The sequence below is a fragment of the Lissotriton helveticus genome, chromosome 4_1 (assembly GCF_964261635.1).
Source record: "Lissotriton helveticus chromosome 4_1, aLisHel1.1, whole genome shotgun sequence".
Classification (NCBI taxonomy): Eukaryota; Metazoa; Chordata; class Amphibia; order Caudata; family Salamandridae; genus Lissotriton; species Lissotriton helveticus.
In genome coordinates this window covers 2,037,740,471-2,037,884,649 of record NC_136063.1, presented here as the reverse complement: position 1 = coordinate 2,037,884,649, position 144,179 = coordinate 2,037,740,471, and the positions used below count along the sequence as shown (strand labels likewise).

At 43.4% G+C, this 144,179-nt stretch overlaps 1 protein-coding gene across 1 annotated transcript; it reads right to left on the bottom strand.

The window, feature by feature from the left end:
• Positions 1–57,649: 57,649 nt before the first annotated feature.
• Positions 57,650–119,123, bottom strand: ESX1 (ESX homeobox 1). The gene is made up of 5 exons (XM_078686326.1): positions 118,916–119,123; positions 113,511–114,060; positions 80,381–80,426; positions 62,222–62,508; positions 57,650–60,327 (listed from the first exon to the last, which is right to left on the bottom strand). The coding sequence occupies exons 1-5, from the start codon at positions 119,121–119,123 to the stop codon at positions 60,114–60,116; spliced, it is 1,305 nt and encodes a 434-aa protein (XP_078542452.1). The 3' UTR covers positions 57,650–60,113.
• Between the last annotated feature and the right edge of the window lie 25,056 nt (positions 119,124–144,179).

The following is a 144,179-nucleotide window of genomic DNA, read 5'->3' as shown; positions in this document are numbered from 1 at the left end:
CAGTGGTTTGGAGCAGAGCGGCTATCTACTTGCCCGAGAGCCCAGCTGATGCGAGAGCCCACGGACGCCGCCCTTCCCTTTTGACGCACTGAGAAAGACGCTGTCTTTTTTTCCAGCCGAGAAAATCCAGCTCCGGTGTTTCCAGCCGCCCTTGTGGGTTGCTGGGATATCGAGTCCTGAGAGAGAGATACCAGACCTCCTGCTTTCTATTACCCAGGTACGGAGCTGACTAAACCCTTAAGAGAATTCTTGATTCAGATTCCTTGGCAAAACCCAACTTAACTTAAACTGCAACTTACTTACTCCTTCCCACGTATTAGGCTTAGGTCAGGTACACCGGGGTAGGCGTAGATTAGAAGCACCATTTGGGTACGTTAGTCAATGTTTTTATGTATGTATATATTTTATCCATTTTAAAGTATCATATGGCTAAGAAACCATATCAATGCTTTTACAGTATTATTTTATAATACTCCTTTTACTGTACGCACTTTACTTTATACTAAGTATTGCAATTGTGGCAATTCATTTCTCTTGCATGAGAAAGAAGACTGCTCAATAAATAACACCTTTTATTGAAACCGCCCGTCTCTCTATTTCTCTGCACTCTGGTGAAACTAAGTATGCACGATTGACTGAGTAAAATAGCTGTCTATTGTTTTCACACGACTCTAGAGATACACTCTTATTCTGAGGGAGCAAAGTTGTCATGTTTTATGGTTGTCAGAAGCTAATCCCTTCTTGTCTATCCAGGGAAGTTAAACTCCTCCTTGTTTATTCGAGAAAGTTTCTAGTGACCTCTGAGCTAGCTGGCAAAACTAATTAAGTCTAATATAGTCAGTAGAGACCTAGTCGACCTCAGTCCTATGTCTACACTGCTGTTTATATTATTCCAATGCGCAGAGCCTATTGGGAATATAGGAACTACACTACATGCCGCCCAACGTTTGGTGAGGCGATAATCTAACGCAAGACACTAGAGTAACTCAGTCGTGCTTTTTCACACAGACCCTTTTTCCCGTAAATACTCCAAAAGACATCTGGAGTGGGTAAATGGTTGATATCCGCCGGAACTTAGTAGGAAGAGATTCCTATGTATAGTTTTTGGTTTAGTCAACGTTGAAGGATACAGTGTTCCAAAATATTGTGCACCTAAACTTTGTTTCCCTTGAAACTTGATCTGCAACAAAAAAACTTTCTGTAAGTAAAAATGACGGAAAGTGAAGACGAAAGGGAGGAAGCTAGAATAGCAGTTCAACTCCTAACGGATGACACATTGACACACTGCTGGGCAACTTACTTACTGGGGGACCTCTGAGCGAACTCCACGTCTTCCCACTGCTTCCCGCTGGACGCTGGTTTCCCGCGCTGGGTTCTCCCGCCGCCGCGCTGTCTGCGCCTGCGGCCGCTGAGTGGAGAAACTCGGCTTCCCAGGGGGCACTGCTTTGGCGCTCAGTGAGCGTGTCACCACCTTGCGCCTGGAGGCGCTAGAAAGCTCAGGACCGCCCGCAACGCGGGACGCGAGCGGGACGCCCGGACGAAGACCGGACGAAGACCGGACAAAGAGCGGACAGTCTAAGACAGTCCGAGACTGGCCGTGACTGGACTGGGCCAAGATCTCTGCCTGTCACATCATTAGTGAGTTCCCTTTGTCAATATTCGCTGCTGTAGTAAAATTGGAGTGTTGGAGATATATTCGTAATAGGATTTGTTGACACCCGTTTCTATCTTCTTGCCACTTAGTCTGATCATCGGGAGAGAGCCATACTCTGCGTTTAGACGCTATGTCAAAGACAAAGACCCCCCTAGCATCAAACACCATGGACATCTATCTGGTCCAGGTGATTACCAAAATTAACAATGACAGAAGTTCCTCTTTGGGCCTGAGTTTATCCCCTAGCTCTACCGTGGTGGAAGATATGCCTGTAGATACATTTGAGCCAGATGTCAGCAATAACACCTTGTTACAGGACCAGCCTGATAACAACACACTAACACAACTTATAGTGGCAATAGCTGAGACTGATACGGAGAACATGCTCGACGAAGAGTTAGTACTAATAGAGGATGAGCCCCCAAGCGTGGTGGGCTGCGCTCAAGTAAAAAAAGACCAGACACCCCACCCAATAAGAGCGACATAGTAGACGGTCGGGGGCCAAACGGGGGAAAATCACTCTTGGACGAAGATTATCTCAAGAGAATAGTAAACATATTGGATATTAAGATAAAGGCCATCACTAAACCATTGCTTGCGAAATTTGACCAATTAACAGAGGAGGTGCATAGACTAGGGGGGCTATTAACGAAGACTTTAGAAGAGGTGGGAGACATTCCTAATCAAGTAGCATCCAGACTAGAGCCTAAAATGGCCCCAACAGCTCTTTGGCCAGGGGGCAGAGAGAATGTAACTTCCCTTCCACCTACGATAGATCACCAGGGGGAAGGGGGACAGAATCTAGCTGAAGGGGATCCCGTGAGATCAAGGGACAAGCTCATTGCATCTTGCCCAGAGAAAGGCCCAGTAGAACTTATTGTTGAGGCCTCCCCCCTGGTCTTGGTTTTGGCCAATGTTCCTCATTTAAAGCCCGGGCAAATAGAAACTACACCTTCCCTGATAAGTAAGGCACTGCATTGGCTAACCCAAAATATGGCGTTCTCACCTGGGGGCATGCAACAGTTGGCAGAGGAGATAGTTAAGGCAAGGAGAGTTGACTGGATAGGGGGCAGCCACAAAAAATATAGGGGAGATTGTGTGGTGTTGCACCTTCTCCCGAACATTTTGTCTAACATATACCCCCCCAACGTAGAACAGCGGAGATTATCCCATTAACATTGGACTTCTTCTATACTAGACGAGGTAACATTTTGAATCCTACCATACTAAGAACAAAATGGAACATTGTGGCCAATAAGGGGAATAGGAGTCGTTCGAACAGTAGTTGGGGAGTGACCCTTGAAAACAGATTTTCGGCGCTATCCAACATAAATGATTGCGATTGACTTCATGGGACAGAAGTTGTCGAACCCCCAAACATAGCCAGGCTTGCCAACAATAGTTTTAGTAGCGATGAGGGAAGGACAGATAATGTAGCCTTGTCCGGTAGTAGGGTAGAACACTATGTAAATGAGCAAGGGATTGATCAGGACGCCTTGGTAAAGCGGATTGCGATTATAGTGGAGGGGGTTTCCGGTGGTACGCCCAAGCCCAACCTCAGCAATTCTAGTGGCAGTAGGACACATAGTTTATTATTAAATACAGGGGTGGAGCCCTCTAGTTATGATATAATGTCAAATCAGGATCTAGCCAATCCAGATTTAGATAATGGAAGTTTAACCCTCCTTTCATGGAACCCTGCTGGAATAGCAAATAAACAGGCCTCCCCAGAATGGTGTGAGTTTATCGAACACTATGATATAATCCTGTTTCAGGAATCTTGGGCACTGAACCCAGTTTACCGGCTTGGATTTCTAAATTTTTATGTCCCGGCAAAAAAGAACCTCAAAGGGCGGCCATCAGTAGGATTGATAATCTGGGTACGAGAATCACTGCATTGTAAAATCCAGGAAAGATCTCTTAAATCCAGTGATATACTGTCAATCACGATCACCTGGGCAAATGGCCAAGGGACGGCCCTTTTTAATATATATGCTAGGGGAGTTGCAGGGGGGAACACTTCTGAGGTGATAACAGCACTCGACAATGAGCTTGAGCATCTCCCACCGCATCTATCCATCATGGTGGGAGGCGACATGAACACCACCTTCGAACCCTTGGGTCAGGAGGATAGTGCTCTGTCCTCAGAAGAGGATAGCAAATGGGGAGTGCCCCAACTGCAACTGCCGTTGGTTAGGAGATGGACGGATGTAGCAATCCAAGTTAAGAGCATGTGTTTAGCAAGGGGACTTAGAGCAGCAAACGGGCGTACCCCCTCAGACCAACAGGGGAGCTGCACATTTGATAATGGAAGGGCTAAAAGCCGCATAGATTACATTCTGGTGGATGTGAGGGATTGGCATAGGCTGCTAGACATGAGCATTATACCTAGAATGGAAAGTGACCACAATCCACTATGTATGGATTTACAATATAGCAAGGGGTCGCATGCTCCAAGCCTGGGGAGGGGTGCAGTGACCCTGGATATAGTTTCTACTAATAATCAGCTAATCAGCGGCACGTAAGGTGGGCCAGACTGGTTGAAAGGCCAGAGATACTAGAGGACCTAAAGAAAGTAGTAGTCACTGAGGTAGCTACGATAAAACAACATTGTACCAAACCTAATTTTACCAATTTTATGGAAGTGGCTCACACTGAGTTCTTTTCCAAACTTCAAGGGTTCTTTGTAAAACCAGTAGGCCAAAGGAAGGCGGTAAAATCACCTCCCAGGCAGGGGTGGTATGATCAATCCTGCAGAAGTGCACGACTGAAACTTCACTTTGAACTCAGGAGTAGAAACATTGAAGAAGTGAGGAAGGCCAGGGACGTATATAGAAAAGCCCAAATTAAACCGAAAAGGGAATGGGCCGAAAACCATTGGCTTGACTTAAAGCTTGCATGTGCAGCCAAGAATCAAAAAGAATTTTGGGCAATCGTTAAATGGGACAGAGGGGGGGTAGCAGAGCGCCCCCAAAACAATGTCGCTAAGAATCTATGGGTAGACTTTTTTAAGCCACAGTATGCATGTAAACTAGACTTATGTCATCATGCACCACCCCCCATGGTCTTCTTTAAAGGGGAACTGTTTACCCTAGGTGATGTGAATATTGCACCAGACGGGGTGACTGGGGGGAGAGCGCCAGGTATGGACGGAATTCCGGCCGATGTATTTCTAAGTGACCGGGATTCATGGTGCCAATACTTTGTTTGGCTAGCCAATTCGGTTGCCCAGGGTGCTTCAATACCAAATTCCTGGAAGGGAGCGGAAATTATCCCAGTTTTTAAAAAAGGTGATAAGGCACTACCTAGCAACTACAGACCCATCAGTCTTATTGATTATGCTCAAAAACTGATGGGGCGATTAGTGCAAAATAAATTACAAGCATGGATAACAGAGAAGGACATGTCTCCTTTTCAGGCTGGTTTCCGCCCACTAACAAGCTCCATCGATCAGGTTTTTTATTTTTTAGCTTTATATTGGAGAAACGTGACCTTGAGTGACGGTCCGCTGTATGCAGTATTTGTTGACTTGAAGTCAGCATTTGACTTAGTCCCGCGACAAAAACTGTGGAGTGTCCTTGCGGAAGCTGGTATTAGTCCTGAATTACTGACATTGTTAGTCCGCATGCATGAAAATAACTATGCCAGGATTAGGTGGGGGGCACAGGGCGAAGTAACTGATTCATTCCCCGTAGAGCGTGGGGTGAGACAGGGTTGCGTCCTGGCTCCCACCTTGTTTTCAATATACATTAATGGCATAGTGGAGTATTTAAGGAAATCCCCTACTGATGCTCCAATATTAGATGGGGTTTTTGTGCCTGTACTTATGTTTGCTGACGATACGCTGTTGGTTTCGCAAACCCCTAGTGGCCTCCAGAAGGCAATTAATGCATTTGGGGATTTCTGCCAGATTCGGGCTTAGAGTTAAACACTTCAAAGACTAAGTTTATGTGCATGAACTCAGCTAAAGCATTTAAGGGCATAATCACCTTCAATGGGACTGCTTTAGAACAGGTTGACGCTTTCACATACTTAGGCATCTCCCTGCAGGGTAACATGAAATGGAAGACCCATATAGACACTGCAGTCTTAAAGTTTCACCAATTAGCAGGTGTTGTAGCTCTTAAACATAAAACTTCACTAACTAAACCTATATCTCCAGTTTTAGAGATTTACAGCATGAAGGTGTTAAGTGCTTGCCTATATGGCTCAGAATTGTGGGGTTTTGCCAACCTAAGGGAATTGTCCTTAGCCGAGAACAAGTTTCTGCGGCGCTTGATTGGTGCCCCGCAGAGTACACCAATGGTTCCCCTACTGTATGATCTGGGAAGGAAAAAGATTGAGGACCTGGCTCGGCTACGTCCATTACTATTCTGGAGACGGATTATGTCGACGCCGGAGCTAGGCCACTACGCCTCTGCATTGATGGACATCATCAAGTCGGACCGATTTTATATAATTGTATGGCTCAATGAAACCCGGAGCCTGTTAGCAAAACTCCATCTTGATCATCTCTGGGCCAACACCGACACAACTGCTTTTCCATCTAAGGAGATCCTGAAAAAAAATGTACTGGGACATGATTTGGCAATCTGTCTTTTGCTCTAAACCAAACTCCAAGCTAACCTGTCGATTCTTGGAGATCAAATCTGCTCCATCCTGCGAAGCATATTGGGACTTTATTACAAGACCCATGGACAGAAAACTGTATTTTCAACTTAGATCTGGAACCCTGCCCCTTAATGCTTTTACACAAAAGTGGTGGCCGAATCAGGACAATAAATGCCACCATTGCAAAGACAAAGTCGAGGATGTTTCGCACTTTTTGTTTGTTTGCCCTCTCTACGACTGCCCAAGAAAAAGGTGGCTAAAACCAGCGTGCCAGAACTTAGGGACTCGCAGGTGCCTTGTGGCACTCAGAATGTTGGAAACAGACTGTACCCCTCACGTAGCGATTGCAGTAGCAAAATTTTTAGGGTGGGCATGGATCGTACGCACTGGCACTTTAGTCTGTGGAGAAGTGTGGCTCAGGGGTTAGAGGCAGCAGACCCGGAAGCTGAGATCGGTCCTGGACCAGGGTTCAATTCCCCGCCTCGGCGGGGTCTTGGGCTAAAAATTCCACGGACTCGATAATTCTCGCCCCGGTGCCTCCTCGACTCACGGGTTCACACTCTGCGACTCTGGGCAATAGCTTGCTTAATCTCCACAACGGCCCCTCGCGGCGGGATGCCTGACTTTCACCTTGTGGATACCCTGCTATCTCACAGGGGAATACCAGGAAGGGTTCCCTAAGCAAGCGCCGGGAAACCCACTGCGGGTAGCTGTGCGCTATATAAGCTCAACTACATTTACATGCAGACAATGTAATGTGATTTTATGTGCCCCATGTCAATTAATTATGAACTTTGGATGTTAAGTCTTTTTTAGTATTAATGTTTTTCTTCTCAAACATGAAGCGACAGCACAATTAGTTTAATGCGAGTTTTAATATCTGATTGTATTTTAAGCTTAGTATTTATTGATGTAAAGATAGGGTGTTTTAATGCTTTTATGACAAGCTGTCGAATAAAGCTTTATTGAATTGGATGACACAAGTCTCCAAGAAAATGACCCGAATGCTATAATCATTCCGGTAAATGTAAGGAGAACTATAACTAAAAAACGTATAGCCTATCGAACCCCAGTTTCGAGAAGAGCACAAGACCCTGGACCTAGAAGGTGGCAACAGCAGCGTATTGGACAACTGTAAGGAGAAGCCACCAGATCCCTACTAAGGACTTTGTCTGCAGCTGACCCCAGGACTATATGGTCTCTCCAGAGCTGGGTGCGCTGGCCCTCTTATATCCTCCTGAGGACCAGTTGGTGAAGCTCTGGACTTAGCTACCATACCAAGTGCTCTGTAAGGCAGCCAAGAGGTTCTGGGACTTGGGAGTATGGGCAGGAGAGCACTAGACTGGCTAGTAGTGGAGGGGCTGTGTAGGATGCCCCCACCAGCAGGAAAGGAGCACCATGAGTCTGAAGAGTAGAAGTAGGGAGCCAGCAAATCGAGCTCCCCTCAAAGTATGCCCTTTAAAGGCAAGGAGTCCTGCTGAAAGAGCTTCTGGGGGCTAGAACCCACCATCAGAAGCAAAATGAGCGAAAGATCACAATAATCGTCCCATCAGGGGCTGGCGTTATGCTCTTTGAAAGATTTGCTTATTTTAAAACGAAAATGGATGAGCATGTGATGGTTTGTTGCGATCCCAAAGATTTGCTCCGGTGAGGGGAAAGGTCCCGGTGGTCAACACACACACATTTATACAATTGAAATGGGTGGAGGGTGTGCGGGGTCCCCTTCGCAGATGCTCATTCTGCCCCTGGACTTCATCCCCTGGTGCTCATGCAAAGAGGCATAGGAGTGACTGATACAACATATCAGGGCCCATTCATGGGGAGAAGAGAAGGAGGAGTGCCTTTGCACCCCTAATGACATTGTGCTGCCCCTCTTCCACATTCCCTGTTCAGGGAGAGCAGGGTGCAGACCACAAGAATTCCACACTGTCTGCATGAAGTGGCTAGGGAGAATGCAGATGCCTGCTCCCACACTGGTAATAAGCAGTGCCTGTCAGGCAGGGAGATGGCTGGGGCATTCAGGAGTGGGCTGTCCGTGCTGCCCCAACATGGGACTCGGGTGTCCGGTGGGTCACAGACACCCCCGATTTTGGAAAAAGGGGAAACACACTCAGTACGAGGCTGCAGAAGTAAATGGTAGGAGCCGCTCAAGAAATATGCAAGGCTCATTGAAAGACTGTTCCATAATGACCTGCGAGGGATAATTGCCTAATGTTTGATCCGTGGGGTGCCCCAAGATGGATCAATGGGACCTCCAAGGTTTAGCAAGATGTGTTTAGGGGGCAGCAGAAGGGCCATAGCCCTCCCACGAGGGAATATTTAAAGTCATCCTATGTTTCCAAGATCCCGGAGAACCTAACCCCCAGACTTAGTTTCATTGAAAGTAAGCACTTCTGGAGCTGACACTTTTGCTTTTCAGCTCAGTAGTGCAGGGTCCCCTAGTGGCTAGTCCCATACCTGTATTCTGTGGACTGTGTTGAGTGAAAGACTCTGATACATGTTATTATCGGTTTGATATGCAATGCTTTACTGAATAATTATCGGGAAGAATGCAACCCACTAGAGGTCAAATGTGATGCATGGTTGTTGCCAAGGATCTTTTCATCTACCTGATGTATATATTTGTCAATTATTGCATAGCAGTTAGTAGTGTGTGTAATAAATCTACTTTTCTTTTCTCACAGAAAAGTCACTGATGGGACGATACTTTTAGAGTGTTGTTGTGTGCCAGCGGATGGAGTTTACTAGCCCACACCACTTCCCCAGAATACACCTTGCATAGATCTGCTTTGCTACACTGAGGGAGTCATGTGCTACAAGGCACTTCTTGGTTCCCACTCAGGGCATACTCATGGAAGTATTACTTGACCAGGACTCACATCCTGTCCAACTAATAACCCAGTTTCTTACAAACATTTTGTTTACACTTCCTCGTCTCAATACCATCTACCCTGTCATTGATGCTTGACCTTTATCCCCTGTGCTTGGTGATGGTAGTTCAGGAAAGACTTGCGGCTCCTTTTCAGAGAAGGGCCTAAGGGGGAGGTCAGACACTGGGAGGGAGCCTTTTTTGTATTTATTGCCACGTGGTGCCTCAGAGGAGGCAAACTCACTGAATGTAATGGGTCAAGGAAGTTTAAGTATAGTAATTAAGATCAGTGCTTAATTTGTCAAGGGATAAGTGGCAGGGCCCTGACCAGGAGGGCACTGCAGCTTGCACCACCCATTGCCCCGTCATCAATGCCAATGCCGGTGCTAAAATAACTACTAACCATCACTCGTGTCTGCAAGTGCAGCTGTTCTGATTATTCCAGGTCCCAAAACTAAAGGAATGGCTGGGGAGGCAGGTATTAGTATTTTAATGTATATTGTATTCATAAACAAACATTGTTCTGCTCAACTCTGAATTAGATGAGCAGCGCCACGATGTGGCAGTGTGTCATAAGTGTGGTGATGACAATTACGTGCTGGTGCCGAGCATCGGAAACCAAGTAAGTGCCAGAGCCGAGCAACGGAGACCTCCAGCTCAAATTAAGCACTGATTAAGATTATCAGTAAGTAACCAGCACAGTACCAAGTCGTCCTTTTCATTTAGCTAGGAGTGATTAAAAGCAGTAAGAGAGGGCGGTGATATAGAATATGCATTAAAACTAATTCAAGTCAGATTCCCTATTTCCTCCTTTGGGGGTACATATGCCATATTTAGAGAAAGGGTGATGATCTACTAGATGAAACTCTCCTAGCCCGGCCGTCCATTTCGGCAATGTGTGAAGGTAGCTCAACCAGAAAAGGTGGCTGCCCTGCCTTCTGTGAAGTCTGGCAGAGTGCTTTCTGTGAAAGACTCACAGTAGCAACTGACTACAGTGGTGCCCCTTAACATGCTAAGAAACACACGCAGGAGGACATATGTGGACCCGAGAAATGTGCCCCTGTCCTGGAGGTACATGTCCAATGCTCGCAGTTTGTGAAGGAAATTCCACCATCTAGCATACAGAGGGCCAGAATTACTTCCCCACCGCCTCCACAAAGTGGCCCCTTTCATGGTGGAGGAAGACACTTTGCTTAAACTTACCCCTGCCTTCTTGACTGAGGATGGAAATCCGATGCAATGGCAGGGTTAAAATCCCTCCACAAATACCCATTGAGTCTGATTCTCCAAGTCACTTTCAGCTGTGCTCTTATGTTTACGGCGAAAATGACTACATTTCCGTTTGCCAGAAATTCACCAAAGTAATCATGACAGATCACAATTGTTTTGCTACTTCAGGTTTTCCCAAAGAGAAATCTTCAGTAGTAAGTTACAAAACAGGAGGTGGAAAGTGGGCAGAACAAAGCACAGTAAGCTGTACAAATTCAAATTCAAAAATACTTTATTTAGACAATGAAGTCTGTCAAAGTGCATTAATTTCAAATAAAATCAGAATGATAGCTATTGTCACAATTTTTTTCTAAGTCTCCATAGTTTGACAAGTGATTCATAGTTGGATTCCTCACTGGTAAAAATGGTTAAAATACAATTGATAAAAAGCTAATGACTTAATAAGAGTGCCTTTGGTAAAAAAAAAAGCAGTGCTGACTGTTTATTTGATTTTTCTTAAGACTACTGAGGTCCAAGGGTCCTCCCGTTCATCATTTTGGGGTTTTGAATTTTATTTTTAGTTGCTTCTCCACACACCCCAAGAATTAACCAGTTTTGTGATCACTTGTGGCTGCTCTTGGTTTAGTAAGACGCTAATGGCAGATGGTAATGTCCGTGTCCCCACCTTAGCCCATAGGCACCTTGGCAATCTTCTGCGGTCTTCCAGTAGCGTAGAGCATATACAGAGCAAATGAGTTATTGACTCCTGAAATAGATTGCATAGTTGCCATATTTTCGACTCCGGTTTAACCGCCCATGGTAGTGACAGGTCTAAGGATGCAAACAAGCCTATCCAAAGCTGCAATGTCAGAGAAATATCTCCAATGATAGGTTAGTGCCTGTGGTTCTCAGAGGAGAGTCGGACTGGTTAAAGGGGGACTTACCCTAGTTCAGAAAGGTGCTAGAAGCTCATGTGGCAAACTACCTGAGTTCCTTCATAGAAACATCTAATTTCTTGGACTCTCACCAGGCAGGCTTTAGGCCAGCTCATTCAACAGAGACGGCATCCTTGCAGTTATGGATGATCCCAGAGGGGGGATGGACAAGGGCCTCATCCAGGCCCTGGATCTCCTGGATTTGTCAGCTGCTTTTGACACGGTCGACCATGATATTCTGATCAACCGTGTCAGCAATGCCGGGATCCAGGGCCTTGCGTTGAGGTGGACCTCTTCCTTCCTCAGCAACCGCTTCCAAGCTGTTCGCCTCGCGAATTTCTCCTCCCAGAAAATGAAACTAAAATGTGGGGTCCCTCAGGAGTCTTCCCTCTCACCCCTTTTGTTTAACTTATACCTACTTCCCCATATCTGGTCCATGCGCAAGAGAAAGGTCGTCACTTTCAACTATGCTGACAACCTTCAGTTGGTACTTGACATCCATTCCACCATCTCGTCAGCGCTTAATTTCCAGTCTACGCTGAGCTTTATTAGTGTCTGGATGAACAACCACCAACTGAAATTAAATCCCGACAAAACTGAGCTCATTCTCACAGGTGTACCAGCAAATTCATGGAACGCCAATTTCTGGCCTCCTATGTTAGGTAATCCCCCACTACCAGCAATCTCTGTTAAGAGTCTAGGGATTGTGATTAGTAACGATCTTTCCATGAAGGCCCAGAGAGGCTCAGTGGTCTCGCCGTGCTTCTTCCACCTCAGCAAAATCCGGAAGAACAGCAGATTCTTAACCACTGAGGCCTTGACCTTGACTATCCTTGCCCTGATAATGTCGCGTATTGACTACGCCAACTCACTTTATGTTGGTATCCCCGCATATCAACTACAACGTTTGCAGCTGGTGCAAAATCATGCGGCCAGATTAATCGCCCGCCACCCTATATGACATCACGTTAGACCCCTGATGAAAAGCCTTCATTGGCTTCCAGTGGCTAAACGCTGTGCCTTTAACCTGGGATATACCACATTCAAAGCCCTAGCAGGGAACGCCCCTCCCTTTATTGCTTCTAGGATTCAGCGCTATACTCCCTCTCGAGAACTGCACTCCTCCAACTTAAACTTGCTGACTACTCCCTTATTTAAATGTAAAAAACACGGAGGGCTCAGATTTGCGGTCTTGGCCCCGCAGTTCTGGATCTCGCTCCCTGTGGCTATGAGGCTTACAGCCTTTTATGCACAGTTCAGGGAACTGCTCAAAACCTTTTTCTTTTCTTAGGTTTATCTGTAACCCAAATGCATCGCTGTCTCTGCTACTCTCCCACTCATGAGTAACATCAAACAGTTTGGTGTACGTGCACTGTACAAATATATTTAACATAACATAATATAACGTTTACTGGTCACAATTCGGACCGTGAGTCGCCATTTCCATCTAGAGGCACTGTTTCGCACATTGATAGAATTGGGAGGTGTCAGGGAGAACTACACCCCCTGGAGGCCTCTACGCCGCTCCCAGGAATAAGGCGGCTCCTTTAATGGACTGAGGGAATGTCTTGCATGCATTTCTCCTCACCCTAAGTACAAGAGTATAGCTCCATGGGTTCTTACATGCTTCCGGTGTCTCATGAGCGGGTAGAGTTTTGGGGCTATGAAAGTCTCAGTAGCAAAAGGTTCCTAGTGTCCTGGGAGCAGGCAGCGCTGAAGGTGTTAAAAGTGAGTTCGAGGTTCTCAGTGCCTTAGATGCACTAGGTGTCTCAAGCACTAGGATTTCCTCAGTCTCTAAAGTTCTGGTAGGTTTTTAGGGCTCTTAGCACCTCAATGTCTTAGGTGCTTTTAGAGTCCAGTGGCGGCAGTGTCTCGGTTGGTGCTCTCAATGTATCAACTGCTCTCAGTGTCTAAGGTGATCTCATTGCCTTAGGTCCTCCCAGTGTCATAAGGGTCCTCAGTGCATCCGGTGCTCATAGTGTGTTAGGGGCTTTCAGTGTCACGGGTGCTCTCGCTGTCTCAGGTGTCAGTCTGCCCAGAGTTAAATAAACCTTAGCAGCTGCTGCAGGGGGGTGGCAGACAGGGGAGTGTGACAGGGCGGAAGTAGCATACTAGCACTGCCAAATCTCCTACGCTCTACCCCAAGCAAGCAAAGAGCATGAAATCTACCCGAAAGGGGTCATGAAAACCGTTTCCTCCAGCGGTAATGAGGGGGCAAGGATGACACTTCCTTCCGGGCGGCCCTCTGCTCTGTATAGTGGTGACGTGGGCGCAGAAGTCCTGGTTGCCAGGCAACCCTCCGGCTCTGCCCCAGCTGCAGCGCAGCTCCTTTCCTTAGCGAACCCGGCCTCGAATAGCGATGGTGAAACCAAAGCAGGCATTCAGCACTTCTGGGGATAGGAGGCCGGTGGTGATGAAATATTGGCCCTCAGTGCTTCTCTCCGGTTACTGGCCTGCGGCGGGGATACAGGCAGCGCAATCCATGCTTGTTGAGAGCAGATAGGTGCGCCGGCAAGGGGGGCTTAACGGCACCACCGTGAATTGGGAAAATGCCACTGTTTTCACACGCATGCGTACGATGTAAGGCATCGCGTGCATGCAAGACAAAGAGTGCCAATTCACCCACCAATGAAATGACAAACAAGCAATGAAAATGCAATCGGACTCGTAATTCCACAAGACCGATTGCATTTTAAACGGCAGCGCACACATAAAAGAAGGCACAAACAGGAATGGGTCAGGGGAGGGTGATGGTCCAAGAAGTTACGGACTACAGGAGGGAACAGGGAGCGGCAGGTAAACAAAACAGCTTTTGAAATAAAGGGGCCGATAGCCATGGAAGGACAAAAATTACGTCATGGCAGTCAGGAGGTGGGACTAAGAAGCCTGCAAATTATCAGAATGCAGCATTTCTGATTTGAGCCAATCAAAAGCATGGGTGGAAAGTGGGCGGAGCTCCCCCACTATACTGTATACAGCATCTCTCGACGAGACAGAGCATGCGCTGCCTAGGCGAAACCTAAAAAGCAAGCAAGAAACAGAATGTGCGTTCTCACTACGTAGAATTGTGTGCTGTGTACAATTCCACATGAAGGGTATATCAATAAAACTCAGCGCATTCTTTTACATTTATCTTTATGAACTGGGCACTTTGTCTCTGAACGTTACTATTAGCTTAATCACTGAGCACTTTTAACTTCTAATTATTTTGCAAAGGAATTATGGCTCAAATCTTCAAAAGATTGAAGTGTTTCAATGTATTATTTTTGATATGGTCATTGAAAACAAAATGTGTTAGTTTAGAACATTGCTAAACATACTGACTGAACTGTTGAAAGAGGACATGAATGTGTAAAATACAATCTCTTATACTGCAATAGTCATAATTGTAATAATTTCAAAGGTATATCCATTTCTGAAAACCACAGTGCAATTTACTTGGCTTCCAACGAAAAGGTAATTAATTTTCAAGAAAAAGAGCTAATGTGCCAGGTGTTTTTGAGAAAGATAAAGAGGCCAACACACTGCGGGGTACCTGCTTACAAATCTGTGCTAAGAAGTATTCATTGGGAAAATTAATTTTAAAAGTATGCAATTTAAGGGGCTGACATTCTAAATCCTTTCAAATACAGATTAGTGGTTACAAATGTTTTTTATTCCAGCAATATCCTCAATAATTAGTGGAGTAATTGCAAAGGGGGACTTCACATTCATAACAAGATGGAAATGAAATGGTTTCTCTAAAGAGCTTTGCTTTGGTTCTCTGTGATTACAGTCTTGCACCTGCCCTTATTCTGTCTTTATTTTCTTGGGAAATACAGCGGTCAAATGAAGTGAGCTAAATAAAAATAAAAACGTGCAAATAAATGCATCACATAAATCACTTACTATGTGTGTAATGAAACTGTAATTATCTGCCCACCGCCTCGCTAATTGCAAATGCATCACGTTAAATTACATGGGTAACAAAAATTATCTTAATAACGCGATTCCATTATTAATCGTGCTGTGTTGGTCTAATTCAAAATGCATTTGATTGATATTAAACATTCTAAATTATGAATCTAACAAGAATCCGATCAAAATGCAAAATATTTAGAATATTTCTTTGCAGTCTAAAAGTGAGCGAAGGTTTCTTAAAATGGATTTTGAGGGTCCAGATATACGGAGGAGGACGAAAAGTCAACAGCTTCTACAGAAAGATTGTTTCGAAATTTGGTAGAAACGACTGTCATCATTTTCCAGGAATACATGTGAAACATTTAAGGATGCAGAATTTCCAAAATGTAAATCAAATTAGCATGTTTGCAGCTCTTGAATATATTTTGTTTTCCAGTGGAACAAACATTTGCCTCAATTATTCGATGTAGTGTCCTAGCATGGACACGTTCTAGTGTTCAGGAGTGATGTAATATACTTTACACCCACCCACCACAGACGTCATGGTGTCACATGACGCTGCCAATAAAAGGGGCCGAGCGCACGTGCTCGTGGCCATTCCCACTACCCCTATCTGGTGTCTGCGTCCACATTATTGCTGCTCTCCACCATGCGGGCCTAGGGCCCTTCGCAATTTTACAATGGCGACGAGCCCGGTAGTTCAGCCCATGCGTGCCACTACAAGAAAAAGGGGAAGAGAGCTGCCCGCCTAGAGGGCATCCCCTGCAGCGAGGCGCAACGCGCCGAGAAGCCGGTGGGCACGTCGGAGCCCCGCAGCGACCGGGAGCCCCACAGCAAGCCGACCGGAGCCCACCCGCGTCGACCGCCACCAACGAGTGCCACCACGGAAGAGCGGACCGCCCAGTGCCCACCTGCGACGGCCGCGAGGCTGAAACCCCACCGGAGAGGTGCACGGGCCGGGCGGAGCCCACCCGCCACGACCGCAACCAAGGACCTGGCCCGCCGGCCGAAGGTGAGCCCGGGAGCGGGAAGTGACCCCCAGGAGACAGTGCACCCAAGCGGAGACCACCCGCTATAGACACTAACTTCAATGCCCAATTATCAGCAGGACCAGCAGAGCTCACCCGCGGCCTGCCCGAGTCGTCCCCTGCCCCCGCCGCGTGTGTGGCTAGAAGCGGTGGGGCATAGAGACTAGAGACGGCGTGGGAAGGGGCGGCCGGACCCGCAATCACCAAGAACAACGAGGGGGAGGGAGCGGAGTAGCTACCCGCTTCCCGACCCCCTCGCAACGTGGTCTGGACCTTCCGCAGGCCAGCGGAGCCCACCCGCGGCCCGCCGGTAATACCCCCAACAAGGACACACACTGCAGAACCAGCGGAGCCTACCCGCGGCCTGCGACGTCCATGGCAGGTCTCCGCCGCGCAGCGTGTGCAAGGTGAAGCTGCTGTGGCGGGAGACCGGAGAGCGGGGCCTGCCGGGCCGGGTAATCACCAGCATTTTCACTGCAGAGCCGGCGGAGCTCACCCGCGGCCTGCCTCGAGCGCCCCCCCGCCCAGGGAAGAGTGACTGGAGCGACGCGCTCCCCCCCGCCTGAGGGAAGCATCAACTTTTCCACTGCCGCTTTTCTGTGCCCCGAAACGGGCACCACGCACCCGCCAAAGAACTGCTGAAGCGGAGCCTACCCGCTCAGCACACCACACCTCGCCGGCAAAACCCCCCCCCCTGTGCGTAGACACGCAGCAGTGCCTCACTTCCACGCACAGACCCTCCTGCCTCCCAGGAACTATGACACTCCTGCAAGCGGCCATGCCCTCCTGCCCCCAAAGGTAAACGAATACAGGAACCGGACTCACCAGGAAGATAGCTTGAAGTCCTGTTCCCAGCGTGACTCCAGCCCCCGGTGCAGCCTGAGAGTAGCCGGGACAGTAAAGTGGGAATACAACGAGGATAGAACGTCCCGGGGCAATGCAGGCTGCTGCTGGAGGGAAGAATCCAGCATCACTGCCACCCAGTGGCCAAAAGCAAAAGTGCACCTGCATCCATAAGAAAACAACAAGCATTGCACAAACCCACGATGGGTCAACAGGAGCAAGGGGCAACAGACTGAATAGCGCCCCCAGGGAGAATCTACTTACAAGCAGCAAGTAAGTGCGCAACAGCGCAGGTGACACCCACACACACCAGCAAGGAGTCGGCAGCTGCCACTTCCAGCGCGACGTGGGAAGAGGCACCAATGCCTCACTAAGCATCCAAGCACTGACAGAACGTCTGGAGGAAACGACTGCCAAGCACTGGAAGAACGTCCAGGGAAAAGACTGCCGCGATCAAAGGACGGAGAGAGCAGCGACGCCTTGTGGCCACAGGCGCTCACCGCAGCATCAACTACTCCCGCCAACGGTCCAAAGCAGCAAGTACCTGACGTCAGCCAAAGCAGCAAGTACCCAACGTCACGCAACAGGCGTCCAAGAACCCTGAACAGCAAGTGCGCAGACAACGCGCCACGTGGCGACGCACAGCCACCGCAAGGAGAAAGAAGAGCGCAGGCAGCGCCATCGCGCAAAACAATTATCGCAGACGACCACACCACGTGGCGCCTCCCAGGAGCCGATCCGCAGCATGATCGCCCATCAAGTGCTGACCCACGACGGGTCCCCAAAACTGTTGTAGCGCAAAGTCCAACAGGACGACCGAAGGCAACCTGCCAGGCATCGGCAGAAGTGGACCGCCAAACGGTCCAGGACGTTCAACCATGAAAAGGTCTACGGACGTGGACCCACGAACGTCACCAACAAGCATCAAGAAAAGAAAGTTCGCGACACCAACTCTGGCTGATGAGGAAGAAGGAGAAAGTGTCCCCGACGGGGACAAGACCAGGGGTACACATGCAGAGTGCGCGCACTGCATGGAGGACCCAGGTCAGGAGAGAAGACACAAGATCGGTCCAAGTGATGTCGCGATGCAGCAGGAAGAAAAGGAGAGATCCGAGTGGCACGTCTGCCACCGCGAAAAGGAAGGAAGAAAAGAAGAGATCTGAGTGGCACGTTTGCCACTATGAAAAGGAAGGAAGGAAAGGAGAGATCTGAGTGGCACGTCTGCCACCGTGGAAAAGGAAGGAAGAAAAGGAGAGATCCGAGTGGCACGTCTGCCACCGCGAAAAGGAAGGAAGAAAAGGAGAGTTCTGAATGGCACGTCTGCCACCGCGAAAAGGAAGGAAGAAAAGGAGAGATCCGAATGGCACGTCTGCCACCGCGAAAAGGAAGGAAGAAAAGGAGAGATCCGAATGGCACGTCTGCCACCGCGAAAAGGAAGGAAGAAAAGAAGAGATCTGAGTGGCACGTCTGCCACTGTGAAAAGGAAGGAAGAAAAGGAGATATCTGAGTGGCACGTCTGCCACCGTGAAAAGGAAGGAAGTATATCCATGTGGCCTGTTGCCACAGTTAGGAGTGGAAGGAGAAGTCAGTGCGAAGCAACGTCCCCACAGTGAACCAACCAAGGAAAGAGAGAGGAGTGCAGGAAGACCACTCACACTCCCGAAGAGAAGGAAGGCGACAAGTGCCAGGACAACGGTGCGAGGAACACGAGGCCGGAAGAACACCAGTGGCAAAGAAGACCAGCTGATAGACGATGTTTCCGTACACCCAGGATCTGCGGAGAGGAGCAAGCGAGACCGTTTGTGACATCCACCTTTGGGGTCACACGGACACTGGTCAAATGCCAGCCGTGGTGACTCAGGGGCAGAGGCCTCCGGGACACAAGTCCCCGCGACGAGAGACGGTCCTCCGACACCCATCCGAAAGGTCCGGGGAGGGCGAAGACATTGCAAGCAAAGACAGAAACCAACAGCTACCTCGGGACGAGGCTGCGGAATCTGAGGTGAGGCACATCGTCTCCTCCATACCCCCACTGACGGCGGCGTAGGAACAACCTGATGTGGCACATCCAGCCCAGCGCAAATCCGAGAAAGAGGACCTCAAGGATATCCCGTGGCAGGGGAACACCGACGAGAGGGGTCATCCTGGTGAGAGGGATGCCTTGCAACGGATCTGCCTTTTGCCAAGTAGGACACAGACTACAAGTGAAGCCAAGGCCGAGATCGGAAATCGTGCATCATTCCCCGGCGAACGACAAGAACTCTAACTGCACCCGTCGCCATGGAAGTTAGCAAAAGAAGGACTGTGAGGACGAATTTTGTCGCAGAGTCGTCAATAGACTGGTTCCATCGAGCACCCTCAAACCGGTGCCACTGTGAACTGATGTTCCCCGCAGCAGATTGAACATCATCTGTGATTCCAAGCGGCGGCGGATAAAAGGACTCAGCGGACGTTGAACACTTTACTGCATCCTGATACAGTTTGTTTTTCCCACAAGTTGATTTCCGTATGTGGGTTTTTGCGATTAAAAAATGGGAGGGATGTAGTGTCCTAGCATGGACACGTTCTAGTGTTCAGGAGTGATGTAATATACTTTACACCCACCCACCACAGACGTCATGGTGTCACATGACGCTGCCAATAAAAGGGGCCGAGCGCACGTGCTCGTGGCCATTCCCACTACCCCTATCTGGTGTCTGCGTCCACATTATTGCTGCTCTCCACCATGCGGGCCTAGGGCCCTTCGCAATTTTACATTCACCTCTTTGATTACACTTCATTAAATAGGGCTAAGTTCCATCCTCACCCCCTCCATGGCAAGACACTTTCAGGTGCCCTTGCAAGAAGCACGGTTGTGCGACTTTCCATGGTGGGACACGACCTGTAAATTGTGAATACCTACATCCTTACAAGTTTGTGGCTCTTCCACCCAGGATCACACATAACACCAGACCCTACAACAACAGTTTACAAAGTTAGTGGGTATACCCGTTTGATGGGACTACTACATTTTACATTTTTAGTAAAGTCTAGTATTTCTACCAAACTGATAAAATGTTCACATTTGCAAATGCACTTTGCTCATATTCTTCTCTAGAGTCCAATTAAATTACATTTATTTTGTTGGCCTCGGGGGAAGAGAGGCAAATTGGCCTCAACAGAACCTTCAGCATACACACACAACCCATGGCCTCATCTACAATATGTTGATGCACAGCAGCGAGGCATTTTCCTATTTCTAAACGTGCTGCAGGATCCAGCACGCATAGAAAGAAGAAAAACAACAAGGGCAAATAAAAGTATTTTTCCTCACTGCGTCTCCTTATTCCTCGTCTGGGGAGGAGTAGGATGCTGAGGCACCCAGGTTTACAAAATGTGGTAAAATCTGGGAATGTGTCAAGTTCCATGGATGTTGCAGGGGAACACCCACAGCAACACCCCTGGATCGCCCCTTTCACGCAGAGTTGTGCTTGAAAGGTAAACATATTTACAAGGTCAGTAAAATATGAGCTTGTCAATAAGCCCCTGAATTTTATAGTGGGTACATACGTCACCAGGGGCGTAGCTTCCATTGGTGCAGCAGGTGCAGTGAAACCAGGACACAGAGAACTGAGGGCTCACTGAACTCTGATTATTTCTCTATTTTACAGTACAAACAGTGGCCGTGGGGCCCATTTTCTTCCCCATGCCCATGACACACTGGCTATGCCTCACCTGGCATATCCTAATGGGTGCAAGAGCATGTTGTTATAGATGTATCAAAAGGTGCTCTACCACAGTATCAAATATAGACCTGTGGATATAGTGTGACAAAAATATCGACTTAAAAATAGCATCACACCAAAGTTCATATTCGAAAATGTGTGTTTACCTTGACTAGATTTTGGTAGCTAATATTATGGCCAAGATATAACTGCAGGTCTATATTTTACATACAACTCATCAGAGGAAACATGGTCTGTTATTGGAGCCATACTCCATGAAGAGCCATACTGTATGCAACAGGTCCATGTCAATTACAACAAACTAGAACATTTTAAAGTGATGCCGTCTAAACTGCAAAAGAAAGGCATAGTAAAGGCATATACAAACAAAACAAACGGCAAGTATTTAGTTTTACCTACATGAATCCTACAGCAGGGACGAAACAGAACCACGAGGAATCTTTGTACCCTTGGCTATGCTGTTTCCCTTTATGCTAAGCTTTTCAAACAATTCTCTTCATATGCTTGTGTCCACCAGAGAATGCAAATTCGATAAGCACGCATGATACTACAATATTAAACCACCATTTTAGAGTCCAGCTAACAAGGATGTGGTGTAAAGGCCAGAGCCGCTGACTTTGGAGCTGGGGAACCAAGTTCGACTCTTGGCTTCGGCTCATACCTGGATTCTAGGCAAATCACTTACAGCCAGATTCATCAAGCGAAATGCGCTCGCAAAAGGGCCAGATTCTGAGAATCTGGCCCTTTGCGAGTGCAATTTTTGCATTTGGGATTCATCATCCCAAATGCAAAAATCGCTAATGAAGAATTCGCAAATTTGCGAGGATTAGCATTTAAGGAATCTCTATTAGAGATTCCTTAAATGCTATTCATGAAACATTTAAAAATTGCAAATTCGCAATTTAGGACCGCTATTTACCACGAAGTCAAACCTTGTGGTAAATAGCGAAAACGTAGAAAAATGCATTTAAATGCATTTTTCTAAGTTGCATGTTACACACACACATGTCCTTTGGACATGAGTGTGCACAACATCAGTGTAAATTCACATTTCAGGGGTGCTACAGGGTGTCCTTTGGACACCCCTGCACCCTTGAAATCGCATTCTTATTTGCGATTAGCAAATTGCTAATCGCAAATAAGGAATAACTCAACATTCATTCCTATGGGCCTGTAGGCGCATAGGAATGCATGGGGAGTTATTCCTTATTTGCGATTAGCAATTTGCTAATCGCAAATAAGGAACATGTAGGAATCGCAATATTTTTTGCAATTCCTACATGAATCCCGTTTTGCAAGTCCTTAATAGCGATTCCTTATGAATCGCTATTAAAGACTCGCAAAACGGGTCTTTGATGAATCTAGCAGTTAATCTCCCCATGACTACCAAAAATGAATGTGTCCATGTGTAATGTAACTGATGTTCGTGTAAAGCGCTCCAATACCTTCGGGTCGAGTTTGCGCTATATAAAACTGGAAAAAAAAAACTTTTGTAATAATAACTGTAATTACAGCCCTCTCCTAGGGTGAGTCTCATCAGTGGGTAGGCAAAAATGAGACATCTACTGAAAAAAATGTTTCAAAGTCACCTTAGGAGCAGGAAGTGGTAACAATGTAGATTTGTTTGATCTGCATGCAGTGTGTTCAGTGGGTGGGGATGTTATTAGTGCTGCCTACGTCATTCATTGACAAGAACAAAGAAAGGTGAAAGCATGCTTGGAGTCATAATACATTCCCCAGCAAGGTGACTGCACAGCAACTCTTTCATGCTGCAGTACAGACACTAATGTTTTTTTTATTCATACACTGATACATATTGTTGCAGCAATAATGTACCTTGTCCCATGGCACCGTGGAGATGTTGTCTTGCATACAGCAGTCTACAAGGTGGTTGATGGACAAGCACCTTTTAAGCATCTCATGTACCAATCCCCATATGACCATCCAGTCACCAGCCATACACATCTTCACCAACACTATTCCAGACACTTGATGCCAGAATGAGAATCCAGTGTGCTCGTAGGATATTGTTCAAGTTCAGGGTGAGCAGAGACAAGGGCATGAACTCGTGCACATGCTCCTCAGGACTTGTCAAATCATATGACCTTATTTAGAGATTGACGGATGGGATACTCCGTCATCAAAGTGGTGGATGTCCAGTCCGTTGTATTACAAGGGAATTATAACCTACAGCACTTTTAATAAGGTGTACAGTATATGCGCTCTGTTTTGACAGAGTAAGGCATCTACCACACTCTAAAAAAAGTCCCATATTCTCTTACTAATCAATAGATACCTTAAATGGTAAATCCACAATAAACAAATTACCCTTATGGTTTTCCTTTTAAAAGATGCTTAGTGAAGTACACTATGCTTTGGATTCGTGCAATTTGTGGAAGCCTCACACTTACTGCGCTAGTACTCACATACTTGTCACAGTCTCAATGCTTTCCTCTATCAGTATCCACTCTATTGTACTCCCATGCATCCTCTGTATTATCCAAGAATAAGAAAATGTAACAGTATGAAAGCAATAGAAAGCTCTGTAATGTCACACCGTCTATTCAAACGTTTAGTTAGCTTTAATTGATACTAGAAATAGTTAAAATAGTTAATTTTGGCATTTCAAATTTGGAAGAGGAATTGCCTTATGATGTTAGGGCAAACACTTCTTTTTTTATTTTAATTTAAAAAAAAAATATTTTAAGCCACAAACAGATACTTTACAAAAGAACTACGAAAATATACCACTCTGATACTCTTCAACATAAACATGAACATAAACATAGGTATGGCACATTGTAGAGAAAAAAAAAGGACAATCATATTATCAGAGAAAAAACAAGAGAAAATACAATAAATCCCTAATTCCATTGGAGACAGGACCATATCCTATTGAATCTTTGCCGGGACAGATGGCCCGGAGCTTTGACCAATACTATCTCCATTTCATAAATTTCCCTTAACAGTGTCCAAAATTAATTAATACTTGGACTCGTACTTTGAATCCAAGAGCGAGCAACACAAAGTCGTGCACAGGCTGAAACAATAGAAACAAAAGGTTTCTTAAGACGACCCAACCCCAATATTCCCAATATCAACTCTTTCCCAGAGATAAAAAAAAAGGGTTATCGTATCCAGACCAAGTCTCCAGAACAAGAGCTATATTGGACCAGAATTCCTTCAACATTGGACATGCAAGCAACATATGATTGAGATCTGCAGCATATTCTTGACATTTCGGGCAAAATGATTTATCAGTGATGACATTGTTACCTCATTTTGAAATTCACTCTGGAGTGTAGTATAGCATGAATATTGTTCTATATTGCTGTATCTTCATATTTACTGAAGTTGCAGCTGAGTCAATAGTTTCTAAAGATTCCTGTATCACTTCTACAGTTATGTTACAGTTAAAAATCTGCAGCAATTTGTAGACTGTCATCGCTTACAAAAGGTTTTGCCTATAATCCCCTGCCCGGCAAACGCTTCTTTCATATGTAAAAGCTGTTTTTATAGTTAACTAAACAAGAATATAAAGGAAAAAGATCAAAGACATTGGACAAATATAAGAATAGACACCCTTTTCAAAGTCAATTAGACTTACAAAATGTCTATGCCCACATTCACCTTTTTAATGTCGCAATTTTATTTAGTTTTGGAGTGCATGGAATAGCAAAGGTGGTATATGTATGTATTATATATACATCATATATGAAAAGACAAATATTCAACTCAGGACAAATCGGAGCCGGCCAACAGTCTATAATAGCGATTAGAGGAAACATTACTTCACAATCGACTTTTTGTCAGTCAACCCCTTAGTACGAATAATCAGTACCATCTGAGGAACCCCATATTCTGTGAAAGGTGGCCTATGGACCACCTATGGAACATATCTATCCTGTGTCCATCCCCTTCCAAACTCATTACATAGGTTATAAAGAGTTTCCAGATTTTCTCACATAAATGCATTCTATTGTGAATGAACGCTATTAATTTTTCAATGGCATAAACATGTCATATCCACCACAGACCAATGGGGTGGGTGAGGGGCATAGGTTGCATCCACCCTTGAGCCAAAAGCAAATGTGCCCCCAGTAACAGTTGAAGTATTAGTTGACCCACAATGGTATGAAGGGGAAAATGTTATCTTATCCCAGATCTCCCAATAAAATGATAAATGCCTCCTGAGCTAGTATCACAGTAGTTATGACATTAATAAGAACGAGCAAGTCATCCAAAAAGAGTCAAACATGTTCAGGAGACCAGAATATGTGTGTCAAGTTTCCTTGTTGTTGACCTGCCCTTCAACATAGGTTTGCTCCCACAAATATTGACAACATGTTTATGTGTTAAATGCCACCTAGTCAAGATCTTAAAAAATGCTCTCATTGTACTGAGAACATACAAAAACACTTGCTTTCTTTTCCCAGAGTGCATAACCACGTCTCCTACAACATTTCAAAATCTAATTCTCTCTCCCATTGGCACACGTAACTATTTTTTGTTTGTCCTTATTGGTGTCTAGGGCAGTGTACAAAACTGAGATTCCGCTATAAACTGATCTTTGAAACCCTGATCAAAAAACGACTCAACAAGAACTTTATTTCTGCCTCAGATCTAGGACTTCTTCTGAGTCCTACAAACATAGAAGTTGTGGTAAAAGAAAATCATCCTTGTGGGACAAACCGAAATCTCTAATGCACTCCTATCTGCAATGTTCTTACGTGTATTTGTCAAGTGCACTATCAGCAACATGTGTCTTCTGGCTCTGCTGTGCATCAAGCTTTCTACACAGAGTTCACCTAATACAATTGGAGATCAAACCCCCATCTGCCGAGGCTGGAGTTCATAACCTCAGGGCTGGTTTCAGGGTTATATAGCAAGTGTGTCATGGGTGAGGAAAACACTGTTGTATCCTATTTTCTTATTACTTCAACCCAATGTTCAAAGAGGACCAACCCAAAATCAATAGTTATTTTGGATCAGGATGATGCCTGGATAGCAACCATAACAAATTTAGAAATTGAACCCTAGCTTCATTCATTTCAGCTATTAACAACAGTTTAGTACATCTCACATCTGTTCAATCTAATATTGGGTGTGGCCTACTCCCAGGAAGCCTTGCTTCACACTTGGAGGATTCATTCTGTTTTTCATGCTGTATGTTGAAATGATATGTTTATGATCCATATCATTATCTGCCTTCAGAACTACCTCCTATCATACTGGCAGGTCAACTGGATTATGAGGTTAGAGAAATCTGGGATTCCTGAACTTTATGAGGTCATATTAAATTTTTGATACATTGGAAAGATTAGCCCTTTGTAATGACTGCAAATGATTTTTATTCTGATGTTTTTGGTGCTTAAGATTAAGTTCCAAATGAAATATGTACATATTTTTTAACGGTTCTTTTACGCTTTTATGTAGTATACTTGTACGGTTTTAAATTAACTAAAGTGATTTTGACTGACTGATTAGCCATCTGGTGACCTTCCTTTCAATCTATGTCTTCTTGTTGGTTCACAGTCTTTTCCCAGCAGCATCCTGATACACCTGGAGCTTCAGAAGGGGGTGAACTGTAATATTCAAGAATTAAACTCACAAAAGGCAGCAGTGTGATTTCTTGACTTCACATTTTCTAGCGAGAAGGCAGCACATCTTTAACCTTTGTGCTCAGTAAACCTTTTGCTACTAGTCTGCCTAGACAGTTGCCACTTCCATTGCTGCAACAGTTTGGGGAGTTCCCCACTGGCATTGCCCATCGGCAAGCAGTGGAGAGTGCATGGGTGGGAGATCAGCAGGATGAGGATGTGAGCACAGATGCAAAGAAGGATGCTAAACTGAAGGCCAAGGAAAGCAATTTCCCTGTAGAAGAAGGTATGACTAGCATTAAATACAATCCTATCCAAAATTGTCACATTACCAGTTTTGTTTCCAGAGTTTCTCAATCCATGATCAATAAAGCTATTCTCTCTGGCTGCTATTACTGCCAATAGAAAGCATTTTAGATAGCAAGAATCTTAAAAATTACTGTCTGATTTCACTTCTCCCACTTCCAGCTAAGATCCTCGAGAAACATTTGAACTGCAATTTGATGGAATTTGCGGAAGAGCAGGAGTGGCTGGACAACTCCCAGTTCGGTTTCACAAAACATCATGACTGTATTAGGCAATGGATGAAGGGCAAGGTGTGGCATTTGTACTTTTAGGCCTATTCCCAGCCTTTGTTACAGTCTCAACATCACTACTGATTGACCGCTTCCAAGATATGGGCATCGCACAACAGGCCCTGGCTCTTCTGTCCTCTTTCCTCATGGACCGCTTGCAGAGGGTGCTGCTATTTGTTTTTTTTTTTTTTTTTTCTAATGCGCACAGCCACCCAACCAAGGGTTTCCCAGCGCAGGCCAGAAAAGACTCTGGAGATCTGAAATTAGAATTGTTGAATGAACAGCCAAGTTTTTAATTGCTTGTGGAAATTAGAATAAAGCTTCTCCTTCCGCAATGCGTTAGGTAGAGAATTCCACAACGTTGGCCCGAGAAAAGAAAAGGAGCGGCCTCCCATTCTTGTTAATTTGATCCTGGGCACAACGAAATTCTCTCCTAAGGAGGAACGAAGCAGGCGAGAAGGATGGTAGAGGCGTACCCGATCTTGTAGGTATTTCGGAGCTGAGCCAATCTTAATTCTGAACATATAACACAGGGCTTTAAATTTAGTTCGCTGTTCCACTTTGAGCCAATGTAGCTCTCTCAGGGCATTGGCCGTACAGGACATTCTAGGAAGTCCAAGCAGCAATCTGACAGCAGAATTCTGCACCACCTGAAGCTTACGCAATACATCCCTATTTGAGCCCAAAAAAAGGTCGTTACCATAGTCCAGGGGAGATGTTACAAGTGCCTGGACTACCGTCCTCTGCGTATCAACAAGGAGCATCCAAATAATTTTTTAAAACAATTTTAAGATGGTAAAACAGGTGGCTGCAGTTTGGACCGCCTGTTGTTTCATTGACAATTTATTGTCAATAATGAAGCCTAGATATAGCTATAGCATATCCTAGCTATAGTAGTTCTACTCAGATTTTTTTTCTGCCATGTTGAGGGACACAGGACTCATAACTGATCCCTACGCTCTTCAACCTCTACGTCTCTCCTCTTGCTGCCATCACTTTGGTCTATGGGATGTATGCACATTCATATGCTGACAATACACAGATCATTGTGTCAATTCCTAAGAGCTCTGTTGCCACTGCTGATAACTTCTCAAAATGCATGTCAGCAGTCATCAACTGGTTGGGAAGGAATTTTATAAAGGTTAAAGAGTGATAAAACTGAAATTCTACTCTTTGGGATGCAAACTTTGTACTAGAATAGTGACTGGTCGCTGGGTACCTTGGGCACCTGTCCCATTCCAGACAAGAAGGAAAAACATCTTGGGGTCATTTTAGATACCGCACTCACACTTAATGGCCAGGTTCATTGCATTGTGGTGACCTGCTTTTGGCTTAGATGGATGCTTAGGAAAATGTCCCCTTTTATATCATTGCCTGCGCTAAAGCAGGTCACATTAGCCCATGTCATGTCCAGATTGGACTATTGTCATTAATTCCCTCTACGCTGACTCCAATATCAGCACTCAGCATAATCTGCAGGTGACACACAATGCTCTTGCTAGAGCGAGCCTTGATATTCTGAGGTGCCAATCAGCTGCTGCTGGGCTGTGTGATCTCCATTGGCTCCCCATCAGAAAACACATTATGTTAAAGCTATTTGTACTGTGCACAAGGCCCTTTACCTCCCTCACCCTGCTGGGATTAAAGAGATGTTCCATGGGTACACTCCAGCAAGACACCTGCACTCAGGACACCATAATTTGGTCTCTGTGCCTAGGACCCGAAAGAAAAAATTGGAAGGCAGAGCCTTCTCTGTCGAAGCAGGAAGACTCTGAAACTCCCTTCCACAGTGCCTTACGTCTATCACAGAGCTGTTGTTGTTTAGAAAGACACTTAAAACCTGGCTCTACACTATATAGGCAGCGTATACCCCTGCTATTATTATGTGGTGGGTCTATGGACACGGCTCGTTTTAGGCGTCCGGCTACAGCACCTTGATGCCTTACACTGTATAAATATGAATTCAAATCAAATCAAATCATATCATGATGGTGTTCACCCTTTTTCCAGGGATGCCATTTCCTCTCAAAATCAGGAAGGAAGCATTATTCAGAGAAGAATGTGTTGTAACACTTTGAAACCATATTCTTCGTTACATTCATTGGCCACTTAGATGCCATTTTCGGCCCTAATTTAGCTGTATGTATTTTCTGCAAGACTCGTGGTGGGTTCTTTCCCAACCTTATCACATGGTTAATTTGGTGCCTTGGTTTTCAACACTTGAACATCTTCAATCAAAAAGTACCAACAATGCCAAGGAACTGTTTTTTTTCCCTTTGTGTCTTGGCTTTTTCCTCCCAACTAGGAGCCTCTTGAGGATACACTTGAGACCTGCATACTAGGTGCAGGGAAGCATCATTGCTACTGGTAGGATTCACCCTTCCCTCAGGTGCACTGTTTGGAGACAACTTCATTCCATAGACCAGGGACATACATTTTTCTATGGATCGCATAGATCGTTTTCCCCAATCGATTAATTATAAGTGCCCCTGATAGAAGCATACAGAGCAATACAAACATGTATGCTGACCAGAGGTCTTTGGGACCATGCACCAATAAGTATGACTGTAGGTGGAGGAGCTAGGAAGCGGCTGGGCATGTTGCACTTAAATGCTTTGTGGCAACAAAAGGCTAAGCGTAAAGAGATAGGACTAGGAGAAAAGAAACAATATTACCTCCTTAGTAACAGTTTAGGGTAGTTCCCGGTTGTATTATTTTATTTATTTATAAAGATTTATAAAGTGCGCAGCTACCCACAAGGGTTTCCAGGCTCTGAGCAGGAGAATACGCAAGCCAGGGTTGCAGATAACAGTACAGAGAGGATTATACTTGGATGTAAAGGAAGGTCTTGAGTTTCTTACGAAAAGCTAAAAGTGACTGACACATCCTAAGTTCAAGAGGGAGAGAATTCCACAGTTTGGGCCCACGTTAGGAGAAAGAACGACCTCCCATACGAGTGAGCTGGACTCTGGGAATAGAAAACAGAGAAAGGCTGGCTGATCTCAGCTGTCAAGTGGGTACGCAGGGTTTAACCAGGATTTGTATGTAGTGGGGGGCGTCAAACCATGTTTAGCTCGAAACATGTAGCATCAAGCCTAGAACTCGACCCGTTTGTTCACCTTGAGCCAGTGGAGTTAATGGAGCAAAGGTGAAACTGAGGCATGTCGAGGCATCTAAAAAAGTAGTCGGGCAGCCGCATTTTGTATGAGCTGCAAACGGTGGATGGAGGCTTTGTCAGCACCCAGGAATAATACATAGCCGTAGTCAAGTCTGGAAATCCCCAATGCCTGTATTACAGTTCTCTGGGCAGGAGGTGGAATTAACCAGAGGACTTTTTTTAGCCACTTGAGAACCGTAAAGCAGGTTGCGGTGACTCCAGACACCTGGGCTCTGAGGGAGAGGTTGTCAATGGTAAAACCCAGGCTCTTAACCTTAGGGACTGGAGCAGGTAAAGGCCCCAAAGTGTTAGGCCAATGGGTAATTCCCCAGAGTTCAGGATTGTTTCCCAGAATAAGGTCCTCTGTTTTAGAGCCGTTCAGCTTCAAGGCATTTCTGGACATTCACAAGGAGATATTACGCAGTCCAAGCTGAAGCAGGGAAGGATCCTGATGCTGAGCAGCTGAAAGAGTGAAGATGCTCTGGGTATCATCTGCGTAGGAACAAATGATCAGTCCTAACTTTTCAGCAATGTCTACCTGGGTGCGAACGTAAAGATCCGTTATAAACAGAGGCACAAGCTGATTTACACAGAGCATGGAATTTTTTCAGTGCAGTCAGGTAAATTAACAGCCTCAGGGGCATAGTGCTTCCTCCATTCTCTCTGTATAGCAATATTTTTTTATTGATTTTAAGGGAATTGGTAAACCATGGGGCAGGAGGATGCACTCTGAGTTGAGGTTTGGCTAACAGAGGAAGGATAGAGTCAATAGCCTCAGAAAGCCAGAGATGCACAGAAGTTTGATCTGGGTCAGGTGGGAAACAACCGTTACAACGCATGTTTTATAACGCATACTTTTACCCCACATGCCTTACAAAGAAAATGGCTTGCTGTAGGGGGTATAAGGTGTTGGATTTAACTCCAACGCCTTCCCTACTGTTGGACAGACTGGAGTTGGAATAGTAAATTATACTATTCCAAACTCCAGTGCACCACCGACAGCAAGTCGGGGTAAAAAAAATGTGTTTTGACGGCATGCGGGGCATGCTTTGGAACGTCATACAACTGGGTCAGGTTGGGATGTAATAATAGGGATTGTGTTTATGAGCTGCTCGTTAAGTGCAAGCATATCAAGTTTAGACCAGTTCCTAGATTTTGGTGTTAAGGTCAGTAGAGAAGGAGGTGTCAGGGAAGATTTGACAATGAAAGGAACGGCAAAGTTTTGAGACCAGCCGAGTTGAATAGGAGGTGCAACAGACTAGGTTAATAGATTAGAAAGATGCGGTCCAAGAGATGCCCTGCTGAATGAGTAGGTATGGAGATAGTAAGCAAGAAGTTAAGAGTTTTCAGGGGGTCAATGAGAACTAATGCTGATTTGTTATTGGAATCCTCAAGAGGAAAGTTGAGGTCACCAATCACTGAAAAAAATTGATACCTGGAGAATATTGGGGGCCCAGTGATTTGGCAAGGACTAAGCCCCAATTGTTGGAAGGCCCAGGGGGATGATAGATAGGATCACCCGAAAAAGTAAATTGAGAAGAGTAAGGGAGCCATCAAATCAGTGCTGAAAGGCAGCGTGACAGGATATATGTGCTCAATCTCAAGAAAGAGGAGCAAACAGAACTTAAGACTGAGGAAGCCCAAATTCTAGTGCTACAAAGTAAATGGAAAGATAAAGCCACAGAAATCCTTTGATATAAACTTGACACGATGAAACAACACTAACTTCAATATACCCTCCCAGAAGCCCAAAAAGCAGGACTTGTCCCTAGGGCAGAGTATGGGAGCAAGGCAGACAAATTGATTTTATTATTGAGTAAAAGAGAAGTTTTTCCAACTGCGGGCGGACCTGAACTCACAACCGCAGAGGTCTCACATTGGAATTTGCCCAGTTCAAAAGAAGTTATACATCTCCACCACACAGCTAAAGATTTCATGTCTAGACAGTTCTTTAATGAAACTCCAATTTAACTTATATCAGAGGCTGATTGTGACACTTGGAATCAAGAAATCCCCTCAGACAAAATGACAGAGGCGATGGAACAGTTACAATCAGGAACAATTTCCCATCATAGAATCTTATGAAGCAAATGCTTCACTTTTGGCCTCGTATTTATTGAAGAGGTTTACAGGCGCAGAAGACTGAGACTGAAATATCATCAAAGGTCTTTAGGCAAGCGGTAATCACAATCATATCTCAACTTGGCAAACAAACTGATAGATGTGATTCCCATCACCCAATATGAACCCTCAATATTGAGTCTAAAATACTAACTAATATCCTAGCTAATCGATTAACACTAATCATACAGACGATCAGTGGCAGCTGGCATTTAAGGAGGGTGGTGAGGTGGGGAGACAAAACAAAAAGTACAAAAATAAGTAAACAAAAAATTATTCCACTTACCTTACTGGTGCTACGTCCTCCTCGTTCCAGTCTGCTCCAGGCAGGCAGGCTCCAATGCGGGACCAAGGAAACTGCAGTAACCAATCCTGGCACTGTTCTCATGGAGCATTAAAGAAGAACCAGGATTGGAGGGAGCATCCTCCTTCGGTGATCCGGAGGACACTGCAACCCTATGCTGTCGCTGAGGATTAAAATGTGCATGTTTGGCTGGCCGTCGCAAGACGTCTGGCCAAATAGACATGCACACTTTGAATTTAAAGTGCCCCACCCATCAATGCTTTCTGCTACTACCTGACTGGCGGCAGCAGAAATCAGAAAGCCCCATCCCACACGTGGTCCTGACACTCGGCTCGGACAGGGTTTTGAAAAATGAACTTTCTTTCCATTTTATTTTTCTATCTCTGGGGGCAATTTTGTAGTGGAGTGGTGCTCCTCTACCTTAACGGAGGAGCTACCCCTGCAGACGATGGTCCACAAGAACCAAAGTGGCTTTATGTCACATTGTGTATCTAAACATAACGTATACCGTCTGACACTGGCAAACAGACCAAAAGCCCCTCTAGCAGTTTTCCAACTAGATTTTGAGAGGGATTTTGGTTCACTAGATTCACTACACTGAGAATATTATCTGTATTACTTAATCATGTAAAACTGAAATCAACATTTTAGCATCCTCTCGCCTCCTCTCAACAGAACTACTAGCTTGATGCTGGTAAATGGTATCCTATCGCAGCCTATCACATGTGCACGTGGTACCCGACAGGATTGCCCCATATCACCATTACTGTTTGCACTCACAATTGAACCTTTGGCTGCACTTATCAGTGGAGATCCCAAAATGATGGATTTAACTGGGGTGAGGGATTGAGGACAAGGTATTGCTAAATGCGGATGACCTCCTTTTAGACCTTAAATATCTTGACAAATTAGGATCACATGGAATGCAAGTTCTTACTGCATTTGGTAAGGTTTCATGCTTCAGGCTTAACTGGATTAAACTCAGTTTGTACCAGGTCAGGGAAATCTCAATCCGAGGGACTGGATCATCCACCTCTCACTGAGAGTGGAAGTAGAAGGGATTAAATATTTGGGAATGTATATTACTGAAGATCGAACTCGATACATGGAATGGAACATTAAGTCACAACTTTCGAGACATCACACACTGGATGATGTTACCAATATACTTAATGGGCAGAATAGCCTGAATAATAATGGTCGCACTCCCTATAACACTTTAATATAAAGAATCCTCATTAAAAAGCCATTCTTTTGAAAACTTGTCTCTATGGCTAGGTCTTTTCGTGGGTGCAATACAACTACATGTGTCTGCATTTAGAGACTGATGGATTTCATGCCTGGAGGGGCTCCTGTGGAAGCTATAGTCCAACTGGCACTTGAGGAGAATTCTGGGTGCGCTGCCCTAAAACTATTGAACTATAGCACTTCAAAAAGAGAGAAGAGGTGGAAATCAGATGATTTCTTCACCGTGAATACCAGTGATCATAAGGAATCTGGCCCTGCTGTGGGCCTCCCTTATTCTGGAGATAATGGACTACCTGTCCTGGGGACAGCAAGGTGGCAGGAGGCCTTTAATGCTAGATTTCTATAAAGCTCATAAAGAGGTCTATTATTGAAGAACACTGGCATGAAGATGAGGCACAACCTAATGGAAAGGAATTAGTTATTTAAGACCTACTGGGAGATCTAGGGTCCAAATGTAAACATGGTCATGTCATTTGCACTCTGACTGCTTTGTGAAAGGGAATGCAACCTGCAATGCGACCTATGTACTAATATGTCACATCACAAATTACCCATTCGCAGAGGTTTACAAAATGACCAGCCTAATTAATATTTTGCAATTCACAACTTTCTGTGATTGGCTGACAAGTCAGTGATGGAGGCCTGCAATGCACAGCAGACCTCCGTTCCTGCATTTTCTTTCATTATCGGCAAACAGTTTTATTTTAAAAGCAGGCCATGTCCATTAAATGCAGAGGTGATTGTTTAAGAAAATTGTCTCTCATTTGAGAGACATTGGAGGAAACAGGCAGTGTTCCACTGGACCAATGCCTTCTGCCGTGGTCCTCTGGGCCGACACCTGCTGCCTCCATGGATGCTGATATGGCTCACAAAGGGGACACCTACCTCTTTGTGTATCATTTACCACCACAACTCACAGGTTGGTTGCTCATCAAGTGTTTCAACTATAATTGTAGTCACACTTCATAGATACAATCCTTCCCAAATCAGAAATAGGAGTAAAACGCACCTTTCAAGCCCCTTCTAATTTGCTATTGGGAAAGGACCACAAAAGCACTTTTACAGGTCACAACTGATTTATCTACTTGTAAACACACTTTTGCATATCAGAAGTTTTTTTTTTATTTGCAAACCCTATTTCAGAGTTTACAATGGCAAAAGGACTTTATACATCTTGCCCAGAGTTCTCTTTAGGGAGTCAAATGGCTCTGCACCTCGGTCCAGTATGACATTTGAAGTGCTTCAGTGCTATAGGAGTTTCCTTTAGGGGCCTGGCTTATCACATCCTTACCACTGGACAACGTGGCTTGCCCAAGACCCTGCACAGGCTCATGCACAATATTTACTGGGTTAGTATGCATTAAGTATTTTGTATGCCCTCCCAAGCCAGTGACGTAGCTGAGGCAAGGTTTGAGTATCATGGTATTTTAGTTCCAGAACCCTGGATTTAATGCCAGAAGCCATATTCACAGAGCATGGGGAAGTGCACCCAGTTGCTACAAATAAGGGACTAGTAGGTGCTGGAGGTTTTGTAGGACTGGCTTACGACCCATAGCAGGAGTAAACTGATTTATCATTAAAAAAAACTGCACAGAAATTTGAGGGAGTTTTCTGCAGACGTTTCTTGTACTTTTGCCTACAAAACTCTGTTTTGGAGCCGATACCACCTGCTTCTGCCTGGGGCTCTACAGGGACAATTTTACCCTAGCCCTCAGTAAAGCCTCCCTGGTAGAGAGACTTGTTCCAGGTAGATTGAATGTTGTGGAGATGACAATAGCCTGCCTGGGAGCAACTTATCCTAGAAAACCTGAGTGATAAGCAGATTAAAAAGGGTGTGTACCCATAAGCCACTGTACTGATAGAATTTAAACTTCAGGACCTTACATGTTGAGTCAGCATTCATATTCAACCTGCATTTGAGCCAAATCAAACTCACAAGTTGCGATGCAAACGCTGATGTGTATCCTCACGGCATCGCCTGGAGTCTTGAGTCTTTAAGTCATGAGAATCCAAGAATCTTGCCCAGATGTCCCCCTCTTTCAATGTACTATTTGACACTTCTCCGTTTGAGCTTCTCTGCACTTGTACCACTTCGAGCCAAACACTGAGCAGCTGAGACACTTCTTGTGTTGACTCAATACTGTGGAATTGGACATTCAACTAGTTTGAGCTGGAGCTTCAAAACTGTATTATGTGCCTTCAAGCATTGGAGCCAGTTTACTATGCAATCAATACCGTGGTGAGGTAGCAAGGTGCAGGCTGCTGATCTGAATTCCAACTGTACTTCTAAACTGAAGTTACACCCTAGAGTAACTAAGATTGTTTTAGGAAATTTCTATTCTTGATTATTATTTTCATTCTTAAGTATATTCAATGTACTTTTTTTTCATTATGTCCCTAAGTGGGTGACTTGATTTAGGTGATTTCTTGTATCTATTTAGATGATTTTATTTAGACCATCCATACATACCGTACCTGTCTTTCCTGCTTGACTTTGCTTTGTTAATAAAATTTAGTGATCATTCACCAAGGTTTTCATAGTACAAGAATGCAGCTCATATGACAATCCAGAATGTATATGCTTGGAGTAAAAGTCATCTCCGCAAAATGAGTCTAAATCTACTTAAGGCAGAGATAGAGAATTCCAGCTATCAGATGTTAGGATCAACCATTTGTAGGTCTCGCCTAGGCAGTGCTTGCGCTGTCTCTTCGAGACATACTGTGCTCAGTATATGGGCTTGAAGCTTCGCTCATTTCCCGCTCATGTTTTCAATTGGTCCATGTAACTGTCCTTTGTAGATGCTTCATTGTGTTTGGTTACTTTCCTTAGCAGCCCCTCCTTTTCTACTCTTGTAACCTCCCATAAGGACTGCTCCTATTACATGTGTTGTTACTCGGTATGTTTCATTTACAGTTTGTGAGCACTCTTTTGTTAATGACTTCTTCGGTGTGACTTCTTCGGTGTGGCTGTCATTGCACGCCCAACAGCTACACACTGCCCGAACAGCACAATCCCAGTATGTAGTTAACATTTGTTTTCCAGGGTGGCACGCCATGCTTGATCTTAAACAATGGTGGCTGCACTTCTTTTATTTTGTTGAGTGTAGCTTGCCCAACAACACATTATTTGTGGGGGGGAATGCAGCATGCTGCACTTCATCTTTACTAATGGTGGATGTGCGTCTTTTCTTTTGTTGTGAGCGGCTCGCCCAACAAAAGTTTTTCAATTTTGGGGTACGGCATGCCGCACTTCATCTTTACCAATGGTGGCCAGCAATAGGACACCAGCATCCCGGGCAGGGTGCAAACACATTACTCACCCGGCCCATGCGCCCTGTTTTGGTTGCAGTTCTATAACAAAATTAAAGTCAGGCCCGGCAATGAAGCAGGGCCAGCGCAGGAAAGGCAGGGCAGATCAACTCTTATTTTAGCTGACTGTGCACTGTCAATGCATCTAAAAGTACGGGCCTAGTTCTGAAGTAGATTAACAACACCAGTAGCTCTAACTTTCAACAATGCAAGACCTATTGCATTGCAAATAATTGTTAGACAATGTATTTATAATCAGCAGGTGGGCCTTGGAAGAATAAAGGCATTTCTTTGGCTGGTAAGGTTGAACATCGTTCCATATAAAAGTGGGGCCTTTCTTTACAGTTCTTGGTGTATTTTGCAAAGAGATTTAAGTAAGATATACTTTTATATTCGTAGCCAGTACAAGGAGCAAAATATTGGTTGCACATTACTGAATCTAGAGGCACCAGTTTACAGGTGAGCTGCCTGATTACTAAGTACTAAGCAGCAGGTAGCCTGATAGGCCAAGATAAAAAACATTGGCATAATCCAATCTCGCTCCTATGATGGCTGAAATAGTCCAAATCTTGCCTTCTTCATTGGGGAATAGCATGATGGTCTCACATCTCATTTCTCGGAAGTAAACATTGCTGATTGTGCCTAGCTAACAATGGTGACCCAAGGATTCCGTACAGAAACAAGATTAACTCTGTGAATCAGGGGCCCGGATTTACTAAACTTTCACGCAACATAGCGCAGCAAGGGAACTGCTCCACTGCGCTGCATGTGAGGGTGCAGAAATGCACCATATTTACACAGATAAGGCACATTTCTGCTTTCTGATTGCACTGGTGCACTTTAGGCAGCCTATTGCCAATGCAGACACCCTTGCGCCATGGTGCAAGGGTGTCTTTGTTAAGGTCAGGATTCTTTTTTGTGCAGGAACGTTTACCGTCCTGCACAAAATCAATACTTAGAGACGTATTACTCTTTCTATGTGTGCTGCATTCTTCAGCACAAATGAAGAGAGTAACTAACGAGGAAACATTACAATGTTACACCTTTCTCAGGTAGGCACACTATTCTGGCGCTAAGCCATGTTTACTGCCTTCAGTAAATCTTTGTTTATGTCAAATGTGATGAGATGCAAATCAGCCCTTGTGCTACTATGCATATCTCGACTAACGTTTGTATTGTGGCTGCACCAAAAAAGTGGTGGAACCACAATGCAAAATGATAGTAAATCCTTTGTAGGAGCTCTTTCGCAATTCACATCATGGTAGCGACCTCTCTCTCCTACTACTCACTGTGAACATCAACATCAGAAAGGATACAATCGACCAGTGCATGAACCTATATATAATCATTAATAAGTACACAGTAGCCGGGCCTGAATCCTTTTATCTGGCTTTCATGGACCTTCCATCCGCATTTAATAGGGTCAACCGAGAAAAATTATGTTTTTTGCTTTTCTCTATGGGTGTGGATCTGGACAGCGTTTATTTCTTGAGTGATATCCAAACCAATACAACAGCATCTATTTTTTATACTAGGATTCTGCATGCACATACCCCTTTAAAACTGGCAGGGATTTCGGCAAGGTTGTATCCTCACCCCATTTTGGTCACCTTATGCATAAATGGGTTAGAGCAAGCTTTTTTGACTGCCAATGTTGATTGTTCCCAGACAGGCACATGCTCGCCTCTGGTTCTGCTTTATTCCGTCGGTGAGGCCCTGATGGCCAGAATCGCAGTTGGTTTACAATTGCTTCTGAATAATTGTTTAGCCTTCATGAATAGTTTGGGTCTTTCTATTAATTTTAGTAAATCTTTTGTTACGATGGCGAGCTCCCATTCTACCAGATAAAAACCTTTTCAGGGTATATAATCACACACTGTCTAAGGTCACAGTTTTCTCTTATATTGGGGTTTTATTTGATTCCAACATGAACTGGAAACCCTGATTGCTAGAAAGACAGGGGATATTATAAAGGCTAATGCAGGCGTATCCAGTGTTGACTCTAGACTAGGGATTAGACCGCCCTAGACTCTAACATAGATTTAGCAGTCAAAGGGCATTTCCAAGGTAACATACATCTGTGATATTTGGGGATATGAGAGGATTGGATGGCTGAAGACTATTGAAAATACATTCTTAATGCGTCTGTTAAGTGTCCCCCAATGTACTCTGTCAGATTGTGTGCATGAAGAATTGGGATTAAAGTACTTTAGTGACTTGATAGCTTTAAGGCCTTTGCTTTGCTGGATTAATGTATGTCTGGACTAGGGCTGAATCCCATTTGAATCCCTTAAAAAAAATCCCTTCCTTCAGTCACAATTGGTTACTGAATAGACCCCTTCGCTAATTTTGATGTATGTTGTTTTGCTTAATGTAATTTTCTTAGTTTTTTTTGTCACTACTTGTGGTTGACCTCCATTTCAAATTATGGCGTCTTTATTGTTGCTGTTTTTGAGTATTATGCCATTACCTATTTTGCCCATTACTCTGTGTCACCATCCTTTTCAAATTTTGTTGTCTACATTCTTTTGTTTTGATGTTGTTTAGGTTGATGTTGTTGAGTATTAGGCCTTTTCCTATCCTTACCCTGTGTTGATGCCCTCCTTTTTGAGTATCTGCTTAATCTTGAATTTCTCCCTTTACTCCACTTTTCTAAAAACTTTCCTCTTTTGAATCGTATTGTTCTTGTTTGCAACGTAGATGTTCTGCTCCTGTGGATGTTTTTAATATTTTGAAAATCCCTTCCTGCTTCTCTTCCGCTTTGATAATCCCCATTTCAAAAATGATTTTCTATCCTGAACTCTCTCCTTATGCTTGCCTGCCTCCATTCTGATGTTCTTCTATTGTGGATGTTTTTATTATTTTGACTTTCCCTCTCTTCCATTTTTCCGCGTTGATACTCTCCATTTCGAAAATTATTTTCAAGCCTCAATCTCTCAATCCCTCCCTATTTAGTATTTATTTATTTATTTATAAAGTTTTATATAGCGCAAACTTGATCCCAAAGGATATCAGAGCGCTTTACAGTTTGAGGGAGAGGAGGGAAAAAGATCACAACAAGACTTAAATGGGGAATCTAATAGGCATAGAATCATATAGTGCAAACATAAGAGATCCTATATAATCCAGGGGTAACGTAGGGTGGGCTAGACAATGATACAAAATGCTTCTCCATGTCTTCCCCCAAGCCCCCTCACAATCCCGTGGATCTGGCTCTCAATAGACATGGCCCTAACTCGTGGAGAATCTTGTATCCCCCTAATATCTCTATGAACGCTAAGAATTTTTTTTAACACAAATTATTGAAACTTCACCCTGAAACGTTAATAGTTGATTCCTACCACAGCCTGTCGTTTCCAGTGAAAACTGAATATATTTTCCACACCAAACACCCCACAAAATGGAAAAACACTTTCCTTCACCACCTTCCTATCACTAAATCTGCCAAAATCTAGTATGGATTTAAACTGTCTAATACCCCTGAGGAAAATTATATTTTGCCTTGTTCTATGTCCCTACGTGTTCCCCATCCTATGTTATATGTACATGATCGATATGCATGTATCCCCCTATGATCGATTAAAGACGCAATTACAGTTGTGTCCAACTCTAGTATGCCAGTATCCAGTTCTCGTGAAAGCAACGAGTATTAGGCCTATGTTGCCATGTTTTACAGTATATACGTTAATTCATTGAATTGTCCCCGTTTCTAGGCCTCAAAAGGGCCCGGACGCCAGATTCAAGCTCTAGTCTCCTGAACCCTCTCAGAGGAGCGATACAGCCCCCACCTGTATCCCTGAGCCTTCGCTTACTTCCTTCCTCGCAGTGCCCGGCCCGCCCTGGCTCTGCCTCCCAGTCTGCCAAGAGTATGTTATGCTTCTAGTTATCAGTCCAGCCCTCTTTCTCTGCATTCCTAAGCTACTGAATCACATCAATAGTTTCCGTCATGGTCTAGCCTTACCGTCTCCATGTAAGAGAAATACTGTATTAATATTCATAGAATATTCCTAGCACCCGCAACACATGTAGAATTATGCACGCATCAGTCTTAGTGTCTAGTAGCCTTTGCCCTGATAACTTTTGGATTCTATCAATATGTACTCCAATCACCAGATACCAGATATGCCTTAGGTACATGTCGCTCTGACACTCCAGACTTTAGTCTCCTCTTCTAGCGCAGAAGTCATAGCCCCAGTTCTCCTGGTAACACGTCATTGCCCGTTTGCGCGCACCACTAGGTTAGAGGTCCCAGCTGCTCAGGTAGCCCCCTCCATGTTTCCGCCCCATTTATGACACTTCTGTTACGTTTACATCACATGTCTATGTATACGCCCTGTACACGCCTTCTTGTTACACCCATTTTGTCCTTATCTTTCGCGACTGCTACGAGTCACGCCTACTGCTACGCCTACTGTATTGAATGTAATGCAATTGTTTTAATATATATATACTGTGCACTGTTACAAAAAGTAGCCCTTGCCTTTTGTCCCTTCTCCCATTCCCGTGCAGCTGCCGTCCCGTGCTTTCTATTGCAGGCTGTCCTGTTCCTGTCCCTTATGCCTGATTAAAGCCTGTAGACTCAAGATACCTCGAATCCTGTCTCTTATTTATTGAGCTATCTGTTTTATTCACTGTATTCAAAAATAGTACCGGTAATTAATTATTTATTTACCACATAATGGCGCCCGAATAGGGACTTGCCCTTTCCCCACGCGCCGGCGAAGCCACGCAGGCCCCCTGATCCTCTGCAGCCGTGACGGAACCATACCGTGCACGTGCAGATATTTCTGCTTCAAGTATCCCTCAGGCCCACGGAGGAGACGGAGGTTGCGGTCCAGCATCCAGACGAGGCGGTGAGGAACGCGGCGAGTCCCGACCAGAGCCCAAGCCGAGAGTTCAAGCTCCGAGGTATCCGGAGGCCCACCTGTAACTGAAGTCCGAAGTTTCGTAGTCCGTCGTCGTAGCAGTCCAGTCCAGTCCGAGGCCTTCCGTTCTTGCTGCCCGGTGAGTACCGTTGCTGGGGTAGTATCTAGACAGGGTCAATTAATTTGTCTCTGGTCCGTGGGTTTGGGTACACAGATCCAACACGAAGTGTTCACCTAGGTGGACGCGGGTCCTGACGTGTCTCTTTATGGGACCGGTAAGTTTCGTACTGTTTTAGCAGTGCATCTAGTCATTCTAGTAAGTTCCGTTCTCGAGAAATTCATGTGTTCTGTTCTCAGTATACCAGGTAATATTCTGTCCGAACTGTTATTTTAAATGTCGTTTAATGTGTTTTCAATGTCGTGGTATGAGTGATTTGTTTTTCCAGTCATTATTGTGTTTATTGTGTATGGTATTGTGTTTAGATTCCAGCCTTTAGAATGCCTCTGTTCTCGAAGTTACGTCAGTTAAAAACCAGAAAAGGATTGCTCGAGGAAGCAGTCCCTGTCCCGCCTAGGGACAGTCCAGGTCATTTTATGTATCATAAGCATGGCTTAAGTGCCATATTATATCTAGACTTATGGGTGGATTACACCAAGGAATTAGAAGAGAAATATAGATGGCCCGTATCAGGTACATGGGATGCCGAGTGCATCATGCGAGTAGAAGAAGCATTATGGAAAAAGAAATCCAGACAGTCCCAGAAAGATGCCATCGAGTTATGGCGCAAAGAATCTCACAAAAGAACAGAAAAAGAAATCAGAAAAACAGAATTAAGTAGAGAATCCTCAGAAAGAGCCCAAGAAAGGGAATTAATCGAAGTAGGTGAACGAGTTAAAGCAGAACAGTCAGACAGACAGAGAAATGCCCTTATTAAGGGTATGTATCCTCTTCTTGCCGAGGGCTTGCCAAAAGCAACCCCGGAAGCACCATGTAATTTTCCGCCGCCATTAGTTCCGATTAAGCTACGTCACAAACCGACCGCAGCTGATATTTTTCTCTCGTCCTATTTGGACGATACAGTCCCAGCATATGCAAATCCTGTCCCGCCTGATCCCGCAAATAATGTAATTCCTGTTCCTCCAGCCACCGGGGCACCCGTTGCAGCATCTGTTACGGTACCCCCGGTCCAGCCCACAGTACATGTACCAGCTACATCAGTCACTCTACCAGCACGTACAGTACACACCGACGATTCTAGTTTAGGAGCCACGGGGGGAAGTCCTCCTGGAACCCCGCCTCAACACAGACGTATGACGATACTTGAGCTACATGAACGAGCGTTACAGCGTTCGCCAAAAATTCAGACATTTGCAGATATTAAGCGAGCACTTACCGAATGCCGTTATGATCCAGTTTCAGGCGATGGTAATATGGTTATATATTCATTGCGTGTAAGACGGGTGACCGACTATTTGGACACCCTGCCCAATATGAAAGAATATCTAGACAGAATATATCGTTTCATCCGTACAGGAGCAGATCCAGAAAGTGTTCGCGACGCCATGATTCAAAGAAAAGTCGAGATCCAGCTCATGCTTTTAAAGTTTTTAATTAATTGTTTAATAAGAGAACAAGATTATCCGGACAAAGATCCAGAGGAAATGAAAGTCCTGACCAGGTGGAGTGACCATATAGCCGAGGGAAGACACAAGACACAGAACTGTATAGAGAGTATGTACAAGAAAATCCGTAGGGAAATAATAAAGTTACACGAGAAACGAGAAGCAGCACAAGTAACCGAGAAAGAAGACGACTCTCCTACTGAAGAGGTAGACGACGAGAATCCCTCCAGAATAGCGTATGTAGGTAGAACTAGACTTCCCGACCGACATTCACGCCTAGATCACAGGAAAGTTTTCCCTCCACCAGCACCAGAACAGGGTTCTCTTGAACAAGTATTTCAAGCTACCGATCACATTCTGAAATCACGAATCGGTTATAGTGAGCTTAGTACAATGCATGAACAAGAACTAGCCCGATCAGCAGTCCGATGGACTACTGATTCTACCACTTTTCCAGACGAAATAGTGGCACAAATGTTTCTGAAACTGCCCCCAGCCGAACAGCGACTGGTGGGTATGTATATGATCCAGCACCTCATTACACTGTATGAGGGACAACATTCTGATCCAGGTCCCCTACATGATGTTTTGAACAAGTTACTCCAGTATAGATGGAGAGGTCTAGGTACTGATTTAATTAGTGTCATCCTAGAACAGCGCCACAAATATCGAACGTTTCTGAATCCGCATTTTGTTCACGTCTCACCTCCAGAAAGTAAATCATTTTACATAGATAGACAGCATCCGTTACGAGAAGTACACCCAGTTAGAGGAACGGGTGGTGAGCTAGAACGAGTATTTGTTTACACCCCTATCACAAAGATGGAACTCTTAGAGATGAAAAAGTTAATTCCCTGTCACGATAAAGATCCAACAGGGTTCCATCGAGAATTAAAAGACATGCTCCGTATGGGAGAATACACGTATCCTGATATCATTAAAATGTTAAAGGTTCTGTTGCCCGCAGGGGTATATGAAAAACTCAAGGAAAAAGAATGGGAGGTGGGAGAGAAAAAGATTGATTGGACAGCTCTAGAAGCTGAAGATGGTTTACGAGTACCAGGTACCGGTCTTGGGGAGAAATGTAAAGATTTGCCCGAGTTATTGATACAAGTTTTGCCAAGATTACTAGCCACGAAAAAGGAAGATTGGGATGCAATCTCAGCTTGTAAGCAGAAACAAGATGAAGACACTAGTGATTTTTATTCTAGATAAAATGTTTTATTATTAACAGTGGTCTGAAAACAAGTAGTGAATCGTTCCCTCATCTTTTTGTTACCAAACTAGTCGAGAATTCTTTACCACAAGTTAAAAATCGAGTATTGAAAGTCGAAAGTACCTGGCAAGCTAATACTCCGTCACAAATGTTACAAATGCTCCAGTATCACCAGAACAGAATCAGGGAAGAGCAGGAACACGAAAGGAGACGTATGAAAGACACGAAAATGAAAGTATTAGTTGCACAATCCGTTCCACAAGACAGTCAGAAGAGGGGTCTGAATCAAGCCAGTCATCATACAGCTCCCGTTAAAGGGACCTGCAATTACTGTAAACAGCCAGGTCATTTTATAAACGAGTGTGCAGTTCTGAAACACAACATAGCTACAGGTAAAACTAAAGAAAGACCACGTCCGTCTAGACAAGAACAAGTTTCACAGACTTCTCAACCACAGAATGCACAACAGACAGTTACAGCACCGCAGCCTATTGCTGCGACACAGCATGTTACACAGCAGATGTACCAGTATGCCCAGACATAGTATCCAGATTATCAGCCGTATTCATGAAACAGCCTAGAGAGGGAGGTAGGCTTGCCTCTCATCGAGATACCTGTAGATCAAGAGGGTCCCTATGTACACAGTCAAGTATTAGGGAAAGACAGAAAGTTTCTGATTGATACGGGGGCAAGTAGGACTACCATCAGTCATGACGAGGTTCCAGGGGCTCCGCTCTCAGGCTCTAAAAATGTTTCCCTTGGATTTTCAGGAAAGCCGATTGTTAATGAAATTTCGAAATCAGTTACTCTAGGAGTTGGTCCATTGTCCCGAACTACTGATTTGTTACTTACGAAATCTTGTCCAGAAAATTTGTTAGGCATTAAGACATTAAAAGAATTAGGAGCAGTTATTTGCTGTTCCCCAGAGGGGTCCGCTTGTTTCTGAGAGACTTTAAAGGTCATTATGTATTACGTGATTTTGATGCAAGATTATTGAATGTACCACAGCATTTATGGGCGCAAGGTCCAACTGATGTAGGTTGTATGCATATCACACCCCATCGTGTGACTCTAAAGCAAGGTGTAGTCTTGCCACGAATCAGACAGTACAAATTGCCACCTGAGGCTGCAGCAGCCTTATCCAAAATTATTGACGAACTTATTGCTCAAGGAGTGGTTGTAGAAACTGACTCCAATGTATGTAATTCTCCTACCATTCCAGTCTTGAAACGTACTGATCCAAATGCACCTCCAGTATATCGATTAGTGATTGACCTTCGAGAGCTTAATAAATGTATCATACCTCAGTACCCAGTAGTCCCAGATATATCATCACTTTTGACAGCCATTGATTCTGAAGCTATGTTCTTCACAGTTATCGATCTCAAGAACGCATTTTTCAGTGTCCCCATTCATCCAGACAGCCAGTACCTTTTCGGTTTCTGTTTAAATGGGAGAAGCTATAAATTCACACGAGCTCCTCATTGTTTCACAGAAAGTCCTAGTATTTACAGTCAAGCACTTAAGAGACAACTAGACAATATTCACATGCCAACTGACACTGCCCTGCTCCAGTATGTCGATGATCTACTGATCACAGCCCGTTCTGAACATGACTGCGAGCGTGCGTCACTTACAGTCCTGTATTTTCTGGCCGAGCAGGGGCACAAGGTGTCCCCTTCCAAATTACAATTCTGTGTCCAGCAAGTGGTATACTTAGGACACTTGCTGTCCAAGTGGGGTAGGCAGTTGACACCTGACCGTATCCAGTTAATAGCGAGTCTTCCACAGCCCAAGACACAGAAGGAGGTACGAGCTTTTATTGGCCTCACTTCTTACTGCAGACAATGGATTCCTCAGTATGCATTTCTAGCCAAGCCACTGATACAGCTAACGACACAGGAGGCAGCCGTATCGACTGTCCTCCCTTGGACCCAGGAACATGCACTTGTTTTTAATGAGTTAAAGAAAGCCTTATGCCAAGCACCTGTTCTAGCAACACCGAACTACAGTAAGCCTTTTACACTTTTTGTCACAGAACGTGATGGTACTGCATTATCTGTTCTTACACAAGATCAAGCAGGACAATACAAGCCCTGTGCTTATTTCTCGAGCACATTAGATCCAGTGGCCCAGGCTCTGCCTGCGTGCCTCAAGTCAGTTGCAGCCACAGCTCTAGCTATCAGACAAAGTGATTCCATAGTGTTAGGACATTCCCTGACAGTACAAGTTCCACACTCCGTGGAAGTTCTTTTAAACCGAACCCAGACTCAGCACTTGACAATTGCACGTCTAACAGGTTATGAACTGACACTGTTCCAGCCAAACATAGAAATCAGACGCTGCAACATTCTAAATCCAGCTACGCTGTTACCGTCAGTTACTTCAAATCCTGCCACACATGACTGTGTGGAAGTTGTTAACACTATGACTAAGCCAAGACAAGATCTGACAGACTTTGCATTACCGAATCCTGACCTGACACTTTATGTGGATGCTTCATGTATGAGAACAAGTACAGGAGAACTAGTAGCCGCGTATGCAGTGACTACTGAAACCGAAGTTATAGAAACACATCGTATTGACACCCTATCTGCCCAAGCAGCAGAGCTAGTCGCTCTGACCCAAGCCTGCATACGTGCCAAGAATCGGAAAGTAAACATATACACAGATTCACGTTACGCATTCGGAGTCGTACACGACTTTGGAGTGCTCTGGCAGGAGAGAGGTTTCATGACTTCTCATGGAACCAAGATTCAGCATGGTCTCCTCATTCAAGCTCTGTTAGAGGCAATACATTTACCGACAGCTATTGCTATCATGAAGTGCAAGGCACATACGAAAGTCACTGACATCATTTCCCAAGGTAACGATCTGGCAGATCAAACAGCCAAGCTCACAGCTCAGACTCCAGACATTCCAGTCAAGACGACACAGACACTCACTCCGGATCAGACTACTTGTATGACAGTTAAGGACCCTACACAAGATGTCATAGACATACAGTTACATGCTACTCCTGAAGAAATCAAGAAATGGTCCGAACAAGGAGGGGTCCAGACAGATCAAGGATGGTTGACGAAGGGAAAAGCCACATGGTTTCTCCCCGACTCTATGGTTCAAGTCATTATTAATACCGCACATAGTCCAGCACATCTAGGAGAGAAAGCTATGTTAGACAGTATTCAGAACTTTTGGTTCAACAAGCATTTACGAACTGCAGCCAAACAGAAAGTCCGTACCTGTATGATATGTTGTCAGTTCAATCCAGGTAAAAGTGTCCCGGTGGAACAAGGTGGATTCCAACCTCCTGACCACCCTTTTGAGGTCCTCCAGATGGATTATATTCAGATGGAGCGATGTCGAGGTTTCAAGTATGTCCTCGTAGTTGTATGCGCTTTGTCCAGGTGGACAGAAGCATATCCAGTTCCAGATTACACAGCTGCGACCACTGCCAGGCAGTTGGTTCGTGAATTCTTTCCCCGCTATGGACTTCCTAGGGTCGTGTATTCAGATAACGGCCAGCCATTCTCATCCGAGCTCATGAAACATGTTTCCCTTCTGTTAGGGTACCAGTGGAAGTTCCATTGTGTACGCCACCCTGAAGCAGCCGGTCTCGTAGAGAGACATAATCAGACTTTGAAAATCCGCATTGCTAAAGTATGTAGAGAAAAAGGTGTAGACTGGTTAGTTGCTCTGCCAGTTGCCCTATTCTATATGAGAATGGTTGCACATTCCAGATCAGGTCTGTCCCCGTATGAGGTCGTATTCGGCCGCCCCCCAAACATGTGGGGTACACCTAGACCCCACAGTATTACAGATGTTTCCAGTAATATGCTGACAGATTACCTAGCTTCCTTGATGTCTGCCCTACACTCTTGTCGTTCACAGGTTGCCGCCGCATTTCCAGACAACACTGAGGTGAAACCGCATGAAGTCGTTCCTGGGGACCATGTCTTGGTCCGCAATTTTGATCGTTCAAGTCCGCTGGAGCCCCGGTGGAAGGAGCCTCGAATGGTGTTGTTAACAACAAGGACCGCGGTGAAACTCGAAGGCAGGAAGGGGTGGGTCCACCTCAGTCATATCAAGAAATTCCATGGATTGCGACAAAAGACATTTGTTAAGGACTGCCTTATTCCTAAAGACTGCCTAAGAACAGACTCTGAGTTCAAACATCCCCTGTTAGAGAAAACTCCGCAGCAGGAGTATAAAGAAAAATTGAGGTCTAGTAAAATAAGTCAGCCAGTTTAATTGTCTAAGTCCCTCTCGGGTGAAACGGTTAGACAGGTTCCTGACATGTATGAGATAGACCCACATAGTGAGAGAGTTAGTCAAAACTCTAAAAGATGTATTATTGTTCTATTCTTCTTGTTATTTTTGAGTCTTATGGTTACATGCACAAGTTATGCTTTACATTTATGTTTTCCAATTTCACATGTACATATGTTTTCTAATGCTACAGTAGAGCACACATTTAGTGATCTGCCTCCTCACGAGCTATCTTATCGTCTTGCTATGCGTAACAATACATTCATCCGAATGTTACACCATTCACACCAGACCAGCAATGCCACTAATTGTTGGGTGTGTGGTCGACTCCCCCCATTCCAGACACTGAAGGGAGTTCTGCCACTCTTTCCTTATCCGTTCTCACATAATGGTTCGTGCGGAGCATGGTCCACGTTAACGTCATCCTCAAATGATATGTCCCTTCTGAATCGAACATGTTTCCCAGACAAGCAAGGTCTTTCCCATAGAACAGGGTTAGATCTAGAAAATGAAGTATATGATTTAGGTAATTATTCCTCGAATTTCATGGTCCTGAATGTTCAGTCCGATACTACTCCAGATTTGCCTGCTATTTCAGTACTACCAGTCAAAGGTGAATTATGTATCAGAAAGAATGGTTCCACACATGTAGGACATAGTGTTTGTACTACTGTGGTCGAGTATAGTGACAGTGGGAAATCTATTTTCAAAGCCTCACGTCATTCTTATTTTGTTTGTGGTCAGACCGCATATGTTCGTCTGCCCCTCGATTGGGATGGAACATGTTACATTGCCTTCCTACTGCCACCAGTTTTTCTAGCCCCATCTGATTATCACAGAGACACACATCTAGTACACGTTAGACATAGAAGGGAGACTGAGTCCCCAATTGTCGATCAAACTGAAACTGCTCTAGAACAATATCAAGACTTCAATAAAGGTTTCTTTTTCTTCATAGGTCCTGTCCAGAATAGTAAGTTAATACGTAGGTTAACCAGAACCCTTGAAGCAGTAGTGAATGAGACTATTTCCGCTCTAGGTAATTTAACTGAAGAGCAATCTGCTATGAGATTTGTCGTGCTCCAAAATCGTCTCGTCCTTGACGTCATACTGGCCGATAGAGGAGGAGCTTGTAGAGTCATCGGATCTAGTTGCTGCATCTTCATTCCTAATAACGCACCGTCTGTATATTCAGCTATAACCAGACTTCATAAAATTGCCCATCAGTTACACCAAGATCCAGGCACCTGGACATGGTCCGGTTGGCTCTGGAGTATCATATCTGCCTGGGGATGGAAAGTATTGTCATTTATAGGTATAGCAGTAATGATCATATTCAGTTGCTGCCTCTGTTTACAATGTGGCCCTGCGATTTGCGGCTTGTGTGCTACCTCTTGTATTCCTAGTCCTAAGTCCCGTTCCGAGACAATTCGAGACGAGCAAATGATGCTATATGAACAGATAGATGGTATCATGAATATTGATGTTTCCTGATGGAAACGTAGGGTCAAGGAGGGAATGAGGAAAATTATATTTTGCCTTGTTCTATGTCCCTACGTGTTCCCCATCCTATGTTATATGTACATGATCGATATGCATGTATCCCCCTATGATCGATTAAAGACGCAATTACAGTTGTGTCCAACTCTAGTATGCCAGTATCCAGTTCTCGTGAAAGCAACGAGTATTAGGCCTATGTTGCCATGTTTTACAGTATATACGTTAATTCATTGAATTGTCCCCGTTTCTAGGCCTCAAAAGGGCCCGGACGCCAGATTCAAGCTCTAGTCTCCTGAACCCTCTCAGAGGAGCGATACAGCCCCCACCTGTATCCCTGACCCTTCGCTTACTTCCTTCCTCGCAGTGCCCGGCCCGCCCTGGCTCTGCCTCCCAGTCTGCCAAGAGTATGTTATGCTTCTAGTTATCAGTCCAGCCCTCCTTCTCTGCATTCCTAAGCTACTGAATCGCATCAATAGTTTCCGTCATGGTCTAGCCTTACCGTCTCCATGTAAGAGAAATACTGTATTAATATTCATAGAATATTCCTAGCACCCGCAACACATGTAGAATTATGCACGCATCAGTCTTAGTGTCTAGTAGCCTTTGCCCTGATAACTTTTGGATTCTATCAATATGTACTCCAATCACCAGATACCAGATATGCCTTAGGTACATGTCGCTCTGACACTCCAGACTTTAGTCTCCTCTTCTAGTGCAGAAGTCATAGCCCCAGTTCTCCTGGTAACACGTCATTGCCCGTTTGCGCGCACCACTAGGTTAGAGGTCCCAGCTGCTCAGGTAGCCCCCTCCATGTTTCCGCCCCATTTATGACACTTCTGTTACGTTTACATCACATGTCTATGTATACGCCCTGTACACGCCTTCTTGTTACACCCATTTTGTCCTTATCTTTCGCGACTGCTACGAGTCACGCCTACTGCTACGCCTACTGTATTGAATGTAATGCAATTGTTTTAATATATATATACTGTGCACTGTTACAAAAAGTAGCCCTTGCCTTTTGTCCCTTCTCCCATTCCCGTGCAGCTGCCGTCCCGTGCTTTCTATTGCAGGCTGTCCTGTTCCTGTCCCTTATGCCTGATTAAAGCCTGTAGACTCAAGATACCTCGAATCCGGTCTCTTATTTATTGAGCTATCTGTTTTATTCACTGTATTCAAAAATAGTACCGGTAATTAATTATTTATTTACCACACCTCTCCCGCTCCTTCAATGGGGAAATTGATATATCCATATTCAGAACGGGTAATATTCTTATCCAAGCATCTGAACACCACCTCAACATTTTTGACAGCTATTTCAGTACTATGTCCTACCAACTCTCTCAATTGGACCTTAATCCCTCAGCAACCCAATTGCCTTGCTCCTACGTTTCTCCACTCACCACCCCAGTTCAGGCCCTCCCTCTCCCTCCCTTCCCTTCTGCAACTATAACCCCTGATGGGGCCCCACACTTCTGCAGAAGACCCCTGGCCCTTGCCCTTCTATGAACGTTTGATCTTTCTCCTTCTCTTACCTTCGATCCCTCCCCTCCTGTCCCTACCATCTTCCCAGATTCTCCCTCCAACTCTTCCCCCCCCTGCCTCCCCTTGGGACTCCTTCGTCTCTAGCCACTATGTTCAAGCCTCCGACTCCTACTGACATCCTTCACAAGCAATATGATGTGGTTCTTTCCTTGAGTCCTCCCTCTCTCTCGCTCTCACCCTCTGCATCCCCTGATTGTTTGACTGTCCGGAATCACTTCTTGCAGACTATTCAATACTTGTCCGAATACCATTTTGACTCCCTCTCCCGTCCTTGCTCACCCTCCATTTGATGGTTTGCCTTCCCCTGTCAACAGTGTCCCCATTTCTGTGGGTCTCCCCCCCACCTTTATTGCACAGACACTCAACAGCATTGAAATTAAACTCAATGCTATGGCTACTGAACTAACTCGGCTCAGAGGAGATCTCTCCATCCTTAACGCCAGGGTTTGCCCCAAACAATTGGATTCTCATCTCTCTGGCTCTCGTCTCTTCGCCTAACATGCCCGATGGCTGAACCTACCCCTTTGCAGATGAGCACTCAGGCCTCGCCATGCTGTGTGCTCCCTTTTCATGTTTGCCCTAAATGACATGTGCAATTCCTATCTCCCTAAGCTTCTGCCGATGGAGCACCTCCCTTACTCCACCATCCCAGTCATTGTGGGCATCAACCGAGTCCCTTCCACTCCCTCTCGCCTCGACCTCCTGCGCAACTCACCACCACCCACTCCCTTAAACCTGCTAAGGATAACCCTAATCCCCTCACTTGCATGCTTGTTAACTGCAGATCAACTGTTCTTCATGTTACTGAGATTTCAGAAACCATTGTCAGTGAGGCTATTGACATTGCCTTCCTCACTAAAACTTAGTTCAATGACCACTCGGTGGCTATTCTTGATCGACTCACCCTCAGATAGAAAAGGGGGTGGACTAGCCTTAATCCATAAAACGGTGATCACCTGACATTCGAATACCTTGGCGTTGAACTCTCAGTCAAAGGTATCCTACGATTAGACTACATAACATCTACCACCCACCAGGTGAGTCCCTCCCCTTTGCTGAAAAATTACCTAATCTCCTCACTCACTTCTCCCTTTCGCCTCTACAAATCTGTTTTTAGGATATTTCAAAATCCATTGGAATAATGCTGATGATCCCACAGTTAGGCAACTCATTAACCTTCTCGAGTTGAATAACCTTAAGCAACTATGCAACAATCCAACCCATATCAAAGGGGCCACACTTGACGCAATCATCTCTAACTCGGTATACACCCGTTACAACGGATCTTTTACTCCGCAGACCCATTACAACGCGACCATTACTCCGCATACAATTACAACGCATTGCGCTGGGGGGCGCTCTAGGATAGGGAATAAGTATAATTTACTATCCAACACCTTCCCTAGGGTCCACGGGGACTGGAGTTAGAATAGTAAATTATACTTACCACTATCCAGCGCCCCAAGGCGCTATGCGTTGTAACGGTATGCAGAGTAAAAGTCGCGTTGTAATGGTCTGCGGAGTAAAAGTATGCGTTATAACGTCATACATCCCTCTAACTCTGACCTGGTCTCCCTTACCAACATCACCCCTATCGACTGGTCTAACCACCATCTCATTCTGTTCAACATCTAAATCAGCGCCCTACTCCCAAAACAAGTTAATTACAAACTCAAGATATTGACAAGAAACCTTAAAACAAATCCTCCCTTGTGAACTGGAGTCCAAACTGCAAGCCCAATTACAACTCCTTCCTCTCTCCCATAATGCTAATGAGCTCACTGAACATTTCAATAAGGCCATTAGTGATGTCCTGAATCAAGTGGCTCCACTCAAACTAAAACAACAAGAAGAATCCAATCCAATTCTTGGTTCAATCCTGATTTCTATAATGAAAGAAGATCACTTAGACTAGCTGAAAGAACATGGAGACAACACCCCTCGCCCTCCCACTTGCCTTCCTCAGATCTGCAAGATCAACTTACAAAAAGCAGATTTTTAATGACAAAGCATCTTTCTTTCATGCCCAACTTGATTGTGTCAAAAACAGGCCGAGAGAACTCTTTAACATTGTCAGAAAACAATCTTCATCTGGCCCCAGTGCTGACAGCCTCAAACGAAAGATGTGAGGAACTTGCCAACTTCTTCTTGGAAAAAATTGCTAAAATTGATCAATCCTTCCCTCAAAGGCTGGCCCTGCCCTGCCCCCAAATGTTCACAGACATACCTCCTTTCTCAGCTCATTTCCCCGCCTTATCCTCACACTCACCTACCTACTCCAACTATCTCTTGTGACATCCTCTCCAACTTACAATGGAAAAATAACGCCTCCTAGTCTAATTTCAATCCTGTGACTGAGCTTGAAGTCTTTAACATCATTACGAAATTAAAGCCGTCCTCGCACACCAAAGACCCACTCCCTTCTAACCTAGTACATAACCTTAACCACATCATTGCCCCTTGTTGGACAAAAATCATTAACACCTCCTTTGCCACTGGCTGCGTCCCAGACTCCCTCCAACTTCGGGCAAATCACGCCCATTCTTAAAAAACTTAAAAATGACTGTAACGATCTTAACAACCTCCATCCCACCTCCAACCTCCCCCTTCTGGCTAAAACCCTGGCGAAATGTGCTTTACTCCAATTGGACAACCACATAGGCAAATTCAACTTACTTGATTCCTTCCAATTTGGTTTCAGGAAAGGTTGTAGCACAGAAACCACCATGCTGAGCATTGCTGATCACATTCAATTCTTCGTGGATAATGGAGAGGCCTGCCTTCTCATCCTCCTTGACCTCTCTGCAGCATTCGATACAGTCAAGCACTCTGCCTTACTGGAATAGCTGAAAACTCGCTCTGGCCTAAATGGATTGGTTCTGAAATGGTTCACCTCCTCCCGCCAACACAGACCACAACAAATAAAATTCAACTCATGCCTCTCCAGTCCCATCCCTGTCTCCCTAGGCATCCCCCAGGGCTCAATTCTCTGCCCCTCTCTCTTCAACCTCTTTATGGAACCTCTTACTTTCATTCTGAAACAAGCCGGGATCAGCTATCACCTCTATGCCGATGACACCCAACTCTACTATAAGATCAAATCCCATACTGATGTTCTACATTTAAATAATACTCTGAGCAAGATTCATTCATGGTTTTACTCCAACCGTTTTAAACTGAAACCTAGCAAAACGGAAAGTATTCTTTTCTCTCCTAAAAGTAACCATCTCCCCATCCAAGGCTGGATCTCGGACCTCAATGCCCTCAACTGTCCGCTCACCTTATCCAACTCAGCAAAATCCCTAGGTTTCATTATTGACACAAAATTGGCACTGAAGGACCATATTAATTAATTGGCCAATGGAGCACTTTTTACTCTCAGACACCTCAAAAAAATCAAACCATTCATCCCCCAAAACGACTTCAAATGTGTAGTACAATCATTAGTACTCTCCAAACTTGATTACGGCAATGTCATCCTCACGGGAACCCCCAAAATTCACCATGCCCCTTTTAGAGCTGTGCTCAACATGGCGGCCAGGCTCATTACTGACTGTAAAAGATCTGACCACATCACGCCGGCCCTCAAATCCCTAACTTAGTTGCCCATTGAAGGTAGATGCTTTTATAAGACTGCCTGCATCACATACAAAGCTCTCCACTCACAATCTCCGTCATACCTAACAAACAAACTCAAAATTGCTGACCTCTCCAGAATGATGAGAAGCTCCATGGCACTCCTAATCATCCCCGCTACTACTAAAAAAGAAATCTACCCAAACTTGCTCCTTCTCTGGAAATGCTCTGAGCATCTGGAGTGCCCTCTCGAGGGACCTGTGCTGCAACCCCTCCTACCTCAGCTTAAAAAAATAACTAAAATGTCACCTTCTCAACAAGTACTGGAGTCTATAATTTCTCTTCCAACCTGGCAAACTGTTTACCCTGTATTGGTTGCCTTTCAGCTGACCTGTTTGACCATTCGTTCTCCATTTTGTACTCTTCCATTCTGAGTACCCTGACCTTCCTCTTCCCTGCCCCGCTCCTATCCTAGCAGCTCTGACTTATGCTCTGCTAGCTATCCGAGGACTTTCTCCCCATCCCTGTCCATTGCTTCCCTCCCCCCCTCGTTGTTCCCCTGCCCTCCTCATTTGTGTTCTCCCTGTTGCTACTCTTTCGTCTGCCTTGAGTCGTTACCTCCATTTTATTTCTATGTGTACTGTAACTCGTGAATCAGCCAGAACCCTGGCAGTCCTTAGAAATAGAGAGGTGTGCTCTCTCCTGACTGTTGTTCTCTTTGCTCTGAATTAGTGTTTTGTTTTTGTTGACAGCTCTTGTAAAGCGATCTGATACCTCCGGGTGTAGCCAGCGCTATACAAAACCTTTCAAATAAATAAAAGAAAAAGAAAGGAGACGTTTAAAAAATTTGGTGTGGGTTGATTTATTTCTCAGTCCCCAGACCATGGTAAGCACCGAGCTGAAATGGGTGAGAGATCAAGCAGTAATATCTTCTGCTTTTCACACCATGAAGGTGGTGAAGAAAGTTTTTGCTTATCTCCCAGAAGGAGTTACGGAAAGAAGTTGCCACTAGTCTTATCCTATCCAGGCCTGATTACTTCAACAGTCTCTACCTGAATACTCAAAAATAATTTCTGAACAAACTTCAAGTCCTGCAGAATACAGCAGTTTTCATGCTTTTAGGTCTTCCCAAATACCATTTCACCAGACATATGCTCCGCAAAGTCCACTGGCTCCTGATTCGCCAAATAATTTCCTTTAAGGCCCTTTGCATCACCCATAAGGCTCTATACAGGGCGGCCCAAAACACCTTCAGCAATGCTTCAAAAAGTACTGCCCTTCCAGACAATTGTGCTCTAGGTACGCAAAGAAATCTGATAATCCCGAGCTACAGACTTGCCTTCTTGGGAGGGCGTTGCTTTGTATGCAATGCTGCAAAACTTTGGAACTCCCTTCCACATCACTTCAAATCTATTCCTAAACACTGGCCTTTCAGGAAAGCATTAAAACCTTCGCTTTTCAACAACTAGCATCTTCAATTTCAATAGTTAACCATCTTTCTTTAATATTTAAGCAGCGCCAAGATACCTTTGGGTAAAAGTCACACTAGTGGATGTCGTGAGTCTGAGTCTCTGGACCCTTGTGGGTGCGACAATGTGTCTCTGCAAGATACTTGACACTTTTCATATTTTCTAGTTATTTTAAATCCCCCAGAAGAATGTTCATTATGCCTACTATTTAAAGCTTAGAATTCCTCACACGTTTGACCTGCTCTTCTGTTTTTACAACTTTTATCTGATAAATCTATCATTTTTAAAGTAGTATGTTGTTAAAAGCTGTTTTGAGGTTGAGGTATACTCGGATTGATTAATTTTGTTATATATGATTTTAGAATATCATTAGGGCAATGTATATGTCATATATCATTGTATTTACTTTTATGGTTCTAAGTGTAACCTGAATAAAGTTCTTATATATAAAACAGCTACAGTGAATAAAAGAAGATATGCGTTTCCCAAATAGTAGTAAGGGTATTTAGTTGATTTAATAATTGAACTTTAATAAATTTAAATTAATAGCCATCTGTGCATAAATAAATACACATACTGATTTCAACGTACTCATAACACAGAATAAACATACATTAAAAACAGCTTCTCTACACATATTTTACAGGCCTGCATTGCCCTTTAGACATTATACATTCAAATAATTATAAACGAATTTGCATATTTGAAATACAAAAACAGTATTTGTGCTGGGTGTGATTATGTCTTGCACGGCAATGCAAGATGTGTTAAAATACATACATTAATTTCTTCTGATCTACAATATTGTGCAGTTTTATTTGGATGATGACATGATGCGCACTTCAATATGAAGTATGACATTTATTTACCAGAAATGATCGCCTGCAGAAGATATTTTCATTGCAAACATTTATAAGAAACCAGTCAAAAAGTACAATAAACCCTAATGCATTCAAGAGAAATGACACTTTCGGAAAACACAAAATATATTGCTGAAATTTGGAGAGAATGTTTTATAAAAAATGGATTTGGTGATTCTTTAGGGCATGGCCATCTCATTGACTATAAACATGTTTACCCAGAAACCGGCCCCAGGATGCTTGTATCCGGTCCAGAAAGGACCTGGCTTGGCAGGTCAGTCTGGACCTTTCCCATGAGGCACAGGGTCAAGACTGATTTGCATATGGTTGGGTCTAAACTGGGTGGTATGGTGAGAGAAAAACGATGGATTTAACCTAGATCTCTTGACTGGGGGTGAATGTATGATTTATTCAGCATTCCGTCCGTCCATCATTTGTTTGTGTAGCACTATAAAAATGTATGACACTGTCCATAGATTGCACCATGGATGGATCTTGCCTTTCACCCACTGGCTAGCCACGACCCACTTGTTGTTGAATGTTATAAGCTGAGGAGACAGCAGGTAGCCATAGTCTTTACCTTGTGGGGCAGCAAACCTGATGCCTTAACAGCTGGTGCTACTATCTTGTATGACCCACTTTTAATCAATGCACTCATCCACTGAACACCGGAAGTGGAGCAAATGTCTGCCCCTTCCCTCATTCCCACCCGCTCCCAAATTGATTATTCTCAAGCAGGCAGAGTTTGATCACTGGTTGAAATGGCGTCTGACTCACTCTCTGTTCTGCTTCCCTCATCCCATTTTCCACCATAGTCACAGACCCTTTTTTTGCGTAATGGGTGCCTCTGTTTTACTTTTCCCATCATGTACAATATTTGTCTGGTATTGCATTATTTTATTTTGGGGATATTTGCATTTTGCCAGTATTTTTTTGTGGGCCTCAACTACATAAAGTGCTAAGCGCCTGAAGTACAGGTGTTCCACAACTCACATATTGCGACTTTGATGGTGAAAGATGCTCCCTTGAAGGTTGTCCACCTGAGGGTATTAGGCTTGGCCTAACTCACCTCTTTCTTATGTATGGTAAATTATTCTTACTGTTGGCATGATGGTCCTAAAACTGCCCTGTGCCTTAAAGGAGGGCTTAGTAACTGCAAATGTATGTGCTGCTACTAAAGGCGTTAAAGCCTTGTGTTACAACTCTGTGTTGTGTAATAAATGTGGATGAAACTTGCAAGCAGCCTTTGAACCCTATCTCTGAATTATCAGCTCCCTGGAGCACCACGTTAGTAAGTAAAAAGCATCATTTGTGTTTCAACATGTATTTTGAACATTGTACAACGTGGTCTGAAAAACATATCTGTATTCTTCGGCTAATGGTAAAGGAAATATTTCTTTTCTTTAGGGTGAAAGGAAAAAAAATAGTTTGGGCTGCACATATATTTATGAGGCATACATTCACATGCACATTTATACTCTAAAGCTTCTTCAAATGTCTTCATGCATTCTTGAGATTTTCAGTGTATTGTTAATTGTGAGTTACAGAAATTTCATCAATCTGGCTTGTGCTGATCCTCTAACTTAACCGGGTTACATGTAAGCAACATTAAAACATTGATGTCAGAGGAAAGAACATTTTATCTTCAGGAAAGAATATACATTTTTACCATAACTCAATAACAATCCAACCACAAGGAACATTTGCTAGCTTTGGTATCCGGTAGAGATCAGAGTGATAATTGAAAGAAAGCTATAAATGTTTTACACAGTGTATCAGATACAAAGGAACTATCATAATTTTAGAAAATGTATTTATGAAATGTATTTCAGTGCCTCTAGGTGAGTATCAACGAAAAATAACAACATATGCAAAATAGTACCTGAAAACAGTCTTTCAAATACAAAAAATATAGGTTTCTCTCAACTTAAATTTAACAACAGTAAACATTAAGGAATTTTTAAAATAATGAAGTGCTAACTTTTTTTAATGAAGTGTAATGTGTAAGAATGTATGTTTTCCTCTAACATCCTTTACGAGAATACAGTCTGTGGAAATTGACATTATGGTCTCCATTTTTAGTCCAGTCTTTTAAAGAATTCCTAAGAATGTTCTTTCTTGGTGTCTGTAAGACTGGATATGAGCTTTATTTGAGGGATTTGTGCTGAGTGCTCTTTGGCTTTGAGTCTTAGCGCTGCAATGCTTGATGTTTTTCTTTCAACGGCTGCTGGATCAGCAAAGGCAATAGGCACTTGCTCTGATGGAGGTCCTGAGGCAGAGGCTGCGGCCACCAGAGGATTTAAAGCATTGAGGAACCTGCAAAAACAAAGTGAGTCAATACTCCTAAATTCACACTCAACCATAGCAAAGAGGCATTTCTGTTCTTCTGGCAATCTATCTGAAACTACAGAAAATGTCTATTTTGGTATAGCATTTACATTTTTTCAGTTTAGAATATTTATATTTGTTAAATGAAATGTTCAAAGGAATATGTGTTTGAATATAAATTACCTTTCATTAGAACCTTATTGAGATAATATAGGGGTATATTATCAAGGGGTTTTATCTCTGCTTTTTTGGCTTTAAAAGCCAAGAAAGCGGAGATAAAATTATCTCCCTATTACCAAGCTGTCGCTAACACCAGTTAGCGACAGCTAATAGGAGATAGCGACCATCATGGGCCCCACTTTGCATGTCAGTGATATTTATCACTAATGACATGCAAAGTGGGCGTGCCAAGATGTTAGCGACTGGAAACAGTCGCTAACATCGCTATCTCCTATTACCAACTTTTGGAGATATTCGCGCTAAGCGCGAATATCTCCAAAAGCTAACACCTGCCCTGAGCAGTTCTTAGCCATGTTACCCAATGGGAGGTGGATAACATGGCTAAGAGCATTTGCTCGATAATGCATGAATATCGCTGACTTTTCAGCGATATTCATGCATTGCGGCCGTTTTTTATCGCATTTGCGATAAACCTTGCTAATAGCAAGGTTTATCTGCGATAAAAATCGCCGATTTGCGGCGATAATTTTTGTCTCTAAACAAGTTAGAGACAAAAATTATCGCTAGTTGTTGGTAATATACCCCATAGTTACTAACAGAGCTTTGTTTCATGATCAGACTGCATTCTATTTTTTTAATTAAATTTATTTAAACATAGGACAAATAACAAATTCATGTTGTTAAAATGCCCTCTAAGGAAAAAGAAAACAAAAATCTGAGTTGTTATGGAAATTGGGCAAAGGTGGACTGGCCAATGTGTATGCACAATGTTTTAAATTTCAGGCAGGCCTGTATTTTATTAGTAGCAAAATACAAGTGTTCAATAAAAGGTATATTCACAATAACAGTAACATTTTGAAATTTTACAGATATCTTTTTAGCATATGGAAAGTACAGTGCAAAAAGGTAGAAAGTGAAAAGTAGCGGTAAGGATATAGAGTTAAAAACATTGCGGTTAATAAGTATGTCAAGGGAAAATGCATAAATGTTGAGGGGAAATGTAGATGTTTTACAAATAATTTTGAGAATTGCTCAAAGACATGCACTTAATCATACACTAATTCCTGTTAACTCACTCCTTAGCTCTCACTCTAACCATTTTACCATACACCATGTGGTCTCTGCCATTTTATACCCCATTACCACCCACTGTGCCACAATTTTCCTGGATCCTCTTCTTACCTCATCCCTTACACCGTTACTTACATTTCATCTTATTCTGACCCTACTCTACTTCTAAACCTAACCTAACCTTAACCCTATTGTCAAACCAAATCCTGATAATTTCCAAGACATAACATGAGCCACTTTTCTAACCTAACCACCCATAACACCTTGATCATTCTGATTCAGTCACTAACTCTGATTACCGATGTGAGCGAATATGACTTTCATAAAGAGTGCCCTGCCGTTTGCCAGTGCAAGCTTGCATATGCACAGCTTCCGCATGTGCCTTGGTTTTGAGGTGAAATCTCTTGCAGAAAGTGCTGCTGGAAGCTTTTCTGAAGAGTTCTCTATGATGTGTGAGTTTTCAAGGCCAGTCAACCTATTGTACTAGATGGATTTATATAGTTTTTACCTTCACTTTTCATTAAGTTGATATGATAAAGATATCTACTCATTAGGCTGAAGAGACACAACATACATTATTTCCAAAATCAGACCAATAAGATGTATAATCTTGTAAAACACATTTTCATACCTTCCAAAATAAGGACTCAAAATCGGGTTTCTGAAGAGAGATGTCCATGTTAGGTTGTTAAAACCGAATGATCCTACGGTAGCTGGGGTGAGGCCGTGAGAGAACGAGGGCATAGCTAAAGCTGACATTGGCACTGAACGCCACGCAGGTTCAAACAGAGGAGGCTGATTCAAAGGGACGTCCAGATACAAGCCAAGAGGGTGTGGTAGGGTCATGCCTGGAACACTCCCGAGAATTTCATTTTTTTCACGTTTTCTCCACTTTGCTCTTCTATTCTGAAACCAAACCTTCAAAGGAGAAGATGAAAATCAGATGACTTGTTTTCTCACTGAACATGAAATCACAGGGTATTGGGAGGCTAGCATACAGAGGTTATTGGTCAATTTCTCAGTGTGGGCTAAGGTCAAGAGTGGGGAGTGGATATCTGTCATAGCTCCCACGTTGTGAAATGTCATCTCTCTGTTTCTAACATGTGACACACATCTAGTGAGTTATGTAAATAGCTTTCCTGTGGAGAAACCACTTCTACTATGGCCCATCCATATCAAGGGGTCATCTATTCCTCTTCACATTCTGGCTGTAGTACATTTTCGATTATAGGATCTGACCTTCGATGGAAAATGTCAGATCGAAGTTTAGGAAGGTGAGCGTTCCCAAACTCGCAAGGCTAACAATTTAGGTGGCATATTTACAAGGGCCATATCTCCGCCTTTTTGGCCTTTAAAGCTAAAAAGCGGAGATAAAAATATCACCCTATTTACAAGATATTTACATTGCATGTTAGCACCCTTTTTTCCGATGCCTCCCTTTGCATCTTTAATGAGATGCAAAGTGGGCGTCACTGGGCAGTACAACCTTGTAAAGATCGCTGATGTGCACATCACGATATTTACAAGGTGGCCCATGCATTTTAGCAAAAGTTATTTTTGGGCACAAACCCCTGTTTTCGCCAATAACTAACGTCTGCTAAAATCATGACTAACCCATACCTAACATGGGGGGTGGATTCTTGTGTTACGACCACATGGTGGTATCAACAAGCATATCGCCATTTTGCAGGGAACATCGCTGGAAAATCAGCGATGTTCCATGCAAAACATTGACTACCCCGCTATCACTGGAATTTATATCACCATTGGGCTATGCCTTGTAAATACAGCGCAAACATAGATATAAATTCCAGCGATAGACGGCGATAAATATTAAAGCGCTAAGCGCGCTTTGCAATATTTATCGCTGTCTGTTGTTAATATGCCCCTTTGTTTTTTAAATCATATTTGAGTTCTTAACACAATTCCCTTGGCCTTTGCTTGGCTAAGCACAAAGTGTAACGTCACCAACAGTCTTCTTGGTGATTCAAGCAATCACAAGCACAAAGCAATACAGTTAAGAGATAACAACCTAACTTTTAGACAAAAGTAGATATTCAAATAATAACTCATTTGTTGTAACTGGAAGTTACATTTAAGGGTGAAATTTGGACAAAAATATGCTTAAAAATACGTAACTGTTACAACGACTTCACCTCTGGGACCCAATTGTTTGCATGGATCACTGACTGAATACTGGAAACTCAAATATCGTGTGGACAGCATATCGCGCCAAAAATATCGAGGACCAAAATATTGAGAAGGTAAGTGCAAATAGGTAAGTATAGTTTTACTATTCTTGACTCTACATCTACGTGCCTTGAAGATATATGTCGTCATGGCTCATAAATGTGGAGTGACATATAGTAAAACTTTACTTACTTATAGAAACTTACCTTCACAATATTTTTGTCCTTGATATTTTTGACGGAATATTTGTGTTTCCAATATTGTGTCTAAATGCCAATTTATAAAATATAATCCTATTAAAGTTGGTGGGATGTAAAAGGATGTAATGTCCAGTGGTATGGCAGTCCTTCTTGGTCACTTTGCTTTGACTGGGGATCTTTCAGTCAACATTCTTTTAATTTGTCACTGGGTGACACACTCTCAGTGAACAATAGAAGGTTGATTTTGGAGCAAGCCCTCTGCACAGAGGAGTGGAAAAGCAAATTAGATTTTCACGGTCAACTAAGTGGGACTTGGTTTTTCTTGCACTTTCCTTCTATCAACAGGATTTCAGTTGCTTATTTTTTTATGGTTTCATGTTTAGTATCAGTAATGCTAGTCTTCAAAGAGTGCTCACCAAAGACCCTTTTAGCTGAGCTGGTGACTTTTCTGTTTCCTGATTACTAGCCTGGCTGAGTATAATAGCTACTAAACACTGCTGTTCAGCCCTTCCAGACACTTGAGTTACAACTGCTAATAGCAATAGAGCTCATATGATATGCAGAAGACTCCACTTGGCCAGGAGACGGCATCAGAGGATAGGTAAACCAGACCTGGAAGGAATCGTCATTACTGAAGGGAATCACAGGTCGGAGCCTTTATGGGCCGTATCATAATCTTCCCCATAGTACTAAATATTAGTGGATTTGAAATTAAAATGACATTATATTTATTTTATATAATATAATATTCAGCAATTTCTACTTTAAACTGAATATTTATCCTAAAATAAATATTTTTGTATGTTTTTGGTTGATATGCTGTCCATGATATACCATTATAACTATAGGAACCCGATATTGTGGTAAACTATATTTTTGACGTCATATTTTTGTCAACAATATTGTTTGCCACAATATTGTGTTATTGATCACATTTTGGTATGTCTGCTATCTAGAACCTGAACTGAACCGAAAGAAGGAAACAGTTTAAATACCCCAAAATATCAACTAATGCTGTAGTTTGGAGTGGCTGGTTGTACTCACCCAAATAACCACTTTGGATATAGGCTGGCCCTGTGAGCCAGGCCCTCAGGAACACATTTTATTTCAAGCAGGGACTTTGCTAACTAGTAAGAGGAAGGATTGAACCAGGGGATTACAGTCTTCGCTCTCATGGAGTAGCGACCTAATATGAATGACTGAGAACAAACGCTTTATGTTGCTGTGACTAGAAGGAGAAGAGGCAAGGAGGAAGACTAACCTTTGGGCTGAGAACCAACCTTGATTCAACTCAAGAACTACTGGACACAGCTGCAGTGAGGACTACAGCGTTTGCTGGAGTCTCCTTAAGCCCATAATATGAGCACTGCTGTCCGGGCTGGTCCAATGACTGACATCACCAATGACTGCTGTACCCTAAGGCATCACATATGAAGGGAAGAGTTTATGATCTCCACAGGGTGAATTTCTTTGCACTGTGTGCTATCTGAGACATCTTCCTTGCCTTGGATGAGCTTTTTCAGTTTGTTGCATTGTGAGGCTGAGAGGTTGCATGTCTGGCTCTATGCACTCTCTTGTGGTACAGCTGCCTTGCTCCCTCTTGAAGAATGTAAAGTCATGACTGATTATCCATGCTGTCTCTAAGGAGTTAAATCTTAAAGAAGAGCCTTTCGGTACAGATCAATCTTGTAGTAGTATCTGGCTCCTAATGCTTAAGGGACAGCATGCAGTTCTTTTTTCAAGGATTGCCCAATTGTCCCTCAGATCAATACACCTGGCAATTTCCGCCTAAATATTGACATTTGGGAAAGTCTAGCACCTCTTCAAAGTAAGGCATCTTGATAACTTTGCACTTTCTCCAATCTCCCAAGAACCCTTTGTTTCAAAATCATCCTTGCGCCCCCCACCTTTTTTGAAGACTGGTACTGTTGGTAACTAACTCTGACAGACCCTGGGCTCTGCCTAACCGGGGCTAGGGCCAATGCTACGCTGAAAACACACTTAGAATACAGTGACAGCACCTACATACACTAGGGTACACTATAAGTTAGGGTACACCTAAGATTGGCATGACCTCTTCTATAAGGCCCTAGTACATAATAGGGCAGGGGGATTAAAACTACCTTTAAGACCCTAGCATATAATATGGCTAGGCAGCAACCGCGGTCGGTAATGGGTGTACCTGCAGAGCGGTGACGTGGGGAGGGGGAAGGGCAGGGTGGGGGGTAGTAATCTATGGATTATGGAGCTTTACAATTAAGTAAACATTTAAATAAATAAAACAAATTTCGTTGTGTGCATTGCATCCCCAAATGCGATGCAGAGCGGGCAACGAAATTAATTCTATTTATTTAAATGTTTACTTACCTGTAAAGCTCCGTAATCCATAGATTACTAAACCCCACTCTGCCCCTCCCCCTCCCCACGTCACCGCCCTAAAGGTACACCCACTACCGACCGCGGCTGCTAGGCAGTTTAAAAGCCAGCAGCTTTTCTGCACTTGTATGTGTGCACTGCCGAAGCCTGAGGTGAGATTAAAAGCAGACCTGTTTTGCAGGACTGCTTTCAAAATGCAAATTGTGCCCAAACTCGACTTTGGTGTTTGGGGCACTTAAAAAGTAATAAACTACAATGTTGGGCATATTAGGTACAAGTCGTGTCTTTCCTAGGTGTCCCAGGGGTGGGGGGTTTAGGAATGTATAAGGAGGGGCCTTACAAAATGTTTTTTTCACTCCCCACGTGGTAGTGAAGTGCTTCCCAAATCGACTTTTGTGCTAGGAGCACTCTGAAGTGAGGATCTGCAATAGTTTGGCATTAAAGAACGTCTTTTGGTACTAGGTCCATAATATCAGTTTGCACAACCTTCAAAACAAAAGGGCAGAAACAGCATTTGTCTTTATTCTTGCGCATTTTATGCAGTATGGTCCCAAAGTTTTATTTGCTTGAACATAAATCACTTGTGTTGCAGCTCCACGAGGGAACGAATTGAGTTATGCTTGGGGAGCGGTGCCATTTTACCCCCCGCTGCCCTTTTAGTCAGCGGCGGCACCCCCCATTGATGGATTCAAGAAATCACCTGGCCCCGCCATTGGCCAGGTATTTCTCGCGACCCTTTTGGTGCGCCATCTTTTGTGGGGTGGGTGTGGGGGCGAGCCCCCTCCTTTGTTTTCTTTGCCACGCCGCAGCGGCCCAAACCAGATTTTTCAGGGCCCCGGCGGTCGTGATGGTGCCAGCCCGTGAGGCCCCCTTCAGGGGCGGCCTCTGCGAATACTATTAACTTTCTTTTAAACCAAGTAATTTGACCAATACATATTATGAAAATGTTCCTTATGATATTATGTCAGTATTGGGCTCACTACCATGCCTTAAAATAATGTTCCATCTCATTGTTTATAGTCAAATGCAGCTAAAATGACCAGTTGTTTTAAAAGTAAAGCTTACAATGAATGTATTTTATTTGGGATTTATGTTTTTTTCAAAGCATTTGGTTGTGTGTAAAGAACACATTCTTTTGTCCCAGTTAATGAGAAACACCATATAATAGAAAACACATATACAATATAGAATTCTTCAGGGTTAGAAAAGTTCAAACATAAAAATTCATAATAACAGCTTGCTTTGTGTGCATAGTAAAAATTCATAATGCCGTGATGCAGTGACAAACAGACACACAAACACAGATACACACAAGGAGTATTCTATTATATAAAAAGATGGCTGAAAAGACGGTTGGGATAGATTATCACAGGCGAAGATCAATGCTATGCTAAACAATTTTACATATCTTTCCCACTAATAATAATTTTAAAACTGTATTGCAGAAAAAAGCTCATACCCTGCATATGTGAATGTCATGTTTCATTAAAATTGTTCTCTAATAAATAAAAAATCTAATAAGATATGTGTGATGGAGTATTTCATTTCTAATCTACATGCTAAACTCCTCCTGTTTCCTGTAAAATGGTCTATGGTCATACATATAGCGATTTGAACCAATTATAAATAATAAAATGGTGCACTAAAATCATAAGCTTTCGATACCAACTTAATCCATTGTCGCAATTCTGATGTAGTTAATCGTAGTGGAAATACAAAACTGGGAGGGTTTAGAGATACATTCTTGTGTTGTTTGGCGCCCATATCCGTAACCTCCATTTTTAGGTCGAGCGTGAGCCAGCTCGCAAGCGCTGCTCTGCGAAGAGCTGTGGTAGCTCAGTACGGAGAGAAACCCCGCCCACTCCCCCACCCTCATTTTTCATTGTTTTGTGTTTTTATCCTTTGTAAATGTTGTCTTCTGATTGATTATGAGGCTTGTTAGTCCCTTCTTAGTACAGTCATGTCGTCATTTGTACCCTCTCATGGCTACTGGCCCATTTACTTGGATGTTCCATGGCTGTGTACTATTTCCTTTTGGACTCGGAGCCCGCCGCAGGAGACGGACCTGGTAAGAATGTGTTTTTGTACCTTCTACCCCCCCTCCTGTTGTCATGCCTAATTCACCCCATCACCCTCCGTACGGATGTCCGTGTCTTCTCCTCTCCTCCCCCGTCGTCCCGTTGTCTGTACCTTCAACCCCCCACCCTCCCTCCCGTTGTCCATGATGCCATGTTGCCAACCATTTGCAATGCAATAGGTCTCGCGTAAATTGGAGACCTATTGCATTGCAAATGCTTGTTTGTGAAGTTTTCCATTTTGTTGCAGAATCTGTCTGTGAATGCAGCCTACAGTACAAGCCACGTACTTTAAATTGTATTTTTTTGCTATCGCCACGATTTTTATTGGATTTCAGAGCAAATTGTATTATTACTTTTTGTGCAGCGGCTTGGTTTGCAGAGCACGTGTTTGTTTACTTTCTAGAGTGTCTGCCTGTTTGAACATTGCGACACCGAGGCAGTGCGAACGTGGAGTCTTTCTTCTCTTTTTTACCCAACGATGTCGGCACAGCTTGATCACTGTGTACTTTGTGGAGTAGCCAGTTGAGGGAGTTTTAAGTTCATTTTATTTATTTATTTATTTATTTTAAAGGTTTTATATAGCGATGGCTATACCCGGAGGTATCAGAGCGCTTTACATGAGTATCAGATCATAGTTACCGGTTACATCGTTACAAAGGTTACACAGTTATTAGAGCATGGCAACATAGTTACTTGTAAGGTCGAGATAAACAATAAGCACACGTACGTAAGGGTAAAGTAGGCAAGGGGAGAGATTCAGGGGAGGGGGTAGGAGCAGGGGAAGTAGACAGATAATAAAGGCGGGAAAGAGGAGAGGTGGGGGAGAGACACCACATGGAAAGAGGAGGGGAAGGGCGACGGGGACACAAACCGGTAGACGAGTCAAAGCAACGTCCAAAGTCCAGTAAGCTGTGATCCCAGGGGGAAGTGGTATCACTTCCCTATCTCTTTTGCGAGAGGCTCCCTTCACACAGTGGACTCTCTCACAGGGGTCTCTGAGACTCCAAGGCCTATATCCTGGATCCTTCCCCAAAAAGGGGAGAAGGAGTTCTTTGGCAAGAGGTGCCATACCATACCTCAGCTGTGAGTGGCTCCCTTGGCGCTGTGGACTCTCTCGGCGGGTTTGCTGAGACTCCAGAGTATAAATATTGGATCTTTCCCCAACAAGGAGAGTAGGAGTGCTTAGTCAAAGGGCGCGAAAGGACAGGGGGCTAGGCGGTGTAGCGGGCAAGGGGAAAGATTCAGGTGAGAGGGGATAGGAGCAAAGGAAGTAAGACAAAGAAAGAAAGAGTGCTAAATGGGAATAAATAGATAGATAGGAGACAAGGAAAAAGCAGAGTTACAGAAATACGATGAGGGGGGTGGGAAAACAGGGAGAAAAACTGTGCCCAAAGTCCGGCCGGGTAGGTGACGGTCAGGCCGATCTCCTCAAGGCCGATCTCCTCAATAGCTGAACAGAGCAGCTCCAACGGGTGTCGGACATAGTGCATGGACTCCGCTGTCAGGATGAGATGGGGGGGGAGAAACCATGGTCCGAATGAATCCCAGACGCCATCTTGAGTTCAGGCACAGTCCTGGTAGGATTATGGAACGAAGATTTCAGCTGGGGGGAAAGTCACAACTGGCGGCCATGTTAAGGTCAGGCGCTCCTCAGCTGCGACCCTGTTGGATTGTGAACTAGTAACATTTACTTAGGACTCTTGGAAGGCAAGACACTTGATAGGGATCACACATCAGGCTTATTACAGAGAGAATCTCCACAGTGGAGCCACCATCTCAGGTATCAGTGAATTGGTCAGTCCAGGCAGATCAGATTTGGGCACATCCAAAGGAGATAGTTTAAATGTCGCTGGCATACAATATGGATTCCGCACACAACTGCATGCATTCGCTTTATATTAGGTTTATGGCCATGCACCTGACTGTAATGGAAGCCGCCATTTTAGGTCCTGGCATCGGGGTCAGGCAAATCAGGTGGGAAGGATTGGTAGACTACTGTGAACAGAGCACAATGAAACAGGTATAACTTTGTAATAGAATATAGCCCGATCAAGTGTTACTCTTTCCCCCAGGATATGCTCCCATCTTTCCACTGCTCTGTATGTGTTAGTTAGTGTCTTTTTGGGTCTACTGGCCAGCCGCAGCTTTTCCGAAATCCCTCTCCCAGCTGCTTCTCACTGTGTAATGATGGCAAAATTCTGTTCACCTATGATCTGTGTCGCAGGTTCGCACGCACAAACTCAGTGCCCCCGGGGCTCCTCCTCGATCCTCAGGCTCTCTCCATCTCTCAGGTCCAGATGGGTCCTCTGCCTCAGGAGCTCAGTTCATTTCTATACATCCCTCATCGCTCTGCTTGCCGACCGGGTCACCTCCCCTCGCAGCGGCCCGCACCAGTTTGTTACCCCTCCACGTGTTCCAGCTCAGTGCCCCTGATCCCCGCTTCAGCCACCAGACTCGCCTCACTACTCGGGCGCGCTTCCTCATGTGTTCCAGGGTAGCTGGAGCTCACTCTGCAGTGTAATCACGTTCCTACCTGGCCTTCGCAGTTCCTTCTATCAGTCGGGCCGCTACAGGGTGGTGCCGGTGGGTGTTTTGCCACTAGGGCTCTGTCTCTGCTCTATCTCATTTGAGAGGGGGGCCGGGTGGGGGGAGGGTGGGTCCGTTACCACTCACTCATTCCTCAGAGGCCCTGTGTCCTCCGTTGTCTTATCATGATGCTCTCGACTCGAACCCTCGAAGCTCAGGGCGCCATCTTAGAGTCAAGCATGAGGGGTCATGTAGCCCAGGAAAGAGCCTTTGCAGCGTAAATGTAGGTTTTCCAGAGCCTCCATGAGTCGCTCTCACAGTAGTATGCTAGGTTTGCAGTAGCCGCTTAGCCTCCTAGCAGGGTAGTCCGGCCTGTGCAGTATCAAGAGGATCAGGCACGCTCACCGTGTAAGGCTGCTTCAGCTGTGGTCATCTCCCTGGGCAGGACACCTCAGTGTCAGGCAAGAGCACTCCCTTTACGAGTTTTAGGCTGTCAGAGGCAGGTGTCTTTCTCGGAGATCGCCGCACACCAGAGTGCTCTTCCGAGGCAGCCGCCATTTCATGGATGCTGTTGCACTCGCTTTTACCGGAGGTGCTAAAACGCTGCCCCCACGATCTCCTCAGCACTTCAGGCGCTTCACATTTGTGCCCGTGGGCGCCTGGAAATACCCTTAATTCTAGGGTGACCAGGCGTCCCCGTTTTCCAGGACGGTCCCCGTTTTTAACCAGCTGTCCCAGCAAATTTCAAGAAATGTAGCTCTTGTCCCTGTTTTTAAAGAGGGACGACTGAAAACGGTGGGAGGTGTTTTTTATGTTTTACAAAGCAGTGATAGTTAGCAGTTGTTTCAAGAAAGCAATTTAATTAACAGGCAAGCTACTGGGTTTAAAAATTGCATTTTACGTATGTTCTTACTGCCTGTTCTGTAATTCTCTGCTGACGAGCTCTCTCATCGCTTGAAGTAAAATTGCAGTCCTTCTTCTATTTTTGTGAAATGTACCAGTTTTTTGCTTTAAAATTCTGGTCACCCTACTTAATTCTTCATTTGAGCAGACCTCGGTGCGGGAGCCATCGGTTACGCCTCTCAGGACCGCAGCAGAAGCGGGGGTCCTCTCGTTATCAAATGGCATGTAGCTGCTTTTCTCCCAGTTTATTTGTCCCTCAATCCACGAACCTTAAGATTGACCGAGCCGGAGATAGCGAGGGGGATTTTAGGTTAGAACTTAGAGGCGATGACGTCCGTACCGAGGAAATGGAGAGGTCATGTCGACCAACTCCTCGCAGGGCAGACACAACTTATTTCCTTTGTCGGCCATCTTTCTTTATTTGTATATTTAAGAAACACATGGACACCGACAAGATCCTTAAGCAATAATTTTTAGACCAACAATTAGAATTGTAAAGTACTCGAGCATCGATGTCTAGTAAAATTCGTGATAAATTGCATTTATAACATTCAACTTTATGAATGTTTAAGGCACTTTAGGAGAATGAAGTGGAGCACAAAATCTTATATACCTGGCTGACCTAAACGACCCAGAAGCAGCTTGCTTTCATTTTCATGCCTTGGGGGAAATATATCCACATTTTACACTGGATTTGTGTCACAAAGGTGGTATAAACCCTGCGCAAAATGTTTTGTTGGGATTTGTATTCCTAGGCAAATCATGATTTGTGATGGAAACTAAGTTTTGTAAAGAAAGGTAAGTGGTGATATGCACAACTTTGCGCCTGGGTCATTCCATGCAGGGTACATGACTGTTCCTATGATCTGACAGGTGCCACCCCCACCTAGGGGGCGTGGAGCCTTTAGGGGCAGCAAATGGCGGAACAGGGTAGAAATCCCTTCCGGGTCAAGAGACCCGGAAAAGGAAGGCGAGGGCTTGCAAGCAGGGAATTACGAAAACGCCACAACCGGATACGCGTCACGTGGGGTCCCCAGGAAACAGGAACTGGCGCGGGGTTTAAAAGCCTGAGGGGCAAAAACGCCGCCCTCTTTGTCCATTCGCCTGCGGGGAGGTCGGAGGTCGCGGAAGAAGTTACCCACCCATCCCTATGAGCAGAGCTTGGTTAGGTGGGGTCCGGGGCAAGAGAAATGACAGTGACTCCGTTTGTCAGTGGCTGCTTTGCCCCAAAACAGGGCTTGCAGTATATCGGGGGCTCCGGGCTGGCGGGAGAGGGGGCTGACCTGCTGGTGGCTCTGGACTCTCTGGCTCTACCCAGGAAGCCGGCGCTTGTCACAAGCAGTGGCAAATTATCTACCTGCTGCTCAGTTGGCTGGGGGGCGGTCAGCATAAGGAGAGCAGGGTATATTGGTTGTGGCCTGCTGGCACAGCCCAAAGGTAAAGCAAGAGGACCTGTGGAGAGACAATTGTAAATACAGTGGAAATGTAGTATAACCTTGATATATTATTTGCGTGCTGTGGTGTTTTTAAATAAAGCATGGTCAGGAAATTAATAGAAGTGAGGCCAATGGAGTAATTGGCCGTATCTGAAGTTAATAAAGTTTACACTGTGAAGACCAAATACTGACTCAGGTGTGTATATACGAAGGAAAAATGTGAAGGGGAAATGTGAAATGCACTTTGTCTGCCAGCTATTACCCATGGGTTACTAACGCAAATCCGTATCTACGGTCATTGGTAAACAGGGATGTGTGCCACAAACACACACATCTCGAGTTTTCTTAAAACTCTCATACCTTTGCATGTGTGCTGCACTGTACAGCACACATACAAGGTGGGGAACTAACTTATGCGTAGTGTGTGTCCTGGAATAGTTCAACCCTATTAAACAAATATATGCTTGACAGAAAAAACAAACTCTTTCACTATAGAATAATGGTGTCTGCATTAGCACATGGCAGCCAAAAGTGTGTCAGTGCTGGGGGAGAATAAAACAGCACACATCTTTTTTTAATAGTGCCCTGTTTTATTCATTCCCACTGACACAGCGCATCTGTTCTGGTTGCTCTGCTGGGATGTGCCAACAATGAGTACATCTTCCCCCATTATTTTCAATCAATGCCTCTTTCAGCAAGGGCTGATTCTAGGGCAGGTAAGACTAGGCAGAGCTGAGGGCAGCACCAACAGATGGTGCCAGATTGCTCCTTCCCAAGTTCAAGATTTCTTCTTGCGATGGGGTATGGGATGCAGCTAGGGGTGGATATTGATTTACTTGAAATGAGTTCAAGGGAGGTTAGGGGAAGGATATCAAAGGGGGATTTGGGAAATCATTCAAAAGAGAATAAACAGGGGAGTATTTCTCTGGTCCCTGCTAACAAGTCCATTGCTCAAGAAAACCCAGTGTAAGGCCCATAGAACTGCATTTTAAATTAAATGATTGCAAAGTGGTCTTTATGCAGGGATTGGCTAAAATTGTTTTTTCAATTGTGAAGGCATAAATTAGGCAAAAGTATTTTGTAAATAAAATGTGAAATGGAAGGTTTAATATGTTAATCTCCCTTGAATGACATACTGGAAATTCCTTTCATGGGCAGATATTATACTGTGTAGATTTTATCTTACTGATCATATTACGTTTTTCCTACCGAATGCCTTTTGTACCTGACATGTTATTCTGAAGATTTTAATCCATCATGCAATATATTTTAATTGCAAAAATATGTGAAGTGGAGTGCGACGAGTTGTAGTAAATATGCACTGGATACAAACAAATGTCACAGGAATATAATTCACATGGACACAGCTGCTTCATAGAAGGGAAAGTCCTGGGTTAAAAGACTGGCGATGCCAGCTCCTTTGTACTCAAATGGGACACAATGGACCTGCCCTGATGGCGAATCCCAGCCTCTTGTCAACAGCATAGGCAGTATACTGATTTTAATCATGCAGGATGGATCACTGACATAATATCGACGACACAAATATCGAGATACACAAATATCGAGTCAAAAATATCGATTGACAAAATATCGACTCCCTATCTTCAAACAGGTAAGTACCAAAATATCGACTCCAAAATATCGACTTACAAAAATATAGACTGTCAAAATATCGATTTTTTAAAATGTCTTAAAATTAAGTTAAAACTAATATAGTAATACATATATTTAATATAAACTTAGAAATAATTATTAAAAAAATATAATTTTAATAAATAATTTATATAATTAAAAAAATTATATCACCAAAAATTACACACACACATATATATATATATATATATATATATATATATATATATATATATATATATATATATATATATATATATATTTAAACATATTATTAAATAAACATATATAACATTTTAGAAAATGTTTAAAATTTATTGTTACAACTATAGTGAGTTCAACATTAGCAAAAGTGTTGGATAGCGTAGAGGTAAAATTTACTACTCCCACTCCAGTGGGTGCAACAGTAGGGAAAGCGCTGGATAGCGTAGAGGTTAAAATTACTATTCCCACTCCAGGGATGTATGACGTTACAACGCATACTTTTACAACGCCTACCATTACAACAAAACTTTTACAACGCAAAAACTTTTACAACGCATACATTTACAACGCAAGATTTTACAACGCATATACCTTTACAACGCATACCATTACAACATAAGTATTGGTAAGTATATAATAATTTTTTGAATATAAATTAATAAAAAATATTATAATATAATTTAATATAATTTAATTTTATTAAATAAATGTAATTTAAATGTAATTTTACTTTATTTTTACAAAGTACCCCTGTACCCCAAAAACCCAAAACTGACCCTGAACCCTAAAAATACCCCTTTACCCATAAACTGAAAACTGACCCTGAACCCTAAAAATACCCCTTTACCCGAAAACTGAAAACTGACCCTGAACCCTAAAAATACCCCTTTACCCAAAAACTGAAAACTGACCCTGAACCCTAAAAATACCCCTTTACCTACAAACTGAAAACTGACCCTGAACCCTAAAAATACCCCTTTACCCCAAAAACTGAAAACTGACCCTGAACCCTAAAAATACCCCTTTACCCAAAAACTGAAAACTGACCCTGAACCCTAAAAATACCCCTTTACCTACAAACTGAAAACTGACCCTGAACCCTAAAAATACCCCTTTACCCCAAAAACTGAAAACTGACCCTGAACCCTAAAAATACCCCTTTACCCAAAAACTGAAAACTGACCCTGAACCCTAAAAATACCCCTTTACCCAAAAACTGAAAACTGACCCTGAACCCTAAAAATACCCCTTTACCCAAAAACTGAAAACTGACCCTGAACCCTAAAAATACCCCTTTACCTACAAACTGAAAACTGACCCTGAACCCTAAAAATACCCCTTTACCCCAAAAACTGAAAACTGACCCTGAACCCTAAAAATACCCCTTTACCCAAAAACTGAAAACTGACCCTGAACCCTAAAAATACCCCTTTACCCAAAAACTGAAAACTGACCCTGAACCCTAAAATTAAAATATTTATCAATTAATCAATTATAATTAATTACCAATTATATTTTAATTAATTACCAATTAATAATTAATTAACAATTAATGTTTAAAAAATATCAATAAATAAATTAACATATTTAATTAATTATAATTAAATTACTTCCCACCCTATTCCCCTATAAACCCACAACCCGCTACAGAAAATAAATTACTAAAATTAAAATATTTATCAATTAATCAATTATAATTAATTACCAATTATATTTTAATTAATTACCAATTAATAATTAATTAACAATTAATTCTAAATTATTATCAATAAATAAATTAACATATTTAATTAATTATAATTAAATTACTTCCCACCCTATTCCCCTATAAACCCACAACCCGCTACAGAAAATAAATTACTAAAATTAAAATATTTATCAATTAATCAATTATAATTAATTACCAATTATATTTTAATTAATTACCAATTAATAATTAATTAACAATTAATTCTAAATATATATCAATAAATAAATTAACATATTTAATTAATTAGAATTAAATTACTTCCCACCCTATTCCCCTATAAACCCACAACCCGCTACAGACTTATATTACACAAAAAATAAAAATTATTATTAACTTACCTTAAATTCGATATTTTTGTTGTCTATATTATGTCTAGTCGATATTATGTCCATTCTATATTTTTGATTCGATATTATGTCCATTCTATTCGATATTAATTTTCTCTAGTCGATATTTTTGTTGTCTATATTATGTCTAGTCGATATTATGTCCATTCTATATTTTTTACTCGATATTCTGTCCAGTCGAAATAATTGACTCTATATTATGACTGTACACCATGCAGGATAATGACAATATCTTATGTGGTGTTATTTTTTAATTGGAATTAGGAAGTAGAATCAGGGCAATTAAATTGTAGACCTTCCAACTCACACGGTGCCACTATGTATCACACGATATTGGCTCCCATAAGAGCCCCACCTTGTAGGGAGAGGATATCACACGGTGTGCACACAATTAGTGCACACAATTAGCTGTAACCCTCTGCAGAAAGCAGGTTTCCGGCTAAATGTGTGGAGGGTTATCCTTAGCTGATATCCATTATGAGATGGGAAACCTCCCCGGGACATGGGCAGTAGCCGCAAAAGCTGTGTTTTTGGTTTTGTCATCAGCTTTGAAGCTGTGAATTTAATAGTGTCTCAGGCAGTGCTCGGCACTAAGCCCCGCCCCCTTCAAGGACCCACCCCCTCATCACACAGGGGAAAAAAATCACAAGTTGAAAGGTCTGAAATTATCTGTAGGCAATTTAAGTGCGCACACACAGACACAAATGCAGGGCACAAGTCCTATAAAAAGAAGTGGGGGGACTGACAATATGCAAATGACCTCATGAGGTCACGTGCTGAAAATTACACCAGGACACGTTCAGCTTATTTATGTGAGGCCTAGCTTCTTGGCAGGTGGAACGGTGTCCACCCTGTGAAAAGATTGGGGGGACGCCGTCCACCTGCGTGTACCCCCGACTCGAGCCCTGCACAAATGCATTACCTGGCTGCATTGCACATTTATGAGGAGCACATGCATTGAATGTCAGCATGCCTAACAATCAGTAGGTAAATAAAGACCCACTATATTTAGAGGAGTATTTGGGAAACTACTTTAACACTGTACTGACACATGCCTCTTATTTCCTCTCTTGTTGTTCTTTGCTTTCATATTTTTTAGTTTTACCTGGTCACTTCTGATTTTTAACTTATTTTTATTGAAGTCTTGGACACACACAAGAGCATAACGTAATTTTAACCAAATATACATAAATCAGCAAAAATCAGTAAGCACACATATCACCATCATAATAGATTGGAACAATAAAGGTAAATATGGAGAGAAGAAAGCGTAAAAAAAAAAAAAACCAGAGCCATATATACACTAAGGCTCAATTACCATTGAAAGAAAAAGAACCCCAGATTTTCTCAAACTTCCGAATCGCCCCCACTCTTTGAGCATACACTTGTTCACTGTTTCTAACTTTTTGCATTTTATAACACCATTCATGTACGTTGGGGTAATATTGCGATCGCCAATTTTGAAGGATTAATGACCTCGCCACGGCCATAGCGATATATGTGAATTTAACTAAATGCCCTTCTAGCATCATTTCCGGGTCGAATCCATACAAAATCATTTTATAATTAACAGAAATTGAGATTTCGCACTGGTTTTGCAAGAACGTAAATATATCTTCCCAGAAAGGAACAATTTTAGAACAGTTAGCAACCACATGGGACCAGTTAGCTGAGTCATGCTGCAAACACCTATAACAATTCGAAGAGCACTCAGGATACATCTTGTTAATTTTAACCGGGGTAAAATACAGAAGCCATTTACTAAAAAACAGCATTCTGCGCCAATTGGCCCCTCTTAGTGCAGAAAAATTCAGCACATTAATTTTCTTCCATATGGCGGGCGTTAATACCATATTTTCCTGGTCTAGCCATTTATTACTTGCTTTGCCATATAAATTCGGATCCCTGTTCATGGTTAACCGACGTTTCCACTCCCCAGGCTTCCTTTCTTGTATTAACAGAAAAAGTTCATTAAATAGTGAATCAGGGGGTGAAAGATGTGTCGGATCTAATTGAAGCAAAACACCATGAATCAGCTTATATGAACCCAGTAATATAAAAATTACCCTGAATCCGGGCTATCAAATCAGGCATCATAATCCAGGTATCATTTTTCAAAAAATCATTCAGTGTCCTGAACCCTATTTTCTGCCATTTTTCTAAAAGCTCCAAATTGATATCTACCCCAAAAAAAGAAAAAACAGAACTAATGGGAGAGAATAAATTAAGAAATGGAAGAGAGTGCCTTTTTAACAGTGCTGTGCGTCTTTTAAAGAACCAGTGCAAAACCTTATACCTGACTGTTTTTGGTGATTTGAAAATTTGAAGCGGTGAGGGAATCTGAGCTTCTATACAAATCAAATCAAAGAAAAAATAATAAAAAGTTGTTGGGTATTGTCCTTAAATCTTGTCATAAATTGAGCCAAATAGGCATCATAATAGTCTTTCAGATTAGGAAGAGCAAGTCCTCCTTGTTCCTTATCCTCAAATAAAGTGTGCAAGGCAATGCGTGGCGTCTTTTTAGCCCATATAAAAGAAGAAAACAAAGATTCAGCCTTAGTGAAAAATGAGCCAGGCAGGGCACAAGAGATAGTTGAGAATAGAAAATTAAATAACGGAAGAACCGACATCTTAATTAGAGCAATACGTCCCAGAATAGTCAATGGTAGGGAGTTCCATCTTTCAAACAATACTCGGATTTTCTGCAGCATTGGTACAAAATTTAAACTATAAAGATCAGCAACTGAGGATGAAAACCAAACCCCCAAATATCTTTTCGGTTTGTTATTGATGCATGACTTAAAATCAGGATGTATTAAGGGGTTGATATCACCGCAAACTAGAATTTCGTTTTTTTTTTGAGGAGTTAAACATTTTTGATCTATACAATTGTTTTGCTGGGTCTGTCGATGTTTTCTAATGTTTCAAGTTCCTTCAATCTTTCGCGTGTCTCTGAAGTTTCAGGGTAAAAGCAGTGGAATAACATTAGCCCCGCAATCCCCAAGTTGCTGGGGGAGGACCGAACTCCAGGGAGCCCCCCGCACCACCCCGGCATTGTTCATTTGAGGTGGGCCCCTGGCCTGAGAACTCCTAACTGAGTCTGGAGTGTTGGGTCCCCCTCTATGTACTTTGCAGGGGGACCCCCTCAAGTTTCGTTATGCCACTGTGGTTGAAACATGAAAATAGTCGATTGGGTATAGAAACCTGTCTGCCTAGCCACTGTACGCATATTGTAAAAGGATGCTCACCTGTTTTCATGCTATACTTTCTTCTATTTCTTTTGCTTTTTTGTGAATTTAAATAATATAATTTAAATACAAAAAACGTGAAAATTGCAAACATTTAACCTTAATTTGATACTGACCTGCACTCTGGCTTCGGTTAAATCCAGACGCATCGCCAGTTCCTCTCTGTAGAAGAAGCAGACACAAAATGATTCATTATGCATAATTTCGAAGATGAAATTGGGGAATATCAAATATCAAATCAGATCATGTAATTACTCTGCATTAAACACTGGAATCATATCTTGTTTTTACTCTGCAATAAATACTGGAATCAGATCGTGTTATTACTCGACATGAAATACTGGAATCAGAACATGTTATTTATAAATTTTTCAAATATAACGTACAATGCACAGCCACAACACTGGTGACCATGATATATCAGACATAGCATTAACAGGGTGACATGACTGCAAGTACTTTAAGGCAGTGGACCCAATACGGTAAGCTCCACCACTAACAACCTGGAAGGTATGATACCAATCAAATTACAGCATGCTCATGGAAAGCGACAGACATCAAGGAGCGATCCAGGAAAGGAGGGCTCCACAATGGCTTCCTTCACCTTTCAGCAGAGACAAAAGGGGCACAGCAGCAGGAAAATGTACAGTTAAGAAGGCATGCATCAGGAACCTTGGACCACAGTCCAAAGTTGCAAGTAGATATGTAAAGGTTGCTAAATGTCTTTAGGGCATGGGAGGGGGTCAAGAGTGCCACATATATTGTCAACTGGGTGTTAAAGTAGACAATATCATTGAGCCAGTCCTTAACTTTAGGTGGCCACCCTCTACACAAGCAACAAGCAATGCGTCTCTTGGCAAGAAGTAGGGACAGAGCAATATGTTTACAAGTAGGCGCAGGGAAATCTTTGTCATAGCCCAATAGGATTATCAAGGGTGTCAGCACTACCCTGCCCTCCGTCATACTAGAGAGTGCCTCCTGTACTTCCAACCAATAGGAGTGCACCGGTACACACCCCCATGCCAAGTGCAGAAAGTCTGTGCCATCCAAACCCCACCGCACACTGGACGCATGACCTAAGCCCAAACGGATGTAACAGGACGTGAGTATAGTATGATCTCTTCAAATCATGTTATTAATCGACATAAAATACTAGAATCAGATCTTGTTATTACTCTACATGAAATACTGGAATCATATATTCTTATTACTCTACACTAACTTCTGTAATCAGATCATGGTATTACTCTGCATGAAGACTGGAATGAGATCATGTTATTACTCTACATGAAATACTGAAGTCATATCTTCTTATTAATCTACATGATATACTGGAATCAGATCATGTTATTACTCAGCATGAAATACTGGAATAATTTCTCCTTTCTCTACATGAAATTCTGGAATGAGATAATGCTATTACTCTGCATGAATACTGGAATCAGATCATGTTATTTCTCTCTATGAAATACTGGAATCATATCTACTCTACATGAATTACTGATGAGAGTGTGAAAAGGTGACATAAAGTAGACAAGAGGGGTTTCTTGGTGTTTTCTGTCTGTGTTAGGTGAAATTAGGAGAAAGGATGCTTGCTTTTATGCTGTCAGGTGATAGCAACTGTCAAATGCTTCAATATGTGCTGACAATTTCTGCTCGGGCCTATAATCGTGTACCAGTCAATTAACACCAGTTAGCACCTTCAGACAGAGAAGGTGGTAATCTCTGTTAAGCTCTAGCGGGCAGGGCAAGAAAACTTTAATATTATTAAAACATGGTTATAACTATGGGCCTCATTATGATGTCGGTCGGAAGGGCTCTGGATAGCATTTGGATTTTCCTAACCCTTGTCAGGACCCATGTTTCTGACAACTCTGAAACATTTCCGACTGACCGATTATGATAAAAGTAAGCCTTTTGGTCATTCTGACTCGGTTTTGACAGGCATTCAGAGAATCCGAGTCGGTCGGAAACCGATTTGTACAGCTTAATGGACAGCATTTCCGACCGACCAATTACGATGTCAGATTCTGACAGCCTTTCAGACTTGGTCTGTCCAACACAAAAAAGGCTGTCGGAAATGACTTTGAGGGCTGGTAGCAGGCCCCCTTCACCTGGAGACCTCAGGATGGGCCCAATGGGGATACCCATGGGACTCATCTTTCAAACCATGCACAGTGTGGCAGGCACCTTGGGGTGCCAGTCACAGGGTGCAGGGTTTTCCGCAACCACCTCTTTTTTGCAATGGGAGCCAATGTTGTCGGTCGGAACACAGGATTCCATTGAAGTCAATGGGAGTCCAACCATCATAATCAGTTGGTCAGACTCCCCGACTCCGAGTCAGTCAGAAACAACTCCAACAAGGAGTTGGGCGGAATGCTTTCCGAGCGACATCGTAATGAGGCCCTATATTTTTTGGTCTCTAAGTTCCTTTGTTCAGTATTTGGGGAATACACTAGTGTAGCTACATTTTAAAAGTTTTTTTTTCAAATGAAAATCTTATTTTACCAGAGATTAGCCAGGTCCCATCTGCCCATTTCCAGGACAATTTTAACATTTCCTATAAAGCTAAAATGCACTAAATCGGATGATTTTCTGCAACAGCACAAATCTTAATCAGCCCATTGGTCTACTTGCATTTTTCATGCATATAATCATAAAACGTCCTTTTGGCCACTACAGATGCCTCTTTAACATCTAGGGTCAGTGGATTACTTATGCATGTCGCCGCTTTGATAGCCATTGCAAATACAACTTTTAAAATGCACCTAGGTAAAATGATACAACAGAACATATGGCAGGGACCTCATGCATAATCAACTTTTAAACACTGTTATCTGGGTTAAAATCCCAGCTTGCACACTTGATCACATTGTGTGCTCCTGGGCAGCCGCGGTCCACGTAGGTAACATCGGTGGGGCCGGTGCCGTGTAAGGGGGGATTCAGAGGGATGATGCTGATGGAAAATGAAATAAATAATTCATTTTCCCTCGTCATTGTCCCTCGGAATCTCCACTTACACGGCCCAATCGCCCCACCGCTGTTACCTGCACGGACCGCTGCTGCTCCTGGGCAAATCACAGAGAGCCTGATTTATTTCTTGGCAGTGGGGGAACTCCATTGCAATGGAAATGGAGTTCCCTACCTGCCAAGACTATGGTCTACCTGCCAAATTTAAATTCGGGCACGCTCACTGGGCCGACAGACATTTCCACCAGTCCGACGGACATTGCAAAATATGGTGGTCAGCAACTCCGCCAGAGCGATGAAGTTGTTTTTTCCATCATCTTAGCAAAGGATGGACTGACGAATGACGGCCCAACTATATATCAGCACGTATCATTTTTTTTTCATCAGTTCACTTAGCTGCCAGTAATCGGCAACGCTTGAAAGTGGGTACCATGGTGTAAAGCACACAATAACTTAACTGGATATTTCATTATGTGTTTATTTTTTTATGCAGCATAGAAACAGTGCTCACTTTTTTTCAGAAAGAAATGCTCTTTCATGAACTTGGTAAGCATGACATAAAGGTCAACCATTGTTGATATAGCCTATGGTTCTGGAGAGTTTCAGTGAGTGTGACAAGCACAAGTAGAAAGCACAGTGCTACATAGATACAAGTATATTTCTGGGCAGTCATTTGAAATTTACAATGTAGCTTTGAAGGGAGAAGATGATGAAGCCAGACTCTGGTGTGCTCTGAAGCCTCCATGTCAAGGGGGTCAGTCTTCAGAGGGGTGTTAAATATTATTAGAGAAGGTATGTCCTCAAGATGTACAGGGTGTTTTGGCTGTTTGGCATGCAGGGCTGATGCTTGTAAAGAGCACTCTTTGCTGGTCCCAGGAAACTCTGCTATGTCAGTCTGCACAAATCAGATCTATTAACGCTCAATATTTGGAGTAGGTTGAATTGGGTCCTTCATGACGGATCTCCGATGTGTGGTCCCAAACCACTCCAAAATCTCTCATATGTGATATATGATCCCATAGTTCTGATTTAATGTTATGGTGTACAGAAAAACAGAGCGGTTACCAATGGTAAGCATTCAACCACAATCAATAGTGTTGTACCCTTCAGAGATGTAAAGTGAATAGATATCTGTAGAGTAGTTATGTTGATAGATAAGCTCCAGATGGAAAGAAAACAGCAGCGCTGCTCGAGCTCTCAGCAGTAAATTACAAAATATAATTGCTTCTGAAACAGTTGATAAAAGTCCAAGGAATAAACAAAGATTTAAAAATATCAAGGAGAACAAGGAAAGAGAAGGTTCCCCATTACCACAAAGTGAAATGTGAGAGAATGATTTTATGACAGGACATATCATTAAAACGGTAGTTGTATGCACAGCACAACACCATTAAAAGATCTCAGATTCATGGCTATATATAAAGTATAACAACATGTGTAGTTAGCAGGCAAAACACCTACAGAGTGTCAATGTTTTAGCCCCTTCTCAGTAAGTGAACAAAATCATCATAAGGACTAGTGATTATGCTGGAAACATCAATTCTCCCCTTTCCTAGAGAGATAATTGATATCCAATACTTGAAAGTGAGAATAACATCAGATCATCGATGAAACATGATTGTCATCAAAACGAATTTTGATAGATTTTTTAGAAGCGTAGTACGGTACACTTTTTGCAACAAGGGTGAATTAATGTTAAAAATTTCTTACACTGTGGGGAGAATCTCAATAGCCCATGGTAATATCACTTTAGTGGAGGTTTTGGGTCATGCCTAGATACAGAGGCTTTCTACACAGAGCCCTCCTGAAGCTTTCCCACCTTCGTATCATTCAAAGTCTGGATGATTGATCATGCTCCACCCAAACCTGGATCATTCATCCAGATTTTGGAGTGCCGGCTTTGCTGGTAATTAGTTTATGTCACCATTTCTGCATGGGTGTTTTAATCTTAAAGGGATCCTGTGGATCTCTATCTCTTTCTATGTTTGCATTCACCTTGCGCACAATACATTTTTTGTGGCCTTTGACTACTTCAAACAGTGTTGATCAAGGAAACTGATATGGCAAAGGGAACATTACTGTTAATTCTTCTATACTAAATTGGTGACATTATGCGCACAGTCTATCCAGTATATGGAATCTATCTTTTGAGTTCTAGGGAAGATGAGGTAGGTCACAATCTTGATGTGAGACATGACTGCATAGACAAAAAAGACCCTGAAGGGAAAGCTGTTTTCCTTAAGAGTAGGCTCAGCTCAACTTTGATAGCTTCAGCTGAGCAGTGAGGCATTCCTAGATAGATTTGTGTGGGCACTGTGTGAAGCAAAGCGAGAAAGCAACTAAATGATTAAAGAAATAGGGAACACATTAGGAAAGTCACTGCGTTGTCATCCTCATTTACAACATCTTGGCCAATCATCTACTTCAATAATCTCTGTAGCTATCACATCATGTCTGTAAACAAAACAGGTTGTATGGTTTCGTAATCAAGATAATTTTGCAGGAAAAATATCAACCATTGTGAAAGAAATTACAAATACTATTTGCAGTGCCTTTTCAATCAATATCTTGTCCTTCATGCATTGCTCTTAACGGACATTACCTGGGAGCATTAGTAGACGCTGACGTTCTGTCTTAATTTGCCACATGGCCATCTCTTATGCCATCTCAGATGCATAACCACCTAATTTAGATGATTAATGTTAAGAATAGATGGTCACATAGCCCTGATTTAATGTTATAGTGTACAGAAAAACAGAGCAATACCCAACGGTAAGCATTCAACCACAATCAATAGTTTTTGTACCCTTTAGGTATGTAGAGTGAATAGATATCTGAAGAGTAGTTATTTTGACAGGTAAGGTCTAGATGGAAAGAAAACAGCAGCACTGCTCGAGCTCTCAGCAGTAAATTACATAATATCATTGCTTCTGAAACAGTGGATACAAGTCCAATGAATAAACAAACATTTAAAGATCTCAAGGAGAACTAGAAGAGATGTTTAGGCAGGACACATACTTAATACGATAGCTGGTTACAGAAACCAAGACAATTAAAAGATCTCAAATTCATGGCTACATATAGAGCACAATAATATGTGTAGTTAGCAGGCAAAACATCTACAGAGTGTCAATGTTTTAGTCACCTTCTCAGTAAGTGAACAAAATCCTCATCAGGACAAGTAATTGTACCGAACACGTCAATATTTCCTGTAGAGATAATTGATATCCAATAGAACAGACATGAAAGTGTGAATAAGATCAGATCTTTGATGAAGCTTGATTGCCATCAAAAGGAATCTTGATTTTTTTTATAGATGTACTACTATGTACATTTTACAGCCAGGGTGAATTAATACTAAATATGTCTTACAGCATGGAGAGAATCTCAATTGCCCATGGTAATTACATTTTAGTGGATATTTTGGGTTTGCTCAGATCCGAAGACATTTTACACAGAGATAGGAGTTAGGAGATGGGAAGAGGTGATGACATATGTGGTAGAAAAGTACAAACAGCTCCTACCACCTTTTGATATTCAGCTGTTCTCTCCTGCCATTCTTATGAATAGGAGGCCATTCCAATTATGTTGCTGTAAAGTGCTGGAATTTTTTTGTTTGTGTTAATATGAAGATTGATGCATTTATCGATAAAAATGAACTATCAGCCTTATTAATAGAATCACCCATCCCAAACTCCACTTATACCTCAACACACAAATATGTAGTAAGGTAGGCCCAGTGACCTATGCCCAGGATTACCGATTGATGGGTCACAGGTGGGTGGGTGCATAGCAGGCAGGCAAACCTAACGGCAGGAAGCTCTTGATCAATCCCACAGATATTTGATGTGACATTACAATGGTATGGGAGATTGCCCCCAAAAAAACACACATGGCGAGAGGGGCATGCACAATTCTGAAAACACCATAAAGTCAGATGCCACATGAGTTTGGAACACAGTCAATCGGGACCTAGCACATGTAGTGATAATGCGCTCCCTATTCCAGACATCTTGACACATTCACAACTGGCCACACTGTGTCCACGCAAGGTCTAGACCCACCTGCAGTAACCATTTGACCATTTATGTATTGCTCTAAGGCAGCAACCAACATTCCTCACCATATATGGTATGCTGGAAACTTTTACTGCTTATTGTAATATTGTAAATTAGATGCATGTGAACCCAGTGTAAATTGAGACAGTCCTCATATCTCGTGTTTGTAACTGTTCTCCCAGCAGAACTGTTTAACTAAACAAACTGTTCCTGTTTTGCCAATTGGCTCTTGACTTCTGTTTTTATTAAGGAATTAGAACCAGCGCAACATTTGAAACTGTAGAGAGAGGATCTTTTGGTAACTCAGGGGCAGGTTTAAGGTTTCAGAAGAGCTCTGTCATACAAGAAATCTTTCTGCCCCTTTCACCACGGGTGCCTGCGTTGTAAGCAGGATTGTTTTTGTGCAGCAAGGACACCAATCTGCACAAAAACTATTCTCTGAGGCATATTCCTCTTTCTATATGTGCTGCAGAATGCATCACACATAAAGAGTGGAAAAAACTAGGAGAAATAAAGCGGTTTCTCTTTGTTCCGCCTCACCTGCTGAGGCATAACATTTTGATGTATGGAATAGAAGCCCCGCCCACTCTCCGACCATTTTTGTCATTGGCTTGTGTCATTGTCCTTCATCAATGTTGGCTTCTGATTCGTTAATAGACTTGTTAGTCCCTCCTTAGAACCACCTTGACTTCATTTTTCACCTCCCTTAGCACTGACCCTTTTACTTCAGTTGTTACACAGTACGCCTTTTTTAGTCTGTAAGCACTATTTTCTTTAATGAGTTTCTCCTGCTGCAGGCACGATATGCTTTCCTGCAACATTCAGTGAGCCATGGGCGCTTTCTCTTTCCGAGCAGCCCGGGGCAATGGCGGCCGTTTCTTTGAATAGGTTTCAAATTTACAAGAGTTTGAGCTATTGGCATTGTAAATGATAATGCCTTTTATTTATGTTTTAATTAGCAAAACAATGCCAATAGCTTAAACTGTCGCAAATGCAAGACCTATTGCATTGTAAATACTTGTTGTATTCTGTAAAAGAATTATATTGTTCGAGAAGAGCCATCACATGTCTGGCTGCAACAGGCAGAACGTGATGACCAGTTTGGAACAGTAGACAGAGAGGGGTAGGACCAGGAGCCAATATCTAAACAGGTCCTGCACACGTGGCTTCGAGGAGAACGTGTTAACAAGGGGGGTGCAGTTCCTAGAGTGGGGATGAAAGGGGAAGGGGAAAAGACAAATATTTTGTCATGTTGCCCTCACACACCCCGAAAGGTGTCATGCTTCATCATCGGGCCTGGCTCCTCGTCGGGCTGGCGCTGCAATGCTCGACGGGCTCACCGTTGCCGGGGCTCTTTGTCGGAGATCTTTGTAGAAGAAGCCGTTGGGTGCGTGTGGGCGTGGGGACAGTGGAGGGTTTTGTGCACGTGAGGAGTAATCTAAAATAGGTCAGGGTCAATGAATTTAATGGTTAACGTAGATCCTGCCTGAATAAAAATTAAATGGACGCCCTGTGGGAATGTGTTCCTAGCGGGCAGTCACTAAGGTGGGGTCGACATGTTTCGTGCATAGTTGTTCCTAAGAAATCAGGTGGCACTTATTCAGGACCTATGTGAAATGTAGTGCACAACTAATGACAGGCTCCAAAAATTCTGAAGGTAGCCTGGTGTGGGGCCCTAGTAGTCCTGTACAGGGCGTGTTGAAGACCCGCTGTACAGGAGCTACAGCCCGACTGGGATGTTTGGGAGCACGATGTTGCTCCACTCAGAAGGGTCGCAGCAACTTGCTTCTAATCCTACCCTCGCTCTGGTTCCCCGTTTGGAACAGTGTAAAGCTATTAAAGAGTACAGTAAAACAGAATTCCAGGGTGGCCGCAGCTGCGTTCCAAAGAGGCTTTACAATATCATTGGCTTTGCTAATACTTGCTCCACACAAGTATTGGCAAAGCCAACTCATGTATTGGCAAAGCGAGTCCAATTGGCTTTGCCAACGCTTGTTTTCAGCACTATGTATGAAAAAAAGGTTTGAATGGGTTTGCCAAAGTGTATCTTAGATAGTGGCAATTGGAATTATTGATGACAGCTACAAGTCAGAAGTTTGTGGACATTATCAATCATCACAAATGTCATTTCCAGCACCAAATATTCTCTCAAATTCACTTGAGCTCATTTAGGATGGTAAAGTTCCCCACTCTCATGTTTTCTTTGGATGTAGGGAATGGAAGTTCTCCACAATTAAACATGTTTTCTATTTGAGCTAAAAACAAATTCACATTGTCCCCTTACTCTAAACTTGCAGATTGTTTACCTTCAAGCAATCTATAGGTGAACAACAGGGGATATAAGAGTATAGGTAAAATTGTGTTATTTGCAGAGGTTTCTATAGGTTATCCTTGAGACGCTTTGAATCTGATGAAAAGATTTGGGTTGGGTGAAACATTCCTCCAAAATGCAAAATACGCAATATCCACCCCTGATGTGATTTCGAATGTGAAACATATTTACCCCTAGTTTTGAAAACTTCTCTCAATTGACTTGTCGATTTAGGGAAGTTTTGTAAACGTTTTAGTATTTCACAGTCTTTAAAAAAAAAAATCATATTTTGTGTGATTTTTGTCCACATTTCACCGTTTATGAACAGCATTCGACAGTCTACGACCCTTGGCTGTTTCCATGCTATATTGTGACAAATAAAAATAAGCATTTGCAATGCAGTAGGTCTCACATTTACGAGACTTTGAACTATTGGTACTGTAAATGTCAATAGCTTAAATTCTCGCAAATGCGAGACCTATTGAATTGAAAATAGTATTTGTTTCCAAGTACCCCATGCTGCGTTTGCACTTAAAAGAGGCCATGCCCCTTTCTTTAGACGAGCCGTGCCCAAAGAAAGGGGTGTGGCCTCTATTGAGTGCATTAAGAGTAATGGGGTAACCCAGTATACCTCAGAACCTGGGAAATCTTGTAGTATGCAGCAACAGTTGGTTCTGTGAGGGAGGTTATATTTCTTCAACATGAACATTAATTAATCACAAACAAAATGGTGATATGGCGAATCAATCACACCTTGGAAAGGACACAATACTATAGGACACCAATGAGACAGAGTTTGTACTACCGATATATTATCAATCATATATCGTAAGACGATGTACAAAATAACAGGTCACAGAATCACACAGGACTGTTGAAAGACAAGTACAATAGTGTTAATGAAAAAACACAAAAAACAGGGGTATAAAAAATTGCTGACTTAAACACAATAGACATATACAATGATACAAAAATGACATAAACAAATCTTTTTGAGGGTATCCCAAAGAAGCATATGACTGCACAAGCAGATGTCCTTTTAAAATTGGAAATGGAAATAGCTTGCCAGGTTAAGGGAGCACCCACATGTATCATCGATGTTTCACAAACATTGCCCCGGGTCTCCATCAGGACTGAGCCAAGAAAAAAGCCTGTGTGTTAGAAAATATGTATTGGTGTCAGTTGCTGAAAACTCATCAAAGAAGTAGTTGCTCAATTACTCCTTGCGTGTCTCACCTGCGAAAATGGTGAGAAGTAGCCTCTACTGTAGGTATCTAGATCCAACCATGAATGTGGTGTAGAGAAGTAAAAATAAAAGAAGGGGCAGCCACTGCTACGTGCTCCCACAGCATGTTGGTGCCTGCTTCTCCCAAATAGCTCATGAAAGCTAGGGATTAAGGACACGTATAGGAGGAGCTGTCTTTATGGGAGGTAACAACAGGAGAGTGGGAGGGACTACTAAGCCTATTGACAAATCAAAAGCAATCATTTACGAAGGACAGGAAGAGGAGCCAATTGTAAAGATGGGCAGAACATAAGTGGCGTTTAATGCCCATATCCTGAATATAGCATGTCTCGAAGGGACAGCGCAAGCACTGTCTGGGCGAGTCCTAAAAACAGGGAAAGCATTAAAGCAACAAACTTGTGATTTGTCATGAAAAAATCACAGCTTCCAAGTGGCCTATGTTAAGTGGGACACCTTCAATCAGGGCCTCAATGTTTTCCAATAGATCTCTGCATGTTTTGCTTTACCATGCTAAGTTCAGGCTTACAAATACCAGCTTGAAAAAGTGCTGCATGCCCAAATACCCAGGTGTGGTTGAAGATGCCAGACATTGCATGAGGCAGATCATCATATTACTGTTTTCTTCACCAACATATGTCCCCGTTGTATAACAGTCTCTGGAAATACACAAAACACTTATACTCTAACTGCACACCACCAAGTGGTCGCCTGATGCAACACAACCAGTGCTCTCCTCCCACTGTGCACTAAGCTCCCCCGACAAACACCACAAAATGCTCCAGATAGGGTAAAGTTAAAGATGAACAGATTATTTCAGTGCTTAATTTGATCCAGTGGTTTCCTACTTGTCAACGCTAGCACTTATGATAGCAGCCACATAGTGGTTCTTTTTGTGTAGTTTAGAGATGAGCTGAACAACAATTGTTTATTATTCAATACACATTAAAACAACTATTAACTGCCACGCACGTCATTCTTATAGCTTTTGGGCCCTCAAACAGTCTAATTTGTCACATTTGTAGCAGTGTGATGGTTAGTAGTTGTGTAGGTACTGTCATTGGCAGTGGTGGCGGTGGCAGTGGCAAGGGATGGTTCTAGCTGTGGTGGCCTCCTAACAAGGGCCCTGACACTTTTTCCCCACAAATTAAGCACTGCGTGTTTTATGGCAAGTTGGTCGCTAGATCCTAAAAAACACAGTTTCACGCAGTGCTTTTTAACACCACTGGCAACACTGACTTTCTTCATCTCATTGGAAGGTCTAAGATTAGGGGAGGGGTCTGCTTTGGTACTTTTAATTGTCTAAAGAGGGAACAACCTACCCTTTGATTAATGTGTGTATGCCTCATAGAGGCATGAAAGTCTCGCTAATGGGCAGAGATGAACTTTATTGCTTCTACTATTCAAAAACATATCTGCAAGAAGAAACAGATTATGGTTTCACAACAAAAGGAATAACTGAATAAGTTGCCGAACTTGGTATGTGGACCTGCGCCTTGCAGGTCACACAAAGATCTCCCCAGCGGGTACTTAGCCCACAAAACACATTAAAACATACAGGCAGATTTGAATTATTAGGATCTAACACTAAAGGGGCATAAGGAAAACCAGGATGTAAGATATTTAAACCTAGTCATACCTATGCCACTACAAAGAAAGACCATAGGTAATTACTCTGTCATAGGTTGTAAAAAAAAGAGCCAATCATTATATTCAGGGTTTTGAGAGGGTTGTGATTCTACTTTCGGTGATGTCACTTTTACCTTATTGGGTACTGTCTACTCTTTTAGAAAACTGCTTATTAAGCATTGTCTTTTTCAGTGAACTATATAAAGGATGAGATATATCATGTGTCGATTTGCTGAATGTGGTAATGGGAAACTTGGGCTCAGATCTATGCTTCCTGAATTGCCCAAAACGTGTGATTCTGGATAAATCATTTCACCTGGATCACTTATTTCATTCGTCTACTCACCTCCTGTTGCTGAATTTCGTTTTTGTTGGCTTTATGACTCTATGCACTTTACAACTGCTAACTAGTGATAATGGACTTGTGCTCCCTCCTTAAAACATGATAAACATGGCCTACACTTCATTGGCACGTTTAATATACTTATAAGTCCCTAGTAAAGTGGTACAAGATGTACACTGGGCCTACACATGTAATGCTACTAGTGGGTCTGTAGCTCTTATTGTGACCCAATGTAAGAAGAAGCTGCTAAAAGAAGAAATGGTAAGATGCGAGGGAAACCACCCCCTAAAAGAGATGCTTGGCAATGCAGAGATCACCAGGGAATGGAGCAGCACCAGAGTTGGTAGGAGGAGCATGGGTAAGCCCCCTGAAAGCAGGTGAAGCAAGCATGTTGAGCACGGCGACTGTGCAAGCAGTAACATGACTAGTGAAAGAGCGACTGAGAAGCTGACACAACAACATCATTTGTCACCCCGATGCAATCTTTATTAATGCCCCAGTGTTTAGAGGTGATGCATCGGAACAGACATGCTGGTAGTCTTACTATCACCCAATATAGCCTGGGGAGAACCACAGGGCAAAAGTGAGAGATTAAAGGGACATCCATCTAGAACTACCTACTTCTTTGTCTAGTGAGGAGGTCAATGTAGATCCCAGCCATATTGCTCATGTCCAGTTGGGTGCACTTCTACCTCTTCAGGCATACCCAGGCCCCGGGATAAGAGGTTGAGGTAAAGTTCTTGTCCCTGGTCCTCAGCTGACCTTGTAAATATCAAACAACAACTCTGCAGTATATTTGATAACTCTTAAATGTTCTATGAAGAATTGTAAACTATATTTCAATGCTACAAACGCAACTGGGCTGATATCCGTCAATCGATGAGGAACCATAGCCACCCAAACCGTACCTATCAAAGCCAGATGGGGAGACGTGCTGCACACGATTGAATAGCATGTTATAAGATTGCGAGAAAATACGTCAGCATATGTGGCCTTCTTTGAAAACATGCCATTACATCCAGATCGGTAGTGGGACACCACAGAGTATCAGACGGATGACTGACTCTCTGCACATGATAAATAGGACCTGAATAGTACAGTGACTCCCAGACGTTAAGAAAGCGTCCTTGTACATCACTATTTAATAACCTGCATGGCTCCGATAAGCCTTTGAATGATAATGAGAAGGATGAAGGATCTCTCTAATATATAAGATAATCCCCGTCCACATATGAGATCTATTTTCTAACCAATATGGTTCTGATGAAGGTGATTGTAAAGCCTCTCCATCGAAACGTGCATTGACCGTGGATGTTCATTTGGGAAACCCCTTAAAAGACAACACATCAGTGAAAGGTTTTCAGATTCAATCAAACCACATAACTATGAAAGAGTGTATGTCGTCTACAAAATAACAGGATTTTCCCACTCAATTGTATCTCCTTGTGGAAGAGTGTTAGTGTGTGTGTGATTGTTTGATTGGCGAGAGTGACTGCTTGATGGTTGAGAGTGGGGTTACTGCTAATTTTTATAAATTGGATTTATTGACGCTTGTATGTTAAGTTGTCTTTTGTTATAGGATAAAAAGTTTCACAAAGAAATTGCTGATTTTGTATTTGCACAATGTTATTTGTAATTTATCTGTTTGCATATGAATTGTGGAAGATATGTACAATTTTGCTAATAATGAACTGATGAACAAAAAATTACAGAAAATCATTTTATTAGAAAAAGAAAAAAACTTTTCATGTATAATAAATATAAATAAAATGTATTTTTGAATGATTCACTTTAGTTGACATGTGTGCTGGGGATCTCTCTTGCGTGTGAGCCCTTAAGAGGCCGCGTATAAAGAGATATAGGTCTGACAAGAGTTCTCTTTGATAGTAATCAGTCAATTATTACACATTGTTATATCAAGTAATGTAAAAGTCCGAATATTAGACAAGGTTCATTGGCTGTGACAAGCACCCGTTGATGAAGATTCTCTTATTGTTGCTAGAGATGCACTGCTGAATGCTGTTGCTGAAGTATGTCCTCATAAAACTGATTGAACCAAGATTTATAATTGAAAACAGAACAAGGAGGAAACCACCTCCTGATTACCATGATCATTTGTAAAAATATGTTTGATCATTATTTTGGCACTGTTAATCCTATGGAAACTGCTCCAGAAGACGTGGGAACGGTATTTGTTCAAGGGGTATTGCCCAAGGTACAGTAGCAACTGCGTATTATATGTATCAGAAGACAAACTAAAGGTGGCTCTGAATTGGTTTCAGTTGCGGATCATTAATCGCTGTGCAAGAATGAAAGAAAGATTCCACAAACCTAAACTACTATATTTATAAATGCAATCTTTTCAATAATTGGCCAGGAGGAGGGTCTGGCAAAGAATAACACATTAAAATTATCAAGGGGGACAAGAAGAACAACAAAGTGGGAGGTCTGGGTGAAGCCAAGGGCACTGGAGAGTCTGCACCATGCAGTAGGCCCTCATATTTCAAATGTGGCCGGTTAGGACATTTGAACGAGATGTTGGAAATGTGCCCCAGAACTCACATGATCAGCCCAGCCAATCTGAATTCACCTCTCTCTCACAAAATCAACTCTCTAATTTTTATGATAACCCAATGGGAGCTGACTACTCTGTCAATGCTTTAATCCCTGGAGATCACGAATGGTCTTACATACTAGATGCCAATAACAGGAAGCCCACCTCACTCCCTTGAAACTGGTGCTAGCTAGAGGAGGTAGCTGAATTTGTGGATTTTGACTCAGCGAAATGTGTGGAATTACATTAAAATTCCCCCATATTCCAAGGAATTCAGTGACAGGGCAGTGTGGACACCCTCTCATCCAAAAAGGGATGCAAGGATGCGTTTTGCCTCAGAAAATAGCACAGCCAAATGTCACCCAACAGTATTAATTGCTATTGGCTGCTTAGTGAGTGCTACTTCATTGGGGAATACCTAGTACATTGGCTATGCCACAGCTACGTGACGAAGGGAAGATAATATGGGAAGACAATGAAATGATGGTCATCTGTGACTGCGAGGAGTTCAAGAAATGTATTTCTTCCTTTTTAGGTCTCGCCTATGCAGCGCTGTGCTCTGCATAGGGGGGCCTCTTGGAATCAATTGGCTTTTGTCCCTAAAACGTGCACGCGTTGTATTGCTTTACATGGCAACGCGTACACGTTTGGCGATTCCCTTGCGGGAGCGAGCTTTGGCAACATGTGTTTGTAATTAACTTGCAAACATATGGTGCCCAAGGCTTGCTCACGCATGGCAATTGCTCCTCCCACCCCTCCCACTTGTTAACCCGGAGGGCTGTTTCACTTTTGCGGCCGCGGGCCGCACTTGGTTTCAGCGCTTGTGTTTCTTTGGTTCAAGACTGACCCCCAGTGGTTGCCTTTGGTGACACACATAGATTTAAAAAAAAGACATTACATTTCCTGGTCTTCATTGCGCCCTGACACTGACACAAGTGGGCTTTGCCAGTGTCCTGTGATTGGAGCTGAGGAAGCAGGCTGGGAGAGAAACTTTCGCATTACATCCTGCCAGCAAGTAGCATGGTCACAAAAGTGAAATTTCATTCACAAGGAGAGGGCTTTTGGTGGTGACTCTTATTTGTAATTGTCGTTTCAAAGCTGTGCCAAAATCGAAGTTACCCAAGCAAATAATTGCATTTTAAATGCACAGTTTTTAATTTCTAGGGTGCCATGGTTTGACGTGACGAGCTTTTTATTTTTACACCAACTTTGTTTGAAAAAGGTAGAACAGGTTTCTTTTTACATGCTGCTTGAAGGTTTTTTTAGCTGTTTAACAAATGGTTGAGTGATATGCATTGATAAGAATGGATTTACGGGATTTCATTATTTTATTGTACTATGCAAACCTGCCTGCTCCCAGAGTCCTAATGTACATGTTATGCAAATACATCTTGCTCAAATCAGCACCGCTGTGACACTCCATTTTGTAACTGTGGTGCTCTTGCAATCTTCTTGATGCTTTTGTGCAACCAGGACTGTTTTGATCACTGTATTGCACAACAACATAATATTCTGGAGTGTGTTGTGTTTCTAACCTACTTGGCAGAGAATAGCTGCTGCTGCCTCAAACCATCATTTAAAAACCTAGAGCTTTTGTTGAAACGTTCTCAATTATAAGATTAGAGGCATAATGCAGTCTCTGCGGCCAAGGAGGTGACGCAAATCATTCAAGGGTTTGATGGGGCATAATCCTTCACTGGCCCTCATTCTGCCCAACACTAGTGAATATCTGAGAGAAATGGGAGACTCACGGGCACTCATTACATCTGGAGGGTTCATTTTGTGTTACTGCACTGTATTCAGATAGCCTCCAGTTTTATTATGAAAGCAAAACTTGTAAAATTTGCGAATGTTTAGGTGCCGCTGGAGAGTGCGTAGCTTTTCACGGTGCAACGATAATATTTCACTGGACATATTGTTTATTTATTTTTGTTAGTGCTGTTGGGGGACACAGTATCCCGGGACCGGATCTGACTATTTATCCAAAAGTCTTGTTTAGGCAGTGGTTGAAGATTTTGCTATAACGCACCACTGAACTCTGGCAGTTCAGTGCCTTTCTGTATTTACACATGGTAACAGTGTTCATATTTGCATCATGCTTTCACTTTACAATAGCTGCCGCACCACACAGCACTTGCGAGTGGGGCGGCAGTTATTGTAAAGTAAAAGTGCGATGCAAATATAAACAAGCGGCTGCCTTTAACCCGTTGGCTGCTTCGAACGTTCTGCGCCAGTGCTGAACGTTCGAAGAAACGGGTGGGGCCGCGTCGGCCAACAGACGTGCGCACCACTACCGAGGTAGTGATCGCGATGACCGTTGGCCGACGGCAGCAGCCAATGGGTTAAATTCCTCAGTCACGCACTCGCCCAGGGGCTTTACCTGTTCCAGCACTTCTTCGAGAATGAAGCGCTTGGAAGCGGCCCGCACTTCTTTTAGAACCAAGCACTTAGAAGTGGCTCATTTCTTAAAGGACGCTACACTTCCTCACTCACACACTCACCCAGGGGCTTTGCCCGCCTCTCCACTTCCTCGAGCAAGAAGTGATTAGAAGCGGTTCGCTCCCCAGTACGGTGCTATTCGCCCATCCTTACCTGTGCAGGCTGGCAGCTTGGTGCCCGTTCTGCAGACGTAACACGCCAATTATTGATTGCTAGTGATGCAGGATTGAGTAAATGGCTCTTAAGTCAATTACGACACAATGATGTGGCAATGATGGCACATGATGGCAATCTGAGAAGTGATGATTTACAAAATATTTTTTGTGAATAATTTCCTGAGGTGTTTGGTGACTCATTGGGATGTTTGAAAGAATATATACATAAGATCAAATTCAAGGAAAGATCTATCCAGTTGTGAGCAGAATGAGAAGGGTACCTTTCAAGGGAAGGGAAGCAGTTGCCAGAGAACTGGGAAAACTGGAAGCAGTGGTAGTAATTGAAAAAGTTGAAGGTACGGAATGCTTGTCTTCGATGGTTGTGACATGCAAACAGAGTGGAGACATCAGATTGTGTGTGGGTTTGAGGGGTTTAAATAAGGCTGGGGTTGACAGATTTCCCGTTCCTGGGTCAATGATTTAGGGCCATATGTATCAAGCTAATTAGCATTTGCAAAGGCCGAAATTCTCGGCCTTTGCGAATGCTAATTAGACAAATGGTATGTATCAAACATGTTTGATGCAAAATAAGGAATAGCAAAATTTGCTATTCCTTATTTTGCGATTGCACTTAAGGAATCGCATATTTTGCGATTCCTTAAATGCAATGTATCAAACAAAAAATAATTTAAAAATGCCATTAAGGATTCGCAAATTACCACCAACTACTAGTTGGTGGTAATTTGCGAATTCTTTTCAAAAAGCTTTTTTCCAAAAAACAAAAGGTGCCATATGACGCCCATACATGCCCTCAGGGCATGTATGGGCGCCATATGGCCCCAAAGGTCTTTTTCAGGGGTGCAGCAGGGTGTTCTTGAGACACCCCTGCACCCTTGGAAAAATTCCTAATTTGCGACTAGCAAATTGCTAATCGCAAATTGCCCCTTCATTCCTATGGGCCTCCTGGCCCATAGAAATGAATGGGTAAATTGCGATTAGCAATTAGCTAATCGCAAATTAGGAATGGTAAGGAATCGCTATTATATAGCGATTTTGTACATACATACCGTTTTGCGAATTCCAAATAGCGATTCCTTAAAATTCGCTATTTGGAATTCGCAAAACGGAAGTATGATACATATGGCCCTTGGTGAGTATGTTGGGTGATGCTAAGTGGTTTTCTCCTCTGGACTTTGTGTATGCATACCATCAAATTAGACTTCATAAAGAGTCCATGGATCTCACAGCGTTTATCACGATAATTGGAATATGTAGATTCAAACGGATGCCATTTGGTCTAGTATCTACAGCCTCAGTTTTTCAAAGAGCGATGGGCAGCATGTTCGGAGATTTGTCAGGCATGAAAGTGTACCAGGACGACATTCTGATTTTTGGGAACAGTAGAGTCCACACTGTGTTGGTAAAGGGTTTACACTCAAAATCAATAAGTATCAATTTCATAAGGAACAAATTGACTTTCTTGGTCATACGTTGAATAAAAATAAGGATAAACTGGCCATTTTTGGGGGTTTAGTAGAATTTTATAGCAAATTTATTGAGAACGTCACAGGAAAAATGTTTTCATGTGGACTTTGCTGAGGAAGAATGTAGAGTTCAAGTGGCATGTGAAAGTGAGTTTTTGAAGTTGAAAGAACAGCTGGAGAGTGTGCAAAGTTTGAAAAGTTACTGCCTGGAGTATGATAACGTGATCAGCATGAAAGGTTTGGGTGCCCCTTTTACTCTGAGAAATGGTGGAATGCAAAAATGGTTATGTTTATCTTGTGTGCTCTTAAACCAGTAGAGATGAGATATCCTGTGACTGAAAGGGATGCACTCAAGTTTTTTGGGCAATAAAGAAGTTTAAAAAAATTGCATGTGGCAAAGAGTTCACAGCAATGAATGATCACAAACTGTTATGGGAGGTGTTCATGAAAAAAGGGGTTGATAAAGTTTCAAGTAGGATTGCTAAGTGGGTGATTGCTTTGCAGGAATATGCTTTTCGGGTTGCGTATGTGCCAGGGAAAAGTAACATGGTGGTGTACTGTTTGTCAAGAGTGGTCAGGGAGAAAGATATGGATGATGTTAAAGAGCAGGAGGATGTGGATGAAGAGAAGGTATGTGTTGTGGGGAAAGGAGCAGTGAAGATGGAAGAGTAGAAAATGAAATTTGGTGGTGCTAGGGTGTTACAAAGTGTGATAATGATGATGGAAATTAGCTGGGGAGACAAGAAGTTGGATGCCAGAGGTGACACAATTGGTGTGTTAAGGACAAATTTCATTGGATGAGGGTATGGTGTTCAGAGGAACTAGATTAATTCCTTCTGAATTGATGCGTAAGAGATTGGTTGGTATGGCTTAAGAGGGTCACAAGGGCATTTCCAACCCAGTGAGCTGTTACGGTTGAGCTACTGGTGGCCAGCCATGGGCAAGGAGGTAGAGCAAGAAGTGAAAGAATGTGTGTGGAATGTTGTCTTAGTGACAAAGAGTGTAAGACTAGAGAGCAGGTTTGGGATGAGATTGTAGTGGACACAGTGGGGCCTTTTAATGGAGTGGTGCAAGGGAAATGTATCATTGTACTTGTTGATTCGTTTTTCAGATGGTCAGAAATTAAGATTTTTATTGATGATGTCAGCTCTAAAAGTGGGATGAAGTTTCTTCCAGACATTTTTGCTAGGGAACGTTTACCAGGCTTATTGTTAACGGACAATGGAGTACAATTTGTTTCTAAAGAGATGTGTGTCTTTTTGAAAGAGAGAGGTATCAAACATAAAATGTCTGCAATTTATCATCCTGAAACAAATGGGATGTTGGAGATATTAAATAGAACAATTAAAGAGGGTATGCAAGTGGCAAGGAGTGTGGGAAAGGGTTGGAAAACAGAAATTAAGAGGTAGTTGGAAGCTTCTAGGCTATCTCCGCATGGGCCCATGGGTAAAGCTCCTTTTGAACTTTTCAGAAGGAGGAAAGCCAATACAATGTTATCACTGTCATGGATGAATGAATTTCAGATGATGGAGCAATGTGTTGAGGGTGATGAGTGGAAGTGTAGGGAGGTAAGGAAGAGATATGTGGATGAAAGGAAGGCCGTTTAGACTTCGTTTATTTACGTTGGTGATATGGTGTTGGTGAGGGATCCTATCACCCATGAACAATTTTCCAAATTCAGTGGTCCTATGAGAGTCGTTAAATTAGGGAAGAATGAAGTGATGATAGACGATAATCACATTTGGAACTTGAATAGAGTCATGAAGGTTTCATGTGGACACGATCAAAAGAAAAGACAAGAAGATCTGGACAACACAAGGAGGAAGTCACAAAGAGTATGAAGTGGAAGTAGGAGGTGGTCTGAAAGGTTGAAGGATTGTGTTATTTATAAATGAATTTTATTGTATATTGCTGAGGTGTTATCAAATGGGTGTTGATATGTTGTTTTCTTTGTTGAATGTACAGAGCGAGATGTGTGGTATCCTGTTGTGGAATACTGAGGTGAAACCTTAGTAGTATTCTACTAGATTGCGATGTAAAGAGTATGGAATGAGGGAGTTTCAAATGATGCAGTGACTGTTGGGGGAGAAGCTGTTGCTAGAGTGTTTTCTGGAGTAAATGTCTTATTTATTGGATCTAGTTTATTACATGTCCTGGTACACTTTGTGTGAGGAACAGCTCCTATGATAGCACAGTGGACCGAGTACCTGCTGTGGAGAGGATTACATGTTCCAGTCCCAGTGAGATTGCTCCATGGATTAATGCATCTTGCCAGTCTCCGGGTTCAGCCTGGATAGGGTTGGCTCAATTCTCCTTCCAAGGTTGACTAAATGCATTATTTTAAGTTGGGTCATAACAACAGTGTGTAGTGACAGTGGCATTTCAGTTCAAAGGTTTTATTACATAAGGTGTCAATAATACCTGTATTAAAATTGTTATATGGGACCACCTCCTATGAGACCCGACTGGTGAACTTCCAAGTTGTGTCCCTGGAGTAGAAGACTTGTGAGTGAGGAAGTCACGTAAAAAATAAAAAATCAGCCCCTTTTAATTACAAGCAAAGCCCAGAAAAATGGGAAATATTGAAGTGTCCATCAGAGGAACAAATGCATGTATTTGGGAAACGCTTGAATAGCATGGGTGTCCTGATGATGGTCTCGGGGATCTTGTAGACAGACGTGGGACCGAAACGTCGATGAAAGAACATCGTTTTGCTTATATAGATACAATGATAATGCAGAACATAAACTAAATGAAATGTTTTGTTTGACCTCACTTAATATGGTGCTTTGTTTTCTATATGATTTGTAAGCAAAAAGTGTTCAAGATACTACAGTCAAATTAATGTGAAATACCAGTAGTATGTCAGATTGTGTAAACCTCTGAGGCGGAAGCCGGAGGACTTGTATTTTAAAATTGTTGTTGTTGTTGAAACTTTTAAAATTTCTCCACTCACTTCACGGGCCCTGTGCACCTCGCCGAGCAGTCCCCCGCAGACCCCCTGACACAGCGGATATTATCGCTGAAACAGGGATTCCCCCTCTTCGCAGTCACTAGGCGGAGACACGCCCACACAGGAGGCCACGCCCACCCGACAGCCTACTTAAGCGCCGAAGTAAACGCGCGACGGTAGATTGTGTAAACCTCTGAGGCGGAAGCCGGAGGACTTGTATTTTAAAATTGTTGTTGTTGCTGAAACTTTTAAAATTTCTCCACTCACTTCACGGGCACTGTGCACCTCGCCGAGCAGTCCCCCGCAGACCCCCTGACACAGCGGATATTATCGCTGAAACAGGGATTCCCCCTCTTCGCAGTCACTAGGCGGAGACACGCCCACACAGGAGGCCACGCCCACCCGACAGCCTACTTAAGCGCCGAAGTAAACGCGCGACGGTAGATTGTGTAAACCTCTGAGGCGGAAGCCGGAGGACTTGTATTTTAAAATTGTTGTTGTTGTTGAAACTTTTAAAATTTCTCCACTCACTTCACGGGCACTGTGCACCTCGCCGAGCAGTCCCCCGCAGACCCCCTGACACAGCGGATATTATCGCTGAAACAGGGATTCCCCCTCTTCGCAGTCACTAGGCGGAGACACGCCCACACAGGAGGCCACGCCCACCCGACAGCCTACTTAAGCGCCGAAGTAAACGCGCGACGGTAGATTGTGTAAACCTCTGAGGCGGAAGCCGGAGGACTTGTATTTTAAAATTGTTGTTGTTGTTGAAACTTTTAAAATTTCTCCACTCACTTCACGGGCACTGTGCACCTCGCCGAGCAGTCCCCCGCAGACCCCCTGACACAGCGGATATTATCGCTGAAACAGGGATTCCCCCTCTTCGCAGTCACTAGGCGGAGACACGCCCACACAGGAGGCCACGCCCCCATCACCCCATAAATGTGCCAGTCATGCAAGCGCAGCGGACGAGCGCAGCGGGAGCGCCGTTTGCGCGCCGAAGGCGCGCCTAAGGCAAGCCCGTCTGCGCCCGTCCGCGCACGACCGGGCTCAGGGCCAGACCCTTTGTCGGATCTGGCTCTTACAAGGGTAAGCTATTCCCGCCGAGACATACTCAGTCTGAGACCTTCTAATAATAGCACCTGTAATTACGTACACGATTTGGAAAGACCTTTTACGAGCTGCACTATATGCTACCCAGCTCAGCTACAACTCCCTAAACCCCCAGTCTCCCCCCCAGGTCTAAAACTAGCCACATTAAACTGCAGGTCCTTACCCATGCATGCCCTGCTTATTAATCATCTTATAGCAGACCATGCTTTGGATATTCTGTTTCGTACAGAAACGTGGATTACCGACCACTCGGATGCGGATATAGTCATAGCCCTTCCTCCGGGCTTTCTCATTCAGTCTCAACCCCGCCCCACTGGCAGAGGTGGTGGACTAGCCATCATTTACCGGGACTACTTTTTGTGCAGAGCCAACGATGCCCACATCTTGGATGCTGAAAGCTGCCTGTTCACCATCCAGCTAGCCCCGACAAGTTCGCTGTCTGGTCTACTGATTTATCGTCCACCGGGCCACTATGGCCCGTTTGCGGTATCTCTCCTTGATGCCATATCATCTTTAGCCCATCTTACCTCTAACTTCTCTATTTTAGGAGACCTGAATATACATTTTGACGATCCTCTAGACACAGGCGCAGTTGATTTGATCAATGACCTGGCAGCCTATGACATCCACCTGACCAATTCCGGAGCCTCACACAATAAGGGACATCTACTAGATCCAGTGTTCACTAATATCTACTCTCTGGTTACTAAAGAGGCCCTCCCCCTCCCATGGACGGACCACTTTATGGTCACCTTTCATCTACCAGGGTTATTCAGGAAACCACATAAACTAGCAACATATACCAGGGACAGAACATGGGCCAGACTCTCGGCGGAAGACTGGACTAGAACCCTTAACTCTTCAACTCCTACCCTTCCGGCTGATTCTGATATTGCCGACAAACAATTTAGGACATGGATCTCCACCTCTCTCGATTCCATCCTCCCTTTAAAAAATCGTGAGGAAAAAAATGGGAAAATGGGCTCTGCCCCCTGGTATACCCCCGAACTCAGATCTCTCCGCAAAGAGTGCAAAAGAGCAGAGAGATTGTGGAGAAAGGACTGGCTTCATGCCAGTAAGGAGGCCTATCGCAGGTCGGTGAGAGTCTATAAATCTACTTTAAAGCTCGCTAAAGCCACTCATTATGATGCCAGAATAAAAAACTCTACCAACTCGGCGAGAGAATCATATCTCATCGCCAAAGAATTGCTTAAAATCCCAGTTCCTCCCTCTTCGGACCCACCCCTGGTGGACAGAAGCAACGAACTGGCTTTGTATTTTAATTCCAAAATCACACGAATACTAGCCTCCCTTCCACCTCCTAGTCCATCTCTCAACACGGACAATGAGGCGACTACCAATATTATGGGTAATAGCCTACATCCTCAATTACTCACATTCAGAGCAATATCTTTGGATGAAGTAGTCTCAACATTGGCCAAGATGAAAAGCGGCTCTCTTCTTGACCCGGCCCCTGTCAGATTTCTAAAAACAGTGTCCTCTACCATAGCTCCTACTATCATGGAACTTATCAACATCTCCCTATCACAAGGTTGTGTCCCCCCGAGTTGGAAGAGCGCTGTTGTTAAGGCCCTTATCAAAAAACCACATTTGGATCCTGCAGACATGGCCAACTACAGACCGATTTCGCTTCTCCCTTGCATCAGCAAGATGGCCGAGAAACTGGTCAATGGGCAATTATCCCAATACCTTGAAACTAACAATCTCCTGCGCCGGTCACAAACGGGATTCCGCCCTGGCCATGGTACGGACACCGCACTCCTCACTGTCATCGAGGAGGCAAGGTGCATTCTGGATTCAGGAGGGTCAGTGGCGGTGATCCTCCTGGACCTCAGTGCAGCCTTTGATACGGTGGACCACCGTGTGCTTCTCCATCGGCTGGCGAGGGCAGGAGTTGCGGGTAAGGCGCTTGCTTGGATAGACTCCTTTCTATCAGGCCGCTCATTCCAGGTGTGGGACGGCAGTTCACACTCTGCCCCTCTTCCACTCTCAAGCGGAGTCCCTCAGGGGTCTTCGCTTAGTCCCACCCTGTTCAATGTGTATATGGCCCCATTGGAAGACGTCATTGCCCCCTATGGAATAAAAACAGTGAGTTATGCGGATGACACGCAACTTGTCGTTTCACTATCTCACCTTGACAACCATCCAGAGAACTTATTGAACTGCCTCCAGGAAATTCATCTCTGGATGTGCGAGTCATCGCTGAAGCTCAATGGAGCAAAAACTGAAATAATGCTTATGGGCAAGAAACGGACATCCATTCCCTCGTCGGTCTGGCCAGACGTTTTCGGTGAGGTACCTACCCCGAAAAAAGAAATTAAGACACTGGGAATCTGGCTGGAACCAGAACTGACCATGAAGACCCAAGCAGCCAAAACAGCAGGCATCTGTTTTGGACTCATGCGATCCATACGTAAGATCCTTCCACTTCTTCCCCCTGTATCAAGGAAATTACTGGTCCAAGGCCTTATCCTTGCCCGGTTGGACTACAGTAATGCCATTTACCTCGGCGCGCCTGAATACACCATGGCTAAACTACAACGGACACAAAATGCGGCGGCGCGGCTCATCATGGGCCTTCCTTCCAGAGCCCCAGCCAGTCCAGCCCTCAAAGCCCTACATTGGCTCCCAGTACGTCAGAGGGTGGAATTTAAGGCTATGTGCACCGCCCATAAACTCATCAACGGTGTATGCCCTGCCGTTATGGAAGACATGGTCACCCCCTATAAAGCCCCTAGACGTCTGCGCTCAGATAACAAACGCCTGGCCATTGTCCCCAGATTCAGAAAAGTACGCACCGGTGGTCGACGCTTTGCGGTAAAAGCGTCCTCAGGATGGAATTCACTCCCCCGCAGCCTCCGTCTGGAACCCTGCTACCCACTCTTTCGTAAAAGACTGAAAACCTTCCTTTTCCCCAAATAGTACCCACTACAGTATCCCCTCCTCTTCGGTCTACACTAATTTAACAGCACGGGGATGCCTTCGGGTCACCAGGCGCTTTACAAATCGCTAAATAAATAAATAAATAAATGTCCGTTTTGTAATTTACATTTGAGAAAAACTTTTGGAATTAAATAATCATTGGTATAATCTTATGTTTATTAAGGTTTTCCCTGTATGGATTCACTGATGATCACTATTGTGACAATATTTTGAATGATAAATGCTGTTTAATGATTCTCCTATGGACAATGATATTGTGTGATTGAACTTTCTTAAAGTGGCATTTTCAGAATTGTAATTTAATATCCGGCTTAACCATAAGTTAGGATTTTAAATTGTGATTCCAGAGACACTAAACTTGAAAGGACTATCTCTTCCCATTGGAAAAATACACTTATAAAATGTAATTAGGTAATCCCCATGTTGTCCTCTGGGCGAGATGGGCCTTGCATTAGTGAAAAATGAATTTAAGAGTTTTTCACTACCAGAACATGGAAAACGTTAATGTTGATGCCATACCTTTTAAATACATTGCACTCTGCCATCTGGGTTTTCCAGGGCCCACCTTAGGAATCAATTATATGTATAAAAAGGGAGGGTAAGGGACTGGCAAAAGGCCTATTTCACCAGGTCGAACAGGCAGTAGCTTAAATTGCACACACAAGCTGCAATGGCAGTCCTGAGACTTGTTTAAAGGTTACTTAAGTAGATGGCACAATCAGTGCTGATGGACCACTAGCATTTACTTTACAGGCCCAGGGCATTTCTAGTACCATTTTGCAAGGGACTTATAAGTAAGTTAAATATGCCAATTGGGTATGAGCCAATATTACCATGTTTAGAGGAGGGGGAACATGCACTTTAGTACTGGTTAGCAGTGGTAAAGTGCTCAGAGTCCCAAGGCATGCAAAAACGAGGTCAGAAAAGTGTGGGAGGAAGTCAAAAAGTTGGAAGGAATAGCACCCTAAGGCTGTCAGATCTAACACTGAGGAACATCAAGAAAATGACACTTGAAGGTGAACCAACCCAAACTGATTTTGAAACCTCAAACAGTGGATCCACATCCCCTTCCTGGAAAATTAGCATAAAAGAGGGATCCAAACCACCCCACTATGTTCCAGTTCTTACTTCTTCACAACCAAAGAAAAGAGTGAGTCGCAGATTACTCAACTTCTGTGTGACCAGGCTAGAGTTTGCAAGACAGTCAGACTCCCTGAAGTTAGAGGACATCATCCGAAGTGTGCACTTTCTGTTGGAGGAGCTGAAGGTCTGCCTAAAATCTAGAAGCCTGCCTGCTAAAAGGGGGAAGAGGTGTGACTGGCCCTGTAAAAGGAGAGATTGGAAAGAAGATAAGCCCAGCAAATTCCTGGTGTGTGGAACAAACAGAGGAAACAGACAACTGAAAGGGAGCAAAGGCAGTAGTAACCCATGTGTGGAGAGATCCATCGGTCTCTACAAGAAGTTCTTCCTGTGAGCTATTCCAGCACTTCAAATTGCTCAGCATTATTGTGTTATTGGCGTCATGCTTGTGCCCGTAAGATCAGTGCTGCTGACTTTTGAGTTGGAGACTCCTCATCACTGTGGGAGATGAAGCACTGATTGGCCCAAAGTCCTCAGCTACAAGACACCTAGCTTCTGAAGACCACCCATAGGTTGCTCCTCCTCATCCAAGCACCCAATCTGCACCTGCCCAGCATGGAACAATGTTCAATGTTATTGGCTTTTCCAAGCATTGAATTTGCACCTCAAAAGGCAAAGAGGTCTGTCTGAAGGCACTGGCGCAATCTTCTGCATCTTGCTCTCTACAGGCGTACATGAGGTGCTCTTCAGCACCATGTGCATGTATGTATATCATGCACTGCCTTTCTGGAGTCTTTCCCCACCCCTTGCATTCACAGTATGTTGAGCCCAAGACTAGCACCCTGCCAGTGTTAGACATTAATGGAAAAACACATTGTGCTTTGTGCATTCTCAAGTGTGATGATGATAATTTCAATTAATTAGACACAAATTCTCCAGCTGGAGAGCAGTTAATTGCTTCTAGTGATTGTTTAGAAGTATCACAAACTAATATAAAAGTGTTTCACTCCAAAGTGGCACAGATTTTATTTCAAAGACCTACTTATAAAATTGAAGACTTTCTGGCTATATGAATTAATTCCTCTTGCTACCATGTTGCATCCATGCTTTGTACTATAGGTACATAGGTACAGGTTTAAAGAAATGTAAAGATGGCTGCCATTTATTCAACTCTCCAGTACCTCCTCTGTCTTCCTCATTTGGCAAGCGATCCTATTTATCTTTATTACAGGGACCGCTTGATACTCTTTTGTTTCTACTAAATTCCTCCTGTGACCAGTGATGACTGAAAGCAATCAGGTATGCTCTTCAGCCATCAGGCTGTAGCATAGTGGTGAATATAGTCAATCTGCACACCACACCTAGATGACTGTGAAGCTGAGCACCATACTCTCTGTAAGAGGCACATGATGCATGTCCGTTCTTCATGTAAACTGAAATTGTGTTCATTTTTAACAAGCATTTGCAATGCAGTAAGTCTTGCATTACTAAATATTTAAGCTACTTGTAATGCATTATTATTATTTGCAACGTCATTAGGTCAAACCTTCAGTAATGAGAGACCTATTGCATTGCAAATTCTTGTTTAATCTAGATCTTACCTCCGGAATTCCATGACTGTTCTTCAGCAGGCCAGCGACCCGTAGAAAATGGCACTCCAGATAATGACATGGATGAACGCTGCATTTGCGTGTGACGGGTAAGAGGGTATGCGAGGGAGGAGTGAAGAGATGGCCAGAGCTGGCCAACCAAAAGAATAAATTGGTCTTGTCCACTGGGAGGGAAGCAAGCACGAAAGGCGGAACAGATGCACATTATTAACCAACCACAGAAAAGGAATTTTAAAAAGCAGCCGAATTAACCAACCAAAAACGGTGACAGTGTCCAATATCGCCAATAGCCCATATACCGAATACAGCATGCCACGCAGAGCAGCGCATGCACTACCCAGGCTCAACCTAAAAATTTGTCATTGCAGATCCAGCCGGGTACGCTTCTCAATCCACAACTTTTAAAGTTATACCCAACAATTCCAGTCAGTGTTGTGTTCTTGTGTATCACTGCTCTGATACATGTGACACTAAAAATGCCATAAATAGGCGCATCACTCGCTGTCTGGTGTTTTGTTTAGGTCTAGCATGACACATAGCTGTCACCTTCTGTGATCAAAAGTAAAAAAGATTTAAGAAGCACTACTGAAAGGGGCTTTTACTCCACCAAATGTTGATTCTCTTTCATACAGATTTTGATTGGGAAGAAGTTGCCTGCTTCTACTGGAAAACAGTGCTCTTATTGCTAATTTTGCCTTGTAAATTAGTGTATGCTCAATACTGCAGGGCTGAGATGGTTATGGTAAACGGAACACCAGAAAAATAATTTCACAATGTCCCTGCAACTACAAGGCCCTAGAAAGCTATTTTCGTTGTAAAGGGGCTCCAGTTTGCCCATAGAGAAACACTGGGAAGCTTGATTAAATATAAATTCTGCTATCTCTGTGTTAGGACCAGCTAGAATCATGATGAAGCCACTATGTTTTATATTTATTAAAGCTCTACTTAATAGTGAAGTTGGCTTTTTAATAAATATTAAGGAAAAACTACTTTTATAATGTTACCTTTTTTCGCCACCTGGGGTCTAATTTCATTAGCACCCCAGCAGTAGTCGAGCCCGGATTAGCCCTGATGAGATGTGAAAACTGCTATCAGGACAAAAACAATGGCTTGGGCATGGGAAGGTGTTTTGTTCCTCTGGCATGAAGACCATTTGGGGTGCACATAGGAGCTTAATTGACTTCACAGGGGCCTCCCCTGTCACAAGTCAATATTGGAGGACAACTGGAAAAGCTACAACTTCTGTCCTTCCTGTCAAGTTGGCCCAAAGCACAAAGGGGAAAATTGCCTGCAGGAAATTACTTGGAATGACCGCAGAGGAGAAGGCTGCTGATTACCTTCGCTACACCTCTGGGTGGGCACAAGGGTTCTGCACAATGGGAGATGGGTTTCCCCTTAAAAAAGGCTAAAACTAGTGATTTACCCATGTTTAGTTGGCATTCCTTCTAAAGACAATCCACTTTGGATTGGCAAGCCAGTGATAAAATATAGCAAAAACATTCACAAATGGCTGCCGGTTAATGCACAGATATAAAAAGACATCTTTAAATGTTTTTCGCCATTCTATAGCATCACTTTGATGTTCTAAGATGGCTGACCTGTTGTTTTAAACACGTCATGCCCTATTTGACCAGGAAGCCGGGAATAAACTATGCCAAAACATATTCAAACATGAACTCCTGAAACACTAGACCTATGGGCTTTGCCAATGCTTATTTATTTTTATGGCATATGCTTCAAATATAAATAAAAAATAATTATAGCCAGGTTGCCAAGGCCAGACTGATTTGTTCTGCCGCTGCTTGTTAATTACGTATCTTGTTTCTGACTGTTTTTAAGTCAAGCTCCAATCAAGATTTCTGACTGATGGTATTTGTTCTTTTGCAAAAGACACACAATTGATGGGCAGAATTCAGAACAAATCAAAACATTCACCCCCAGTCAAGAGATCTGGGTAAATCCACCATTCTTTTGGTCACCATGCCACCCCAGTTTAGACCTGGCCATATGCAAATCAGTCTTGACCCTGTGCCTCATGTGAACATTCCAGCCCGAACTGCCAAGCCAGGTCATCCCTGGACCGGAAACAAGCATCCTAGGACCAGTTTTGGGGTTTCACCCCTCTTCAGCCAGGATAGCTTGATTCCAGTGGCACAGTGAGCCCAGGACCTATGTCTGTGCATATCTGGCGTCCTTAGGGCGAGAAAGTAAAAGACACACAGTTGATCCCAGCCCGGAAGAAGTCTGTTAGGGCAGGGAGGCTGTCTGTTTCCTTCCCGATTTTAACCCATCAGATCAGCATTATTTTCGAGCTGGCCACAAGTATATTGTCAATATTGAAAAAGCTGATATCTTATAAGTACAGCCGAATCACATGCTCTCTCTTACTGCCTATTTGATGATGGATAAATCTTCAGAGCAATGCTGATTTTTAATCTACATATTCTGTGGCCCTAATGAACAAACTGAAAACTATTACACAATTATTTAAAAAGGTTATCCTGTTTTACTTTTGGTTGAGCTTCTGCCCTCCTTATCAAGTGGCATAAATTCAAGAAAAAGCCCATATATCCACACAATTTCAATAGACATGTTGAAATCTTTCTCCTGAAGAAGGTTCACCGAAATGCTGCGTCAACTGTTTTTAAAGTTTTCATGTTTATTTATTGTAAAGTATAATAAATATCTCCAGTGTGGAGATTTTTAATTGAGATATATCTTGTTTTATATTTGTTAAAATAAACTGAACGAAGATGCCTATGGTTATTATTGTTTTATAAGACCCACTGTACACTTACATGTTCAATTGCTGTTCTCTGCTTGTTGCTCGACACTTGATCCATAGTGAGGGAAATCTATAATACAAAGTCAGTTACTGCACCCTTTACTAGGGACTTTGCGTCTTTCCTTCAGTATTACCCCGTCCCTTTAATAATAGTAGTAGGGTACCTCCCCCCTGTTTTTTCCCTTTAAAAAAATGTTTACCCTCACTTTTCTGAAACAACTCCGAATGTCTCTTTCCAGGTTGTATTTATCTACAGGTTTTCCCATGAGGCACAGGGTCAAGACTGATTTGCATATGGCCAGGTCGAAACTGGGGTGGCATGGTGAGCAAAAGAATGATGGATTTAACCCAGATCTCTTGACTGGGGGTGAATGTTTTGATTTGTTCTGCATTCCGTCTCTCAATTGTGTGTCTTTTGCTTTCTCGCCCTACGTGCACCAGGTATGCCCAGACGTGGGTCCTGGGCTCACTGTGCCACTGGAATCAAGCTATCCTGGCTGAAGAGGGGTGAAACCCCGAAACCGCTCCTAGGATGCTTGTTTCCAGTCCAGGGAGGACCTGGCTTTGGCAGTTTAGGCTATACTGTTCTCATGAGTCACCGGGTCAAGACTGATTTGCATTTGTCAAGGTCTAACCTGGGGTGCCATGGTGAGCAAAAGAATTATGGATTTAACCCAGATTTCTTGACTGGGGGTGAATGTTTTGATTTGTTCTGCATTCCGTCCATCAATTGTGTGTCTTTTGCTTTCTCGCCCTAAGTGCGCCAGGTATGCCCAGACGTGGGTCCTGGGCTCACTGTGACACTGGACTCAAGCTATCCTGGCTGAAGAGGGGTGAAACCCCGAAACCAGTTCTAGGATGCTTGTTTCTGGTCCAGGGAGGACCTGGCTTTGCAGTTCGGGCTGGACTGTTCCCATGAGGCACAGGGGCAAGACTGATTTACATATGGCCAGGTCTAAACTGGGGTGGCATGGTGAGCAAAAAAATGAGGGATTTAACTGAGATCTCTTGACTGGGGGTGAATGTTTTAATTTGTTCTGCATTCTGTCAATCAATTATGTGTCTTTTAATTTGTCCTTTTGGACATAGTGCTTTCTGTTTTATTCCCGTTTAATTTCTTATTTCTAAATTTGATAGGATTCTTCTCTAACAATATGTTTCATGCAGTTTTTGCTGCCTGCAAAAGACTAATTAAGGTATATTGGTAGGCAAAGGTACTGAATGTTTTCTGGCTGGGGAGTGGAGGTGCTATGATTTAACTTGTGCAGTGCCAGCTTTTTTGGGCACTGTTGACTATCATTTATAGATGCCAATATGTGTATTCATAAGGACATGAAAGACTGACATGTTGGATTTGCCAATGAATGTTGGATTTGACTAATGGCTTCTCCAGCACTACGGGTAATCTGTTACTTCTTGTTTTATCAATTCAGGTGATATCCCTTGTCGTCATGTTATCTTCTGTAATATCACAATGATTAATAAGCATGTCTTATGGGTCAATCAACCCCAACCCCTAGTAAATTTGGAAGTCATATGGAACATAGTAACGCACCTGCTGAACACATCTGGATAGTGGGACTTGCGGAAGGCTCTTTCCAACTCCTCTAGCTGAAAGTTACTGAAGGTGGTTCGGTATCTCCGCTGCTTCTTCTTCACAGGCGTGAGAGCAAGGCTGGGAGACACAGAGGTGTACGGCCCACCAGAGGTGCTACAGTAGCTGTCTCCATTTACTGTGTCGCCGTCATCTCGTTCCTGGTCCCGCTGCTCCGCCTCCACACTCTTCTTCTGGGGTTCCTGGATGTTTGTCTTTAGACCTCTCTGTGGGCTGACTTTGACCTCAGGCCGGGTGTCCCTCTTCAGTGAGTCCTCCTGCTCAGCTCCCAAACGCCTCTTGAGTGACCCCACATGGTCAGCATACACTTCCCTATGTAGCATGTCCTGGCACTCAATCAATGCTCCTCTCTTGAGGGCTGACTCTAGCTTCTGTATGCCACCTTCTATGCGCCTGTTACAGCTGCTAGTCTCGACCACTTGGTGGGAAAGGCATTGAGGACTAGTGTTGGGTCTCTGTGGTTCTGAAGAATCTTCACTATCTGCCAGATCTGTGCAAAAGAGAAGCAATACAAATGCATAATAAGAAACATGAAGCATGGAATTGAAAGCGACAGCAGCATTGCATGCACCATATTTCACACATTAGGACTGATTCACAAAAGCATTTATGAGTCCGGGAAGCAGTAACACAGGAAGACTTTTAACGTACTCAGACGTGCCTTTGTAATTCGGCTCTGAAACGTCCAACTCCTTAGTAGTAAAAGTCCAAAGAGAGCACAGACCTTTCTATTTGCACTAATTGTAAAATAATATGCTTTCAATATCCCCATATTATTATCATTTTAGATGTTGGTGGGGGCAATTCACAAAGGGGTAGAAGGGTGTATTAATGAGTTCTGCAGGATTCATGCTTCCCACACACTCCTAAGCGACTTTATGAATAGACCTAATATATTTTCCAGTTTCTTAACAGTGCTTGCAGTGTTGGTCGTGCATTTTTGGAAAACAAATTTCAGACTTTAGACATCATAATATAAATGTCCTGTGTCGGGCACTGAATACCTCTGAATTCACAGTATCTTTAGTAATCAACCCAAGCTTAGGCACCAATGTGTGTACTTTAGAAAGAACTGAGGTAAATATAAAATATAATATAAACCCACACATCTATGTAAAACACAATGCAAAATTGAATTTTCTCTGGGTACTGGAAACAGGTGGTATCATTATAGAATCCAGCAGAACGTATTTAGCAGACTTCCCATGCATTAAAGGTTGAGCCAGCCAATCACGAGTATTCTAATTGACATTTAGACGTGTACTCCCACAACCAGACAATATTATGATTATATAAGAAAATAACTATGACTGGTAAAAACTAATGCCAGTACAGTCACAACATCACAACTGTTGGTTATCACAATTTTGACAGACCAACCCTATTTTGTGTTCTTGAATTCCTTTAATGGTACTACTATGACATTACAATGCCCTGCCTACCATAGGATTAGGGAATGTGAGATGACAAATGTTTACATTTTGTAGTGAGTTGAGGAGGAAGGATATCGACAATGTTTCACTTTTAAAAATAAAGTGGTGGAATGAAGTATGGTCATTTTTAATGTATGTTTCATTGTGATCTATGTTAAGTGATAGATAATGTCAGATGCAAAGTGGTAGCATGCACCAGTTTTGAGAGGGTGCGGTTTGAAGGGTTCTTTAAATCTGTGCTGTGTTGAAAAAATACAATTTGTCCTGTTCACAAAAAGTTAGAATGGTATGGGTGGAGACGTCCGCCTCTGACTGTACCTACTTTTGTGACTTTTTGCTATATACCAACATTTCCGGGAGTACACGTGGAAAATTACACCAGGCATAGAATTCCATGCTACTCCTGGTAAGGTCATGTGACCTCTCCAGAGGGCAGCTATTCCCCCTGCGGCAGAGTGCTCCGTGGTAGAGAATCCCGCAGAGGAAGAACAGAGGAGAGGGGAGTCTGGAAGTGCACACAACAAACACACATGATTAATGTAGCTCCCAAAGGTACAAGGCTGCCACGCTTGGGACGCCTACCGCCCATCCCTTGAGTCAGTGGGACACATGGAGGCGCAGATCTACGAGTACGCACTCATGCCCCGTAAAAGGGTTTACACCTTCCAGGAACACCTTTGTGAATGTGAAGGAGACAGTAAAGGAGGCCAGACTTGTGTTACTGCAGACACTCCTCAACCTTTCTCTGAGAGTGCTCCAGGAAACCAGTAGAGCCTGGATCTCCACGGACTCGATAATTCTCGCCCCGGTGCCTCCTCGACTCACGGGTTCACACTCTGCGACTCTGGGCAATAGCTTGCTTAATCTCCACAATGGCCCCTCGCGGCGGGATGCCTGACTTTCACCTTGTGGATACCCTGCTATCTCACAGGGGAATATCAGGACGGGTTCCCTAAGCAAGCGCCGGGAAACCCACTGCGGGTAGCTGTGCGCTATATAAGCTCAACTACATTTACATCTGCAGGTACAGAAGATGTGATTGAAAGTTCTTTGAGACATACACCTGCCCGCCCCTTGTCCTTGTCCCCAGTTCTTTTCTAAATAAATAATATGACCCGCCGTCCGAATCTAGAGTTAAAAAACCCCACAATAATCTTTGATAAATCTGTATTGCACAAAGGTAAAGATATTTGGCTGCTCTAAGAAACTCACCGAGATACTCTTTGAATAGCTATTTTAAGGATGAAGGGCCCGATCACATGAGGCGCGCAAATTGTGCGGCCGGACTTCTGGATTTCCGCGGTGCACAATGAGCGCCTGATCCTTTTATGAATCCCTCGGAAAGAGGGATAATGTAGACCGAATGCGTTAACCCACAGTCTGCGGTGCGCAAACAACACGCGTGCGCTGTTGGCCCGGACCATTTGCAGCAATCTGAGCTGCCAAACATCGACGGAGCAAACATAACACTGGGATGTGCAATTTGCACCCAAATATCTTAACTGAAGTGTGTGCAAAGTGGAGTTGGTGAATCTTCAGAAAACAGAACACCCACCCGGATCCTGGGATGCAGGCAAGTCCGCCTTCAAACATGTATTCGTGAATTAGTTCTCTGGTGATAAGAAAAGCTCAGAATTAAAGAGGAACGCAGTATGTGCATTAACCGACTGAGCAGCCTGGATAAATATCATTGAAGGTAATGTGAGAGGTTACAAACTCCGGAGCAGTAGAAAGATCTTTTCTGTGCAGAATTACACACAGTTGGAACTGTGCCTAAATCTCCCATGATGGTTTCAGGGGAAGTAGATTTGAATCCCAGCGCCCCCATTTGACTACATTGTCCCGGGCCGCCTGTCAGTTATCCCCTGCGTTAGGAAGTTCTCAGAAATACTCAAGTAATCACAAGTAATGCGCAAGCCCCACAATAATGGCTTTTGCTGCATGCAATTGCTGTGACTAAAGGTATTTGTGACATTAGACTATTTAAAAATATAAAAGTAAATTCTGCTGGTTAAATAAAAACACACATCACATTAACTCCGATAAAAAAAAACACAAAACAAAGATCAGAGGTTCATAGATGCAGACTGAACGGGATTTTTCCACAGCAGCTTAGTACAGCGACTGGCCGGCAAGAAGATTCAGTCGAAACCGTTTGTAACTTCTCCACTGGTATGCCATCTATATATAGACTTACAACGGTTGAAGGTATGTAAAAATCGCTCAACACTCACACCTGGAAATACCATCTAATGTATAACATTTGGCCTCTACATACTAATAGGTTGAATACTGCGGAGTAGAAAATACGTGTTGACCCCTGGAACGTCCCTTACTCCACTGTGCGTTTTACCCTAGAAACCTATTTCTTCGCTAACGAATGGGCGCTATATTGGCTATATAGGGCGTTTGTATGAGATCTGTGGGGCGTATTCTATTCAACTACACCTGTGCGGTTACAGTGCTTGTCAGACACAATTTATTTTCTACAATGTTATATTCCTTACATAGACGATGACGACACGAACAACGCATAAGAACGCACCGCACGCGACATAGTCGGGACCCCATAAACCCATTCAAGTGTGGGCACACATAGTGGTTTAATTCTGTTCAACCTCGGAAGGATGGAAAGGTGAAGGAGGCTGAATCCGCCATCTGATAGTGCGTAGACGCCTTTAGTGGGTGTTTTGAGGCACTATGAGTTTTGCAAACCCGCTATTTCAAGAGATGAAAAAAAACTACAAAACAAGAATTGTACCCGATGCCGGGCTACAGTGGTCCACAAAGGCGGCGAGTCTGAAACGGAGAGTGATAATTTATAAACAGGTGCCACCACATATATCTTACAATTTCAACATCTACCAACATTAGCGCATTTCAACCGGGTGACTCCGGTGACAGACAGGCAGAACATTTCATTTTATTACTCAATGGACTCGCGTTCAGTTATTGACTTGAACAAACTCGGAAGGATGTCGGGCAGAGTTGGAAGCCCGCGATTCGACCCCCTCCCGTGCTCCCTCCCGCGGCAGGGGCTTTACACACCGTGCAATCTTGGCGGAAAAAGGCTACTTTACTGAGATGTTTGCGAGAGACCCAGGCGACACTAAAATCTCACTGGATTCCGCCGTCTCCGCGCATCGACGCCATTCACTAAAGTAAACAGGTGATAATTTTGAAATTGGAAAAAGACGAACAGCGAGATAAACTTCCAGAAAACACTAAGAGAATCAGCGAGCCCGCAGTCTCTCTGACAACCCACCGTGCCCTAGAGCATTTCAAACGGTTATTAGGAACTGGCCCCTCTATCCGCCTTACCCACCACCGCCCACCTACCTCCCACCCACCTACCCCCACCCAGCTTCTCACGCTGGGAAGGGGTTCTGATAACTGCTCCACAGAGGCTTTTCTCCTGCTGTGCGTCAGTGGAAAGAAACTACACACTCCCAAATAAAGATTAAGAGGCCAGTGGCAGCAACATATATACACACGAGGAAAAGTGGCACTGCCTATGCACACGCAGTAACAGACACAACCAGGCAGGCAGGCTCAGCCTTCCATCTTTACTAGGTCGGCAAACTTGGATATATCTGTAATAACAACATCAGTGCTTGCAAGAGTGCATTTGATATAGCGCCTTAAGATACAAAAAGCTATGTTTAAATAGGTTATATTATTATTATTAGTGATTCTAATAATAATATGATAGTAATAGTAATAATAAATATAATGATAAACATGGAAAAAGCTTTCCATATATGTTTACTCTAGTACTGGGAGAAGGCTGCTAAGTGTGTATGTGCTATGGCAGGTAGCTTAAACCTCTTGGGTGCAGTCTCTAAATTAGTTTACTATAGTTCCCTATAATAAGCCCCTGAAGCCCCCGGCTATGGGACGAATACTACTTACCCCGCGAGAGCAGCAATCCCTCCTGGGTCCCCCCGGGGGACGACCCGCAGCGACCCTCGTGGCCCTCTGATCTGCCTAGGATGCGGTCTATGAAGTAGGGCGTCAGCAGGTGCACTGGGCATCCCTGCTGAGAGCCGGGACCCTGGGGGCTCTCCGCCGGACCCGGGAGGACTCCATCGGATGCAGAGGGGCTGGAGGTGGTCTGCATGGTTGAGGCAAGGGGTCTCACTGAGCCGCACAGTGTGATCTGTCACCACTCACCAGTACCGGGGGTGTCACCTCACGACATGCTCGCGGCTCATCCCCTGGGGCATTTCCATTGGTCCCCGACACTATCTCCTTAAGCCGGTTGTTAGCATTTCATTGCTGTGCTGTCGTCAGTCGCGTGGTGGGGGCTGCCAGCAGCTAAATTGCCCAAGCCACATTTCAGAAGACGGGGAGGGTGGATGGAGGGGGGGGGGGGGGGGGGGCAGTGGAGGTAGAATGAATCCACGAACTTGAAATTGACACATATTGTTTACATAAAGTAAGCAGCATCACACGGGTGTCGTATGATTGATCTCAGCTGGGATTACAACTTTCTCCCCTATACGAAAAGCTACCTAGCGTGAGCGCGAGGTTATTTCATTTGTATGTATCGCGCACACAGCCCGCCCTTCGAGGCTTCGTAGCGCTTGTGTGTGGTTAATGAGCAATACGAGCGAACGCGTATTTTCTTCTTGTTCTGGTGTATGCAGGAGTAATGTGAGTGTGTAGATTTTAGACTAAACGTGCATGTGTTTTTGTGCGTTTATGTTGTAAGGGTGTGTGCTACGCGAGTATTTTCTTGTGTTTGTCGGTGTTCTATATCAGTGTATGTGTTGTGCTACAAATTAAAGCACGACCTACTTTTTTCCCTTCTATATTCCACACTAGCCTTCTTTAGTACTATTTTTCAGCCAGCCAGCGCTAACTTTTGTTTCATTTTTTTTGTCCTATTTTCCAGTTTGTAAAGTTTTCACTAAAACGTGCTTAGTGAGTCAATTAATTAAAGAGGTAGTAGTAGTGGAAGTGAGGTCATATGATGCTGACTAAGATGACACAATAGCAAAGATAATATCATAGGAAGCGACTTAACTGGCGTAAAAATACTATGACGTGTGCTACTGATAACACAATAAAATATCTCCTGCAAGAAAAATAGCCTTTCTCAATATGTAATATAAACTGGTATATATCCAGTGTTTGGAATAGAAAATTAACGGCAGGTACTTGCAGACACTCTCCCTCTCAAAATAAAAAAGCCGGTACTCCGTACCGGACAGTACCGGCCCATATAAAGCACTTACATAATCCGGCAGGATGCATCCATGATGCGAGTGGCACAGTTAGAGAGTGAAAAATATAGGCAGCATCAATATAGATTCAAAAACATCTACTTGCAGGATATTTACCTTTCATAACTATCCCCCTAAACAAACTTCGACATTCACTAAAATCTCACATCAACCACTCCTTCCTTAATATGATAGGACAGGTCCTTTTGTTCTGTGTGTGACAGCTTTTAACAGGGATCACACGTGCACATCCACTGAAAACAAAGTGCACTGCAGTGCCTTGACTAGTGGGCAAATGCTCCACTTTGCCAATGTCAATGTTTTTTTTCTTTGCATTATATATATTTTTTCTTTTTGTCATATTTGTGTGTTTAAACTTTGTCTTCGTGTTATAGTAATTCAAAGTCAAAAGTATCTTTTATTTGCACTAATAAAAATCATATATCCCTGCTATGTGCAATAAAACTAAATGGCTTTCTCTGCTTGGTCTATTTATACCTGATGCCAGGAGCCACCCATACCGTTCTATAAAAATTATATACAGTTATTAATTTTCGTTTACCTGTGGCATTTTCCCATTGCAAGCATATGACAGCCACATATAGGCAACATCATATTTTGTTTTAATCTTGCTTATTTGAAATAAACTTGCAGCCTTGCCCCCTCCAGTGACTCTTTCACACACCGCGCTTTTACCGCCTCACAGCTGTCCTACTCCCCTGCTCACTACTCAATGGCGGCCGCTGCGCAGTGACATCGCAGTCCACTGAATTTACCAGTGGACTGCTCCCTTCCATGCACAGCTCCACGTGGTAGCTGCTGTCCCCGTTGCTGCTGCTGTCCCTCTGGTCAGGAGTTTGAGGCCCTCCCCCACCCAGAGGCTCCCTGGTGGTCTAGTGGTAGAGGGTCACTGCTTTGCTGCTGGGCTGCCCTTCTGTCTCTCTTTTTCTGCTTTTTGCCTTATTTCTGTTTGTTGCAGCAGCATCGATGCATCGGTTCTGCACAGGATGGGCAGACCAGCAGAAGAGATGCATCAGTCCTGCTGGCGCCAGAGATGCGCTGGCAGAGCACCTTCAGGCTCACTTCCAAGGGTCCAGGACTGGGTTAGCACCACTTGGCAGAGTAGGACTCACAGATGGCAGAGGCCTGGTGCTGGGTTGAAGGTTGTTGGAGCCTTCTATTCCTGAAGCTCTACTCAGGAGGCCAGCCAACTAGTTCTTTGAGTCACTTTGGGGTCCTGATGAACAGATGCAGGTTCAGTCCTTTCCACACAGGCAAGAAGGCAGCTGGTCAGCACCGCAGGGCGGTGCAGAGCAGGAATATTGATGGAGAAATATCGTGGGACCTAAATATCGCGGCCAAAATATCGTGGGGAAGAAAAATAGACAACAAAAATATAGTTGACAAGAATATTGACTGACTGGTAAGTAATATCGATTACAAAAATAACTTTGTAATAAATATTGTTTACAAAAAATATAGTTAACAAAAATATCGATATATTATTAATGTTATGTATTTTAGAGTTTTTAATGAGAATTGTTTGTCATTTTATTATACTAATTATTCATTTATTTTAAGTTTAATTCTGCGTTTTAGTTCAGTAGCGGGTTGTGGGTTTATAGGGGAATAGGGTGGGAAGTAATTTAATTATATAAAATGTATAGAATAATTAATTTGTTAATTGATTAATTAATAATGGTATAATAATTAGTTGTTAATTAATTTCAATTAGTCAATTATTAATTATTTATGTTAATTGTTTAATTAATTTTAGGTGTGTGTTGTGGTGTTTATATGTGTAAATGGTGTGAAGGGTGGTAAGTAATTACATTTTAATTGATTAATTATTACATATTTTTAAATTAATTACCATTCATTAATTAGTAATTATTAATTACAATTGTGTAAATAATTGTAGGTGTGTGTTGTGGTGTTTATATGTGTAAATGGTGTGAAAGGTGGTAAGTAAATACTTTTTTATTGCTTAATTAATAAATAAAAAGAAATACATTTTATTAATTAATTAGTAATTATTACATTTAATTGTGTCATTAATTTTAGGTTTGTGTTGTGGATATTATAGTGTTAAATAATGTGTAAATAATTATGTTTTATTATCTTTGTTAATAATAATATATTTACATTTATATATTAATTATGTTAATATTGGAAATTAAATGTAATACAAATGTTGATGGTTTTGTTTTTTATTGTGATCCAGCGCTTTCCCTACTGTTGCACTCACTGGAGTGAGAGTAGTAATTTTTACCCCTACGCTATCCAATGCTTTCCCTACTGTTGCACTCACTGGAGTGGGAATAGTAATTTTTACCCCTCCTCTATCCAGCGCTTTCCCTACTGTTGCACTTACTGGAGTGGGAATAGTAATTTTTATCCCTCCTCCATCCAGCGCTTTCCCTACTGTTGCACTCACTGGAGTGGGAATAGTATTTTTTAACCCTACGCTATTCAACGCTTGCCCTACTGTTGCACTCATTGGAGTGGGAATAGTAATTTTTACCACTCCTCTATCCAGTGTTTTCCCTACTGTTGCACTAACTGGAGTGGGAATAGTAAGATCCCCCCTCCTCTATCCAGTGCTTTACCTACTGTTGCACTCACTGGAGTGAGGATTGTAATTTTTACCTATACGCTATCCAACGCTTTCCCTATTGTTGCACTCTTTGGAGTTGTAATATTAATTTTGATCCCTTCCGCTATCCAGCGCTTTCCCTACTGTTGCACTCACTGGAGTGGGAATAGTATCTTTTACCCCCTCACTATACAACGTTTTAACTACTAATGTTTTTATTTTCTTATTAAATGTATGTTTTATTGTTTTAAATAGTTTAATGTGTTAAATAAATATAGAATATTTTATTTTATTTTAAATTATTTATACATGTGTTTATTTCATTTATATATAATTAAAAAAGTTTGTAAATTAAATAAAGATAATAGTTAATAAAATGTATTTAAGTAAATATATGTAGATTTACATATTGTTTTGTTTTTATATTTATTAAATTAAGTTTATTTGTTATAATTAGTTAAAATATATATTAAATGTGATAAATGTTGTTAATAATATTAATATTATTTAACTAATTTAATTAAGTTTTTTATTTTTTAAAGTCGATATTTTTTACATCTATATTTTTTACATCTATATTTTTGAGTTGATATTAAGGTACTTACCTGTTTAAATATAGGGAGTCGATATTTTTGTAATCAATATTTTTTTCATCTATATTTTTGTAATCAATATTTAAACATGGAACCAGCAGGGCAGCAGTTCCTTCAGAGCAGCAGACCAGTAGAGTAGCAGTCCTTTTAGAAGCACAGTAGTACTTCTTACTGGCAGAATATCCACTGGGCCAGAAGTGTACAGAAAAGTTGGTTTCTGAGGTCCAATATTTACACCTAGTGCCCTTTCCCTGGAAGGTGAAATGAGCTGCTAGAAATCTCTTGACGTGCACAGACCTTCTGACGTCTCTGTCCTGGCTCCAGACTAACTACAGAGGGTATTCAGCCCATTGTGTGGAGGCAGGACACAGTCTATTCAAGTGTAAGTAGTGCTGTGCCCAGCTCCGCCCTCCTATCCTGCCAGTGATGGCCCATCAAGACATACCTCAGCATTCTATTATTTATGGCTGTCTAGGAAGAATACACAAACTCCAACTGGCAGCCACACCCAGTCATGTGACCCAGTGGCAGGCTATTGGAACTAAATGGCTAAGGCAGGAAAATGCCAACTTTCTAAAAGTGGAATTAAAAAAAATATAATTTAATATCTTGCCATGAAAGAGGATTTTTCATTACAATTACAAAGAAACTCAGTATGTACGGGTCACCCGTTCACATTTGGAAATGACAGCTTATTACATCTAATAAGGTAACTCCAAGGTTATCCTGTGGGAGAGGTAGGCCTCGCAATGATGGAAAGCAAATGTAAGAGATTTTCACTATCAGGAAATGTGAAACTTAAAAGTATATGTCCAGCTTTTCAAATACACTGCCCTCCAGGGCCTACCTTATGGATGACATATATATTAAAAATAAAGCTTTGAGACTGGCAAGAGGTTTATTTCGCTAGGTCGAAATGGCAATTTAAAACTGCACATGCAGACTGCAATGGCAGACCTGAGTCCTGTTTAAAGGGCTGCTTAAGTGGGTGGCATAATCAGTGCTGCAGGCCCACAAGTAGCATTTAATTTACATGTTTACAGGTCCTAGGTACATGTAGCACCACTTTACTTGGGACTTACAAATAAATTAAATATGACAATTGGGGATAGACAATGTTACCATGTTTTAAGAAGTGAGCACTAGCACTGGTTAGCACTGGTTAGCAGTGGCAAAGTGCAAATAGTCCTAAGGTCAGCAAAAAAGAGATCAGCAAAGATAAGGGGAGGAATGGAAAAAGTTTGTGGGAAGACCACAGTAAGGCTGACAGGTCTAACTGTAGCAATATGTCCAAAAGATAATGTCTGAAAAGCCTGATCCATCCTGGCTAGCATCCTTATCCTCATAGACACGCTGCCACCTGGATCTACTAATAACACTGTTCAAGTTCCTGCAAAGCCTTAACAAGTTTCCACCACCTAGCAAACATTCTTTCAGTCAGTGTGACTGAAGTTTGTCTGCCCAATTGCCTTTCAAGACTAATAATGTCTGCCTCGTGGATATTTTTTTTTTTGCAGAGTTTTATATAGCGCGAACTAGACCCGAACCGAATCAGGTATCAGAGCGCTTTACATAGCACCAGTTACGTTACATGAGGACGGACACACATTCATTTTAGGCACGGGGAGATTAAGTGATTTTGCCCAGAATCACAGGAGGTTTTGGCGTCGTTACCGAGACTCGAACCCAGATCCCCAGGTCCGAGGTCGAGCGCCCTAGCCGTTAGGCCAACTCCTCTCCCCTATAAAAATAGATATGCTGCTACTTGGACTTGCAAATAGCTCTTTTGGGCTCCTTCAAACTTAATATTCAGCTACAAGAGGGCAAACATTTTTGGATCACCACTTGGAGTACAATCTTCTACTTAACAAAGCACCTGTAGGGCTCATCGTCTCATGAGCTGCCATCTGTGGGCACTCATTGATTCTACATCATGGATGCATATATGATCCCACTACTCACATTATATGTGATTTATGGGTCCTCATTCTATGAAATTGCTCATGCTTGTGATCTGATAAGTGCACAGTATGAGGAATACTTGATTGTGGAATTATCTTATCAGATGATGGTCATTTCCAGAGCTGGTATCATGTGACCAAAATGTCTATAGCAGTCTGATCTTTCTGTCATTACCAGTGGTAACTGAATTGCATTTCAATCCTGACTGAACCTCACTTGGGACAGAGGCATTGATGGTGTGGACGCCATCAGAGATGTCACATTATTTGGGCACAGTGGGAGAGGTACATATGTTCTCCAACTCCCTCTTGTTAACCACATCAGTGCTAAGGCAATTCCTCCTCTGTGCTGCAGGACCTAGATTGCCATTGTTCATGACAAGCTCAGCTTGTCATGAGCACAGGAGCAGTGTACTGCATTGGCATGAGTTGTAGTTGTGCTATCCATGTCACATTCTTCGCCAGTGAATTGAGGTACATTCTAGGTTATAGTCATGTCATCAAAATGGGCTGACACCATGGTTCCTTTTCTCAAGACGACCGTCCATGGTGTTGACTCAAACATTGTCTTAAATTTGCTGCTTTGAAATCTGTATCCTAAGAGGACTGTCTCCGGGTGAAATTTCATTTTCCTTCACTCATCTCCTCTGCCTCTCTAGGGCAGTGGGCACTGTTATCAATTTGACTGCTTGTGATTGTGTTAGGTTTGGATTCTAGCATCAGAATCCGAATGTTAAATGAAGAATGTTTGGATTGGAAACTAACCCTCAGCTGGAGCAGTTGCCTCAGCTTGGTTGGTCGTTTTACTTGCATCTCTGTTGCCAATAAATCATTTGGAATTTACAGATGAGTCCTGCTTTACTTCCCCATAGTGCTTATGTTTTAGGGCCACACTGAGTGTGGAAGCCTCCCACAAGATTTCAGTACTATTTGTAACCTGTCAGTTATATAAATAGATGTGGGATGTGTCTCAAACTTCTGGCAAGTATTTTGATGTTGATTACATTTTATTTGACTTTTGTTTTGTTTTTTGCAATAGGTTGTAAGGACTGAGACATGTTGGGTTTGGATTCTGGCATCAAAATCCGAATATTAAGTGGAGAATGTTTGGATTGGAAACTGTCCGGCAGTTGGAGCTGTTTCCTCTGCTTGGTTGTGCTACCTGCAATTTCTATTGCCAATAAATCTGATGAAGATTAAATGATGGATGGACTCGAAGTCTTCAGGAGGTAAGTGTTGATTTATTGTTGAGCATAGGAAACAGCAAACACTCTCCAGCTGACCAGACTGGTAACTGCCAGATCTGGAATCCGCTGGCTAAGAGAACACATAAAGAACATTTTATGGTTCTAGAAGATAGGTGGGAATGGACACAAAGGAAGGGCAAGAACCATAGGGAAACTAAGCAAAATAAGCATTTACAACATATCTTACCCCTTTCAAATGAAAGCAAAACAAAAGAAAGAAAACAATATAAAAATAGCATAAATGAACAATAAGAACCCCAAGAAACATGCAAGAATTAAACTAGCATAAATAATCATTCATATACAAAGGTGGTCTGCGAGACCATATACTCCTGGTTTCAAAAGACGTGGAACTACCTTGCAGGACTTCACCAGAACTACTTTGAAAAGCATCACCACCACCTTCTCCCCTTATAGAATATGAAGAAGAAGATGGAGTGACCTCCACAGAGTAGACAACATATATCCATTGGTAGGAATATATTCTTGATTCTCTATAGTCACAGTAATGGGAGAAAGACATTTTTGATACACAGCAACTCTCCTAAGATTCCATTTCTCACCATTATCAAGCACCAAATAATTATGAAAACATTCTCTAACAGTATAAGGACCCATGAACTTATTTAGTCCTTTGGTCACCCTAACAGGTTTGACTTTAACCAAATCACCAGGAGAAATAGACTTGGAAGCAGAAGGAGAAGAACAGGAGTCAAAACCTGTGGTGCAATGAAGTTTGTTTTTGATCCAAGAAGGAGTCAATTTGGTACCAGGGCGTATGCCCCACATCAATTCAAATGGAGACTTACCGTCTTGTACATGAGAAGTAGTGCGGTAGGCCCACACCACGTCTTGCACCATCTCATTAACAAAACCACCAGAAGAGCAGGACATTTGTATAATGCCTTTAACCACTCTATTAGCCCTCTCACAAATACCATTACCTTGAGGGTTGTAAAGAGACGTACAATGATGTGTGACTCCGCAACCAGACAAAAATGTGCAAATTTTGTGTGAAGTGAGCTGAGTACCATTGTCCGTTATGATACTAGAAGGACATCCCTCATCTTGAAATAAATCTTTTAGAAACTTTATAGTACATTCAGTGGTGAAATCCCATACAAATCTAACAGTAAGCCATTTAGAAAACAAGTCCACAACCACAATTGCAAAACGTTGGTCTAAAGGTAATTTAGACATGGGACCAATGAAATCAAGGCATATACTGTGCCAAGGTTGTATAGGAGAAGTAATGCTACTCATAGTTTGAGTATCAGCTAGCTTAAGTCTTTTCTCACTATCCTTGCAAACTGTACAATTCTGAACATAAGAAGAAACTTGAGCATCTGAAGCTGGCCACCAAAAATCCGCCTTTATTCTACGTTGCGTGAAAGTCTGTCCTAAATGTCCTTCATGGGCTAATTTCAACAATTTAGGTCTCAAAGAAAATGGAGGAATAAACCTATCCCCTCTCATCGCCAAATTGATGAAGATTAAATGATGGATGGACTCGAAGTCTTCAGGAGGTAAGTGTGGATTTATTGTAGAGCATAGGAAACAGCAAACACTCCTCAGCTGACCAGATTGGTAACTGCCAGATCTGGAATCCGCTGGCTAAGAGAACACATAAAGAACATTCTATGGTTCTAGAAGATAGGTGGGAATGGACACAAAGGAAGGGCAAGAACCATAGGGAAACTAAACAAAATAAGCATTTACAACAAAATAATTTAGAACTTACCAGTGGGTCCTGTGTGTTACTTCATCAGAAATCTTCTTAGGTTCTCATGTGGAGTTAGTGGGGATAGAGTTTGGTACTTATAAAAAGCACCAACTTTGGTGCATTCTTCTTGACGGAATGTGCCTGCACTCTTATATTAACTTATGTATTGCCCATTCAAAGTTATTTTTCTCGATGTTAGAAATAAAACAGACCTTCGCTGTGAGTGCATGAACCTCACCACTTCTTCATTTTCCTGTGGCCTTTGAGGAGTGATGTTCTGGTGTCTGATGTTAAGTGATAAGAGATAAGTAGAGAACTCAAGTCTCTGAAATGGAGGTCCATTGTCAGTGCAAAATTCTTGGGGAATTCAATGTATAACAATCCTAATCTCTGCTTTAGGATATTGGCTATGATTGCCTGGTGGCCATCAGGAAGGATAGAAAAGTCCACATTCAGCCGGGACCAAAACAGAGGAGGAAAGGCTTCCTAGATTATTGGGGCTGGTTATTCATGAGGTTCCAGTCACCTAGCGAGAGTTCTCAATGAGATCAATGACATGTTGATCTAGATGTAAAAAGAGTGTATTTTTTAAGGCACATTTGTGCCTTGATCTTGATGACCCCTTGATGCTCAACATGGGCCACCTTGAAGACCACCAATGTTTGTGGGACAACAATGCAACTTGCCCTTAGAACTGGTAATTCTTCCTTGATGGATCGCTTATCATAAGCCTTATGGATTGCTTGTAATATGTTCCTGACATCTTCAGTGTGATGAGATTTTTGCAGCATGACCCGTTATTAGTTGTTATCAAGTATCTCAAAGTTGGCAATCATCAAGCATTCATCTGCCACTAAGTCTACAATGGTCAGAAGTGTATTTATTTATTTATAAAGTTTTATATAGCACTGGCTAGACCTGTGGGTATTGAAGCGCTTACATGCAAATAGGAAAAGATTGCATAACATTGCAAGACATGTGGAAGCATAACGATAAAAAAAAGAAAATACTTACGTATCAAGTGAGGGGAGAGGCACGCAGGTGGCTAACACAGTTCAGAAGCCACCATCCTTGACAGTCAAAGTGAGTGGGAAGTCCATTAGGTTCATTCGGTTATTGATGCCTAGGATGATTGCCTTGGTTGGTAAAGTATTGGTTGAGGAGTAAGAGTTTCAGGTCCTTTTTGAAGCACGAGAAGGAGGGGTTGCATCTGAGGTCAATAGGGAGTGCGTTCCACATCCTGGGTACGTTGCCAGAGAAGGACCGACACTGGGTTGTTTTCTTTTTCAGTTTAGGAGGGATCAGAAGAAGAGAGTTGGTGCTTCTCAGAGTTCTGGATTTTCCTGCTTTTACTAGTTTGCTGTTTAGGTAGTTTGGTTGTTGGGTGTGAAGGGCCTTGTGTGTGATGCAGGCCAGTTTGTAGATACATCTCCAGTCTACGGGAAGCCAGTTGAGTGCGTTGAGGGTTGGTGATATGTGTTCAAATCTTCTTACACCAGTTAAGAGACGGGCAGTCATGTTCAGGACTGACCTTAGTGGGGCAAATTGAGATTTTGGTGTACCTGTTAGGATGGCGTTTCCATAGTCCAGTTTAGAAAGGGCTAGGATTGTACAGCTGTCTTGAGATCATTTAGAGGAATAAAAGGTTTAATTTTTTTAAGGAGTTTCAGAGAGTAAAGCACACTTTTTGCAGAGTTCTTGATGTGGTCCTTCATTGACAAGTTCTTGTCCAGGGTAATGCCTAGTGACTTTACTGAGTCAGATAGGACGGAGTAGCAGTTTAGAGCTTTGAGCTCCTTGAGCCAGACTTGAATTGGTTGGTGGTTCTTTTTCGGAGAGAACAGTATTAATTCTGTTTTGTCTGGGTTCAGTTTTAAGTGGTTTGCGTTAAACCAGGATTGGATCTTGGTTAGCGTGGTATTGAGGTGTTGGATGTCACTGGGTGATTTCATTTTGTAGTACATTTGTGTGTCATCAGCATATAGGTGGTAGTGGAACCCTGCTTGATTCAAAATACTTGCAGGGGGTTCCATGAAGAGATTGAAGAGGGATGGTGAGAGGATCGACCCTTGTGGGACTCCAAGTTTGACTCGTGTTGGTACATAGAGGCAGGAGTTGATTTTAATCTGTTCCGAACGGTGTTGCAGGAAGGAAGTGAACCATTCTAGTACTGTGTCATTGAAGCCACATCGACTCTTCAGAGTCTCAAGTAAAGCTCGATGGTTTACTGTGTCAAATGAAGCTTATAAGTCAACGAGGATGAGGAGGCAGGGTTCACCTTCATCTAAGGTTCTCTAGATATCATCTGCAATATTTAGCATCGCTGTTTCGGTGCTACAACCTTTCCTGAAACCCGACCGAAAGGTGTCGAGGAGGTTGAAGTCGTCAATATGTTTGTTAAGTTGTTGGAGAACACACTTCTCCAATGTTTTAGCTAGGAACGGAAGGGTGAAGAGAGGTCTGAGGTTGTTGAGCTCATTGGGGTCGGCTCCTGGTTTCTTGAGTATAGGAGTGATATGACCTAGCTGAAGGGAGTCAGGGACACAACCTGATGTGAGAGAGGAGTTGATGATTTTTGTCCAGAAAGGGGCAATGATGTGGTCGAGTTTTTTGACTGTTGTGGATGGGAGGGGTCCATAGTGTGAGAAGAAGGCTTGAAGCTTACAATTATATTGAAGACTTCGATTTCCGACATGGGTTTGAAGTACTACCAATTCGCTTCATTTTTCCATTAGAAGCGGGTCTAGTTGTCAATGGGAACGCTTTAATCTGTTTGGTCCGGGGTGGTTAAAGGGGGGCAGGTTGCAAGGGGGAAGGATTTGAGGTAAGGATGAATGATTGCTCAATTTTTGGGACTTTATCTGTAAAGAAACTGGCGATTTCTTCGCAACGATCTTTGGTGGCTATTATTTCTTGTGGGGGTGTGCTCTTTGTTTAACTTTTGACTATGTTGAAGAGATCTCTTGGTCTATTCTTCATCTGGTCTAGTTGGCTGCAGAAAGAAGCGGCCTTTTCTCTAAAAATATGTTTTTTATATGCCGCATGGGTTGAACGAAGTTGTGCTAGGTGAAGAGTCGAAGGGTTTAGTCTCCAAGTCAGTTATGATTGTCTGAGTTGTCTTCTTTCGTTATTCAGATCCAGATTAAACCAATATTTAGATTTGGTAGATCTCAAATGTTTGAGTTTGAGTGGTGCTACTTGATCTAACACCTCCTGCCATTGCGGAATTAAAGTGGGCTGTGAGGTCATTGGCCGTCATATTGGAAGGTTGGAGTTTAAGGTGGGCTTGAATTTTAGATTCCAGTCCAGTTATGGGGACACTTTTGATGTCCATTGTTTTGTCAGGTTGTATTGGTTGGTTTCTGACCTGTGAGTCAATATTAAACAGTATGAGGTGGTGGTCTGACCAGTCAAGGGAGAGATCAATCTCAAATAAACCAGCTTATTTTTGGTGATGATTGTATCCAGAGTTGCTCCTTTGATGTGTGTTGGTTCATTGCAGAGTTGCAGAAGTTGAGGACAAGAATTACATACAATGATGTGGACATCTTTTTATGTCTCAGGGGCTTCGATTATTTGTTCTTTAGTTGTTTGTCAAGAGTGGCATCAGGGTTTCCTTGTCCCAGATGGCATACTACCTCAAATACATATTCCTGTAATTTCAGCATTCTATTTCTCTATGTGAGGAGTGGGATCCTTGAAAGAAGGGGTATTAGCGGACTAAGATTGGTATTGAATTGATTGCTTTTGGGATGGACACGGAAGTTAAAGTAGCCCCCCAGGATAGCTATTGATTCTGGACAGTTCTGCTTTAAGCCAGAATTGATATTACTCAACGGAGATTTTGTGTCCTGAACCCAACTTTTCGAATGGGAGAACACATGGGTAGATTTGTTAGATATTAGATTACGATGTGAACATTACCGGCGCCATCTTGTCCCGCTTAGGCCTTTGCAAGCGCGTAAGCGGCAGCCATTTTAGACACTATGGCCAGTTCGTAACTTTGCCGATTGCCTGCACGTCTCCCCGACCTCGCAATCATCCCCCACGCGCTGGCAGCCCCCAAGCACACATGCTAGAGTCATAAAAGCATCCTCAGCGCGACCCTGCCCCGGAGCCACTTCCCATGCCGAGCCCACATACCCTTTCATCCCTTGCGCACGAACAGGCCCTTTGACAATCTCCTCCCCTGCACCTGGCTGCTCGATCCGATCCCAGGCCAAAACCAACCCCTGCGGATACAGTTTATTGCCCCATACAGTAGGATTCTGCCTCTCATCAAAGGAGCCGGAATTAATCAATGCCACAACCCCATGAGATCCGACCGATTGCGCGTATTTCAGCTCCTGCGGAATGCCCAGCTGCACGATAGCAATCACCTACTGAGACCGGGGGTGGGGGTACAGTACTGTTGATATGTGTGGGAACGGGCCTGAAGCGGGGATTCCAAAGATGGCTTATAATGCATCAAAGAAACGTCAGGAATGTGTTACACTGTAATAAAGAAATAAACCCATGTATAAAAGGCCAGGCCACAGAGATGCAGTTGAAGCACCTCGAGACGACACCCTGCTTGTCTGATCTGACGCGCTTTCCTTCGAAGAATAAATCCGTTTCCTGCTTTCCAATTCCCAGCGCCCGCCTCTTTATTTGATAATTACGATTGAATTAGAGGCGACAAACGCCAAAGCAGTGCTTGAGGATATCTGGGGAAAATCTGCTTTGTTCAACAATTGGCGTCCCAACGCGGGGCCCATCAGCGACACGTGGGTCCAGTGAGAGAGGTCCTAACGATGGGTGAATGACTGCAATGATCGGGAAAGAGCTCCTGCCCGATAGACCCTCGTCTGGCAGCCGATCATCTGACCTTCACTGGTTCTGAACGGACCTCTCTCTCGAGTGATCTATGGTCCTGACTGGGATCCCACAGGAGTGCCGCGGCACCAACGGAGAATAGAGGACGATCGGGTGCTGGAAGTGGAAGACGAGAAACAGTCCATACGGTCCGGGTGAGGTCGTGCAGCACGACTGTTTTGATTGATTGATTGATTGCTTGTTTGGATAATACTGGTATTACTTATATTTATTGGTTCGTTTAGCCTTCGTTGCTACTCGACGCATTTGGTTACTTATATTTATTGGTTCGTTTAGCCTTCGTTGCTACTCGACGCATTTGGTTACTTATATTTATTGGTTCGTCTAGCCTTTGTTGCTACTCGACATATTGGTTCTCTTGGGATATTCTCTGTTTGCAAACAACGAAGAATAGGAATATTCTGTCTAGTCTTTGGAGGTAGTGAAGGATAGGTAGTGCGGACTTTTGTCCAACATTATTTGAGATCTTCACTTGTCCGATATACGTCATGCCTATCTTCTCCCCACTGATTGGAAATTGGTTCAAGCCGGACCGTTTATTAGAGGTAGATCATCCAGCTCCACTGGAAGGCACCCCTAATAAGGATATGTATGTTAGATATGGACTAGTCGCCGTAGCTTACAGTAAACTATGGCATAAGAATACTAAAAAAAATCGAGAAAGTCAGTGGCCACTGATAGGATCTTTTGACCTCACAAAAATTGAAGCGTTAGAAATAGCCCTTCACAAAAATAGAACCACGCCAACCATGCTTGATCGTCTCGGCATGTGGCGCAGAGAAGCAACGCAACGTAAAAAGAGAGACGAAGCAAAAAGTGAGAAAGAACTACGAAAAGCAGCTCACTTAGCTGGTAAAAAGTTGGAAGAGGAAGTGAAGGAAAGAGAGAACGCAAAGAGAGAACGAGAATCAGAAACCTCAGGCCAATGCCCTCTTAGAACATCCTCAGCGCTTAACCCTGAACTACCATCAAAGGAAAGGACGGACGATGATTTACTCCTAGGTCCCCCAATCATCTACATGCCTCTTCCTTATTCACCTACCCAGCCCTTAGTACAGCACCTAGAACCCCAGAACTTAACTGAAGGTAGTGCCAGGGCCTTGGTACCCACGGCCTCCACGCCGACCGAGCCTCTCGTACTAAGCACATCATCAAAAAGCACCGTAGAAAAGATTGAAACCCAAGAGAAAGAACCGTCGAGAATTCCCCGTTTGAGCACAACTGAGCGGGCCGGCATCGATAGAGTGTAAAGACCTTATCACAGACATGTGTAGCTCGTACGTTGGCAATTACAAACGACATTTCGACATGCGTTTTTGTTATCACACCCTCACAGTGTACGAAGAAAAATATAAGGAAACAGGACCTGACCGTCTCATGGCTCTATATAGGAAGGTGGACACAGGGGATGAGAGTGAATGTAACGTAACCAAACTCTTCTCCTACACTTTAGAAGTCTTCCGCCATCTCGTAGAACAGGGACGAATAGTTAAGAGCGTCACGCCTGAGATAACTGAACCCCCGATAGAAAGATTTGACAACATGATGCCCATAAAAGAAGCTAACCCCTACTGGGTTCCCCCAAGAGGATCGGGAACTAATGACGACATAAATCACCAGAACGCAAAAGGAAGAGTAGTTTACAACTGGGTGTATCAGCCTTGGGATAGACAGGATATCCTAACGTTCCGCAAATCCTTGCCGGACTTGTGAAAGAATCCCACCGCGTTCTATACAGAACTAGGTACCGCTTTGGGATCAACGATCATGACCCTTGCCGATATTGACTTGTTCTTTGGGCTATGTCTGCCAGCTGACGTGTGGAAGCAAATCCGGAAAGTCGACCACACTGATCTGTTCGGACATACTTGGGAACAATTCGGCAACCTAGATAAACAACGAAACCCTGGACAGAAACCCCTAAAAGCAATATTAGACCTCCCAGATAAAATCGTACAAAAGGTAAAGACTCTAATCCCCGAGAAAAAGGTAGACTGGTCTATAGTGACAGCTTGCCGCCAAAAACCCCAAGAAGATGTCTCCGAATACTTCTCCCGGTTTGAAGCGGTGTTTTCCGATTACAGTGGACAGGACATGACCACTGCGACCGGACATCACTTGTTCGTACAAAATTATGTTAAAGAATTGTTACCGGAAGTTTTGCAGAAATTGCAAACTAGTGAAAGCAGTTGGGCTGCTTCGAAGCCCGCGGCCATCCTCCAAATGGCTCAGTATTATGAGCACCAAAAGAATGAAAGCGATAGCGCTTCCGAAAGGAAAAAGAAGGATTTAAAAGAATGGGTTATGATAGCCCAATTACAAGGCTTGAGTATAGGGAAAGAACAGTACCAGGGAGGACACCAACAGAATACCCCTAGAATTCCACCGCCCCGAAGCAATGCACTCGCACCCTACGCTGGACGTAGAGACTTAGGTGAGAACCAATGTGCTTTTTGTAAAGAGTACGGGCATTGGAAATCTCAATGTCCGGTCCTGTTAGAAATTAATAGGAACAAAGAAGCAAGAGAACTAGCGAATGGACCGAAAAATAGAGGACGTGGATGAGGGTACACAAACGACACTAGTAACGAAAGGCCAGGTAGAACGAATACATTTGACTGTCCCCGACAGAATCAGTACCAACAGTCTGACTGCGACAACGCATACGACTACGCATAGGACTGCCAAGGGCAAGGCAAGGGAGGGATCCAGTCGAGCTCTATGTTGACCAGCAATGCCCTTATGTTACCGCAAAGGTCCTAGGCAGGAAGTCTCAATTTCTGGTAGACACAGGAGCAACACGTAGTGCATTATCCAAATGACTGATTCCGTGGGCACCCTTGTCTGGCTCACACGTGACATCAATAGTATTTGATGGTACACCCTCCACCAACCCCTTGTCCAAACCGATCCCTTTTGATCTTGAAGACAATATCATTGACACAACATTTCTCCTCTCCTCCAATACCCCGGACGCCATTATGGGTCTTGGCTTGCTGAAGTATTTTCGAGCAACTATTAGATGCTCGCCCAACGGAGTCCGAGTCCTCCTATATGACAACCCTGGCCCACTCAGATCTTGCCCTCCACGACACATGTACCCCATTGCTGACACAGACCTATCCCTACTCGATACTTTGCCAACACACTTATGGGCGAAAGCTGACTCAGACGTAGGACGAATGATGATAGACCCAGTGCATGTGACTGTACGGCAGGACGCAACCCTACCAAAAGTACCCCAGTACAAGATATCACCAGAAGGCGAGTAAGCACTAATTGAAATAATACAGTCACTAGTAGACGCAGGAGTAGTAGAAGAAGTAGTTAGCAACATCTGCAACAGCCCAATTCTACCAATCATCAAAAGACAAGGAGAGGGAGATGAGAAAGCGTACCGCTTCATTATCGACCTACGAGAGGTCAACAAGATAGTTGTGCCACAGTACCCTGTAGTCTCTGACATCACCACCATCCTGACCCTGATCCCGTCCACTGCCACCACCTTCACTGTCATCGACCTCAAATATGCCTTCTTCTCCATACCCATTCACCCAGAGAGCCGCTACCTCTTCGGATTTACCCTAAGATCCCGCTCGTATAGATTCTGTCGAGCATCCCAGGGGTACACCGAAAGCCCGAGTATCTCAAGGCACTCAAGAGACAGTTAGACGCAGCTCAGTTACCGGACGGAGTGGTCTTAATACAGTATGTCGATGATATCCTTATAGCAGCCGACACCACTCCACTTGCAGTCACAGCCACCATCCAGCTCCTACACTTCCTTGCAGAGAATGGTCACAAAGTTTCCCGAAAGAAGTTGCCGTTTTGTAAATCCCAAGTAATCTACCTAGGACACCTCTTATCAAAGGAAGGAAGGAAACTCACACCTGACAGAATCCAGACTATCCTAGATACTCCCATCCCTAAGAGCCAGAAGCAAGTCCGCTCCCTGGTAGGCCTCACCTCATTCTGCCGACAGTGGTTGCCAAACTTCAGTCTCGTTGTTAAGCCCCTACTTTCCCTTCTAGCCAAAGATGATCCCTTTCCTCTCCCTTGGATCCCCGAATGCCAGACCGCGTTCAAAGAATTACGAGACGCCCTTTGTTCGGCATCCGTTCTAGGAACCCCAGACTACTCCAAACCATTCTCCCTTTTCACACACGAAAGAGAAGAATGTGCATTATCTGTCTTGACCCAATCGATTGGCCCCAAACAGCGCCCTTGCGCCTATTTCTCAGCCACTCTTGACCCCGTAGCCAGAGCATTACCAGCTTGCCTACGAGATGTTGCACCCGCAGCAGTCTCGATACGACAGAGTGAAGGAATTGTGCTTTCCAACCCCCTTACAGTGTTAGTACCCCATGCTGTTGACACCCTCCTGAACCAAACCAAGACCCAGCACCTGACTAGTACACGATTGACTGGATACGAGTTGACCCTATTAGCAGCACATATTACTCTGAAACGATGCACCACTCTGAACCCAGCTACATTGTTACCACTGCCTGAAAACGACCCTAATGTAACTCCCCTACATGACTGTGTGACCCTCACCGACGAACAGACAAAGAGTAGAGTAGACCTCCGAGACACTGCTTTCCCAGAACCTGACGGAGAATTATGGGTAGATGGCTCATGCATCAAACTCCCCGCTGGCACCCCCTCCGCCGCATATGCCATCACCACAGCCCGAACCATTATTGAAACAGCCCGAATTGCCCAGCGATCCGCACAGGCGGCAGAACTGATTGCCCTCACACGAGCATGTATCTTAGCAGCAGGGACGACAGTAAACATTTACACGGACAGCCAGTATGCCTTTGGGGTAGTTCATCACTTCGGACTTCTGTGGAAGGAAAGAGGATTCCTGACCTCACACGGCACACCGATCTTACATGGAGATCTAGTCTCCGCCTTGACTGAAGCAGTCCTCCTCCCCAAGCAGCTAGCAGTAATCAAATGCCAAGCAAATAAGAAAGTAACGGACATTATAGGACAGGGAAACGCACTAGCTGACGTTACTGCCCGAGCCACAGCTGAAAACAGAATGACGACACGAATGTATGTAACCAGGTCCAAGCAGAGAAATGGACAGATGCTAGGACCACTATTAGGGATATCCAACTGACGAGTACACCACACGAACTGACTGAATGGGCTCGGGTGGGACTAAAAGACGATGAAGGCTGTTGGAGGATGAAGGACAAAGACAAATGGCTGTTACCCAATGCATATTTGATCCCCATATTGACCATGGCACACTTACCGGCACACATTAGTTCCGCCCCCATGACCGAACTAATCACTAGAGTATGGCATAATGACAGGATAGCAGATTCAGCGAAACGCCTAGTTCAGCAATGCATGGTATGCCTACATCACAATCCAGGGAAAGGGACAGTAGTACCACGGGGAGGATTTGGAGTCCCCGACCATCCGTTTGAAGTCCTCCAAATGGATTACATACAGTTAGAAAGGTGCCATGGTCTGAAATACGCCCTAGTTATTGTATATGCATTCAGCAAATGGGTAGAAGCTTACCCCACCCGCGACAACACCGCCACCACTACTGCAAAGGTGTTGTTAAAAGAGTTTTTCCCACGCTACGGCCTTTGCTGAATTTTATGGAGCGACAATGGCCCCCACTTCATAGCCGAAGTTATCCAACTCATATTGAAAGGGTTGGGAGTAAGACAAAAGTTCCACGCAGTTTTCCACCCTCAATCTGCAGGCCTGGTAGAAAGGCACAACGTCACACTAAAACTGAAGCTAGCAAAGATAGTTGCCACCACACGCCTTCCCACTGGCATTGCTATCAATGCGTTCCACCCCAACCAGACACCACTTGACTCCGTACGAGGTTGTCTTTGGCCGGCCAATGAACATTTGGGCCGCGCCGAAGCCTACCTCCATCCACGATGTCCCGGACATCCTAATGTCTGATTACTTGCATAACCTTACCAAAGAACTAACTGTTATCCACCAACAGGTGCAGCAAGCCATACCGGATGCATCCAGGGGCCCCGGACACGACATCAAACCTGGGGACTACATCCTGATAAAGAACTTTCAAAGATCGAAGAGTCTGGAACCCAGGTGGATGGGCCCCTGGCAAGTCCTGATCACCACCCGAACTGCACTTCCAGGGGAAGGGAAAAAGAATTGGCTACACGCTCACCACTGTAGAAGAATATCACCGACCCTGGCGACGAACGAAAACGTGGATACCCAAGAAGAGCTCCTGAACAAAGACAGACCAGCCCTGAGTTGTTACCCAGAATCGGAGACACTTGTATTGGCAGAATTTCCCGATCCCACTGTGCCATCCAGGAAAGGGTACAACTTGCGACGAAAGGAGAGTGCCTCGACAAAGCAGACCACTAACCAAGTAAAAAATCTAAAAGCGGTAGCTAACACTACAAAGGCTACCAGGAGAGACGCCAGACAAAGTATGTGGTCCTGCCAGTCACCGAGCCTCTTGAAGGTGATGGAAGATCCCAGACGACCGAAGACCCACCGTAAAGACCCGAAGACTGCCAAACTGCATAGCACAAAGACAATTGTACTTTTCATCGTACCCCTCCTCTGCCTCTTGCTGATGGCCACAGTCTGGATCATAGAAGAGAGCACTCCTGCTCACCAGATAATTTCACCCACTATGCAGCCCACCACCAAGAAAGAACATTCAGCCTTATTCATCAACGGCCCGTTTTGCGAGCCCCTAATAGCGATTCATAGCGAATCGCTATTAAGGACTTGCAAAACGGTATTCATGTAGGAATTGCTAAATAAATAGCGATTCCTACATATTCCTTATTTGCGAGTAGCAATTTGCTACTCGCAAATAAGGAATAACTCCCCATTCATTCCTATGGGCCAAAAGGCCCATAGGAATGAATGGGGAGTATCCCTTATTTGCGAGTAGCAATTTGCTACTCGCAAATAAGATAGCGATTTAAAGGGTGCCAGGGGTGTCCAAAGGACACCCTGTAGCACCCCTTAAATGCACATTTGAACAGGTGTTGCGCACACACATGTCCAAAGGACATGTGTGTGTGTAACATGCAAAAGAAAAAAATGCACTAAAGTGCTTTTTACACTATTTTCGCAATTTACCACCAAGTCAGACTTGGTGGTAAATTGCGACCAAATATTGCGATTTCGCAATTTCTAATTGGTTGATGAATTGCATTTAAGGAATCTCTATTAGAGATTCCTTAAATCCAATTCCTCGCAAATATGCGATTTCGGTAATAGTGATTTTTGCATTTGGGATGATGAATCCCAAATGCAAAAATCGCACTCGCAAAGGGCCAGATTCTCAGAATCTGGCCCTTTGCGAGCGCAAATCAGCTTGATGAATCAGGCTAATTATCTTGTCTCACTATCGCTTCATCTCCGAGAACGACGCAAAGAATTTTGGAACAACTCCTTTGTACAACTGCTGCATCAACACAACCTTGCTCCTAATACCACAAACTGTTGGATCTGTGGGCTGCTACCACATGCAACCGAACACTCCATTCCCTTTATCCCTTCACCCTTCTCTGTTCATGGGTCCTGCCTTGCCGGCTAATGCTCCTGCAAGAGAGCTACAAAGACAATGCCACATCCGACAGAACAATGACACAGTTCTACAACGAGTTCTGGCTGAACAAAACTGGAAAAAGCCCGGCTCCCTTTTGCCCTCTGACCTCAAACGCTACCTTTCAAATGAACATTCCGGAGAAGAACGAATCGAACTGCAAGTGTTCAACAACCCAGCCCAACCCACCGTCTCATATCTACGAAAGCGGACTGCAGCAGCTCTGACTGTGGCCCTATCTGTGGTGAACGTCTCAGGCCTTGTTTGCATTGAGGGCCATGGGACGAAAATCGTAGGCCACAGCTCCTGCCCCATAAAAAGGACTCTGAACACTATCGACCCTCCTTCATTTGTGGCATCACCAAACATGTACTTTGTCTGCGGTACAAAGGCTTACACCTGGCTCCCAAAAAGCTGGTGGGGGCACATGCTCCATCGCTTTTGTCCTTCTTCCAACGTACGTGGCACCAGCAGCCTATCACAGACAGAAACGCTCGAAAGACATAGAGCAAGCAGACTCCACTGCATCGCAGTTCCTCGATACAGCAAAAGGACTCATCCCTCTGTGGGGTCCGATGGTAAACAGTCGAGCCATCCGACATCTGACCCAAGCAGTCGAAACAGCTCGAACATCACGGCTGGCATCCTCACCAACAACATAGCTGAACTGCAGGCGGTCCGCCTTGTGGCTTCGCAGAACCGCCTTGTGCTTGATGTGGTACAGGCAGATCGTGGAGGAGCATGCCGCATCATTGGTGCCAGCTGTTGCACCTTCGTCCCAGACTACTCACCTTCCGTCTACAAGGCAATCGAACACCTTCATAGACTGGCATCAGAGATCCATCGGGAACAAGAAGATTGGACACTTGGAAGCTGGTTTTGGAGCATTTTGAAAGACTGGGGCTGGAAACTGTTGATAATAATATTGGTGCCAGTTTTTGTAATATGTGGTTGCTGCTTAGGAATACAATGCATACCGCCCTTATGCTCTCTTTTTATGAACTCGATATGCCCTAAGACTTTGGACACAAAATTTGAAAACATGAAAGTATTGTATGACAAAGAGATACAGAATATGATGAACATTGACATAGATTGACAAGATGACTAGTCATGCTCAAAGGAAGGACTGTTAGATATTAGATTATGATGTGAACATTACCGGCGCGATCTTGTCCCGCTTAGGCCTTTGCGTAAGCGGCAGCCATTTTAGACACTATGGCCAGTTCGTAACATTGCCGATCGCCTGCACGTCTCCCTGACCTCGCAATCATCCCCCACGTGCTGGCAGCCCCCAAGCACACATGCTAGAGTCATAAAAGCATCCTCAGCGCGACCCTGCCCCGGAGCCACTTCCCGTGCCAAGCCCACATACCCTTTCATCCCTTGCGCACGAACAGGCCCTTCGTCAATCTCCTCCCCTGAACCTGGCTGCTCGATCTGATCCCAGGCCATAACCAACCCCTGCGGATACAGTTTATTGCCCCATACAGTAGGATTCCACCTCTCATCAAAGGAGCCGGAATTAATCAATTCCACAACCCCATGAGATCTGACCGTTTGCGCGTATTTCAGCTCCTGACGGAATGCCCAGCTGCGCGATAGCAATCACCTACTGAGACCGGGGGTGGGGGTACAATACTGTTGATATGTGTGGGAACGGGCCTGAAGCCGGGATTCCAAAGATGGTTTATAATGCATCAAAGAAATGTCAGGAATGTGTTACACTGTAATAAAGAAATAAACCCATGTATAAAAGACCAGGCCACAGAGATGCAGTTGGAGCACCTTGAGACGACACCCTGCTTGTCTGATCTGACGCGCTTTCCTTCGAAGAATAAATCAGTTTCCTGCTTTCCAATTTCCAGCGCCCGCCTCTTTATTTGATAATTACGATTGAATTAGAGGCGACTAACGCCAAAGCAGTGCTTGAGGATATCTGGGGAAAATCTGCTTTGTTCAACAGATCTCCTAAGATTCATTATATCTGTAGCATACCCTCTTCAGAGAAAAGGAGAACAAATGGGTGTTGCACCCTCTTCGCCTGAAGTTGTGCTGATATAAGAAGAGCCAGGAGTCGGACACCTCTGTCAGAGTTACTCTCAACTATAGGCTGAGTATTGTATATAGGTACAGGACCACACCCTGGCCTCTTAGAATCAGTTGCAGTTGACAGATACAGTTTTTTAGTTTTTTTTAACTTTATTTTTCAATTTTGATACACAAAGACCAATAAATCAGGACTATATAGGTACATTGTTAGGCGATCCATCATACAACAATAATGTACTGTGATGCACATGTGAAACATATAACGTCAGCAGTAGTAGACCAGCTGTCAGATCGATGCAAACCGTTAAGGGTCAACCAACACGCCACAAGTCCAGCCATCCAGAGCATCCCTCCCATTACATGCAGAACCCCAAATGCAGAAGCTGTGATCTGGAAGCGTCCCGGAGGACAGTGCAGTACATAAATGGGAATACATTATACATCGACAGGATTATTCAACCCACATACCGCTCAGTCAACCCACCCCCTCAGGGACAATTCCACTCTCCACCTGTGTATCAGAGTCTCTAGTTTGTGCAGCAATATACGTCTTATATGGGCCCCAGATGTCTTTGGGGCGTGAGGAACTGGGCATCAGGGATGCGTATATTTCACAATTCACATTACAATACGCTAGGCTTCGGAGCCACGTCTGCAGCGTAGGTCCCTGCTTCTTGCCCCAATTAATGCTATCTCACGTTTGTCCAATAGGAACCCAAGTGCTGCGAACCTCCTCAATTTCTTGGGGAAATTAACCATGTAGCCCAGGAGTGCAATTTCCGGGGTGGGGATCAGAGACAGGGAGATCATGTCCCCAAGTGTGGCATGCACCTGTTCCCAATACAGTTGTAGTCTGGGACAGGTCCAGGTCAAATGTGCAAAATCCGCATGAGGAGCTGAGCATTTCCAACAGTTTTGTGGTCTAGATGGGTTTATCCAGTGTGACCAGGCGGGTGTGAGATACATTCTACGAAGGAATTTAAAATGCAGGAGTTGGTGCTTGCTGTTAAGGGACACCTCTTTCATGACTCTGCAACACTGTTCCCATTGGTAGTCCGAAATGGGCCGGCCCAAGTCATGCTCCCAAGCTGTGCCTATTTTCACATCAGTGAAGGGGCGGGCAGATATGCACACCTTGTATATTTTCGATACCAAATGAGCAGCCAAGTCACTTTCAATGACTAACATCAATGGAACAGTAGTTTCAGGTGCAATGGGAAATGTGGGACAAGTGGCTCTCAGTATAGAATGCATGCGCCGCAATATGAAGGCGTCCATGAAAGAGCGGTCCTGGAACCGAACAACCTCTGTCA

Bases quoted from the DNA above. Each gene is read 5' to 3' on its own strand.
- ESX1 (XM_078686326.1), bottom strand. From the start codon at position 119,123: ATGCAGACCACCTCCAGCCCCTCTGCATCCGATGGAGTCCTCCCGGGT. The intron at 114,061-118,915 runs GTAAGTAGTATT...TCTTTTGCACAG, and splicing joins GGGATTGCTGCTCTCGCGGG to ATCTGGCAGATAGTGAAGAT. The intron at 62,509-80,380 runs GTCAGTATCAAA...TCTCCTTTGAAG, and splicing joins TAACCGAAGCCAGAGTGCAG to GTTTGGTTTCAGAATAGAAG.